At 37.3% G+C, this 124,319-nt stretch overlaps 7 protein-coding genes and 2 pseudogenes across 7 annotated transcripts; 6 read left to right on the top strand and 3 right to left on the bottom strand.

Moving 5' to 3' along the window:
* Positions 1–2,754: 2,754 nt before the first annotated feature.
* LOC109439456 (olfactory receptor 4M1) lies at positions 2,755–3,696 on the bottom strand. The gene has a single exon (XM_019719770.3). It carries the CDS (start codon positions 3,694–3,696, stop codon positions 2,755–2,757), a length of 942 nt encoding a protein of 313 aa, XP_019575329.1.
* Positions 3,697–20,157: 16,461 nt separating this feature from the next.
* Positions 20,158–21,084, bottom strand: LOC109438988 (olfactory receptor 4S2-like). Its single transcript, XM_019719176.3, has one exon. The coding sequence runs from the start codon at positions 21,073–21,075 to the stop codon at positions 20,158–20,160; it is 918 nt and encodes a 305-aa protein (XP_019574735.3). The 5' UTR covers positions 21,076–21,084.
* Positions 21,085–32,967: 11,883 nt separating this feature from the next.
* LOC109438989 (olfactory receptor 4Q3) lies at positions 32,968–33,906 on the bottom strand. The gene has a single exon (XM_019719177.3). The coding sequence runs from the start codon at positions 33,904–33,906 to the stop codon at positions 32,968–32,970; it is 939 nt and encodes a 312-aa protein (XP_019574736.3).
* Positions 33,907–41,976: 8,070 nt separating this feature from the next.
* LOC109438990 (toll-like receptor 11) lies at positions 41,977–44,950 on the top strand (annotated as a pseudogene).
* Positions 44,951–51,158: 6,208 nt separating this feature from the next.
* On the top strand, positions 51,159–53,245 carry LOC141570763 (olfactory receptor 11H6-like; annotated as a pseudogene).
* Positions 53,246–65,026: 11,781 nt separating this feature from the next.
* On the top strand, positions 65,027–65,992 carry LOC109438991 (olfactory receptor 11G2-like). The gene has a single exon (XM_019719179.3). It carries the CDS (start codon positions 65,027–65,029, stop codon positions 65,990–65,992), a length of 966 nt encoding a protein of 321 aa, XP_019574738.3.
* A 23,728-nt stretch (positions 65,993–89,720) lies between these two features.
* LOC109438992 (olfactory receptor 11H6-like) lies at positions 89,721–90,662 on the top strand. Its single transcript, XM_019719180.3, has one exon. The coding sequence runs from the start codon at positions 89,721–89,723 to the stop codon at positions 90,660–90,662; it is 942 nt and encodes a 313-aa protein (XP_019574739.3).
* A 9,897-nt stretch (positions 90,663–100,559) lies between these two features.
* LOC109438995 (olfactory receptor 11G2-like) lies at positions 100,560–101,556 on the top strand. The gene has a single exon (XM_019719183.3). The coding sequence runs from the start codon at positions 100,630–100,632 to the stop codon at positions 101,554–101,556; it is 927 nt and encodes a 308-aa protein (XP_019574742.3). The 5' UTR covers positions 100,560–100,629.
* An 8,805-nt stretch (positions 101,557–110,361) lies between these two features.
* LOC109438993 (olfactory receptor 11G2-like) lies at positions 110,362–111,315 on the top strand. Its single transcript, XM_019719181.3, has one exon. It carries the CDS (start codon positions 110,362–110,364, stop codon positions 111,313–111,315), a length of 954 nt encoding a protein of 317 aa, XP_019574740.3.
* The last annotated feature ends 13,004 nt before the right edge of the window (positions 111,316–124,319 follow it).

Here is a 124,319-nt window from a genome sequence, read left to right as displayed (position 1 = left end):
GGTGAGACTTCACAAACTTTGTTAAAGGAAAACCCCAATCCCTGGGGAAAAAGACATTGCCAATAATATTTTGGATTTTTTCATATACTTCATATATTTTTAATTTTTAATGAACATATTTTAATAAATAAAAATTACAAGAGAAATTTATTTTTGTTTGGATAATAAAGATTTTTTTTTACCAGATGTAATAGTAAAGTCCATCTTGTTAATACTGAGATTAGGAAAATGCTATTAGATGAGTGGAACTTGAATTCTAAAATCTCAGGCAGATCAGTGAGTAATTGAAAGTATACTCATTATCTGGAGCTAAAGATACTAACTTACTCAATTCAGATACTGCTGATATTGAAAATAGAAGCTCAACAGCAGTTTGGGAGGGAAGGAGAAATAGAAGAGACTGAAAAAAAAAGATTAAAAGACATTTAGAAGTAACGGAGAGGAAATAGGGAAGAGTTACGTGGGGAGAAACAGTCTACTCACATAACTGAGGGCACTGGGTTATTTAGAGACATTAGTGCACATGAAAAGATTCTATAGGAGATTAATACCTATTATATCCCTGTTCATTGTCTAAGGCAGGATTTTAAAATCTTGGCACTATTGACGTTTGGAACCAGATAATTTAGGGGATGGAGATAGCTGGGGCATGTTTGACAGCATCCCTGGCTTCTATAGTATACAAAATGCCAATTATATTCCCCAGTTGTGACTGCCAAAAATATCACCAGACATTGCTAAATGTCCCCTAGAGGCTGCAATTGCCCCCAGTTGAGAACTACCGATCTAGGCCTTTATACTAATTATGTCCTCCATGAATCAAAGTAGATCACTGCTCACCAGCATGACAAAAGTTCCCACTTCTCTATCAATATTAATTCCAGATAGTGTTTCTCATTAAGCAATTCTTCATTACACTACTATTTTTGATGTTTTTTTCTCCTTATTCCTAGCTTCAATATTTCTGCAAATATCCTTCTGTAGTAGCAATATACTGGTGTTTGAAGAGCATATTAAGTCAGTAGTCTCTTTCTCAAGAGCATTAATCTTAGCTAAAGGAAGGATAAATGACAAATGAATAGAAGTCTGGCTGGTTCGGATACAGACAAATAACAATAAGCTAATATAAAATCTAGAAACATAACTCATCGTTTTTATTATGTATATGTATATCTTGTAGATTAGATTTTTTTCATATTATGTGTAAACTATTAGAGAAGTCTACTGTTTTATTCATTTCCAGGCATGAGAAATCAACTCAAAATTTAGGAATCATAATTTCAGTCAATGTCTTTGGGTTCTTAGAAGAGAAGTCACTGTAATATTGAAGATGAAAGAGGGTTATCATAGGGAAAATTTTCCAAAGAAAAGAACAAACTTTATGCACTATGATTCCATTCTATGTATCTGAGGTGCACTGGGTCTGGCACAAGTTACTTCCTCAATAATAAATAGAATATAGATAAAGAGTAACCCTGGGATTATTTTCATAACTCATTCACATATATTTATTTCTGATGCTGAAGGAATCTATATATACATATATATATGACTAAAGCCGAAAGCACACAAAGTGCTCTCACCCTTTGATGGATAGACACCCTCACTTTGAAACTAAAAAATTAATTTAAGTAAACAAATTTGTATGAACTCAAATATTCTAATCTATCTTTTACATTCTGAAGCATAGTTAGTAGTTGGGATTTTAGTGTCAGGGAATAGTAAACTGATCACTAATAAATAATTCACTAGAGGATTATGGGAACCAATATATCGAGGTCTCTTCCATATGTACTAAAAAATGGTTTAATGGCAAAGAACTCTGAACTAAAGTGCTAACTAAAGCAGCACCCTACTAATTTAATGTTAATGTGAGAGGCATAATCAACAAATACAGAAAATACACAAAAATGGCAAAGTGAAAATAGTCACACAGCTAGATGACCATTAATCCCAGTCAACCTAGAATCCCTTCTTTCAAGTCTGCTGTCACTCTGGAAGATGTTAAGTAGAGACTAGCTATAAAAACCACTACTTGATTGGAACTTCCTCTGGAAAGAGAAGGGTCTCTTATAGTACACAAACTACACTCTGCTGTGAATTCATAAATTTGTTTCCAGGATGTTTCAAAAGCATGAGTTCTGTCACCAACAATGCAGAGTGGCTACCAACTGAAGTATCAATTGAAATAGCTTATATAAATGAATCCTCAGTTTCCATCATTAACTCTGGCAAGAGAAAGAGATAAGGACAAAAATAATCTCTTTTTACAGTCCCATTGTTTACTAAACACCATCCCACTGGGCTAAGATTGAAACATGACAACAATATTTACTTTGATCACTTAAAGCTACTCTTATTCATATGCTGGCCATTTATTCTTCATATTCATAGTGGACATGTCTCCCAGGTCTTACTTATTTTATTATTTCTCAACACACATTTTCCTTACAGTCAAAGTCTCTGCAGAATAGTCACTCAATAAACAATTACTAAAAGTGTGTATTTCAGTTGACCATTATTATGTCATAAATTCTAATTGTGATCTGGCAGAAATTGCAGAGAGGGTGTGAATACATTTATTTCCATCTCAATTTCTTTGTTTTTTCACCAATTTAAAAAAGAAAAACCTAGTGGGATTTTAAGAACTCAGATGAAAGGAGGTAGTGAAATCAGCATTATTACCACTGCAAATGTTTCCTACTCCAGGACAATGACCCTCAGAAGGACTGTTGAATATATGCCATTTATCTTTCACTTTTCTTTACATAAAATATTTCTATTGACTAACTTCCTCATGGCTGTCTTCACTTCCTTGTTTCGCAATGTGTAAATGATGGGATTAAGCAAAGGGAATATCACAGTATGGAATACAGATACCACTTTATCTAGGGAAAAAGAGTCAAATGGGCGAGCATAAATGTAGATGGATGGCCCAAACATTAGTATCACAATGGTGATGTGGGAATAGCACGTGGACATAGCCCGGCTGGTACTCTTACCTGAGCCTGAGTGTTTCTTGAGCATGGCCAGGAGGAAGGCATAAGACATTAGGAGAGCAATGAAACACACCACAGAGATAAGACCACTGCTAAAGATCATCACTAACTCCTCTGGGAAGGTGTTGGCACAGGCAATCCGGACAACCTGTGTGATGTCACAGAAGTAATTGTCTAACTCATTGGGCCCACAGAAGGGAAGTTGAACAATGACAGCCACCTGTATTATAGAATGAATGAAGCCCCCTATCCAGGAGAGAGCAACCAGAATACAGCAGAGATGTCGATTCATGATGGTAGCATAGTGGAGGGGGCGGCAGATAGCAGCATAGCGGTCAAAGGCCATTACTGTGAGCAGAAACATCTCCGAGGCTCCAACAAAGTGCAAGAAGAAGAGTTGTGCAATGCACCCGCCAAAAGAAATGATCTTCCTTTCCACAAGGAAGTCTACGAGCATTTTAGGGGCTGTGATGGAGGAATACCAAATGTCAAGGAAGGCCAGATTAGCCAAGAGGAAATACATGGGAGAGGTCAGATGGGGGTCAAGCCTTATGGTGCAAATAATAAGAATATTTCCTGGAAGAATGAGCAAATAGAAGGATAGAAATATAACAAATAGGACTAGTTGCACCTCCCGAGTGTGGGATAAGCCAGTCAGAACAAATTCTGTCACTCTGGTATAATTTGCATGTTCCATATCTTCACTTTTTTTCTTAATATGGCTATGAAAAATAAAGAAATTATAATTACTCAAAATAGCTTTTAACTAGAGTTATATTACTGCTTTCAAAATCATCAGATGTTCTCTGTCATTAAGAGATTGCATTAGGATATGTTTGGTTGTCCCATTTTATGTCTAATAAACCAAGATAGGGAAAGAGTAAGTGATGACCTGAAAATTACAAACATCAAAATCATATGAAGTGTGTCACATCTGAGACCAAAATTTCAACTTTGTAATGTTATTAATTTTTATTTTTTATGCAACTCAGCAATGTACTAATCCTTCCGCCAAACATTTACCTTAGTAAACAATGTGTGCAGCTGCTTCTGAGTTTAGCCAAATTTTAGACTGATAGTAAGAGATGCAGCCTGTTCTTTCTAGATTGTTTTGTTGTTGCTGAGAAATCTAACCAACTTGGAAATTTGGTCTTCTAATCTAATATCCAGTATGTGTATTTTAGTTTTAATTTATCAAAGAGATCCAAGTGCTTCATGTGTAGTGAACAGACATGTTTTTCCCTTAACCAAAGCCTACACAGCTTAATTCTTGGTAATAGGTAAGCAACAATGGTAACAGGTATACAACAATGCAGGGCCCTATATGAAAATTCTTCTGGCTGTGACCAGATCCCACTACTCCACTGATCATGGATTATACTCACTGTTTCAGGAAGGCAGGAATAGGACAGTGATCTGAGAAATGTGTTTGCATGCCACCCCAGCTGACACAGTCTCCATTTCAAGGTGAAAGTGGTAATAAGATTATTGCTAAAATTTTGCTTAAGACATGATATTGAACCTAACTCTATTAGATAGAACAAAACCCTCAAATAAAAATAAGGTAATCATTCACTCTACTAAATATGTTCCCTCTTTTAAGTAATGTAAAAACTGCCACACCGATTTCTTATAAGCAACAGCCAATACTAAAGAGTTGCTTCTAGTCTACTGATGCACGATTTTATAATATTGCTTCTCCTCAGGAGGTAAGCATAGGGAAAAAAAAGTTAAGGTTTTATAAAACCAAATAGATTTGATGGTGTCCAATAGTATACTATTGACTGAAGTAATCCAGCGTTTCTTTCTTGGAAACTACTGACAGTTTGTGCATACTTTTAACAAACATAGACATGTGACTTCCAAATCTAATATGTTATTAAAGCATGTATGAGTATCAAAGAAAGGCTGGATCATTAAAGTAGGCACACTAAAAAAAAGACCTGTATGTACCAGGAATATGACACAAGAGGCAGAAAAACAAAAACATTCATAAAATTCATTACTGTGGGACTATTTAGCAAATGGGTAAATATTCCCATACTTACTAATAGTCCAGCGTGGGCTTCGGTGAGTTCATCGTGTTAAGTAAAATAAGGAAATTTAAAATTCAATTCAGAAAGATTTTAATCGAAAGAAAGATAATGCTGCCAGTTTTTAATCCTCAACTTTCTTAAAAATGTGATTATCCAGAATGACATAGTTCCTAGGATTCCAGAAATCAATAGTTTTACTGTACTTACCTGAAGAGGGCACCCCACAGCCTCCATAACTAAAAACACAGCAGGTATATAATTGTAAACTCACAGCATACTGCTCATTTACTGATGTGTAAACTATGAGTTTCCAACAATCAAAAATATCTCTACCAAAAGCATCTAGAACATTATAATTACTCAGTTCATTTGGATATTTTTCTATTATGCTATATCCATCTGTCCTTTTTGAATAGATTGAAGTGATTCAATTATTTGTTCTTAATAAAATAATTGTCCTCTTGTGACTGAAAGTAGAAGAATATTTCAATGCAGTAAATACTATTATAAGACCCTAGACATTTTTGTTTTCTTGGAGATACTGATATGATAATTCTGATCACCTTTGTTCCTCTGTCTTGTTCTATACCCATCCCATGAAAGAGGAAGAGAAAAAGGCTAATACAGAAAGAAAATATAGAAAGAAAAAAATCTAGGTGAATGTGCGTTGATGTCATGGAAAGACAAACACATGGTTATTATGGAATAGAAAAGATCATTTTACCAAAGAAAGTGTCAAAGAGATTTGCTTTTGTACCTCATTGTCCAAGATATAATGTAAAATTAGAAGCTAATAAGATATGCTTGCATTAAGAACCATAACTTACCTGATTTATTCCTTAGGAAAAAAATACAGAGCATTCTTCCATTCTCACTCCTTGCTGAATACCTCTCTCCTCTACTCCTCACAACCATCAAGTTAAAAAAGGACACATTACTGGAACACCTCAATCCAATAGTTAGCCAACCAAACTCCATGTTTCCCAAGCCAATAATTCAGCCACTACTCATAACACACACACACACACACCATGACACTAAACCATGTCACTTCCTCACTGAAGGAGTAACCAACACATATATTCTCTACATGAACATGAACATGGCCTGAAATACCATTAAACCCACGACAATTCTGACCTTGGCCTGCATTTGTAATTTAATGCATGTCAGAACAAAACTTTACAATGGTATGGAAAGCTCTATCCGAAAACATAAAGCTTCTGTGTCACTTTTATAAATTATTTGTTTATTCAACAAATGTTTAGGGAGTATCTACTATGTGCTAACTGCTGAGAACACAATGACCAAAAGAAGACTGCCCCCATTGAACTTCCATTTTAGAAATAGAGACAGACAATAAATTAGTAAACAAACAATAAATAAATGAATAAAATATAAATGAGTAAAATAAATAATTACCACTATTGATAAGAGACAAGAAGGAAATAAAAATAGAAGTATGATACAGAATAAATAGTGGTAGCATGTGGTGGTGATGTATAGTGATAACTTATTTATTTTATTTAGGTACATAAGTGTAGTTGGTACACAATCTTATATTGCTTATATTAGCTTCAGGTGTACAATATAGTAATTTGACATTTTAATACCTTACAATGTGATCATCCAATAATTCTGGTATTCATCTGTCACTGTGCAAACTTATTAAAAAGGGGAGGGGAACATAGTCAATCACATACTGTACTGATGACTTTTTTAGAAGAGCTTCTCTGAATTGGTGACATTTCAGCTAATTTTAACGTAGGAAAAAAGCCTGTGGGGGAGTAGAGAACAGCAAATGCAAAGGCCTCCTGGCAGGGAAGAGAGCCAAAGAACTAGGGAAGACATTTGACTGACTGAGGCACAAGAACAGACTAAAGAGCTAGTCAAAGACTCCCTTTTCTCACAGTTACCATTTTTTTGTGTGTGATGAGAGCGCGTGAAATCTGTTCTCATAGCAAATCTCCAGTATTTAATACAGTATTATTAACTATAGTCATAATTCTGTGTATTAGATCTCTAGACTTATTTATTCATCCTACATAACTACAATGTGTACCTTTTGACCAACATATCCCTATTTCCCCCACCTCCCCACCCCAGGTAACCACCATTATACTCTTAAATGGATAAAGAAATTATGAGATATACAAGGTCTGACAATGAAATTCATGAACTCATCCTAGAAAAAGTGCTACATACCTCATTGCTGGATATCACTACAGTCACCTTTGAAGTACGCCCCTTGGGGAGCTATGCACTAATGCCAGCACCTAGTCCACCCTTCAAAGCAATTTTGGAACTCTTTTTCTGGAATGGCCATCAGAGCTGTCATCGTATTACTCTTGATGTCCTGAATGTCATAAAAATGTCTTTCTTTCCATATTTCCTTTATCTTTGAGTAAAGAAAGAAGTCATTTGGGGCCAGATCAGATGAGTAGGGAGGGTGTTCCAATACAGTTATTTGTCTACTGGCTAAAAACTTCCTCACAGACAGTGCTGTCTGAGCTGGTGCATTGCTGTGATGCAAAAACCATGAATTTTTGGTGAAAAGTTTAGGTCGTCTAACTTTTTTACACAGCCTTTTCAGAATTTGTAAATAGTAAACTTAGTTAATTGTCCAATTGGTACAAATTCATAATGAATAATACCCCTGATATCACAAAAAGATTAGCAACATCATTGCAACAAGTTTGCAAATTTAACTGTTAGACCTAGTATAATTCAGCCTTTAGGAAAAGAGATCCTGCCATTTGCAACAACATGGATGAACCTGGAGGATATTATGCTAAGTGAAATAAGCCAGACAAAGGGGGGGGAAAAACAACACTGCATGATCTCTTACATGTGGAATCTTAAAAAGCCAGCTCCTCTTTTAACAACATATAGTGAATTCCCATTCTGTACTTAATCTGCAGGGTGTAGTATTCAGAGGATGTCTATGGAGATACCTAGGAATACAGAGGCCCTCCATATAGGTGAGTGAGCTATGTAAACTCTCCTCAAGGGAACAAAAGCTTTGAGGGGGAAAAAAGAGTCTGTGCAGAAATTCTTCCTTACTAACAAAGCAATGTTCATCCATGTATCTAGCCAAGCTCTCAGTAACCAAGTGGAAAATAGTTACCTTGCTAATCTGAGAAATTTAGGGAGACTATCATGTAAATGACTCTAGAGATACTGGGTTACAGTCATACAAGAGGGATTTAAAAAAAAAAAAAGCGCTATCATCTATAACCACTGTCCATTCTCTTTCCTTAGATGAAGATGTGAATATAGAAGCCAGTATCTGATATCAGAGGGGTAGTGGATGGGGGGAGGGGGGTTGTCACTGTGTGAGGGATATAAATTATGAATGTCTAACTATTACATTGTTTTGTGCACCTGAAACTAATAAAAAATGTTAAAAAAAGAACACGTTTACTCTCAGAGTAAAAGTTACTCATCCTAGCCCCTCTTGAAAACAAAAAACAAACAAAAAACCCCACTCACAACTGAAAGAAATGATGTTAGATATAACTCCAATAACATCAGATAGAAAGATTAAGCTTCTGTCTGGAAAACTAGAAGAATGGAAGCAAAGGTTGTATTGATGAAAGTTGAGAAAGCTGTAAATAAAAAAAAACACCAAAAAACAAAAAACTAGGTTATTACTCCTGTACTCCTTCTGAGAATGAAAACAGCCCATCTTTATGGGTGACATTGCCACCAATGAGGTATTCACTTAAATAAAAAAGCAAAAAATGGATTTTATAAAATAAAAAAGGAAAATGTTTATACAAAGATTCAAGTGATGATTTATTGAAAATCCTTCCTCAGAGAAGGTACGTTAGCCTTTCAAACCTGTTGATCATGGGAATATAGTGAAAGCAGTAGAGCTTTAGCTATGGGAAGAGCAAAGGAAACACTGAGAAAAGGGGACTGAAGTCAGGTGGCGAAGGGAGTGTGAAGGTAAGTACAACGGGAAGGTACTAAAGTTTTAGAAATTAGAGATATATGAAATTTTTTTTAGAGAGTACTCTACCTCAGTAAGATCCACAGAGTACATCATTCAAAGAGATATTTTTGTAACAGTGGGGTAAGGAATTACATAAGCAAAGTTATTATTTGAAGGTTTTTGTTTTATCTTTACGAACTATAAAATAACATATACACATATATTTTTAAATTTTCTCCAAAATCTTCACAAATAATTGAATTTTAGCTAGTGTAGGGTACTTATCTGACTTACACTCCAGATTGAGAGGCTGCTATAAAGAGCACTGAGCAAGAATTGAGAGATTTTGATTTTCATTGCAGCTTAGCCACCAGAATCTGTGTGATGTTGGGAAAATCTTTCAACCTCCCTCTACAGCTGTTCCTTCCTAAATACATAAGGGATTTTAACTAGAATTTTAAGGAATATTCTAGTCCTATAATTCTAAGAGTCTATGAAAATAAAAGTGGATTAAGAGTAAAAGTCCTAGAAAGATGAATTAAGAACAATATGGGTGAGAGGATCGAAGGACAGATACAAGAGCTTCCCAGACAAGGAAAAGCAAAAGGAGTTCCTCACCACCAAACCAGTATTACAAGGAATGTTAGAGGGACTTCTTTAAGACAAAAAATAAATAAAAATTAAAAATATTAATAGTAAAATGGCAATACCTACATATCTATGAGTAATTACTTCCAATGTAAATGGATTAAATGCTCCAAACAAAACACCTAGGATGGCTGAATGAAGAAGTAAACAAGACCCTTACATATGCTGCCTACAGTAGAATAAAGGGATGGAGAAAAAGATATTTTATGAGAATGGGGAAAAAAAATCTGGGATAGCAATACTTATACCAGACAAAATGGACTTTAAAAGTAAAGGCTATAACAAGAGACAAAGAACCCAGTAATCCCACTTCTGGGTATTTATCCAAAGAAACCCAAAATTCTATTTCAAGAGAACATGTACATCCATATGTTCATTACAACATTGTTTACAATGGCCAAGATGTAGAGGTAGCCCAGGTGTCCATTGGTGGATGAATGGATAAAGAGGAGGTGGTACAATATACAATGGAATATTGCTTGGCCATGGAAGGGAATGGGTTCTTGCCATCTGTGGCAGCATGGATGGACCTGGAGGGTACTGTGCTAAGTGAACTATGTCAGACAGTGAAAGACAGATGCAATGTGATTTCATTTATATGCGGAATCTGAAGAACAAAATAAACAAACAATACAGAAACAAACTCATAGATATAGGGAACTTTTAATGGTTGCCAGACGGGAGAGGGGTTGAGAATGGGTAAAAGAGGGAAGGGATTAAGAAGTATAAATTGGTTGTTACAAAGTAGTCGTGGGGATGTAAGGTATAGCATAAGGAATATAGTCAATAATATTGTAATAACTATGTATGGTGTCAGATGGGTACTAGATTTATTGGGGTAATAGATGGGAGGGAGTTGGGGGACAGGGTGAAAAAGGTGAAGGCATTAAGAAGTACAAATTGGTAGTTACAAAACAGTCATTGGGATGTAAAGCAAAGCATAGGGAATATAGTCAATAATATGATAATAACTATGTATAGTTCCAGGTGGGTACTAGACTAGTCAGAGGATCATTTCTTAAGTTATATAACTGTCTAACCACTATGCTCTACACCTGAAATTAATATAAAATAATATTGACTATTAACTGTAATTGAAAAATTTTAAAAGGTGGGGGAGAGAGATGAAGGGGAATAAGTGATCCCAATTTCCAAGCATAAAACAAATAAGCTATGGGGAGTTAATGCACAGCATGGGGAATATAGCAAATATAATAATATTGTGATAGCGTCATATGGTGTCAGATCGTTTCTGGACTTATCATGGTGATCACTTCTCTAGGTATATAAATGTTGAATAACAATTGTGTACACCTGAAACTAATATAATATTGTATGTTAGCTATATTTTAATAAAACATTTTTTTAATTTTAAAAGAACAATATGGGTGACAAGGTGGACAGTAATATAATCACCACTGTAGATATATACAGTACATAAAAGAAATGAATTGATTTTTCCTATTCTGAATCCTTCAAGCTCATCTACCTTATTCTGTAAGAGAGTGAGGAGGCAGTGTACAAAAATATCTTCACCATATAAATGAGTATGTGGAGCCATGGGACCTTGAGTCTCATAAATAAACTAGTAGCAGAAAAATACCAAGATATAGTAAGTATCTTGATTTTCTATACACATTTTTGCCCACGGTAAATTAAGCAAGAAGAAAGCATTAGGATCAGAGAGGGGCTTATCTCAATCTGAGAGAGTTTTGAAGATCATATGCTGGTTAAGCACTTCTCTTATAATAGACTTAGATATACAGTGTGAATGCCTTGGTTCTTACACAGCTGACCTCTTACTAGTTGTGTGACCTTTAGCAACTCACTTCCTTCTTTCTGCTTTAATGTGCCCCATCAATGCAATGGAGATAATAATAGGACCTACCTCATAGGTATTATTGTTAATGAGCTAACGCATGTAAAACTCAGAAAAATACCTAGTACATAGCTCACACTTAAAGTATTATTATTATTGTTGTTGTTGTTGTTGTTATTTTCCCTTGCAAAGTAGCAAGTTTAATTGAAAAATTATCATCCTAATATAGATTTCCAAAATATTACCCTCTAATGTCTGTTTATACTTCTCTTTTCTCACTCTACCCCCAACTACTATCCTTGGATCTGGAAGACTAAGAAATCATTTAGGGAAAAGGACAAGAACATCTGACTTCTAAACGCTACCATCTCCTCTCATTTTCTCCAGAGTACAGTCCTATGTGACTGTTGATAAATCACCATTATTAATTCCTCCAGCTACTCTCAGAGGCTTGTTTTCCAAATGTCTGAAATTTTGTATGAATAATTTCTAATAAGCACCGTAGAAGTTTGAGTTCCCATAGTAGTACTCTGTTCACATCTCCAATAAAAACTTTAGACATTGCATTGTAATTTTTCGGTTTATATTTTGGCCAAAATATAACAGAAACGCTAAGCCCCTTGAGGTCATGAAACATGTCTCATTTATATATCTAATCTAGTGCCTAAGATAGCTCCTGGCATGAGGGTCCTTAATACCCATTTATTGAATAAATGAATGATTACACTGATTTTTTTAAGTGAATAAATTAATTAATTAATGACTTTGTAGGAAAAATTGTCAAATACTTCCAAAATCAATTGTTTTATAATTCATTTGGTGTTTTCTGAATCTGCTTCATGATCCCTGATTTTTGTTTCCTGGAATCTTTCTAAAATATATTTTACCCATATTAATTTAAAACAAGGTTTCTTTGCTTTTTAAGTTTCTTTTTCTTTTTTTCTTATTCTCTTCCAAAGTTGCTACTCACAACTCTAGTCCCTTCGAAATGAAACATCTCAGGCCTTAGCTCCCCCATCGTCTTCACAGAGGCCATTCAAAAGAACCATCGTAAGTCAAAGTTTTCCTGATTTTATTTCACGAGTGAATGACAGGATTGAAAATTTTGAAAGATTATTTTCATAATTTGGCACTCTCTGAAGACTGTTTAAGAATGGTTCATCCTGTAAGTATGAGATGACCAAGGTGTCTTCTTAATGCCCTTTTCAGCCTTGGGTTTAAATGCTTTAGTTGTAGGGATCGAGCAGAAGAAAAAATTGTTTGTTTGCCAACTCCATGGTCAAGATCTGCTCTATATAATCACCATGTTTTTCTCACACCTTTCCTTACTGGAGGCTTTCTGCTTCTTACCACTATTCTCTGAGTATTTTACATACTTATTGCTATCATTATTTCCATCCCATTGTCTCAAAAATAGAGTGGCTGATGTAAATATCGTAACACCATTCTTTTACCTACCAATCACTGTGCCAGCCTTGGTGTAGTCAGGGACAATAGACGGGGGAGAAGGTGCGTCTTCCCCCGTCCACACAGAAAGCTGTGTCTTCTATATTTTGTTATATTTCAGCTCCTTCCCTGATGTAACAATGAGCTAACTAGCACCACAGGTTGTGACTAAGAAAATCATTTCTCTGGAGGCCAGGTCCAGACATCTAGGGATAAAAAACCTGAGGGAATAATTTAAAAGTTGGTATGTGCTTCATCCAAGGAGCACAGAAACACAACATTTGAATTGCCCAGAACAAGTAAGGAAAATGGCAAATTTCCTTGAATTAGGAGTGATAAATATTATGATGTGTGATATGCCCTCTACAATATGATGCACATTTCCAATTTCACTGTCCCAAAGGACTGTATCACTTAGAGATGTTGGATGCTTAGGAAAATGGAAACCTGTCCAAACCCAATATTAATACTACATAAATTGCTTGAACAGTGTACACATGTTGTAATGAAGTCCTTAAGTAATAACTCCTTAATATTTCTGACTTTTTTCCAATGTCTTATACACATGTTTAATGATTACTACATATCAGACACTGTACTAGGCACAAACATACAATAATGAACAAGTAACAGAAGTTATTTCCCTAAATCAACCTATTATTGACTCTCCCACCTATGAATCTACAAATACTTGTCTGTATCCCTCATCTAGAAATATTCTACGATAAATAAAATTAGGTCCTATGTTAATTTTGTTTTATCAGTCTGAACTCCATCTCATGTCTTTCAGAAATTTATCCTTTTATGAAGGGATTGAGAAGTACAAATTGGTAGTTACAAAATAGTCATGGGAATGTGGAGTACAGTATGGGGAGTGTAGTCAATAATACTGTAAGAGCTATGTGTAGTGTTAGGAGGGTATTAGACTTATCGGGGGGATCACTTCACAAGTTACATAAATGTCTAACCATTACACTGTATACCTGAAACTAATATAAAATAATATTGAATGTCAACTATAACTGAAAAAAAAGTCACAGTGATGTAAAGTACAGCATAGGGAGTATAGTCAATAATATTATAACTATGTACAGTGTCAGATGGGTAATAGATTTGTTGGGGTGATCCCTTTGTGAGGTATATAAATGTCTAATCACTATGTTGTTTTGTATACCTTAAACTAATATAATATTGTTTGTCAACACTAATTTAAAACTAAATGTTTTTGAAAAAAGAATGAAATGTATCCTTTTAAAATTATCTCCATATTGTACTCTCAATGGCCATACTTGATCTTTATGAAGTGAAGATGAGAATTACCTTTCAATTAAAAAAAAAAATTGCATTCTCAGTGATCCATGAAAAGCTATCAGATATTCTTCCATAAACCACTAAAGCTTTGTGTTTAAGTTGGAGATGAAAAGACTCAAAAAGGGCTTAAGTTGGAGATGTAATTTGTTTTCAATGGCCTCAAAAGGGCAAGTCAGAACAAATGTGTATTTTTAGAGAGTTTGTTAAACACAAAAATTTTCAAGAAGTTTAGCTTATATTCAGATTTAAATGGTTGAAAAACTTCAATTCAGTTTCTTCCAAATTTTTATTAAATGCATATATAGATACACAAATAATAGAAGTGTCAGATTATAAATCCCCTAGATTATCGCAAAAATAGTAGAGAACTCTGCGTCTTTTTACAACTGCATTTTTATTTGGAAGGCTTCCTAACTCCATTTCCTTAGGCAAATTCCTGCCTCTGGGAACTTAATTTTTCTTATATGGAAACTAGAAATGCTAAGAGCATATAAAGGTGTCATGAAATAAAATTGATAAAACATATGTCACAAGCCCAGAACAGAGTCTGGTGCATATTAGGGACATAAATTATAATTATGATAATGAAAAAAATGAGAGTGTCAATAGGACTAATAAATAATGTATTCCAAATTCTAGTGGGAATTAACAATAATTAATAAGAAAATCATGCTGAATTATTTTTTTTTTAAATCGATGTATAAAGAAACTTAAAGATAATTTCCTTTAATATGATTGACCCCAAATTTTTCTCTTAGTATCCATTTAGAAAATCGTTTTCTCAGGTTCACAAAATTCACAAATTGTTATTGGTAATGTCATGTACATTTTTAGGATTTTTTTTGGTCACTTCAATTTTTATTTCAGCTCTGTGTTTAGATATGCAATATCTTTTTTATTATTATTAGTTTCAGGTGTACAAAACAATGCAATAGTTAGACATTTCACCCCTCACAAAGTTATAACTCCCCTCCCCCAATCTATTGCTCCTCTGACATCGTATTTAGCTGTTACAATTCCGTTGACTCTATTACCTATGCTATACTCCATATCCCATGACTATTAGGAAATATTGGGGGAAAAGTATTATAGAAATATGCCACGTAGCTAATGATGTGACTAATTAATGTTACTTTTCCAGATTTTGTGATGCTTGTGATAGTTTAAAATTTATCATTTATTTTGATGTCTATTATTATTCTAAATAAATATAATCATTTATACCTTAAAAAAAACTATGTAAATTTTAGCACATGGCATACCCTAGAACTGCATCATGAAACGAAGAACAATGGAAGAATTCATGGCAGTTGCCCTGCATCAGAAAACCTGAGTAATCTTATCCTCTTTCCACATAGGTGTTTTCTAAGAAACAAACCTCGTTAGGGTTCCAGTGGAAAGGCAGCCATTCTATTTGTGATCTCCAAAGACAGAATGTGAAAGACTTTTCTCTAATATAGTTCAATTTCTTAATGCAAAGATGCCAATATTCTGTTTGTTGAAGCATAGGCCTGTGTGATTTCTGGGAGTGAGAGGTGGAAAGAGAGGATAGGAGACTGAACTGTTCATTTATCTTACTCTCCCCATTACCAGCCAGGACGACACCATCTCTCATACTTGGTCTCCTGGCATTCCAAACATCTGGGATTCTGAGCAATAAATCTATGTATTTCTCTTCAGTGTTCTTCTCAGTTGGTACTTTAGGGTTTGCCTTCCCTACTTTGCCAAATCAGTTATCACACTTTTGTTTTCTCTTTTCCAAACATTTGTTGGAATCTTTTGTCTACATCTAACTTCTGTCCTGTTTTCTTTGTTCTTGTGGGTTTAAACATTTTTCCATTTTGTTGTGGTTGTTGTTACTCTTATTATCATTATTATTTAATTTAGATCATAGGGAAAAAATGAAAAACTAATGCAGACTACCATTTAAAATATAATTTTAGTGCATTTATTATATTATTTATTTTTTAAAAGCCAGGCACTTATAAAAAGGTTATAATGTTCTTTTTACAGAGGAAAGGCAATATGAAAAATAACTATAAGGAAATGCAACAAAACAGTGATAACATATGGAGAGCTGAAGTGCAGAGAAACCATTTGAAAGAGTTTATGAAAATCCCACTAACCAGCTACTGTTAAAATTTTATTTTCCACCTCCAACTGCAAAGGAGAGACTAGTAAATGCAATATTTTAGTGGAGTCACCATAAATAATGTCAAGTCTCTATTACTAAGGAAGAAAGGAACAATAGGTACAACCAGCAGACTCTGTCATAAGTATATACTGTGCATCCAGCTCTGCGCTGTATATGAGGAGTAAAAAAGAAATATGATACATTATTTATATCCTCAATAAGTTGTGGAAATTAGGTTAAAAATCCACAAAGAAAAACAAAAACAAAAACAAAAAACCCAAACCAGGAAAATAAGTGTCTGATACCATTTTATAAAATATATACAGGAATGCTTAAGGCATAAAGAAAATAAATGTTGGATGAAAATAATCAGGTCAGAATTCTTGAAAAATATGAGTCATGAAACAAGACCTAAAAAGTTCCTCAGAATAAAACTTCATTTTCTGAAGAATTAAGAATACCTAGCTGTTCTCTAACTTTACTTAAACACACACACACACACACACACACACACACACACAGATGTGCTTAATCCATTTTGTCCTTTGTAAAAATTGAAAACAATTTTAACTAAAACTTTATAATAGAAATACATCTCCTTGACTTAGTCATTTCAATAATTCAAATGTCAAATCTTTTTAGTTGCTTTAATTAATTTATTCCATGTATTGCAAAAACAAAAAAATAAAAGTAAGATTGCTTTCACTAAAAATAATATAATATAGGGGTGATAGAGAGTATTTAAATTATCCAATAGGGTCTTTAAAAAATTGCTCAGGACCAAAATATGTAGACTGTTTCTTTTGTTTTCCTCCCCTATCCTTTGAGAAGTTTGTCAGTTTATAGTAACCTCTTCATTGCATGCAGTGTATATTTCTATGTCTGTATTTTCTTCGTTTTGTATTATAATTCTCTAATGAATCTATTTCCCTTACTAGATTATGCTATATTTATAGGAAAAGACTAGAAAATCACAGAGAAGGGGGGAGAGAGAGAAAGAGAGAGAGAGAGAGAGAGAGAGAGAGAGAGAGAGAGAGAGAGAGAGAGAGAGAAAGAGAGAAGAGAAAGGAATGGGAGGGGAGGGGAGGGGAGGGGAGGGGAGGGGAGGGGAGGGGAGGGGAGGGAAGGGAAGGGAAGGGAAGGGAAGGGAAGGGAAGGGAAGGGAAGAGAAGAGAAGAGAAGAGAAGAGAAGAGAAGAGAAGAGAAGAAAGAAGGGAGGAAAGGAAGGAGGGAGGGAGAGAAACAAGAAAGCAGCTCCTGGGAAATTAGACAGTTAGACTTCTGTTTTTAGGAGAAATGATCTGATTTCGCAGAGATATCTTGCTCTTGTCACCCCATTCCAAATCATCAAATAATTGTTGACGACAGTTTGATTTGAATTGAAGGGATCTAAAACAGTTAAATGAGATACTGAATAGAAGTGTTTATTCTCTCACTCTAGAAGTAAGAGAGAATAAACCTTACCAGTATGGAAAGCATTTCCTCTGAGATCAGGAATAAGACAAGGATGGCCACTCTTACCCCTGTTATTCAACATAGTATTGGAAGTCCTAGCCAGAGCAATTAGTCAAGGGAAAGAAATAAAAGGCATCCAAATTGGGAATGAAGAGCTAAAATTGTCACTTTTTGTAGATGACATGATTCTTTATCTAAATAAACCTAAAGACTCCACCAAAAAACTATTAGAAACAATAAACATACAGTAAATATAGTATGCAATGTATATTTCTATGTCTGCATGCTCTTCATTGCAGGATACAAAATTAGTGTACAAAAATCCATTGTATTCCTATATACTAACAATGAAATTTCAGAAAAAAAAATGAAAGAAAACAATTCCCTTTGCAATTGCACAAAAAGAATAAATACCTAGGAATAAACTTAACAAAAGAATTGAAGGTCCTACACACTGAAAACTACAAGATTTTAAAAGAAATTGAAGAAGACACAAAGAAATGAAAAGATATCCTGTGTTCATGGATTGGAATAATTAACATAGTTAAAATGATCATATTACCCAATGCAATACACAGATTTAATGCAATCCTCATCAAAAGTCCTATGGCATTTTTTTTAAAGAAAGAGAACAACAACAACAAAAATCAACAAATTCATATGAAACCACAGAAGACCCCCAAAAGCTCAAGAAATCCAGAGAAAAAAGTGCAAAGCTGGAAGTATCACACTCCCTGACTTCAAATTATACAAAAAGTGACAATACTGAAAATAGCATGGTATTGGCAGAAAAACAGATACACAGACCAATGGAATAAAATTGAGAGCCCAGAAATAAACCTATATATGTGGGCAAATAATTTTCAACAAAGGAGCCAAAAGCAACAACAGAGAAACAGAAGTCTTTTCAATAAATGATGCCGGAAAAATTGAAAAGCCATATGCAAAAGAATGAAACTGGACTGCTATCTGTCACCATATACCAAAACTAACTCAAAATGGATCAAAGACCTAAACACAAACCTGAAACAATAAATTGCACACAAAAAAGCATAGGTACTAAACTTATGGATCTTGATTTTAGAGAGGATTTTATGAATTTGACCTCAAAGGCAAAGGAAGTAAAAGATAAAAATAAATAAATAAATGAATGGGACTATATCAAACTAAAAAGTTTCCTCATGCAAAAGAAACAATCAACAAAAAGACAATGAACCAAATTGGAGAAGATATTTGCAAACAACTTCTCTGATAAGGGGTTAATATCCAAAATATATGAAGAACACATACAATTCAACAACAACAACAACAAAAATCCAATTGAAAATGAGCAGAAGAACTGAATAGACATAGAAAGAGACATTCAAAAGGCCAACAAATATATGAAAAGATGCTCAACTTCATTAGCTATTAGGGAAATGCACATCGACCATGATGAGATTCCACCATACACCTCTTAGAATGGCTATTATCAACAAGACAAATAATAACAAGTTTTGGAGAGGATGTGAAGAAAAAGGAACCCTCATACACTGCTGGTAGGAATGTAAATTGGTACAACTACTATGGAAAACAGTATGGCGGTTCCTCAAAAAATTAAGACTAGAGCTACCACATGACCCAGCAATGCCTCTTCTGGGTATCTACCCCAAAAATTTGAAAACACTTATTCATAAACATATACATACCCCAATGTTCATTGCAGCGTTATTCATGGTGCCCAAAATATAGAAAGCGCTGAAGTGTCCTTTGGTAGATGATTGGATAAAGAAGATGTGCTACATATATACAATGGAATATTACTCAGTGATAAGAAAAGATGAAATACTGCCACTTGTGACAACATAGATGGATCTTGAGAATATCATGCTAAGCAAAATAAGTCAGATAGAAAAAGTCAAAACCCTATGATTTCACTCATATATGGTATATAAAACTGAAATCAACAAACAAACAAGACAAATAAACAAAAACTCAGACACAGACAGCAACACGGTGGTTACCAGAGGGAAAGGGGGATGGGTGAGAGGTAGAAAAGGGTAAAGGGGATCAAGTATATGGTTACAAAAGGAGATTTGACTTTGGGTGGTGAATACACAATGCAATATACAGATGATGTATTATAGTACACTTGAAACCTATATAATTTTATTAGCCAATGTCACCTCAATAAATTTAATACATTTTTAAAAAGTAATTAAAAATGATAAAGATCAACATTAAATTGTTAAAAATTAAAATAAGTAGTCCCTATTAAATGAAATGTATGAGATAGTTGAATTTTAGAGACTACTCCTTAAAATTATTAAGTTAGAGATCATTAAATATATCACCTATTCTGATTTTGCTATTCTGACAAACTAACTTTTCCTTCAGGGAGACTTGTGACTCCATAAATATTTCATGGCATTCTTTACATCTTCATTTCTCAGAGTGTAGATGAGTGGGTTTAGCATTGGGGTGATGGTGGTATAAAACACAGACACAGCCTTATCCAGTGGAAAAGTAGTGGATGGACGGAGATAAATAAAGATACAAGGGACAAAGAAGAAAGTTACTACAGTGAAATGAGACCCACAGGTAGAGAGAGCCTTGCGCCGGCTCTCTGCAGACCGCTTCCGAAGACTAAATAGAATGACTGTGTAGGAGGCCAGAAGCATGAGGAAACACCCCAGGGAAATGAGACCACTATTGGCAACCACCAACATATTTACCAGGGTAGTATCAGCACAGGCAAGTTTTAGGACTGGGTGGACATCACAGAAGTAGTGGTCAATGACCTGAGCATTGCAGAAGGGCAGCTGGAAGGTCGGGAGGGTCTGCACCAAGGAATGGCCCAGGGCTCCTACCCAGGACAGTGATGCCAGCACAATACAAGCATTGGCACTCATGATCGTAGTATAACGGAGAGGTTGACATATGGCAGCATAACGGTCAAAAGCCATGACAGTCAAAATAAAAATCTCAGCACTACCAAAAAAGTGGAAGGTAAACATCTGAGTTACACAGCCCCAATAGGAAATAGTCTTTTTCTGAGAAACAAAGTCTGCAATCATCTTGGGTGCCGTGGCTGAGGAATAGGCAATATCCACAAAGGACAAGTTACTGAGGAAGAAATACATGGGTGTATGGAGCCGGGCAACAGAAAAGACTGTAAGCAAAATGAGCAGATTTCCTGCCATGATCACGACATAGAAGAGGAGGAATAGGGCAAAGAACATCAGCTGCATTCCAGGATCTTGGGAAAGACCTAGGAATATAAACTCAGTGACATTGTTGACCACTTCCATGGGGACCCAAGCAGGACTGGTGGGGTGGCTCTGGTTCTCTGCAAAAATAAATAAATGTTATAAACCATTGTAAGCATGGTAAGTGATTTTGTGTTATATTAGACTTATAGTTCATTTCTTCCAAAAAAGAATCTAGAGATTATAAGTTTTTTTCTATTGGGTTTAATTTTTTTCCTAATCCTCCTTCTCTCCCCCTTCCTTCTTCCCTCCCTCTTTCCTTCCCTCCCTCCTTCCCTCTCTCTTATATATTAGAAATTCTTCTTGGGATGAAAAAACTTAAATCAATTATTAAATAAATTAATTTTTGAAGCTAGAGATAAAAGCAACATGTTAGAATTTGAGATCTAATGTTTAAAATTCCTAGCTGAATCTATTTAATATAATATGTACAGATCAACTTTAGAAGAATAACATTCTACTTAATCAAGTAAGAAAGAATCCATTTCCAGTTTCTAAATTAAGTTGGAAGTTTGATACAATTAAAAAGTAAGTCATTTTTAGTGACTGAGAACAACATATGCAGTAACTTCCTGCTTACCAAAAATCTATGCTTATTAACCAGCGTTAGAGGAGTTTGATTCCTAAGCTTGACCTGCATGTGAAAATTCAACTTTGCTTGCCATGAGGAGTGGTCAAACTACACAGAGAAATATTTTTTCCTATGTTGCTCCAAAGAGTTGGAAAGTGTAAGGATTATTGAAATCTCTATTATCCTCAATGAATATTCTTTGAAAAAGCCCCAGATAACACTCCATCCTTATAAACATAAATAAGAATTAGGAATAGAATTTTCCATACAGATGATATTATAAATGATAGTCAAAAAATAAATGTCTGATAGAGTTTTACAAAATATATACAGGAATGCCTAAGGCATACAGAGAAAACTATTGGATAAAAATAATCAGGGAAGAATTCTTGAAAGAGATGAATCATGAGGCAAGATCTAAAGAAGTTTCTCAGAATAAAAATGGCTTTTCTGAATCATGCAAATTACCAGTTATTTTCATCTTTATTAAGAGCATCTCCTTTCTGCATGGATAGTGGAAAGAACACTGCTCAGAAGCTGAATGATTTAAGTTTGAACACCCTCAACAACCAGTAACTTTGGCAAAATTTATTTATTTCCTCTGAATCTCAGTTTTTCTCATCTACAGGATGGATGATAAAGTTATTTACCTCACCAAGCTATTACATAAATAAAATGAGATCATCAATGTAACTTTTTTGTATTCATGAAGCATTTGCTTTATAACTTGAATCTATGAAGTGGGATCACTCTAATATGTAGAATGTGTAATTTGATCTGGTCAGCTATTATATAAAAGTTAAATAGACAATTAATAGAAAATATTGAAATTCATACATAATTTTAGTATCTGCCCATTTTCATTGCAGAGATACTGTTAATAGTTAACATTTATTAAGCACTTTACTATGTACATGTACAGGAATGTATACTAAACTATTAGCATATGTTACTTCATCTATCCTCCCAGCAATATTATAATTCTTATCTCCATTTTACAGAGCAGAAAAGTTTGAAGAGGTTAGGCAAATCAACCAATATAACATAGTGACGGGTCGGTTATTTGAATTGTTGCATTCTGATTCCAGAGTCCATGAAATGCACAACCCCATAAATAATGAAATATAGATAGATAAAATGACAAATAGAAAGATGATAGCTAGGTAGACAAACAGATTAGATAGATGATTGATAGATGATAGATGGTGATGATGCTAGATAGATAGATAGATAGATAGATAGATAGATAGATAGATAGATAGATAGATAAATAGACAGATAGATAAAGTCATTAAAAAGTACATTTAAAAAATCAATTGCTTCTTATGTGTGAAGTCCTTTGATTGGAGGATATGATCCATGTCCTTCAATCTTTGAATATTCTGTAACACTATAACAGTAAAGCCAAATTATGCTCAGTTATCACAAATTGGTAAAATTATACGGGTTGAAAAAATATTTAGATAATAATAGAAAACACTTACATTGTACTTACTATGTGCCATGTGTTGTTCTAAGTGGTAATAACTCATTTAATTCTCATAACAATCTTAGGAGCTAGCCTATCATCATTATACCCAATGTAGAGATGAGGAAACTGGAGCACAGAGAGAATAATCTGCCCAAGGTCATAGAGCTAATGATTGGCAGAGGTGGTATTTGGACTTGGCAATGGGACTTCAAAATGTATTTTCTTAATGAATGTGCATACTGCTGAGTCTGAGGGCATCAATGTCACCATTCCTCCTTTCCCATTTGAAAGGATTAAACCTTCTGCAATAACCAAAAGATTCCATTTCTGCTAATCATGAAGAGTATGGCTTATTTTTTTAACTAGGTCCAGTACTTAGAGTCAAAGACTACAATTGCAACTAGCAAAATCATCACAACATACACAGTTTGTGCCAACTTTGCTCAAATTAAACTTATAATAAGAATACAACAACAAGTGATGTGTGTTGACAATCAAATAGAGGAGAGCCACACATAAACTCATAATCACAGCTCTCTGACATTAAAGTAAAGAAGTACAAAAGAATCAAGGACGCCTTTCCAGAGAAGGTCATCAATGAGCGGAATGTTGAAAGGTGAGTTAGAGTTAACCAGAAGATAAAGAGGATTTCAGGGTGTGGGCACAGAAGAGTGGACAGGGCAAGGAGGACCTTCCAGAACTAGTGATGACATATATGGAGAAAAGGGGTGTAAATCATCATAGCATCCTCTATGGGGAATGCCAACAGGTTGATATGATTCAGCACAGAATCTATGAAGGGCAGTGTCAGGAAATAAGGCTAAAAAGGAAGAATTGCTCATATCATAAAGAGTCTTATGAGTTAAGTTAAGGAGTTGGATTTATATTGATTGATTTGGGGGATCATGAAGAAAAGTTTATGCCTGAGGCTGGAGGGCAACAGCAATGGGAGACAGTGGAGAGTACTTGTTAAAAAGAAGCCTGAAACCCAGTTTGCTAGGTTCAAATTCTAGCTCTACTGCTTGCTAACTACCATTATGACTTCAAGAAAATTACTTAACTTTCCTTGGCCTCAGTTTTTTCAAGTATAAAATGTAAGTAAGAATAGTACATGGTGAAGGGATTAAGAAGTACAAACTGGTAGATACAAAGTAGTCACAGGGATATAAAGTACAGCATAGGGAATATAGTTAATAATATGGTAGTAACTATGTATAGTGCCAGGTGGGTACTAGACTAGTCAGGGGGATCACTTCGTAAATTATATCAATGTCTAACCACTACGCTGTTTACCTGAAACTAATAAAAAATAATATTGAATGTCAACTGTAATTGATTAATTAATTATTTTAAATATCAAAAAAAGAATAGTGCATACCATGTAACTTTTGTAAATATTAAATGTGTGTTACATAGAAAGCACCTGGCACACTGTAAGTAAATGTGTAATTATCATTGTCCATCTAAGTGATTGCAGAACACGCTACCTGGAAGGAGAGAGCAAAGCCTGGATAGGAATCATCTTAGGATACTAATCTCTTACCATGTTCATTTCCTAATTCCCATTTATATGTATTTCTATGCTTGTCAAAATCTTAGAAAATGCATCTACTGTTGACTCCCACACTCTCAAATATATTCTGTGACTGGAGTAGTAACAGAGTATAGTCCATATCTTCGCATGGCTTTCTTTAAGACTTCAAGCAAGGACACATAATGATGTTTGGGCAGCTGCTGTATTATTCCTGAATGGTGATGATCTAAACTTTATCTAGGATCCCTCTCTGGGGCCCACAAAATTAATCCAAGTCTAAGAGCCAAGATCTTTCTACTATCTTCACTGGGACAAAGAGCTTGACTCTCAGCTCTGCCTCTTACAGGCTGTGTGATATTAACACAATTTTCCTCACTTCTATTAACCTCCGAGTCCTCCCCTGTGAGACAGTAAGGACAGCCATGGTAAGGATCAAATTGATTAATGGACATAAAAGCAATAAGTGATCTGCAAATCTAACTCATGATCATTTTAGTGGTAGAATTTCAAAAGCATCAGCATCTTACATGTGAACTCTGTAGACCAGAGCCTCCATGGAACGGATTATCTCCGCTGGTCCTTCCAGGTTCTTAAGTCGAATTTGATCTCTCTAGGTTAATACCAAAGAATATGTATATACTAGTTATAATGGAATTGATACTGTTAAATAAATAAGTTTGCTCCTTTATTTAACACCATAGCCCATCTAAATTATTTCAAATCGAACAAATAGGAAAACTGCAGCTCCTTGAAATCCTCTGGGAAAAAGATTTAGTCTTAGTTTCTCCTGTGAGTGATTTGCAAAGGGCAGAGATCAAACGTTCTGGATTTCATTCCTAACAGCTAGCTTCACAGCAAGCTCTTTGTGCAATAGTGTCTGAGCAAGTAAAGTCTGGAGAAAATCTGCAAATAAGTTAATGTAACAAAATGTAGACTACATTTCACACAGCACCAATATTTATTTATCTTTTCACATAAGAAATATTTATTGAGCATATTCTCTGTGCCTGGTATTGTGCTATCAATATAAAAAGATGAATAAAACCCTATTCCTCATATAAAGCCATTCATTTTAGAGTAATACCTTTAAATAACCTCCTCAAATCCCCTTAGATTTATGTAAAGTTCTACATTTATATGGGTAAAAAGGATCTTAGCGATCACTTGACTTTATTCCATTCATTTTATTGTTGATGAAAAAATGAGGTGCAGAGAGGAATTGAATTATCTAAGTTTCACTGTTAGTGGTAAAGTTAGGATTAAATTCCAATTGAAATAATATTGATACACACTTTAAACTGTGACAAACTACTTCCTGAATTACTTAATGGAATTACTAGAACAGACGTTGTAAAGCAAGTGAAAGATTTGAAAATTCCTCTTCATCCTTGAAGAAGATTTGAATCAATAAAAATTGCCCTTTTCTCTTTTACCAGTTGTTAATTTGTCATTCCAGTTGGAAAACTTACTCCAGCTGTCTTCTTGAAAGTGTTCCCACGACGTGGATTTGGACAACCTGAGATCTTCTTGGATCAATAAAACTTTCTGAGATAGAAATGTGATCTATATCCAGATATTCACACTAAAAAAAATGAGCTCTGTATGGTGATACTTCTTTTATGTACATGCCACATTTCACAGAAAGGATAACATCTACAACCTAAGAAGTGGTCCTGAGTTTGTTCATGTCTCTCTCTCTCTCTCTCTCTCTCTCTCTCTCTCTCTCAGGATTTTATGAGTTTATAGCCATGCCATGTCTTCTGATCTAGCTCTGCAAGAATTTCTGTGCTGCCAAGAAACCTGCTGCCAAGAAACCATCAGCAATCTGCCTCATTACAACCCTGAGGGAATTACTAGGCCAGTGATTCAGAGCCACTGGAGGGTACTGTTAGGCAGAGGAAGTGCAAGTGTAATCCCCACTAGATGATTCCTTGTAAAAAGTATATTAAAGGCTACTTGGTAAGTAACTAGTTAATAAATATTGAGGCCATTTCTACAGTTTTGCACAATTTACTTGAGAAGAGAGAGGGTGATGCTCAGTATCATTTTATTAAATCACTAACCCAACAACAAAATATTTGTTTACAAAACTATTAAATATTTTACTTCATTTTAAAATTTGCTGAAGCTCAAGTTAGCAAGCAAAATATTTAATTTAGTGGAGCTGTGAAGATACTGCCTCAGTCCTATTACATCAATGGGTTTCTACGAGATTTATGTGAAGAGGGCTTGACTGAAAATGAAGGTTACACCTCTGAAATTGAGTATAAAATTTACCACTGAATTACACTATAAACTTACAGGTCAAGCCTAAAATTCTGGGTGTTCGAATGGTACAACCATACAACAGGAAAAATATGGTAACCAAAATAATATTCACCTTGTTAGTAATTTTCTGAGGCAAAAAGGATTATGTTGCAGCGTAAAGTGCTTTCTGTTGTTGTTGGCAAGTTCATTGTTCTATGACTCTCTAGGTTATCAATAAAGGTGCTATTTAGACAAGGAAATGGCTACCGTGGCAGTCCTGGGTTCACTGGGTTCTCTACTCAAATTTCTTTTAAGATGAAGAACTATTTCACATGATTCTCCTTTTCTCTCTTTTTTCCTTATCTTGTTTTTTCCTTTTTTCCTTCTTTCTTTCTTTCCTTCCTCCCTTCCCTCAAAACTATATTTATCCAGACAGAACAAAGACAAACGCTGCATAATATCACTTATCCGTGGAATCTAAACAAGCCAAACTCGTAGCAACAGAGAGTAGAATGGTGGTTACCAGGGGCCGGGGGAAAGGAGAATTGGGGAGATGTTAAAGGGTACTCACTTACAACTAGAATATGAATAACTTCTGGAGATCCAATGCACAACATAGAGATTACAGTCAACAATACTGTCTTACATACTTCAAAGTTGCTAAGAAACAAGATCTTAAATGTTCTCACCACAAAAATAAACAATAATCACGAGACATGATAGAGTTGTTAGTTAAAGCTTATGGTGGTAATCATATTGCAATATATAAATATCAAATCAACACTTTGTACACCTTAAACTTACACAATGTTATATGTAAATAATATCTCAATAAAAAATATTAAGCATTTATTCTTGGCTGGGCACTGTGCTGGATAGCCTAGATACAAAGACCAGTGAATAATGGGCAGCCCAATAAGTGAAAAGGAAAAGGCGTCAAATATATGGTGAAGGAAGGAGAACTGACTCTGAGTGGTGAACACACAACGCGATATACAGACGATGTATTATAGAAATGTACACTTGAAACATAATGTTACTAACCAATGTCACACCAATAAATTTAATTTAAAAAATTACAATATGGTAAGTGTTATGATGACTAAAGTATAGCATGCTATGAAAATTCACATAAAGATCAGTTAACAAGACTCTATAAGGACAGGATCAGAGATGACTTCCAAGAAGTTAATACTCCTAATCCGGTATTGAAGGTGAAAAGTGGGTAATTCCAGCCGAGAAAGCAGCATGTTCAGAGGCATAAAGGTATGGGGAAACTGTAAATAGCTCAGAGGTTCATATAATGGGACAAACAGGGACAGTAAGTGGGGGCTAGGACTGAGACTTGGTCTCAGAACAAGCTTAGTCCCTAGAACGAGGCCCAGGATTTAGAACGATACTGTAGCAACGTCAATAATATGGGGATTCCTAGGTATTATCCTAGATTTTCTTATCCCCATTCACACCCCATTCTCCCACAGATTTCCATCATAATATTTGTACCAGAATGTGCAACAGGATAGAACTTACAGATGAAAACAGAGGAAGAGATGGGTAGGGATTGGAAGTCAAACAGTTATGCACTTAAGAGATAGGAACCAGACTGCACCCTATTTACATTATAGGTGTTACCATTTCCTCTAAGTAACAGAAGCTCACCCAGTGCTTGTATTTGTTTATGGAATAATTACAAAAAGCTTCTTAGGAACATAAAGAGCATAAGGACAATAAATCAATAACTAGCATGATAATACACCAAAAATAGATAACTTGGGTAAACCTAATCATTAAAGAAAAACTATTGAAGTATAAATATGGAGTTTAGTTAATACTGTATCAATATTGGTTCATTAATTGTGACAACGTACCAGAGTAATGTAAGACGTTAACAATAGGGGAAATGGTGTGAGGTATATAGAAACTTTCTGTACTATTTTGAAACTTTGCTGTAAATTTAAAACGATTGTAAATTTTTTTTAATTAAAGTTATTTAAATTTAAAAATTATGGCATAAAAGCCTTGAAAGCATGATGTTAACCTGAACATTACAATAAAAAACTTAAAATGTGGGGTTTTTTTTACATAAAAAATATTTTTGAGGATGTATATACTATCTCCTAATATGAAATGTCTTATATTGAGGCTGGCTTCAATATGAATGGGGGAGTTATTAGGGATTTTACTGTCACTAATGGTAGGGGTTTGCAGTCAAAAGCTCTAGCTCTGTGATTCTGTCCTTTGGTTTTCTAGGATCAAAAAACTGTACAATCTTCCTTCAGCCTTTATTTCCCTTTTAATTTAATGGAACAATTAGCAATAATGGTAACATAAGCAGTAAATATTTATTGAGTTCTGACCACAGGTAGACACACTTGCTGATTAGAGCTTTACAAGCATCACTTTGTTTAGTTTTCCTGAGAAGCCTATGAGGCAGATATAATCATTGTCCTCATTTTACAGTCAAAGGGGTATCAGAGGTTCAGTCACTTGCCCTCAGGTAACTGGTGGAGTTGGACCATGATGAGGTTATCTGACTCCAGAGTCCACTCTTCTGACCTCTCTGTCTACTCCCCCCAGTCATCTGGGCTCACATGTTCATAAAATACTATTCACCTGCCTCTAGTGGATATTGAGAGACTTTATAATTAGGTATTTGGGTTAGCTATTGATGCTTGGGGAAACACCCAAGTGGCAGATGTCTACCACATTTCCAGGAACATAAGAGGCACTCAGCAAATAGCTGTTAAATTAATGAATAGATAATACATTAATAACGAATTAATGAATTAATAATGAATGAAAACATCCAAAAATCCCTAGTAGTTATTTATTTGAGGAATATCTTCTAGGAAATGCTTTCTCTAAATTAGGGATAAATATTGTGATAACATGCTGACTTCTCTCCAATAATGCTTCCTACAGTAGTTTCTAGGACCCTTAGAGGGAGAAATATGGCAATGGGAAAACCTTCTACTTCTAAAAACTCCCACTAAGTGACTCCTTATAAAACTATATTGAAAGTCACTTGGTAAATAACTAGTTACCAAATATTCAGGCCATTTTCACACAGTTTTGTACTATTGGGGCAAGGGAAGGGGAAGGGTGGTATTCAGTATCACTGTATTGGATCACTAACCCAGCAACAGCAACAAATAAAACCCTACTTCTCCTTATTATTATTGGCCATCTTACTATTTTCTTACTATATTTCCCTTACTATTATTGGTCCATTGACAACGTGTTAGCTTGTAGCTAGACTATAAATGTACAGCCTTAGTTCCCGTGTGTTCTGCAAACATGAAGTCAATAATCTTCTCATGATTCCATAAATCAGACTTTCCTCTGTCTCCTTCCAGTTATTTCAGTAGCCCAAAGGACCACAAGAGCTGGAAAGAAGGGGCAGACCCACCCGCGTATCTGTGGGACTCAGAGCAAGAATACTAACGGAGCCCATGTACCCTATCTCTAAAAGCTATAAATCAAGGTAACACAATTTAAATGCTCTCTCTAAAACAAAGCTTTAAAACATACTCAGAGATTAATGTTCTCATACTCTTGTAATCACTGGAAGTCCAGTTTCAAATTTAAAATCCTCAGACTCCTTCCTTGAAATACACACCAGACATAACAGTGTGGGAAGAGCAAGCTTTGGCCCTCAGTTCTCAGCCTGCCTCTTCTGCTTCCAAACCCCAACATAAGAGGTCTGTCATGTAAGAATGTGGACTCTGCAGCCCAGGCATCCAGACTCTGTCCACACAATGTACACACAGTGCCCCTCAGGCAAAGGTGCACACACAGTGGTATGGTCCAATCTCAGGAGGATGGGCCCAGGGAAGAGGCTCAGGCAGACCCTGGAAGTGGGCTCAGAGCATTTGAGCAGGGAACGCTGTAGATACTATCAATAACATACAGTCTGAGAAACAGAAAGATTAGCAGCTTATTAATAAAGGGAATTTTAATATAGATAGTTGATTTAATATAGATAATTGATCATTTTAATATAGATGATTTAATATAGATAATTGATTTAATATAGATAATTGAGATAACTTTAATATAGATAATTGATTAAGCAAGTATCAGAGGAAAGAAAAGGCAAAAGGGAATACACAAAATTCATACTTTTCTGAATATTATGCTACCAATCCCAGCTATCAACAAGACATTTAAAATGATTTCCCAAGATCTTAAATTTGGCTATGAAAGGGGGATATTAGAAAAAGGGGGTGTTCAGCCAACTGATGAAAAAAGAAAGCCTGGAGCTTCATGTTCCCACGATGTGCCTGGCTGACTCTCGGCACCATTTACCTTCTTGTCAACCCACACACTACCCTCTGTCTGGCAGTCTCCTCCTGTCTGCTCTTCTGCATATTCACTGTAGGCAATGGATCGCTGTGGAAATGTTGTACAGTGAAGGAAAGAGGAGAGTGTGATGTGTATGTTCCAGGGATGCCACTCTCAACCTCGCTCATCCTATTAAGAAATCATCCAAGTGGTTGCCTTGTTCCTGGTCTGAGTCCTTCTGTAGTAGTACATATATACATATATACATACATACATATATACATACATACATACATATATGTATACATACATACATACACACATACATGTATACACACTGTTGCTTAAACATAAACTCACTAACTGCCAACACAAAAATGAAAATCCTTTCCTTATTCCAATGTAAAGAAAGCTCTTAGATGATGAGAAAGTATTACAAATTTCCTAGTACATCCTACTGTTAGGTGGAATTTTAGACATTTTTTTTCCCTGAGGTATGTTTTCAGCTAAGTAATCAGAAAGGTCTCTCCATAGCAATTGATTAGGAAATAAAGTGAACAAATATAAAAATATTCCTGGAAGTCCATCATTATATTATTATTTGGGAAATAAAATAAATATCTTTCCATAGCCATAAAGTTGCAAAGAACCTTATATCAGAAATCAGGAACCTTAAAAATAAATGTTTACATGAATTTTTTAGGGATGTCCTAGTTTTGGAGCTCCTATGCAAGTATAGTTGAAACTAAGCAATTAGTCTATATACTCATATTTGGGATAAATACTCTTTTTGGGGAGAAAAAATTATTAGCCTAATCTTAATTATCTAAAGTTACTAGTTTTCTTCATTGAATACTTTTTCTCAGTGATCTTGGGCAAGTCACTCAAATCTGCGTTCATTTCTGAAAATGAAGTTGAATCGTATTACCTACTCCTCAAAGCACCTTTGAGACTGAGAGGTAATAACTATGAGAACCTCAAGGACAGGTACCAGGTCGGGAAATGCCTTAAAACAGAGCTCATTTCTTTCTGTTTTTCTTTACAGTTCAGAGCTCTTAAACATTATAATCAGGCGAGCCAGCTTATCAACTTGCCCCCACTATAATGTCACTCAAAGAAAAACTCAAGGGGAAATGGGATACCTCTTCTCCAGCAGCATCTACAGCAGAACACTAAGGTCTGACATCACCCAGCTCTCCCAGACTTCCTTTTCTTCACACAGAAACTTTGCTAAGGGCATATGTTCATTCAAATGAGTTATTCAACTGCATTTCTAAAATTTGGCATAAGACAGAACACAGTTCCTGGGTGAGCACTCATACACATGATTAGTGATGTTTTCAGGCTTCATTAGGAACAGGACGAGAGGGAGTCACACAGCTTCCAAAGAGGCTCAGACGAGACATCAGCAGGAACTTCCTGACAGCAGGAATTTAAACCCTGGAGGAGCAGGACGCAAAAGGAGATGTAATATCTCCTCTCATTTGAATAGAGTTTAAAAATGAAATGAATTGAATAAAGGAAGACTACTAACAGACAAAGGATAGAAGAGTTGATCTTTCAAGGTGTCCTCTTGACTCTAGTACTCAATTAATTACTGTTACTATTTGTGGGACAGTGAACACTCCTGAGTTCCCTGCTTACTGTTTAACAACCGAGAAAGTCACTTATGGCTCACATCAAGAGCAAGGCATTATAATGTTTATGCTGGCTTCTCTTTTATACCAAAGTCACCAAATTGGTTTTCATGCAGGAACTCAGGTACAGAATGAGTTGAGTGTCCCAAGAAAGAGTATATTTTCTCAATCACCTCTTCCTGCTCATCTTTTAACATAGCAGCAAGATGCCATATGCTTTCCTCAGCTTCTTCATGGCTGTCTTCATATCAGCATTTCTGAGTGTGTAGATGAGGGGGTTCAACATAGGCGTGACCACTGTGTAAAAGACGGAGACTACCTTATCCACAGGGAAGCTGCAGAAAGGCCTCAGGTAGATGAATACACACGGCACAAAGATCAGGCTGACCACTGTTAAGTGGGAGGCACAGGTAGAGAGTGCCTTGCTCTGGCCCTGGCGGAAGCGAGTTCTCAGCGTGATGAGGATGACAGCATAAGAGAAGAGCAAGACCAAGAAACAGACAAGAGACAGCAGACCACTGTTTGAGACCATCAGCACCTCTACCACATAGGTGTCCATGCAGGCCAGCTTGATGACCTGTGGGACGTCACAATAGAAGTTATCCAGTTCATTGGGACCACAGAAGGGCAGCTGGATGACCAGTGTGACTTGTGTGATAGAGTGGATGAAACCCCCACACCAGCAGGCAAAAACCAACTGAAAGCACAACTGGCGGTTCATGACTGTCAGGTAATGCAAAGGATTACATATGGCAACGTACCTATCGTAGGCCATAACTGTCAGCAGAAACATCTCACTGGCTCCCAGAAAGTGCAGGAAGTAAATCTGGGCCAGGCATCCTGAAAAAGAGATGACCTTGCCCTGCAGTAGGAAATCCCCTAACATCTTGGGCACAGTGACACAGCTCAGGCATAGGTCAATGAAGGACAGATGGCTCAAAAAATAGTACATAGGAGATTGGAGTAGGTGAGCATCAGCTTGCACTGTTACCACTATCAAGAGGTTTCCCAGAACAATAGTCACGTAAAACACCAAAAATATTAAGAAGAGAAATAGCTGCAGCTCCCAAGAAGATGATAGGCCCAGAAGAACGAATTCTGTCACCTCAGAATCATTTTCTTTTTTCATCAAGTCGAGAATACCAAGTGACCTGGAAAAAGAATTAAATTGGAACAAGAGAGATTTAAGTTAACCAGAGAGTAAGGGAAGAGGGGATGGTAGAAATGAGAAAAGGGGATCAAATATATGGTGTTGGAAGGAGAACTGACTCTGGGTGGTGAACATACAATGCAATAGATAGATGATGTTTTATAGAATTGTACACTTGAAACCTGTCACCCCAACAAATTTAACAAAAATTGTTTTAAAGTTTGATGTAATGTTTAAAAAAGAGAGATTTAAATCAGACGAAAAGCAAAAAAAAAAAAAAAAAGTTATCAGATTTTGACCTGGTGTTCATAGAATCATTTTCCAAGGTTAAAAAAATACTTAAGCAAGTTCTGTGAGGTAGGAAATGTATGTTCTTGTATAAATAGAGCAAGGAACATCATTTTGTATCTCTTCCAACTGTTTATTCCTGTAATGCTTGTAAATTTCATTTACAACAAACTAGAAAGGGAGACAACGACCTGGCATAAGGTGATGAGAACATGAGAATCATTCCAATTTTTAATAGACAGAATTATATTCTTTAAAGAGTTCTGCAATGAAGCATCTAGATCCAATGCCCAGCTCTACCACTCACCAACGCAGTAACCTCAGGCAAGCTATTAAACATGAGTTTTATTCTTTGTTTATTCAATCTAATATAGGGATACTAATATCTCCCAAAGTTATTTTGAGAAGCCGTAGTATACTATGAACAATATACATTTACACACAAAAATGACTAAATCCCTCAAAGTAAGGGAATATTTCTTATTTATCTTTGTACTCACACCACAATGCTTACTGCCTAATAATTTATCAAATTGAAGGAAGACTATATAGTGCTGTGAATTGCTATATTGTACAAAGGTTAGTAGTTGTAAATGTATATGTTAGAAAATAAATTATTTAGGAAGGATTGAAAAGAAACTCATGTTCTTTGTCTTTATTTTTTATCCCAGGCGACAGAGGTTTTAAAGTTTGTAGAGATTGGATAAGAGGAAATAAAACTTTTACCTTTATTTTTTTTCTTTAAAAAAATGTTTTTATCATATTAATTTCAGGCATACAAAACAACATAATGATCAGACATTTACACCCCTCACAAAGTGATAATACCCCCCAAGTCCAATACTCCTCTGACATCGTAGCTGTTACAGTGCCATTGGCTATATTTCGTATGCTATACATTACCTCCCGTGACTATTATACCGAGGGTGCCAAAAAATTTTATACACATTTTAAGAAAGGAAAAAAACTATTAAAATTGTAATACTTAATATATATCAATAACAAAAGATGAATACAAGTTAAATGTGACTTCTGCAGTTACAAGAGGTGTTCAAAGTGGTTACCCTCAGCGTTCAGACACTTCTGATTACGGTGAACTACTGCTTGAGCAATGTTGACCAAAGTGTCCACATGTATACATTTTACATATATATATATATATATATATATATATATATATATATATATATATACACACACACACACACACACACACACACATACATACATATATGTATGTATATATATAATTATATGTATATAATTATAATCGACATACAATATTATTCCACTTGAGCTTCAGGTGTACAGCACAGTGATCAGGCATCTACAGTCTATGACGTGATCCCCCTGATAAGTCCGGTACACATCTGGCACCCTACATGATCTTTACAACATTGTTTATTATATTCCCCATACTGTATTCCCCAAAGAAATCCAAAACACTAATTCAAAAAAATATATGCACCCCTATGTTTATTGTAGTGCTATTCACAATAGCCAAGCTATGGAAACAACAAAACTGCCCACCAATAGACAATTGGATGAAGAAATTGTGGCACATTTATACAATGGAGTATTACTCTGCTCTAAAAAACAATGAAATCTTACCATTTGCAACAACATGGATGGACCTAGAGGATATTATGTCAAGTGAAATAAGTCAGCTGAGAAAGAAAAATACCATATGATCTCACTTATATGTGGAATTTAAAATATTTACCTTTAAAATTTAGGGAAGCATCAATCTCAGGATAAGACGTGCCTGAAATATACTAAACATTACCAAAAGAATAGACCAAGGGCAATGATTTATATCATTACAGCATGCACAAAAGAGGCTCACCCTGACTCATTTTGTAGGAAAGGATAATAAGAGAAATCAGAATTATACTGTTGTTGGGCTTTTCAGCAGCCATAGGTACACTTAAGATAAATAAAAGATACACAAAGGTGTTGTGTTATACATTTCTCCTGTTTTACACTTGCATTCACCCCCAGCATTGAGTGGAAAATCATGAAACACAAATAAAAGCTCAGGAAACATTGATACATTCTTTTCCATTAATGTGATTAAGAATTAGCAGATGCTGTCTATCCAAATTAGGACATCCTCAATCTAGAACGAGCTCTAGGCACGATATGAAGTGAGACAAAATTTGTGTTATTCTGTCCTCATTCCTAGTTACCTACTCCATGTTGTACTTGGTTCTCTCGAATCATTCAGAGAAAGTTATCTGGTAGTTATTCATGTTAGCTGTCAAGGATTTACATAGGCAATGCAGAAAAATGCTGAATTTCAAAAGGAAAATTTCTTAATACCAAGAAATTTCCCTCTACACAATATTTCAAGATAAGCAAACAGGAGAGAGATTTTGGGGCCAGAAACATTTGAATGTCCCTTTCATACTACATATGTGACCACTCTCTTCACCAGGTTATAGAGCCAGGATATGAAAATCTTTATGGAAAGATCCAATGCAGCATGACGGGAAGATGATAAAATCAAACTCTTTAAATAATCAAGGGCTATTTGTGGATAGTGGGGCAACTACTCTCTAGTTTTTCTAAGCAGGGAACCAGAGAGATGTGTGTAGAAAATCCTAAGAAAGGGAGTAAAGTTTTCCTCATGAGAGTTGTTGCAGATTTTTTTCAAATAGACCATACTATGTTTTGCTATTTTGTCTATTTATTTTTGTCTATGTTGAACTAAAAGCATTCACAAAAGGAGAAACAACAATGATGGACATTTTGTAGTTGGAGATTAAGTGCCATGTAAACTTCTTTTGAAGTTATCTAGTGTGTTTTCTAATTTTTTCTGAAATACCAAGAAATAGACACCATTCATTGGAGATGGTGCCCATCAGGGTATTTCCCATTGAGAAGGGCATAATCTTTCTGTTCTAAACATATTTAGCTTTGTTTGAAATATTACACTTTAAATTGCATTTGGGGGAAGTGAAGAAGATTTAGCAAAAAGCAATTGAAATAATTTAACAAATGGAAAATTGGACACAGGAGGGACTGTGATAGAACCAGGTAGTCTTAAGACAACAATGCATGAATCCAGTGCCTTCTGTTATATAAAGTTGATCCTGTCTTATCCAAACCTTGTAACCACCTTCCAAGAAGCCGACAGTCCTAGAATTCCCTGATGCTATGGAAATTTCATTGTTTTGTGAATGCTTCTAAGTGTATAAACCTCAAACAACAAAATTACAATGGTTTCTTAAATTTAAAAATGATGAATGTTAGAGTATATACAGAAAAAATTACAGACAACAGAAGGTATAAAAATGGTTTCAGAGACAGAAAGAGGAGCAAGGGAGATGAATGGAGCTTTGAATAAATATATCCAAGAAACTTACATCATTGCTTGTCAAGAGCTATGTGGGTTTGAGGAAGGAATATGTTTCCCTGCTATTCATCCCACAAGCCCTTTCTTCATAATTTCAGGCCCAGCAAAATAAAAAATTCTCAGATGACCATCACAGTTGCCCCGTCTGTGCCCTAACTGTTTCCTTATAAATCAAGCCCTAATTGAGGACTGGCTGTATAGATTGGAAAAATATCTCGTCCCCAGGGCTCTAGCTGTGTCTGAGGCTTTTGCAGTCCTTACTGCTCAGCCTAATGAACGCTGGGATTCCCTGGGTTGCTGTTGATTGAGTTGTCTGAATCTCAGTTCTTGCTGGATAGCTGACCTTAGGCCTTGCATGTCCTGAAACAGTCAGACTTCATTTCATAACACCACCCACCCCTTTTGCCTACCTTGGATTGATGAATTTGAAACTACAAATCCTACCAATTTTCCATGTATCAGACTGTATCTGAGTAAAGCAATTCTCATTGGCTTTTAGCTTCCTGGAGTGGGCCAGGCCTAATGATAAATACCAAGTTATCACTGGAAGCTGGAGAAATGGAAACACTTCCTTCAAGGTATTATAGAGCCTTAATACAACAGCTGAGTCTCTTGGTGACACCTCAAGCAACTTACCTAATTGGTGCCTGTGAATGGGTCTTATATAGAAAAAACAGCTGTAGTCATTAATAATTGAATATTTTTTATAAATTGTTGCTGTCAAAGCATAATTTTTAAAATGTTATTAAACACAATTCTCAAACAAATAGATGATGAACAATGTCAAAAACTGCATTTAACTCTTTCATGAGAGACAGTAGGATGACAAAGCCAATTCAAAAGGGAATATAAAAATATGACTTTATATAATCAGAGTATAAAAAAGAACACTGAAATAAAAATTTTAAGTTATATGTAAACCAGCAGTTAATGTCCTGAAGGGAATACAACCTTAAACTTTGGGATTATCTTTTCTACCACACTAAAAAATAAATAACATCATTTAGCAGTTTTTTATTACATCTTATTATGTAACTGTATGATGTCTGAGAGCCCATAACTAGTAAATACTAAGTTAAACAAAATTAGATACCCCTATAGTTAGATGACTCTAAAATGGGATTTCTAAACAATATTTTAACATGACATTAAAAGGTCACATTTATACTTGGATTTCATTTAGGATAAAGACAGGAAGTACAGCCTAACACCAGAATAATATCAGTCATTTCTCTTTCTCAGAAGGAGTTCTCGTGGCAGTCCAGTTGTTAGAATTTTCCCTTTACCTACAAAGTGACAGCTCAGGGGAAAAGATGAGACATTCATAGGTGGGTGTAGGATCCACCTTGGTTTAGAAGAGTCAGGCCCCATAGGAGTCAATAACTCCTGTCACAACTCTATCAGCTTAGCTTTCAAGATTTCTGCTAGAGACATGCACAGCCACTGGAATTATTGCTCTCAGGAAAGCCCAAATTTATCACCTCTCACCAAGAATTCATAAGTCATTCATCATCTTACTCCAGACAAAACATTTACCAATCAATTCATTTTTACTTAAGAAATATTTTCTAGAATAGTTGATATACCACTATTAGATTTTCAAGGAACAGAGTTAGAAAATAACCAAAGATAAAAAAGAAAACCTCTTCAATAAATGGTGCTGGGAGAATTGGAAAGTCACATGCAGAAGAATGAAAACTAGACTGCTATCTGTCACCATGTACCAAAATTAACTAAAAATGGATCAAAGACCTAAATGTAAGACCTGAAACAATAAACTGCATGGAAGAAACATAAGTACTAAACTTATGGACCTTGGGTTCAAAGAGGATTTTATAAAGTTGACCTCAAAGACAAGGGAAGTAAAAGCTGAAATAAATGAATGGGGCTATATCAAACTAAAAAGCTTCCACACAGCAAAAGAAACCATCAACAAAATACAAATGCAACCAACAGAATGGGAGAATATTTTTGCAAACAACGCCTCCAATAAGGGGCTAATATCCAAAATATATAAGGAACTCATATAATACAACAATTAGAAAACAAACAACCCAATTAAAAACTGGACCGAGGACCTGAATAGACATTTCTCCAAAGAGGACATACACATGGCCAATAGACATATGAAAAGATGCTCAACATCACTAATCATCAGAGAAATGCAAATAAAAACCACAATGAGATATCACCTCACCCCAGTTAGAATGGCTATCATCAACAAGACAAATAGTAACAAGTGTTGGAGAGGCTGTGGAGAAAAAGGAACCCTCATACACTGTTGGTGGGAATGCAGACTGGTACAGCAGCTATGGAAGGCAGTGTGGAGGTTCCTCAAAAAATTACGAATAGAATTACCATATGACCCAGCAATCCCTCTCCTGGGTATCTACCCCAAAAATCTGAAAACATTTATACATAAAGACATGTGTGCTCCAATGTTCATTGCAGCTTTATTTACGGTGGCCAAGACATAGAAACAAGCCAAATGTCCTTCCATAGATGAATGGATAAAGAAGTTGTGGTATATATACACAATGGAATACTATTTGGCGGTAAGAAAAGATGAAATCGGACCATTTGTGACAACATGGATGGATCTTGAGAGTGTAATGCTGAGCGAAATAAGTCAGACAGAAAAAGCAGAGAACCATATGATTTCACTGATATGTGGTATGTAAACCAAAAACAACAAAAAAACAAGACAAACAAATGAGAAACAAAAACACATAGACACAGACAATAGTTTAGTAGTTACCAGAGGGTGAGGGGGGAGCGGGGTGGAAGATGACGGTAGGGGGAACAAATATATGTTGATGGAAGGAGAACTGACTCTGGGTGGTGAACACACAATGGGGTTTATAGATGATGTAATACAGAATTGTACACCTGAAATCTATGTAATTTTACTAACAACTGTCACCCCAATAAACTTTGAAAGACAAACAAACAAACAAAAGAATTAGGAGTAATTACTTTCGATGTAAATGGATTAAATGCTGCAATCAAAAGACCTAGGGTGGCTGAACGGATAAGAAAACGAAACCCTTACATATATGTGTGCTATCTACAAGAGACTCACTTCAGATCAAAAGACACACAGAAACTGAAAGTAAAGGGATGGAAAAGGTATTTCATAAAAATGGATTTCAAAAAAACCTGGGGTTGCAATATTTATACCAGACAAAAAAGACTTTAAAACAAAGGCTATAACAAGAGACAAAGAAGTACTCAATAATCCCACTTCTGGATATTTATCTGAAGAAACCTAAGCACTACTCCCAAATGACATGTGCATCTATCTGTTCATTGCAGCATTATTTACAATAGTCAAGATATGGAGACAACCTGGGTATCCATCAATGAATGAATGGATAAAGAAGTGGTGGTACATATATACAATGGAATATTACCCAGCCATGAAAAAGAATGACATCTTGTCATTTGCAACAACACGGATGGACCTAGAGGGTATTGTGCTGAGTGGAATAAATCAGACAGAGAAAGACAAATGCTGTTTGATTTTATTTACATATGGAATCTAAAGAACAAGATGAATAAACAAAGAAAACAGAAATAAACTATAAATACAGAGAACATTTTGAGTGTTGCCAGATGGGAAAGAAGTTGGGGGGATGGGTGGAAAAGTAGAAGAAATTAAGAAGTACAAATTGGTAGTTACAAAATAGTCATGGGGATGTAAACTATAACATAAGGGGTATAGTCAATAATATTGTAATAACTGTATGGTGTCAGATGGGTACTAGATTTATTGGGGTGATCACCTCGTCAGTTAAATAAAAAAAGTCTAATCACTATGTTGTACACCTGAAACTAATATAATATTGTATGTCAACTGCAATTGAAAAATCAAAGAATATATTAAAGTCAAAAAAATCCTTTAAAAAAATGTTTCTTTAGTCTTGCATGAGGACTTCTGTACTGGAAAGACCACCTGGACTGTAGTTACAGCTCTGCCGCTTTTACTTCTATGACCTCAGGCAAGTCACTTAAATTCTTTGACATTCAATTGCTTCATAAGTAAAATAAGGCTATTGAGCCCATGTATATCACATGGCTAAGGATCAAATAAAAGTGTATGTTCAGGTCTTATTATTTTTGCATCAATACCATTTGTTTCTCCTCTAATCTACTTGGTACTAAGTAAATTGCTGCCTGGTTTTGGAAGTCGCCCATTCATAGCTAAGGGCTCCCCTTCAAAGAAATTAGAAAACTGAGCTAATCATCCACAGCAGAAGACTTGGAAAGTGTCACCATTTCTCTGTTGAGATCTCTTGCAAGTTGCAGGCTCTTCTTGCTGGTCTATCTGTTTCTTCCTCTACTGGTTTTCTCTCTGCAGGGAGGCCATCTGAGCACACAATTTGAGTTCCCTACTTGACAAAATGCTTTTGTCATATTGTAATCACAGAACAGTTTCTCCAGTATGTCCCAGATCATATTGTGTGTTGGGTGTATCAGAGGGCCCAGGTCTGGGATTGTTGGCTGTTGCAGGATTTGACACTCCTCCTCTTTCCCCTCTTTCCCTAGAAGTAGGAACAAGGTTGGAAAGACCTCTGTTCTCCTTCACTCTCCTCTCTCTTACTGCTGACCATGATGAGCCTTGGCTTGATGAACTGGCCTGGACTGCTCCCAATCACACCATATCAGACAGCTCCCTATTGCCTACCATCTCCTCTTACATCCCCTTCTGTTCCTGGGCCACAGGATTGCACCTTTTTGTATCGTGCTCCAATGTTAAAGACCTGCCTCAGACCCTAAGAGCAGTGCCGGGATATAGAGGCACTATGAGTCCAGGGCACAGTTCCTATCCTACCAGCTGATGCCTTTGAACGTCTCCCCACACTACAGTTTCTGAGACTACAGCCGGGCATTATAAGAATTACATCTGGAACATTTCAAGGATTGGACCATCTGCAGCATCTTTCCTTGAAGCATCATGCTCCCTGTTGTCGGAGTCTGTTTCTCTCTCCAGATACCCTGGAGCCCCTCAGATTCCTCAACACCCTTTCCTTCCATGGACACTGCCTGAATTATAGCCAGAACATCCAGTTGCCCATCAGCCTTACTTGTCTAACCCTTGCACGCAGCTGTCTGACAGAGCTACAGAAACTGCAAGGACTCTTCCCAAAACTTGTCCCTGATTCCTCTCCTACAACCAGCCCCAGCCCTTGGACCCCTTTCCCGGAGGTGCTGGATCTGTCTGCCAACCTGCAGCTGAGCAGGCCAAGCTCTGCATGGCTTCCAGCTTCATTCCCTGAGCTTGGATGACACCCCACTAGTGCATTAGACCTCCTAAGCTCAGAGCTGCTCCACTGGGACTGCCTCTCCCTTGTAGGAACGGGTTCAGAAACACTGCCTGGGAATGACTGGCTACTTTGAGTCTTGTGCACTTAACCTTGGAAGGAACCAAATCCAGAACTTACAGGATGGGGATCTCCTAAGCTGCAGTTCCCTGGAACTCCTCAGCCTTCCTGCCAATGCACCAGTTCAGTTACTTCCCTCCAGTTTCCTGAGTGCCCTGCCCCAGCTTCAGTGGTTCAATCTGTCAGTGAATAAGCTGGGCCCAACCTTGGTGTCCCAGAAAGGCTGGTCAGCTCAAATCTGAGCGTGCTAGATTTGTCCCACAGTGAACGATGCATTCTGCCCTGCAAGGCCTTCTTCTCTCTTCCTCCAGAGCTCTGGCTGAGTGGTAATATCTCCAACTTATTCAGTATGAGCCTGGAGGGACTGAGGTGGCTAAAGACCCTAGACTGTGTTGGAACCAAATTAAGATGCTACAGCCAAGTTGGCTCTCCTCTCTTCCTGCCCTCACCTCACTGAACCTCCTGGGCACCCATTTAGAGTGTATCACAGGCAGACAGCTCCAGGGTCCCCAGAATCTGAGTCATCTGCTGCTGGGTTCTTCTAAGACATGGAAGATCTATCCTCCCTGATCTCCAGTACTGCTCAGCTTGGAGGTACGGGCAGCCGCTTCCATGTTTAGGCAGCCACTCCCAGTGTTTAGGGTCCCCAGTGGAGAACACTTCTTGTTCTTGGAGAACCAACCTTACCTTACAAACTATGTTGCTGTATCTGGACAATACCACAGTCCATTTCCCTTCCCTGCGTCTTCTCTAGCGAGGCTGCAACCCCTACATCTTCTCTAGCCATCAGTACTGGAGACTCTTCCCACAGCTTCCTCTCCTGGGGCACTTGAACTTTTCTGGTCTGATCCTGAGGGTACAGAAAATCTGCATCTATTTGGATGCCCAGGCTGTGAGTGCTGGAGCTGGGAGATTTGGATTTCTTCTGCGAGCCAAGATCAGTGAAGCTGGAGATGTTACTGAAGGAGCTGCCTCAGTTATAGGTACTGGCAATGAGCGACCTGAACCTCAGGAGCCTCTCTGTCTCCTTCAGCTGCTGCTGCCCAAGTCCAAATGGGCCCTGGGGCTGGACAGCAGCCTCCAGGGACTACTCCCCCAGATGCCTCAAAATGCTTATTTCTCAGATATCACCTTCATCAGCTAGTGTGAAGCTCTTGGGTGGGGCCTTGGGCAACACAGTCCCCAAACACCTCTCTGTATGTGCTGGAGAACTCCGTCTGCAAGGCCAACGCCTGGGATTACTCCAAGACGCCATCGCTCTTCTTCCTTCCTGGTCACTGCCCACATGATCCTGAGTTTCAGGGCTTTCTAACGAGCTTCACTCTGGTGTTCCTGCTGACCTTCCTTACATTGCTTGACTGTCCTAAACGGCCCTGGCTTCACCAGCTCCAGGCCCCATTTCCTGCCTGGTGGAGGAAATTGGGTGGGCATCGCCCCAGAAGCCAGTTCCATGATGATGTCGTTGTATCCTATTGAGGGCAGGACCAAGCCTGGGTACTGGAAGAACTGGTTCCCACCTTGATCAAACCTCTTCTAGATGGTGAGGGTTTAAGGCTATGCCTGCCTGGGAGGGTCGTTGGCGTTGGGCAGGATAGAAAGGATGCCATGGCTGCCAGCATGGAAAGCAGCACAGGCACCCTCTGTGTACTCACCTCCCAGGTCCTGGGAAGTTCCTGGTGCAACCTAGAATTAAGGCTTGCCACCTACCACTTGGTAGCCAAACCTGGGACTTCCGCTGCTTTTTCTGGAGCCCACTGATCAGCAGCAGCTGCCCAGCTACCGCTACCTTGCCTGGTGGCTGCAGAAGGAGGACTATTTTGATTTGTCCCAAGAGAGAGTTGAGTGGGATGCCTTCTGTGAGCAACTCCAGAAAAAGTTAAGGAAAGCTGGGCAAGAGAAACGATTTGAGGCTGTGAAAGAGAGATTTGGCCATGCAGGAACAACTCCCAGAAGGGGCCTGGATGCTATCACATCACTGGAGGGCAGTCTGTAGGCAAGGCTCATTTCAAGCCTACTTTCCGCACTAAAAATGACACATGAAGAGACCAAATCCCAATGGGATAACATATTAGAAAACACATAGAAACAATATATTCATTGAAAAAACAGTTCTAATATTTGTTAGTCCTCTCAACACAAGGCATCCCTTAAAAAAGAATACACAAAAATGTTTTCTAGAATTAAATCTGCATTTTTCATAATAAATTCATTCTGCCTGATGGAAGTAATATATTTACTTGTTTGGTAAAAAAAAAAAAAAAAAAAAAATCTACTTTATTCTAGCAGAATGGGACAAGAATCAATGAGGTATTTGTCGGCTTGCTGAAACTAGATTGAAACCATGTCAGCAATTTACCAAAGGTCCAAAAATTCAGAGTTTTCCTAACTCATGAGGCTCTCACAATAATAGTATTACATGGGGGAGAACAAGAGTTTTAATCCTATATTACAGGTGGGAATCTAAGCCCACAAAGATTAAGTGACTTGTCACCCTGGCACAACTGTTATAAAATTTGGATCTGGCCCTAGTTCCTCTGAGTTACAACCCAGTACTCTATGTTCTCCCGTCTCCTATCTTCAGTTATCTCTAACCAATGACAACTTACCTTGCTACAAAGTTAAATTAGCCAAGCATGTGGGAAACGTCCTACTCTTCATGCAAATCTATCAAAGCAGTATCACCAAATAAAACCTGTGTGTGCTACTGCCATCTGGTGGTTATATCTTTGTTCCTTGTTCAGCCCAGAAATCGCCAGAACCACCTACACAATCCTTGCAGAACCACCTTTGGTCAAACTAAGGAGCCACTCAAATTTTGGCTTAATGAGTGAAACAACTTCACACATTTTTTTTCTTTTTTTTTTCAGGAAAAATACCAATTTCTTCAATTAATGGAGTTGGACTATTTGTAGTCGCAGCATAACTCTGGGTCTTTGCTGACCAAGCTATAATCCAGAATTCCTTTTCTTCCTTTGTCTGCTGTCAGTCAATGACCCTTGGAAAATACAATTTATTTTTGTCAGTGTTAATATTTCCCATTAGATTTTTTTTTAAAGTCATTGAAGTTACCTGGAGAGTTTATTTCTTTTCTTGACACATCTTACATGTATATCATAGAATTTCAGGATTGAAAGAAATTTGCTTCTGATGCTTAAGTCCCCTGTACCACATTCACAGCCTGTATCTGATAAAAATCCGTGATATAAAGTAATCTTCTGGAGCAGCTTGTTCCATCACTGGATAGGTTTCTGTGTTAGAAAGTTATTCTCCATATTGAATTATAATGTGTTTCCCTGTAACTTTTAACTATTATATTTAATTCTGTACTTTGGGGATTAAATGGGACAAATTGAATTGCTCTGTTAAATGATCACCTGTAATGACGAGTGGTGAAAAGAAAAGGGAGGGACACATGCCAGAATGGGGTTAATTAATTAATTTATTTAATATAGCTAATCAATTTAGTTAGCAATATCCAATAGCAAAAGACAAAGGCAATGAATAGAATGTGCTAATGACAGAAAGTAAAGGTGGTTAAGACTAAACTATATACATTGATAACAATGTCATGTCAAAGGAGTATATATACATATAAGTTTAAGAGACCTCAACTATGTTTACTATTGATCAAAAATCACTTGGCCAAATACACAAATAACATTAATAAGGCATATCTAAAAGTAGTAATAAACTTTATAGGATAGTAACTATTACAGTGGATACCAAAAGCTCACCAAACTGGGCAAGAACAGTCATAAATCAAAACCTTGCCAGTTCTGTAGCTGAGAGAAACTCAGGCATCTCCCACACCGCTGCTTGCTAGTTCCCAAGAATGTTGCTGCTGTTGGCATTGTCGTTGTTGTTGTTGTTGCTAGAAGTCAAGGCGTCTTCTGACGTTGTAAGCTGCAAGCTTCACACACGTTTTCTTGATGCTAACAGGGTCTCAAGAAGGCTAACCGTGGGGCACGACACTGGAGAGGTCTGGAACCAGCCAGATCTCACCAGGTTCACGGCTGGAAGTCAGGACATCCCCTGGTGTTGTAAGCTGCATTGTTGCTGGAAATCTTCAAAATTTTAGAATGATGAAAAATCACCAATGACAAATGACCAAATGATGAAATAATAATTACACTGTCAACTGAGATCTGACTTATATATTTTCTCAGATGTACCTTATAGCCAAGTTTATTGCTCCTGCCTCCCCTTCCAGGAATGGCCAGTTCCAGGAGGGTCCAGCAGTTACTGATAGGAATGCTGGCCATCCGGCCTAAGGGCCAATTCATCTGGATAAGCAACAAGGCCTGGTGATGTTCCTGTCACGTTGTCCTGATATAGCTTAGCTACTTCTTCACTTCATCTGCTGATGTGGGCGAAACAGACAGAAAGCAACACCATCTCGTATCTCACCTACTTCGGAGAATGAGACCAAAGGGGGAATTTACTCAACCCCTGATCACAGCACAGAAATTAGCTCACATGTAGGAATAGATAAAAGCTAATAGACAAAAGCTCACATCAACAAATGAAGGCAAATTTTCCTCAATATCTACCCTACAATTCGGCCTCAAAATTTGTATTCATTGGTAATAGGTGATCATTGTCACTCATATATGAGTAACATTCCAGCACACCTGATAAAACTATAAACAACATAAAAAATTTACAAAAAGCTAACCATCACCTCACATGCAGTCTCTCATGTGAGGAAACAAAAAACAAACCAAAAAGCTAGCCATCACCTCAGATGTAGTCTCTCATGTGAGGGTACAAAGAACAAACCAAAAAGCTAACTATCGCCTCACATGTTGTCTCTCACGTGAGGGAACAAAAAACAAACCAAAAAGCTAACCATCACCTCACATGTAGTCTCTTGTGTGAGGGAACGAAAAACAAACAGACAAAAATTTACATCAACCAATGAAGATAAATTTTCCTCAACATCTTCCCTACATCACCCTTTCTTTGTCCCAATAGTCTTTTATTCACCAATTTAAGTATTCCCCATTCTTTCCACTGTTACTTATTTTCCATACTTCTCAGCCCCTCTAAATTTATTTCCTCCAAATGCACTGCAGTTTGGCCATGTGCTTCTTAAATTGTGAGACCCAGAACTTATGAAGGGCTCTATATCTGATCTCTGTACAATCAAACAGGATTAAATCATTCCCTCCATTTATATATTCTGAAGTCATATTACTAGTTATGGCAATCATAATATTGATTTAAATGTTGAATTTACCTTTCTTTGGCTGAAGTGAGATTAAAAGAACAAATTCACATAACAAGTGAGGCAACAGTTTACAGTCAAGTACTAATGGAACAGTTGTTAAATCCCAAAATCCCAACATTACCACAGCATACTTGGGGCTGGTATATGTGTAGAACTGTGGAAAGAATGGAATAGACAGAGAAAACCTTTAAAGTGTTTTGTAAATTATTTGCAATAACTAACCTCTATCTTTATATTCTTTGACTTTGCAGAAGCCTTTGCCTTTACATTTTAATTCCTAAATCTAGTATTATTTATTTTAGCAGGGAAATATAGCTGCATTACTATAAAAATATACAGATGCTTCCATACAGCTAATATTATGATCCAAGGCTTAAGACCAACTTATTCTTCAGCTTAGATCCAGGCCTTATCATCTTTTCCTTTTTCCCTGGAGGTTGGACCAATTTAGAACACAGTTAAATAAATACTTTCTGAGATCTGGCCAAAACTTTCACATTGTTATTCCTAGATGAGGCCACTGGGAGAAGGTAAGTAGTCCAGGAGGGTCAGAAACCAACCTTGGCACATTTACTAACAAGTGTATGGGTGCCTGGAGCTCAGTGGTAACCCCTGCCAGCCCTCCAAGATGGGCTATCGAAGACAGGAGAGGCACAGCTCTGAATTTCTTATAATATCTTTTTTGCTTTCCTCTACACGTGTTACATTTTCTCCATATAAAATGTAAATTAGGGTGGAAAAGGTGAAAGGGATTAAGTATAAATTTTCTGTTATAAAAATTGTCATGGGGGATATAAAATACAGCATGGGGAATATAATAGTCAATAATATTATAATATGTATGGTGCCAGATAAGTACTAGACTTACCAGGGTGATCACTTCGTAAGGTATATAAACGTCTAATCATTATGTTGTACATCTGAAACTAACATAATATTGCATGTCAACTGTAATTGAAAAATAATTTTTAAAAATAAATAAATAAAAATTAAGTTAGTCTACGACTGAAAAAACAAAATGTAGTTTAAAATAGCTTCCTCAGAATGAAAGTAGTTATAGACTCTAAACTATATAGCACAGCTTCCAAAATCAGTGCTGGTCTAACTAAATGTTAGGTTGTATGTATTTTATTTATAAATATATAGGTGAATATATTTAATAAAAATAATAATCCATTAATTTAATTGAGATGTTAACGGAACCACAATGACAGCTTTATGCTATACCTTATTACTTAATCAAGTCAATATACCAGATTTCATGACCCTGAATATGGGGCAGAAGAAAATAGCAGGCAATAAGAGAACATTTTTCTTTTCTTTTTTTAATTAAATTTATTGGGGTGACAATTGTTAGTAAAATTACATAGATTTCAGGTGTACAATTCTGTATTACATCATCTATAAATCCCATTGTGTGTTCATCACCCAGAGTCAGTTCTCCTTCCATCACCATATATTCGATCCCCCTTACCCTCATCTCCCACCCCCCACCCCCCATCCCCCTTACCCTCTGGCAACCACCAAACCACTGTCTGTGTCTATGAGTTAAGAGAACATTTTTCTATTCAAGTACATTGGCTAACCACAAAGGGAAAAATGTCAGTTACAGACTATAAGCACATTTTCTTTAAGAGGGAGAAATCTAAAATAGTTCACTAACTTATTTAAAAATAAGAGGAAATGATTATAAAGCCAATCAATAAAAATATTTAAAGATATGGAAAATTAGATACAGAGACAGACTGAGAGAGAAGACAGCAAAAGACAGTGTGTGTACGCACACACACACACCCTTCCAGCATGATTCTAACTTAGCAACAATCAGAAAGCACAGAGCACAAAGAGGAGTGCGTAAAGGGGTCATAAAGAAAGACGAAGTGATTCAGGGAGAGGGGTAGCTTCGATGGACTTGTCTTGAGTAGGCTCCTATCATGGATAGCCTCCCATTTACTTGGATGGGTGGTGTATCCCCATAACAAATAAAGCCCTTGTTGCCTGGCTTTTGTTTTTAGCACACTGGAGAGTCCAGTCTTTGCATTTTCTTTTAATTTTTTGTCCTGACTACAAGCAGTTGTTTTCTTAATTGGCTACTCTTAGGTCATGTGCACTGATTCAGACAACAATATTCAATGAGCACCTATAATATAGCGGACACTGTCTTAGATTCTGGGAATATGCCAATAAGCAAAATAATGTCCTCCTCTTATTCTCAGGTGGTTGAGACAGAAAATACATTCTATGTATATAACACAATGTCACATAGTGATACGTGCTTCGAAGAAAGCTAAAGCAGGATTGGGACACAGAGTAGCAAAGATGGGCTAAATTAGGGAAGGCCTCCCTCTGAGTCTCTGATTTTTACCAGAAATCTGAATGAAGTAAATTAAGGCATGTGAATATTAGTGAGGGGAGAGAGGGATATTATGGGCCTTGATACAGGCCACACTTGACGTATTGGCTGGCTGGGGTGGGGTTAGTGGTAGGGAGAGTGGTAGGAAATGAGGAAGGCCTTATTGGCCTTATGGGCTGTGGTAAGGTATTTGGGATTGATTTGTGTGTGTTTAAAAGAGCAAATATGTGACATGATCAGATTTCTAAAACTACCAGTCTAGCTACAATGTGGGTAATAATCTCTAAGCATATAAAAACGGAAATAGTTTTTCCAACATTCCCAATATTATGTGGAAAGAAATACTATCTGAAACTATGCGTGTGATATTATTAAAGATTACAATTGTAAACAAACTCTTGCTTGGTAGCTATACATTCTTGTAATGTTTTCTTCTAGTTACACAGAGCTTGAACAGTACAATTGTTTAAACCTCCGTATATCCTTATATAGATTTGGCCCAAGTTGGTGTTTCTGAACTAGTTTGAAAGCCTCTGAATGGCAAGAGAGCATCTACTTTATTTCATGTAAGGCTGAGGACACAAAACATAGGCATGTGTTTGATGGACCAGGATTGGCATGGTGATCGCGATGGTAAGGCTGTAATACGCACCCACACACCCCAGTTCCTTATGTCCTCGAGTATCACAGTGAAACAAAGAACAGTAAAAATCTTCACGTAATCTAAAACTATGCTGCTAATTGAATTATAAAGAAATTCAGAGAACATTTTGAGAAAACTTCTGCAGTCATTTGTGACATGGTAATGTCTTGTTATCACAGTTTTAGGAGCTGAAAAATGAAAAATTCAGGAAGAAATAATCACTCTGAGCCTGTGAGTGAACTCATTCTTCTTGGATTCCCTTGTACTTAGGAGATTCAGATCCTCCTCTTCTCACTCTTCTCTGTGATCTATGTACTGGCATTAATTGGAAACCTTTGCATTATCTGTGCAGTGTGGTGCAACCACTATCCTGCTGGCCAATTTTTCTTTCCTAGAGATCTAGTATGTCATTTCTACCATCCCCAATATGCTAGCCAGTTTTCTCTCTGAGATCAACACCATCTCTTTGTTTGTCTGCTTGCTCCAGTTCTACTTCTTCTTCACTGTGGGCACCGCTGAGACCTTCTTCTTGTCTACCGCGGCTTTTGACAGGTATCTTGCTACCTGCAGGCCCCTGCACTACCCGCTCCCCTGTCGTGAAAGTTCAACACTGCATCATAATGTGTGCCTGCAGCTGGATGTGTAGCTTCTCCTGTTTTCTCCTCCCAGTTTATCTCATCTCCCAGCTTCTTTTTGGGGACCCCAGTACTATTAATCATGTTTTTTTATGACCCAGGACCCCTTATGAAGTTGCCCTGTGTGTCAACTCCTGCCATTGAGATCACATGTGGCCATCTTGAACTCAGTCCTCATTTTCTCCACCTTCCTCTTTATTACAGGCTCTGACACCTGGTGATCAGAGCGGTGCTGAGGGTCCCCGCAGCAGAGGCTGGTGGAAGGCCTTCTTTACATGTGGCTCCCATCTGGTCATGGTGTCCCTGTTCTATGGTTCATTCACGGTGATGTATCATGTAAGCCCAACAGCAGGCAATCCAGCAGGGATTCAGAAAATTGTGACGTTATTTTATTAACTCCACTTTTCTTTTTTTTTCTTTTTTAATTAAATTTATTGGGGTGACAAAGGTTAGTAAAATTACATAGGTTTCAAGTGTACAATTCTGTAATACATCATCTGTATCTCACATTGTGTGTTTACCACCCAGAGTCAGTTCTCTTTCCATCACCATATATTTGACCCCTTTCACCCTCTTCTATAACCCGCTGCCCCCCTTACCCTCTAGTAACCACTAAATCATCGTCTGTGTCTATGAGTTTCTGTTTCTTTATTTGTTTGTTTCGTCCCTTTGTTGTCTTCAGTTTTATATCCCACATATGAGTAAAATCATATGGTTCTCAACTTTTCCTGTCTGATTTATTTCACTTAACATAATAATCTCAAGATCCATCCATGTTGCCACAAATGGCACTATTTCATCTTTTCTTATGGTATTCCATTGTGTATATACACCACATTTTCTTTACCCAATCTTATCGAAGGACACTGGTTGTTTCCATGTCTTGGTGATCACAAATAATGCTGCAATGAACATCAGCATACATATATCTTTATGAATAAACATTTTCAGATTTCTTGGGGTAGATGCCCAGGAGAAGGAATGCTGGGTCATATGGTAATTTTATTCTTAACTTTTTGAGGAATTGTCACACCGCCTTCCATAGTGGCTGCACCAATCTACATTTCCAACAGTGTATGAGGGTTCCTTTTTCTCCACAGCATCTCCAACACTTGTTATTATTTGTCTTGTTGATGATAGCCATTCTAACATGTGTGAGGTGATATCTCACTGTGATTTTGATTTGCATTTCCTTCATAGTTAGTGAAATTGAACATTTTTTCATATATCTCTTGTATATCTTCTTGGGAGAAGTTTTTATTCTTGTCCTCTGCCCATTTTTTAATTAGACTGTTGGTCTTTCTGTTATTGTAACTCCTCTTTTCAATCCCTTGATCTACAGCCTCCAGAATAAAGAGATAAAGGAGGCCCTGAGAAAACTGTTGAGGATTATGACCCTTTGTCAAAGACAGCCTCTCAAGAACTAGAATCCATATATGTGTAGGACAAATAATGATATAAAATTGTAAGAAGTTAATGATCTTAAGTAAATCTGAGAAACAAATATGTTTCTTATATTCCCTGGAATATATTTAGGGATGCATTTCAATGAAGCTAATAAGATCTTACCAGAACTTGCCTAAATCATTTATTTGTACTAGGCTTTATTGTATCAATATTCCTATGTACATTGCATGGAAACAAGAAAATACCAGACATCCTCAGGCATTTTTTAAGAAAAAAAACCCACATATAGCACAAAGGTCAACTGGTCAGTTTCTATCTTTTGCAGATTTAGGTAAACTTGTTTCTAACTCCTAGTTTCATAGTGATTAAATGTCTGGAGTACCTACCACTATCTCCTTACACACACACACACACACACACACACACACACACACACACACACCATACAAACACGTTCACGTGTGCTTCTCCTCCCATTCCTGAATCTACTTGATGTCTCATTTTGATCACATCTATCTGGATGTGAGACTCATCCTCTTCAACATTTTATCCAAAACCAAACTCATTCCAGATTGTATGGGTTTATTAACCTGACTACAGGTTGGGATTAGGGAGAGTCAGAGGAAGGGCCACCATGCTGAACACCCAATCAATCTTTCATATTATACCTGGTACTGCCCTTTTTCTACCTTCCTCTTCCTCTTCTCATCACCCACAAGAGTGACCAGAATATCTTTCCCTTTCTTATTCAGAATAATTTTGTCCATATGTAGGCCTTTTGGGGTTTGAGATTCTTCCTCAAGTGAGCTTACCAAAAATCTTCTCCTTAGCAAACCTAATTCTTTAACAGGATCATGTGAAAATAGTTTTCTCCAACTGGTTACTTTTTTAGGTTCTTGTAACTTGATACATTCCTTATTTATCTTAGTACCACCCAGGAGCACTCAATGCAAAAGAGTAAATGTACTGAAACAAAATAGAAGTGAGACCTGAAAACAAGATTGCCTGGAAAAAACTAAATGAAATAATAATGCATATTTTAAGTGCTTTATGATTTTTAAAGTGTTTTTCTCCCTATATGTAGTAGAATGAACACTAACTATGCCAAGAGGATAGTGTGTGTGTGTGTGTGTGTGTGTGTGTGTGTGTGTGTGTGTGTACAAATGAGATTGTATGGACAACGTCTGAAATGAGGTATATTACTCTTCAGTTAATTTTCAAAGTGGCCTGGAAGCATCATATTGCATCTTAGTAAATATATCTTACACTGATGGCACAATCTCATCTCTTAGTGATATTGTGCCCAGTTCCTTAGGAACATAAAATACCAGATTCACCAATGTATCTTCATTTTAGCTATGCAAGGGAGACGAAAGTCAGAGTCTATATAGTTTAATAGTATGACTTAGTTTAAAGCTTGGTACAAGGCCATGGCTAGTCCACGAGCCTTTTGTGTAAATAACAAAAATCAGAAAGCAGCCCTTCAGCTTCAAGTCTTGGCCAGAAGTGCCTTTTTTCACCTCTTTCTCAAGAGGGACCCAAACACATCAGAGTGCACATCTCTGTTCTGTGGGCACAAGCCATGTGACAGTCACCATTCCCTCCATTGGACAGGTTCTCTTATGACAGGAACAACCTGCAGAGCCTTATATAATATCCCTTGGTAGGAGAGGGAAGAAATGAGCCACCAACATTCTCTCAGAAGTATTGAATGAAAGGGGAAGGAAAGTGTTGAATCCTCCAACTCTCCTGAAAGAGGGAGAAGGATGGGATTAAATATAGCACACCAATACTCATGAATTATCTTTTGAATTGAAACTCAGAAATTTGCCCTCACTCCATTATTTATTTTTCTGTCTATTTCTCTTTACCAAAGACTAGTAAATATCAAAAAGTGATTAAAATCAATAAGAAACTTTAAAATGGTGACCAGATGCAAAGTAAATATACAAAAGGTAATAATTATGAAGAAAATATAATGGAAGAAAAATGCCATTCATAATAACAACAAAAATATAGTTCTAAATAAACGTAAAATAAATTCACCAAAGAGGAGTGAAGCATATGTCAAGAAAACTGCAAATACCTTGAAACAGCAAAAAAAAAAAAAAATATATATATATATATGAATAAATTGATATATTTACCATGCTCTGAATGTAATAAGTAAATGAAAATTGGTCATTTCATCCCAAATACATTTAATGAAATTAAAATAATATTGAAATTATAATTATCCAAATATTCAGTAATTAGAGATTGATTACGTAAATTATCATATATCCATATTATAGAATATCATACAGATATTTAAAATCATGTTTTGAAATATATTTGATGAATTGGGAAAATGCTAACAATGAAATGCTAACTTCAATTTTTATTTTTCCAAAGTAAAAAAGACTTACATAATTGTTTCCAAATTTATTTTATAACTAAGAAAATACAAGAGAGAAGTATATAAAAAATTTCATGGTTGCAATCTTTTAATAAAATTATGGCCAATTTTGTTCTGCTTCTTGATGTGTTTTACAGATTTACTGTGGTAACCTTGTTATTTTTTCTTACAAAAAAAAGTCAACTTAAAACTCTCAACTTGGCAGTGTTAAAGAAGGCTTATTCTTTCTTTCTAATTCTTCCCTCAGACTGAAATTGGGGTTGGGGGGACCTTGCTTCAGGAAATGAAGCTGAGGCAATATAGTGGGACTCTGGTCTGGGTCCACGTGCTGTTAGATGAAGCAGCCACTGAAGAACATTCAGCAGCAAAATCTGGAAAGAATTTGGGTTGTAGAGCCTATCCCCAAAACTAAAATTGGTTCAGAATCAATACACTGAACACATACCTAATTCTTCAAGGACAAAATGACATATGCATTAAATACACACATACACAAGCAAACTTGTTATTTTGTATTTCCTGTAAATGTTCTTTGAAAATTTACTTGCTGCCTAGAGCTCATGTAGGATATAAGATTCTGTGTCAGTACAGCATGTATTGTTTTCAGGGCTTCATCCATGTCCCCCCAGTAGCACCAGTGGTATGAACTCATCACATAAGTAGACCAAGTGCAACAAGAGTTTCCACTTCTTGGTTTTGTGCTCTCTCCATGAACCAGTTCTCTTGTACATCAGATGAATTTCCTCTTACCTATCTCAATTCTTCAAACTTCCTCGTGTAAAATCAGCCCTAGGGAACAATATGAAGTTGTAAATAAATGAAATATCAACCAATAAATAAATTGTTAAGGCCACTGTAGTATGTATACGTGATAGAATGTTTTACCAGTATTAAAATAGTTTTAAATATTGCCCCAAAAAATGCGTAAAGACCTAAAATATTCTATTAAGTGAGAAAATGAGATTCAAAATTGTTATAGTATATTAGAACTAGATTTGAAATGGACAATGGGGAAAATGCAGCAAGGTATTAATAACAATTTGATTTAGATGGACTAGTAATGACATTATTTTTTTCATATTTGCCAATTTTTCTTAGTTCTATTTTCTAAAATAGTCACTTAAATTGTGTATAATTTTCTGACATAGTATAAACAATAATGAGTCAAAGAACAAATGTCCTACAGTGGAATACAACTTTAAATGATTAAAACCTTTATATAAATGCAAAAGGTGTTAATGGTGTTATTTACCATTGAGATGAGATGAAAGTGCACTAGAGTGGGAAGAGAAGGTGTTTTGGAAGAGATTTAAGCTCATGAGTCCCACTTCCTTTGAAGGTGTCTCCCTGAGATAATCTCCTTCTCAGGGTTCTATCAGCCTGGTGTATAGGAAAGTGACCCACTTTGTATATTTCAACAAGCTCAATTTCCTCAATATTGTGTCTTTATCTTTCCCTATATCCTTTCAGGCCTATCTATCTATATATCCAATAGGAAACTTTTCTGATTTTCCTCTTGAATTTCATCCCATAACACAATGTGCCTGAGATTGTCTTTAAGATGTTCAGCACAAACTAATGGTATTATTGGTCCTAAAACCGCATTTCACCCTGGAAACCCAATTCTATTTACATGATTTTCATAGGACCTCCCTGAGCTATGAGCTTAATATTGACAAAATGCACATTATTTCCCAATCATACACATACTCAAATGTGCAGAAACTAAATTACCAGGATCTAGTATTTGGATTCCGTAGTACCATATATTTTCTCTTTACCACAATTTTCTTTTCCTCTTTGAAACCTTTCTTACCCATTTATTCTTTTTTTTTTTTTTTTTTATTCACCTCCCAAGCATTTAGGGCTTCCTATATGCTAAGTGCTAGGCCCAGGCTTAGAGAAAAAGAAGTGCAAAATACTTACAGACTTTAGAGACTAAAAAGGTAAGACAATGATGACATATAAAGTATATAACATGACTGAGAGAGTATCCTCTAGAGCAAAACTACATGAGTTTAAATCTCAGCTCACACTTAACTAGCTGTTAGCTTCAGTAAATTACATAACCATTTGGTGTGTCAAACCCTCATTTATAATGGGGATTAAAATTTTACTCTATGTTGTGAAAATGTAGTGAAATTACATAGAAAATAGAGTTCAGCACAGAGTAGTAGTCATTAAAAGTTAGTTATGGTGTCAGATAGGATCTAGACTTATTGGGGTGATCACTTCATAAGGTCTATAAATGTCTAATCACTATGTTGTACACTTGAAGCTAATATAATATTGTATATCAACTGTAATTGAAAAATAAATTTTAAAAGATTTTTAAAAGTTAGTTATTATATGAAAACAAGTTAATGTTTAGTGGTGCTATTGTAAAGTCTGTGTCAGTACTAAAGGAAGGAAGCGAAGTTCACTTTCTAACAGAGATGAGGTCAGGCTTGGGCTGGCCTTTGAGAGAAGAACTGGTATAATGGGAGAGACAAAACTAACATAAAAACCAATGACAGCTAAAAGGTGCAAAAGAACATGAACACATGCTAATCTGTAACCATTGAGAGGATTAGTAGATATTTGGTCCGTCCAAAACGTCCATAGAGACATTTGATCCACACCAAAAGGTCCTTGAAATTTGGTTCAATCACAAACATCCATGAGTATATTTGACTCATGCCAAATTGCCTTGATATTTGGTCCTGTCAAAAAAGTCCACACTTAGAAAATGTTCAAATAGCCAATAATATTTCTCTGGCATGGAACAAATGTCTCCATGGATGTTTCGGACAAGAGAAAATATCACCAAATATCATTGACTTTTGGACAAGACTAAATGTTCAGAGAGGCTCGTTTAACATGCTCTTTCAAAATATCCAGAAAACATAGTTTAATTTTAAGAAATGTAGTTCACACTGTAGAGCTTGTGAGCATGGCTTCTAATACCAGGTTGCCTGAAGTCAAGTCCCAGCTCTGCCACTTTGTACCTGTGTAAGTACAGCAATTTTTTTCAATCTCTATGTGCCTGTTTCCCCACCTACAAATGAGAGTTATAACAATAGGCTGTCTTATAGGATTATTGTAAGTTAATAGTTGCAAAGTGTTTAGAACACAGCCTGCCTTTAAAGAAAAAGGAAAAAAAATCTTTTAAGAATCACATGTGATTTATAAAGAAAAAAATATAGAAGAGATAAAAGAAATTCACCGTCTTTAGCTAGACTGACCAAGAAAGCAGAGAAAAACTCAAATAACTAATATCAGAAAACAAAGTGAGGACATTAATACCAACTTTACAGAAATAAACAAACAAAAAGATTGTAAAAGAGTACTATGAACAGTTGTGTGCCAACAAATTGTATAACCTAGATGAAATGAACAAATTTCTAAAAACATGCAAACTACCAAAATAGACTCAAAAAGAAATAGAAACCTGAAAAGACCTGTAACAAGCAAAAAGATTAAAACAGCGATTAAAACTTTTAGATGTCCACATCAAGGCAGAATGAGAAGATCCCTTTGTTTCTCCCCTTAAAGTTATAAGTTGGACAACTATAATTCAACAAAAGACCACTGCTTGACACATACACACATCTGAGAGATCCATGCATTGAGACATCTGAAGATGGGCATATTGGAATAAGCAGGGGAGGTGGAACAGGGAAAGGACAGAGACAGGGGCCACAGACACAGTCCAGCCCCCACTGTGGCCCCAGCTGAGGTAGTAGCAGTGGAGGAGTTGGGCTGCAGCCTTCACACAGCAGCCTAGAGAGTAGGAGGAGTAGAAGCAACATTACAGCCTGAGTAGCCACTGCCCATTGCAACTAAACTCAGTATCAAAGACAGAAATGCAGCAGAGCAGTGTGACAGCCATGGAGTAACAGCCATCATTACTAGCTAGGAGACAAACTTGCAGAGCCATGAACCCACCTACTCACCCTTACCCATCACCCACCCATAGTGGCAGAACCAGTAGAGGCAGAACTCAGTAGAGGCAGCAGAGACACCTCAGATAGCACAGCACTCTTGGAGTCCTCTGATTACAAGGAGGAAGCTCTAGGAACTCACACATCCAGAGCCCCATCATTCACAACATTGCACCCCAGGGGTGGTGCCCTGAGACCTAGGTGACTCGGACACTGAAGGGACACCCACCGCCTCAGGGAATAGGAGGTGACTAAGGTGACACCGCCCCACCAAGATCATATGTGGGGTATAAAACTGAAAGCAACAAATGAATGAGACAAACAAACAAACAAACAAAAACTCATACACACAGACAACAGTTTAGTGGTTATCAGATGTTAAGGAGGGAGAGGAGATGGTAAAAGAGGGTAAAGCAGGTCAAATATGTTGATGGAAGGAGAACTGATTCTGGGTGGTGAACACACAGTGCAACATATACATGATGTATTACAGAATCGTACACTTGAAACCTATGTATTAATAATTTTACTAACCAATGCCAACCCCAGTAAATTTAACGAAAATTTTTTTTAAAAAGTTAATGACAAAAAAAAATTCTCAAGGCAGCCCGGGGAAAAAAAAGACTGTAACCTGCAAAGAAAAGCTCATTAGACTATCACCAGATTTTTCAGCAAAAACCGTACAAGACAGGAGTGTGGAATGAAATATTCAAAATATTGAAAGAGAGAAGCCACCAGCCAAGAATAATATATCCAGTAGAGTTGTCCTTTAGATATGCAAGAGAAATAAAAGATTTCTCTGATGAACAAAAGCTGAGGGAATTTACAAGTCCTGCAATACAAGAAATATTTAAAGGAGCTCTTCTACCAAAAACAAAAAGATGAAAGTACACAAAACTTTGAGGAAGATGGCAAAGACAGATAGAAACAGGAAATTGCAACTCTGTTTTAAAATAAGTCATTAAACAACTATAACATAAAGGATAAAGGGGGGAAAGCATTTTAAAAAGTGTATAACTTCTTCAATTTGTAAATAAATACACAGCATAAAAAGGAATAATTTGTGACAACAAAAACATAAAAGGGGAGGAGGAAAAGGACTGAACTTGCACAGATGAATGAAGATAATATGTAATCATAAGAAAAAGGACTACTGCGTATATGAAAATTTCTTTTACATAAAAAAAATGTTAACCACAAAAAAATCTAGAACTGAGACATACAAAAAAAAAAAATGGAAATAGAGGGGGAAAAGTCATAAAATACCACCAAACTGAAATAACAGACAGAAGGGAAAAGAAACAATGGAGACACAGAACTACCAGAAAACAAAGATAAAATGGCTATAGGACATCATATATCAATAAACACCCTAAATGTAAATGGACTGAACTCACCCATAAAAAAGTACTGAGTAGTATATTGGATCAAAAAAACAAAACAAAACGATACGCTTCCTTCAGGATACACATCTTATCTGCAAGGACAAATATAGACTCAAAGTGAAAGGGTGGAAAATGACCCTCCAAGCATATGGCATCCAGAGAAAAGCAGGTGTAGTTGTACTTATATAAGACAAAATAGATTTCAAGATAAAAAAGGTAACAAGAGATAAAGATGGACATTTTATAATGATAAAGGGGGAAATTCATCAAGAAGACATAACACTTATCAATATATATGCACCCAATCTGAGAGCAGCAAAATCTATAAAGCAATTACTAACAGACCTAACGGGAGAAACTGACAAAAATACAATTATAGTAGGGGATCTGAATACACCATTGACATGGATGTATAGATCATCCAAACAGAAAGCCAATAAAGAAATATTGGCCTTGGGGAGGTCAGGTCGCTCAGCTGGTTAAAGAGCAGTGTTCATAACACCAACATCACCGGTTCGATTCCCACATGGGCCAGGGAGCTGCACCCTCCACAACTAGATTGAAAAACAATAACTTGACTTGGAGCTGATGGGTCCTGAAAAAACACACTGCTCCCCAATAAAAATTTTTAAAAAAAGAGTACAATGAAGTACAGATGCTATACAAAAAAAGAAATGGAGATAATAGGACTGGGTGCAAGAAAGGGACCATTCTCCCCAGTTTATACCACTCGGGCACACCAGCCTCCCTGCTTTTCTCCTGACATGACAAACACTCCTACTTCTTGTTCCTTCTGCCTAAAATCTCTCTTGAAATCCTCTTGGTTTGTTCCCTCACTTTTTTAAGCCTCTGCTCAAGTGTTAGGTTTTCTGTTAGGCTTTCTTTAAAACACTATTTAAAATTACAAGTCCTACCCCATATCCAATCCATCCCACTCCTATTCTTCATTTCTCTCAAATGAAAAAAATTTTTAATTTGCTTATTCATTTACTGATTTTGTTTATTTTCTGTTGCTCCCCACCCCCTACTGAATTGTTCTAGGTAGGCAGGATTTTTTTTCTGTTTTATTTACCCTGTTTCATCCCCATTGTCCATTTAACATTCTGTAAACATTACTGATTAACCCTATACCAGTCTTAGCACTTAAAATGTTGTTTTTCTAATGGCAATCAAAAGAATTGCAACTGAAATGTCTCTAAATAACAAATTTGAAAATATTGGTGGGGAAAAATTTTTTTCTTCTTCTGCAAAATAGAAACAGGGAATCTAATGGTACATCTTCCTATTGTAGCTATTATAACAATCTCTATAATTATTCCCTAGGAACCTTTTGCAATGCCTGGTTAGTAGAAGCAAAAGAGAAGATAAGAACCTACCTCTGTAAATGCATTATACCTCAGGGAATAACAGCGCTTTGAATTTCACTGTAAATAAACAAAATTCAAAAACAATCTTATCTGTTGAACAAACACTTTAAAAATACCAGGGGAGAGGGTCCCAAATCTCGAAAGGCTGTGATGGCAGGAAATATAGATAATAATACCTTCATCTGGGCTTTCATTTTGTCCATAAATATGAGCTTTGATGCTGGGGGAGAAAATCTCTTAAAATTCTCTATTTGCAACTCATGGCAGGTTACAAACTGGGTCATCCAATTCTCCACAAGTCATTCACATGCTTTTCACTCTGTGGAGTAACATTTTATTCCCCCTCTCTGACTTTTCTTCTCCGCACATATCCAAGAAGTGAGTTAAAAACTTTGCATGCCCTATTACAAATGCTGAATTTTCTGCATAAATGGAACTATTGTCAATTGCTTTCTTCTTGTTCTAAACATGTAAATATCTGGTTAATATAAAATTCAGACAGAAAAGTTTGAAAATATTAATTTTTCTCTTATTTCTCCAAGTCTTGGAAAATACGTTTATCTAATTTCTTTTTCCTTCTTAAGTATTAATGAGTATTGTTTACAAAGAGACCTGGGGATTTTGTGTGAAAATGATTTTGTGTGATAAATTTCTGGAGGTGGATTTATTATCAATTTTGTTACTAGTTCAATAGAGAAAACATAACAAATCTCTGATTCCACTCATATCTCTCCAACCCATATATTGCTCTCAGTTTCACGAATTGAATGTGTCTTGGTTTTATGTGAAATAATTATTCCTTAAATGAAAAAACCGTTCAGTATCTGTGTGCTTTCTGTTTCTTGTGTTTATAGGATCTTCTTTGGATTGTGACTTATACAGTTCATATTCCCAAGAAATACTGTAACAGGAGACTCAAAGAGGGTGAGTACTGACCCTGATTTGATATACCACTGTTAAAGTCCCATTATCAATGAAAATGACTGATTACGATAAATAAGAGTAGGGTACCAACATAGCAGAACATAGGTCAGAGTATAAAAGACAAAAATTAAATGACTTTAAAGAATTCAGTCAAATGAGTTATGAAGATAACCACTAAGACCTGTGTAGCAGCCAAGTGAGATTTTTCTTCAATAAAAGCAGCGGAATGATTTGTGGGCATCCCGTAAGTTAGGATATTTTTGAAACATTCATATCAATTGCCTCTTCCATTAGTATTGTATTTTTTTTCTCTTTGCTTCTGTATATTTTGTACTCATTATAATTACTTAAGTACCAGTTAAATGTCCTTAAGTTAAAGGCACTCTATTTTTCATTTCTAGTGAAAGGCCAAGGTTCACTGGCTCCACAGCTTGCTGTCTCTAAATAAAATGACATTTATTTATTCTTTCTCAGATATTATATGACAACTTCAGCTGAGAAAATCATACACATATTCAGGATAAAAGTCCAAAATAATCTTTTTTTTTAAGTAAACTTACTACACAATCACAACAGATCAAGGGAGAATCTATGTCTTCTCTGACCAAAAAAAAAACCTCTGATAATTTGAGAAATTCTGGTACCTACCCTATATTGCCACCTGGTATGATGTGATAGGTTTGGGAAACAAATAGACTTGAACCACCAGATTGCATTCAGACTTGATACTTTCTAATAACCCATGAGCAATGAGAATATAAACAGCAGTTCTTCTACTTTAGATGCCAAACATGGTAGCCAAGAGTAGGCTCCTAAGGAAACAAGACATATGAAAGCTTTGATTCAGTAGCAACAAACTGGGGGTGATGGGGAGAACAGGAAAGAGTGAAGCAAGGTATTCCTTGTTTCAAGAGTCTCTCAGAATAAAATGTCTAAAATGCATATAAAAATGTACCAGAGGTATGTTTAAAAAACTGAAAAAAGGCCAAACACTGAAAGCAATATAGAAATGCAGTGCATACAAATCAAAACACTGTTCTCTACTTCACAATTTTTTTACAGCAAAATTGGCCAACTCTAATCCCATTCAATAGTCCAGCCACTCAGAGCAGTTGTTCTTCCTAAATCAGGTGCTCCACGTGGCATATTTAGTTCTCACATTCATAGAGTGTTTCAAAATTTTCAACCAGTGCATTTTAGGTACCAAAATGTGGGACTCTTCCCCAGGCTGGAGAGAGAGAAAGCATTCCTTATATACCAAACATGTTTGGGTATGATCATATAATATAGCATTTATGGCATCACTGTACAATGCCATTAACAAGCACAAAAAAAGAGTATTCCCTGTGCCTTCTCATTGCATCTCATTGAGACAGAAACGTTTTAAATGTCTTAATGGAAGTAGTATTTCATTTGGTGTTGTTATCGTATTACTAATTACAATAAATTAGTTTTGCATAATGCTTTACAGAGAAATTTCACACACAGAGGTTTGTATGTACTGTACTCTATATGGTAAACATATGAGGAAATACACAAATAGAGTTTAAGTGACATATTCAAAGTTGCAAGTCTTGTACATCTATGTGTTATCTAGTATCCTGACCTAGTGTAATGATTGCCCCAAGCCATTTTTTTACTTATATTATTTGCATGTTATCAAAGTGAAATCACACTCTTGGAGAACAGGTTGTGATGACCACAGTTTTGTTGCTTTAACAGAAACCTCATTTTTTATAAAAATTGTAAAGAAATTTGGTATTTTCAATAACAACTAGCATATTCCTTTAATGTGCAATAACCAATGTCTTCCAGACTTATGAATGTGTCTGGCAGGGAAGCCAACTCTGTGAGCCACTTTATCCTGATGGGCTTTCCTTCGAGCCCAGAAATGCAACTCGTCTACTTTGGGCTCTTCTCAGCAGCTTACACATTGACCCTGATGGGGAACACAGCGATTGCCTGTGCTGTGCGGTGGGACCGACGCATTCACACCCCCATGTACATCCTCGTGGGGAATTTCTCTCTCCTGGAAATATGTTATGTCACCACGACAATCCCTAACATGTTGGCCAACTTCCTCTCCACAAGCAAATGCATCTCCTTTGTGAGTTGTTTCGCACAGTTCTACTTCTTCTTCTCTTTCGGGTGTGATGAGGGCTTCTTCCTTTGCATCATGTCCTTTGACAGATACCTTGCCATCTGCCGTCCTCTGCATTACCCACGCATCATGACTAAACAGCTGTACACTGGCCTCATCATCTTTGGATGGTCATGTGGGTTCATCCTCTTCCTAACCCCAGTTGTTCTCATTTCACAGTTGCCCTATTGTGGCCCAAACATCATCAACCATTTCATATGTGATCCTGTCCCATTGATGATGCTGTCCTGTTCTGAAGACACCACCACCCACTTCATTTACTCTACTTTCAATGCTATTTTCATGATTGGCATGTTCCTCTTTATCATTTGTTCCTATGCTCTGGTGATTCTGGCTGTGCTACGAATGCCCTCAGCAGCAAGCAAACGCAAGGCTTTCTCCACTTGTGCTTCTCATCTGGTTATCATAATCCTGTTTTTTGGCTCTGTTATGGTGATGTATGTTAGTTCTGGATCAGGACACCCAGTGAAAATGCAGAAAATTGTGACCTTGTTTTATTCTGTGATAACACCCCTCTGCAATCCTGTAATTTATAGCCTCAGGAACAAGGAGATGAAGGCTGCCCTAAAGAAAGTCTTTGGGACTGAAATATTTGTTCATAAAACATAAATCAGAAGTCACAGTGAACTAAGTTTTATCACAACCTATCTTAATAAGATATAAGCAAGATAGTTTCCTAGAGAATTCAATAATTCGGTTAGGGAAATCTGTCAATAAAGCCCATTCTCATCTTAAATATCACTCACTACATGATGGGTTAGTCTCATTTTAGAAATAAAATTGTCTTAAGAAAATTGGACTCTTTAAATATAACTGAGTTTCTAAAAGGAAATGTTATCATAATCAGCTTTGTATTTCAGAACTGGAGCAACATATAAGGAAATGACATAGATATAAACTTGTTTGGGGATTAACACTGTAAATAAATTCTCCTCCACTGATAGTTACTAAAAGGAAGGATTTCTGTATGAAGAAAGTCCAATCATGCAGGTGTGACCTTATCACTCTACCTCCCAAGAGGGGTACAAATGTTTACTCTAAGGATTTTAAAGAAACAAGCATAGCTTTTAGTACAGTTGTCCATTGATATCCATGGGGGCTTTGTTCTAGGACCCACCTCCCCCAGCCCTTGTCCCCCATGCAGATATCAAAACCTGTGGATGCTCTCAAGTCCCTTATATAAAATGGTGTAGCATTTGCATATAACCTATGTACATCCTCCCAAATATTTTAAATCATCCCTAGATTACTTATACAATCATGTGCCACATAACATTTCAGTCACCAATGAACCACATATATGACAGTGGTTCCATAAGATTATAATAGAGCTGAAAAACCTATTGCCTGGTGACATTGTAGCCATTGCAGTGTTGTAGCACAATGCATTACTTACATGTTTGTGGTGATGCTGGTGTAAACAAACCTACTGTGTTGCCAGTTACATAAAAGTATGGCACATGCAATTATGTATAGTACTTGATAACGATAATAAACTATGTTAGTGGTTTATGTATTTACTATTCTATACTTTAGAGTATCTCTTTTGACTTATGAGAAAGAATTTGCTGTAAAATCATTATGTGGTGTTATGCTGGCAGCAGTTTCGTACATCTCATGTTTACCACATCTCTTGATTAAAACATTTTCTCTTGTGCTGGATTTAATCTCGCATTGTTTTGTACAGTAACATGCTATACAGGCTTGTACCATATAGCCTAGGTGTGTAGTAGGCTAGAGCATCTAGGTTTGTGTAAGTGTACTCTCTGATGTTCACACAATGACAAAATCACCAAATGATGCATTTCTGAAATGTATCCCATCATTAAGTGGTACATGACTATAATACCTAAAGCAATGTAAATGCAATGTAAATAGTTGTCATACTGTATAATTTAGGAAATAATGACAAGGAAAAACAGTCTATACATGTTCAGTACAGATGCAACCATCATAGGCCTAAGTACACAGTACATATCAGCAACAACGTAATTTTTTTTCCCAAATATTTTTGATCTGTGGTTGGTTGAATCCACAGATGCTAAGCCTGTGGATATGGAGGACTAACTTTCGTAGATAAGAGAGCACCAAGAATAAGAATAGGAATTTAGTGGCTATTGTTTACCTCAAACAGGGTTAAGATAGATGCTAAATGCTGTCGCTAGTGCCAGGCTTAGGGCTGCTCAGCCAGAGATACGGTCTTGCCAAAGCCAGATGCTACTTGTTTGGGCTTTGTGAACCTTTGAGAGGTTTTATGAAAGTCCACAGAATGAGTTAAGGCAGGTTGTTTGTATGGAAAAGCCACTGGAAGTGGTTTGAGTGTGCCTTGAATTTGGGTGAGGTGGGGGCTCAGGAAATCACTAGGGCAGAGCAGATGAAAGATGATAGTCAATTTGATGGAGACTCAGATATGGCATCTACATGCAGGGAGGAGACAGGCTCAACAAAGAAACAATGGCTTCTGCCAACTCCTCTCAGAAGCTACAAACGTCCCCACAGCCAATGGTAAGTGCAGCCCTGACATGTTATGGGGTCAGTATAGATGGGTAAATGCATCAAACATTTATCTTTCTCGGAGACATTCCCTATGCACTTCAGAGACTCTGGAATCAAGTCTCTTTCTACAGTGACTTTTCCTCCTCTCCTTCTTAGTCTCCCTGATCCTTCTTGCTTTCTAAGATCACCTCTCATATGTGACATTTGTACCCAAGTCCTTGTCTCAGGCTCTGCTTTCAAAAGAGCCCATATCGGCCGGCCCGGTGGCTCAGGCGGTTGGAGTTCCGTGCTCCTAATGCTGAAGGCTGCCACTTAAATTCCCACAGGGACCAGTGGGCTCTCAACCACAAGGTTGCTGGTTCAACTCTCACAAGGGATGGTGGGCTGCACCCCCTGCAACTAACAACAGCAACTGGACCTGGAGCTGAACAGCACCCTCCACAACTACGATTGAAAGGACAACAACTTGACTTGGAAAAAATCCTGGAAGTACACACTGTTCCTCAATAAAGTTCTGTTCCCCTTCCCCAATTAAAAAACAAAATCTAAAAAAAAAAAAAAAAAAAAAAAAAAGCCCAACTGGTAATATAAGTGGCCCGAGAAATCAAACCCTCAATATGAAATCCTGAAAGACGGCAGCAAAGACTCCAGTGCAGGGGATATGTCAGATGGTGATAACCCCTAGCACAGAAGAGCATCATGCTTGCTAAGACTTTCACCTGTGATAAAATGGGAGGAAGCACAGGTGGAGGGGAAAGGACTGGATATGCAATAGCTCTAGCACTAGAACGGACAGAGACAATGGTAATTATAAGAACTGTAGAATTGGGTGACTTTCATTTCCTTGACGTATTTTAGAAAAAAATGAAAAATTCAGATCAACTAATTATCAAGTCAGAGCACATCTCCCCTATAATAAAAGACAAGTTCTTATATTTTGCAACTCCTGCTATTAAGAGGCACAGGACTTGGTGGGACTCGTGATATTTAGGAGGCAGATTAAACAAAATTTGTTGAATATGGCTCTGACACATTTTGTTGAATAATGCTCTGACACAATTTATCGAGTAACTGACTTGAAAGACTGATGATTTTGAGTGGGCCCAGAACAAAATGAAACTTGTGTAATAGGTTCAGGCTGCTGCCTTGCTGCTCAGGCTACATAGATAACAGTACGATGTGATAAGCATCATTAGAGTTGTAGAGCATTTTCTTAGACTCTTAGAAAAAGGCCATGCTTTTTATTGCATAGAAATACTCATTGTTTGCAAAGGTTATCCTGATTTCCATTGGTGGGGGGGGGGTAATCAAGTGGGTATGCAAACAGAGCTTCCCATAATAAGCTGGATATTGTCACATCCACAAAGTCATAAATTCAGTCAAGACCAGCAGCAAGTCATAATGCATTGGAAATGATTCATTAATGAATGCCTCCAGGCAGGTTCAGAGGACACACCACCTATCTCTGCTGTACCAATACCTCGTCCTTCATTTATACCTATGGCTTCATCCGGTGTTCCCAACAACAATTAAATAACGGAAGAAGTTCAGTCCTAATTCATGCATAAGTTGACTCAATATGTTCATGTGAGCCAACAATAAATGGCTGCTGCATTCAGCCTAAATCAGAGGTTGACTCTAGATGATGGTGAAGGCAAACTCTTCCAGTGTACAAGTAAACTTAGTTGTCCAGTTATATGATGGGGGGGGGGAAGCCCAAGACAAGGATATGCATGGGCTCTTAGGCTGTAATAAATGGCTTTTCTAGTCAGTCAGGGATCTGGAAGATTGAAAAATTAAAGATAGGAAGGAGGCAGTGGATGAAACTGTGGGAACGCATGTAAAATCTTAGTATTTCATATCAATGTTCACCACAGTGGGTGAACTTGAAAGCCAAGTGGATACAATGATTTATACTTCATGTCAGGCAGCTTCTGTCATCTGTCATCCAGGTGCTTGTACAGTATGTTCACAAATGGAGGAACCATACTGGTAGGATTGAGGCTCTGCATAAGACCCAAAATATGGGTCTCCTACCAAGGTTGATCTAGTTATTGTAACTAACAAATGACCAGCCAGCCAGCAGTAGAAACTGATGCTGAGCCATCAGTATGGTACCATTCATCGAGAAAGGCAGCCAATCACTCGGTGGCAAGTTGGTTATATCAACTCCTTCCTGTATGGAGAAGTAATGATTTATCCTTTCTGAAATTGCCACTTATTCTGAAGACAGGTTGCCCTTCCCTTTCTATTCTAGTATTTTCTATTCACAAATAGAGATATTTTTCAACTCTACATCTTACATGTTATAAATATATAATCTCAATGTATGGATATGGTCGTAAGCACAAGATCAAATTATAAATGATGAAAACAAAGGGTGATAAATATGAGTAAATTAAAAATAACTTTGGTTTAAAAACTACATATATTGAACAGGGAAACGCCAAAAATGGTAAAGGTTAATATTCATAAAATATAAAGAATTCTTTTAAATCAAGAAAAATGATTTAGATACATAAATAGAAAGGAAAGGGAGAAAGGCTAAATGACCAATAAAATATTCTTTTAAATCCAACCTCATTACTAACAAACTAAATACACATTAAAATAATGAAACATTACTTTTAAATATTCATAATGGTAATTTTTAGAAAGAAGTATAATTGTGTGTGTGTGTGTGTGTGTGTGTGTGTGTGTGTGTGTGTTTGAAATGTGATGAAAATGAGCATTCTGAAAATCTGCTGGTGAGAACGTAAGCTAGGACACCACTTATGGACAGCAACATAGCAATATGGCAAACAAAAGCCTAAAGATTATATATACATTTTGATCAGCTAATCCACTTAAAGTAATTCATTGTAATGGAACATCATCGCAGAATTATAATAGAAAAAGACTACAAGCTATCTAAATGTCCAACAGGAGAAAACTGCTTAAACAAATTATGCTGTAGCCATAAAATGAAATACTATGCTCCTATTAGTGATTAGGTAGACCTAGATTTACTAACATGCCAAAAGATTCACTCTAGTTTCTATATTTTAAAAAGTATGTTTCAAAGCAACGTGTAGGATATAATCCAATTTTAATGTAAATATAAATAGAACAATAAACACCAAATAAGTTTACACCATTTTTTGTTCTGACTTTTTAGGTTCCTATAATGATACATAGTCTAACTTGCACAATTTAAAAGGTATTTTAAAATAAATCAATATTTTGGGAGAATGCAAGAGAGGAAGAAATCATAAAACAGTGCTCTAAAGACAGTGTGAACATAGATGAAACAGTGGAGTGAGTGAGGAGAATTATGGGTATAACCGAGGCATTTTCAGCATAAACTAGAGTCTACCTGAGCCACTGCCTCCAGGCCTATTAAAATTTTATTTCTTCCCAACTCCGGGTTTCACCACTCAGGCTTGAGAATAAGAATCATATCAATGATGCACATGCAACTCTCAAAATTCCAGAAAATTTTCAAAATTCAATTAATTCACTTTCATTTGGAAATTTATTGTTTAATGTACAGGGCATGTATGGAGCAAACAAGAGGCAGCATGGTGAAATTAAGCACTATCTATACCAACTCCAAAATTTTAGATATCACCGATCTAAAATCAGGTATGAAATGACCAAGTGTGTATACTTGGCTACTTTTTCTTCTGCCCAAGTTCCACAAGGGACGTACTAACCCTAAGAACCCTTACACGTGGCCTAGGGAAGACGGTACAAAGATAGGGACCTGGGTGTCGTGGGACATACTGCCCAAAGCAGAGCTTGGTCCAACATAGCCCTTGGGGCTTAGCTGCCATATTTGCCACAACATCCTACCTGCCAAAAAGAGGGCCTGACAAAGTCAGATTTACCCCAAGTGCATGACTTCCTGCCAATGGCTTTTCGGTCCAGTACTGTTTTCTTCCCAGAGTTTGAATCCAAATACTTAATCAGGACATGGTTTCTCTTGGGTATTCCTAACTTAAGCAACAACTTCCAGGTCCAAAGTACATTTTCTCTTTAGTAATAAAATGTTCTGTTTGGCTTAAGTTTAGCATTGTCCAAAAGTTTAGCAATATCCAAATTGCCTTTGTTTAGGCCACCAAAAAAGTGAGCTTTATGAGCTCAGCTACCCACCAAAAAGCTGAGTGGGAGAAGAGAGACAATGAGATCATTGGTGACATCACAGAGCTTCTGTTGCCATGGCACAAATTCTAGGAAGAAAACAAAGAGAAAGGAAATCAGAGAATGGAAAGAAAAGAGAGGAAAATATAACAATGAAGAGTTAAAGAATAACACATAAGTCTAAACTTACTTTTGGGGAATTTCTCTGAAATATCAAGAAAAATTTAATTTATTTCAGAATAACTGTCTTTCTTGGAGAAGGTGACACATCACAGAGGACTGGTTTCTGAGGTACTTCTGAAATGAAAAAGGGAAAGAACTGATTTGGAAGGTCATATACTAATGGGATACCAACATAAGTATTACTCATAACAAAATATTTTTAAAAGATTATACCAAGATTAGACCGCCATCGTTAAAGTGACAAAGAATCAATAGTTTTTCAAAAGCAAGTCATTTGGGGAGAAGGTTTAAAAGGAGCCTCCAAGAGCAATATAAAATCATCAGTGAGTCTAAGATTTCTGGATACATCAGTGATGCTTCCAAAATGGAAAATTAGAGCATTCTTGATTTAGCACTAGGAGAAAAAACAGAAGGTTGCAGGCAGTGGTAAAAGGACCTGGTTAACGTTACTCAGAAGTATATACCCCCAGTTACTTTCTAAGGAACTGGTGAACATTGAATAGAGTGGGCTGCTCCGCTGCCTTTGTCTGCTTGGATTAAAAACATTCTGGCTAGCTGCTTCTACCTCAGACCTCTGTGCTAAAACGACTAAAGCTTGGAGAAAAGAGAAGGAGCCTAACATGAGTTATAGTGTCTGACAGAAGAAGGTACCATCTGAACCTGGTCTGACCCCCATCTGCCTATGAACCATGCCCAAAAGTTCAAGTATACTTCACAATCAGTGTGAGACTGCCAGGTATCTACTGAAGCAGTGAAGAATAGGAAGGATCTAACGATCTGCCCTTGCACAGTTTTTGCTGGAACATTTGCCAAAGTAGCTCATTACCCTGAAAATGCCTTGTGCATAAGGATTGTTTTAAATAAATCTGTGTTCACAGTGGGCACTCATTTTTCTGTGAAATTTGTTGTACCAAGATAAACAGGAAATTATGTCATAGAGACTAGTTCCTGAAGACCTTAACATGTATAGTATTTGAAGTAAAAAATATTAAAAGAAGCCATAATAATAATATAAGTTTTCCAGAGTGACCAAAAGTCATAACAATGACCAGGAAACAATAACAGGTAGAAGCCATAGGCAGATTAAATAAAATTTTTCACTTCAGGCATCCTATTTGCTGAAAGAAAATAACCAAGCTGAATTACAGCCAAATAAAAACTCTTAGCCTCTGTGGGCTTCTGTTTCATCATTTTAAAATAGTAAGACTATCTTCAAAAGAATTTTGTGACTACTATGTGTTAGATAATCCATGTGAAATCTGCTGGCACAGCAATCGGCACATAGCAGGTATGAAAAACTATCATCTAAGCATGGTAACACTGGGTAGAGTGTTTATAGCCATTGGGATGGAGGGAAGATCATTTAAAAATGTAAAAAGACATAATTCTTGGGTTGAAGGTATGAGAGGAAACTCTGAGTGTTAAATGAGACCCCAGGTTTTCTCTTTTTTTTAATTTATTTTAAGTTGACATACAATATTATATTAGTTTCAGGTGTACAACATATTGATTATACATTTACATAACTTATGAAGTGATCCCCTGACTAGCCTAGTACCCACCTGGCACCATACATAGTGATTACAATATGATTGACTATATTCCCTAGGCTATACTTTACATCCCTATGACTATTTTTTATAACTGCCAATTTGTACTTCTTAATCCCAGGTTTTCTTACATTCATGAAGTCTGAAAGCCACTGGACAGTTCCAGCAGGCATCAGTTTTTGCTTCCAGGAGTCTGCAAGGTGATAGAGACCAACTTTTAATAGCACTATATGAAGTGATAAAGATGGGCAAGGAGGCTACTTTTAGTGAATGATTGAGAAGATACTCCAGATTTGGGGATTTGTTGAAACAAATTTTAAATGTCATCGAAGGCACATGCGAGGGAAGGTTGTTCCAGGAGCCCCGAAGCAACTTGATGACATCCAACATGAGGCTGTTTTTTAAAATCCAGAACTTGTCTGGAGGTATCAGGTGAGCTGTAAACCAGAGGGACCATTTCTAGGCAACAGTCTCATGGATTCGGTTTTGAGTTCATCACTGGAAGTAAAACACACTTGGGGATTGAGTGATGCACCATGATTGTCCCTGCTGCTCCTGAGGAATGGCCTCCAGGGACAGTATGTGACCAGAAAGAAATGTAAAATAAAATGAAGGGAGAGTTTCTTGGCACACTATTGCTTTTTGTGTAAAAGCTAAAGAGAGTCCCTTGTGAGGCTCAAACTGTGGCAGTGTTATCAGGAATCCAAAGGATGGCACACCCAGGATATCTAAGAGGGCACAGGTGGGAGACCCTCGACTGCCTGCGTGTAATGTTTCTACAAATAGAGGATTGTGAATTTTCATTGGCATTTTTATCTCTAAATATATATTTACATTATATAGAAAGTAGTATGCAAAATAATATATAACTTTTTACAAAGACTTCATCTTCTTTGCAGAGCATCTCAAATGTCTATCCAGAATATACTATTTCTTTCAAATCCCATAGGAAAATCTGGAACACTTCTCTGTTTTGCATTATCTTTCAGATACAAGATGACAGAAACCAGTGGCTTCATATCACTTCTGAGGAGATCAAACATTTGTAAGTAGTGGGTATTTATTTTCATTAAGTGTAATTAAGAGTTAAGAATCCCTATTTTTCAGTGAAAGGAAAAATCAACATGAAGTCCTAGATAAAATCCACAATGACCCAAGGCAGGGATTAAAGGACCCTCAGCAATGAACATCAGAGCACATATATCTTTATGGATAAATGTTTTCAGATTTTTTGGGTAGATACCCAGGAGAGGGATTGCTGGGTCATATGGTAATTCTATTCGTAATTCTTTGAGGAACCTCCACACTGCCTTCCATAATGGCTGCATCAATCTGCATTCCCACCAACAGTGTATGAGGGTTCCTTTTTCTCTACAGCCTCTCCAACACTTGTTATTATGTGCCATTCTAACTGGTGTGAAATGATATCTCACTGTGATTTTTATTTACACTTCTCTGATGATTAGTGATGTTGAGCATCTTTTCATATGTCTATTAGCCATCTGTGTGTCCTTTTTGGAGAAATGTCTCTTCAGGTCCTCTGCCCATTTTTTAATTGGATTGTTTGTTTTTTTGTTGTTGAGTTGTATGAGTTCTTTATATATTTTGGATATTAGCCCCTTATCGGAGGCATTGAATCTTTCAAATTTTTGTTTAAGCACATATTACTTTGATAATCAGAATTTTTAAAATTATAGCAATGATACCCAGCACAGAGGGTGTTCCAAGAATTAAATAAAACAGTTTATTTAAGAATTTGTAGGGCTGGCCCGGTGGCTCAGGCAGTTAGAGCTCCATGCTCCTAACTCCGAAGGCTGCCGGTTCGATTCCCACAGGGGCCAGTGGGCTCTCAACCACAAGGTTGCCAGTTCAATTCCTTGAGTCCACAAGGGATGGTGGACAGCGCCCCCTGCAACTAAAATTGAACACGGCACCTTGAGCTAAGCTGCCGCTGAGCTCCCAGATGGCTCAGTTGGTTGGAGCGCATCCTCTCAACCACAGGGTTGCCAGTTCGACTCCTGCAAGGGATGGTGGGCTGCGCCCCCTGCAACTAGCAATGGCAACTGGACCTGGAGCTGAGCTGCGCCCTCCACAACTAAGACTGAAAGAACAACAACTAGAAGCTGAATGGCACCCTCCACAACTAAGATTGAAAGGACAACAACTTGACTTGGAAAAAAGTCCTGGAAGTATACACTATTCCCCAATAAAGTCCTGTTCCCCTTCCCCAATAAAAATCTTAAAAAAAAAAAAAAAAAAAAGAATTTGTCACAGTGGCTGGTGTGTGAGATGAGTTAGCAATAAGTATTGTTTTCCTTCCCTGCCAAGTAAATTTTCAGGGTAAATAGTTTAGTTTAGTATTTAAGAACTCAGATTTGGAAACAACTGAAATGCCCCTCAATAGACGATTGGATAAAGAAATTGTGGGAAGAAAACCAAGATGGTACAGTAGGTAAACGCTGTGCTTTCCTTCTCTCACAACCACATCAACTAATCTACAAAACAACCATTATTGAGAATCACATAAAATCAAGCTGAACTGAAGCTTTTCAACTAAGGATGCACAGAAGACATCACCTCCAAACTGGTAGGAAGATCAGAGATGTGGAATGGGCTGGTCCCACACCCGCATGTGACCATTAAAGATCGGGAGGGATATTTCAGCTGTGGGGGTCCCCCTCAACCCCCAAAGGAGTGAGAGATCCTAGCCCCATCCCACCCAGGGTTCCAGTACCAGGGAGAGAAATCCCCACAATTTCTGGTTGTGAAAACCAGCGGAGATTGTGACTGAGTGAGACAGTGCGGCTGCACTCCCAGATGCTCCAGGTGCTCCTCTTAAAGGGACTGCGCTCAGACTTACCCATCAATGGAATCACTGGCTCTGAGCTCCAGCACTGGGGCAGTGGCTGGAGAGGTGGCAGGGACGTATGGTGGTGAACTGAGTTGTCTGACTTGGGACCGGGGCTGGAGAGGCGGCTTTCTCCTGGATGAAGGAGCTGGCAGAGGCCATTGTTTCTTTGCTGAGCCCTCACCCTTCCCACATGTGGACACAGGTGGCTGCCTATCTGAGCCTCCACCATTTGTTCGCCATGCCCTGGCAATTCGAGACACTGCCCTGCCCAACTTCCAGGCCACTTCCAGTGGCTTTTTCATGCAGACCACCTGCCTTGGCTCAAGCTGCAGACTTTCCTAGGGTCTCTAAAAGGTTCCCAGATAAGCAGCATCTGGCTTGAGCCTGTCCTGTACCTCTGGCTGAGCAGCCCTAAGCCAGCACTAGTGGCAGCCGGCCTTGGTACACGGCTTGGCCTCTCAAGGTGCTTCCAAGCACAGCATGGGTGGCAGCCATCTGAGGAGTTCTTTCTGGCTCCTGCTAGGTGGCCCCAGAAGGGGGTAGGGGGGACAAGCTGTGGCTGAACTTGACCTACAGCGGAACCCCTCCAAAGTGGTCCTAGGGCTGGTGCCCCCAGGGGCCAGCTTCAAAACAAACTGGAGCATCACCCAGCCTCCTCCTAGAATGACACACCTAAGGGGCAGATTGGGCAGGCACCAGAGTCCTGCTGAGGCACATCCTGCTCTGTAGGGTCAGCCCCTGCACAACAACTCTTCCACTGTAGCCTAGGCCAGTCCTCACAATGAGTGAGCCCAAGGGGTTAGTCTCTCCCATTGATGTGCAATTATCAACCAAGGCTCAACTACAAGAGGAGGGCACACACAACCCACATGAGGGACACACCTGTAGAATGTGACTCACGTGACCAGAAAGACTGTGCCACTGAACCCCACAGCACACCTACTACATAAGGTCACTCTACTAATACTGGAAAACATAGCAGCCCTACCTAATACATAGAAACAAACACAGTAAGGCAGACAAAATGGGAAAACAAAGAAACATGTCCCAAATGAAAAAACAGAACAAAGCTCCAGAAAAAGATCTAAGTGAAATGAAGATGAGCAATCTACCAGATGCAGAGTTCCAAACACTGGTTATAAGAATGCTCAATGATCTCAGGGAGAACTTCAACAGAGAGATAGGAAGCATAAAAATGGTCAGAGAGATAGGAAGCATAACCATGAGAAAGAACCAGTCAAAAATAAAGGGTACAATAATGGAAATGAAGAATATATTAGGTTGGTGCAAAAGTAATTGTGGCTTTTGCAGTTATTTTTAACCTTTTAAACTGCAATACTTTTGCAGCAACCTAATATTACAGGGAATCAACAGTATATTAGATGAAGCAGAGGAAAACACCCAACCAGAACAGCAAAAAGAAAAAAGAATCCAACAAATTGAGGAGAGTTTAAGGTGACTCTGGGACAATATTGAGCATATCAACATTCGCATTATAGGGTTACCAGAAGGAGAAGAGAGAGAACAAGGAATTGAAAACCTATTCGAAGAAATAATGACAGATATACAAGCCCAGGAAGCACAGAGAGCCCCAAACACGATGACCCCAAACAGGACAATAACCAAGATACATCATAATTTAAATTAAAATGCCAAAGCAAAGGTTGGGCTGCCAGTTAGCTCAGTAGGTTAGAGGATGTAATCTTAACAACAAAGTTGTCAGTTCAATTCCCACATGGGATGGTGGGCTGTGCTCCCTGCAACTAGACTGAAAACAGTGACTGGACTTGAAGCTGAGCTGCACCTTCCACAACTAGATTGAAGGACAACGACTTAACTTGGAGCTGATGGGTTCTGGAAAAAACACACTGTTACCCAATAAAATTTAAAAAATAAAATAAAATAATAAATAAATAAATACATAAAATGCCAAAGGTTAAAGACAAAGAGAGAATCTTAAAAGCAGCAAGAGGAAAGCAGTTAGTTACCTACAGAGGAGCCCCAATGAGACTAGAAGCTGACTTCTCAACATAAACTTTTTTTTTTAGTTTCAGATGCACAAGACAAAGTAATACTTAGACGTTTATCATTTATATCCCTCACACTATGTGAACCCCTCTCCCCTCATCCACTATCCCTCTAACATCGCACAGAGCCATTACGTTTCCACTGTCTCTATTCCTAATGCTGTACTCTGCTTATTGTAAGTATATACACATAAGTAAATAAACATATATATATATATAAACTTGTAGTTGCCATTCATTATTGTTCAGCTTCAGCTTCAGGTGTACAGTGCAGTGATCAGGCATCTACATCATCCCTGAGGTGGTCTCCCTAATGAGACAAGTGTCCATCAGATACCCTACAAAATCTTTACAACATTATTGATTACATTCCCCAAATTAATTTTCAAAACCCCGTGGCCATCTTGTGATTACTGACTATTTTCTAATCCCCTCACCTTCCCCCTTTCCCCCACACCCCCCTGCCCATCTAGCAACCCTCAGTTTTTCCTCTATGTCTCCAAAACTGTTTCTGATTAGTTCATTCACTTATTCTTTTCTTTAGATTCCACATATAAGTGAGATCATATGGTATTTGTCTTTCTCTGTCTGACTTATTTCACTTAACGTAATGTTCTCTACGTCCCTCCATGTTGTTGCAAATGGTAAGATTTCTTTCTTCTTTATGGCTGCGTAATACTCCATTGTATAAATGTACCACAGTTTCTTAATCCAGTCATCTACCGATGGGCATTTCGGTTGTTTCCATGTCTTGGCTATTGTGTATAGTGCTGCAATAAACATAGGGGTGCATAAAGTTTTTTGAATTAGAGTTTTGGATTTCTCCGGATAGATACCTAGGAGTGGAATTGCTGGATCATAAGGCAGTTCCATTTTCAGATTTTTGAGATACCTCCATACTGTTTTCCATAGTGGCTGCACCAATCTGCAATCCCAACAACAGTGCACAAGGGTCCCCTTTTCTCCACATCCACGCCAGCACTTGTTGTTTGTTGATTTATTGATGACAGCCATTTTGACTGGGGTGAGGTGGTATCTCATTGTGGTTTTTATTTTCATTTCTCTGATGGTTAGTGAGGTTGAGCATTTTTCATATGTATGTTTGCCATCTGTATGTCCTTTTTAGAAAAATGTCTCTTCATGTCCTCTGCCCATTTTTTAATTGGGTTTTTTGTTTTTTTGGAGTGGAGTTGAGTGAGTTTTTTATAAATTTGTGATATTAACCCCTTATCAGATATATCATTGGCAAATATCTTTTCCCATTCAGTAGGATCCCTTTTTGTTTTATTGATGGTTTCCTTTGCTGTGAAAAAACTTTTCAGTTTGATGTAATCCCACATGTTTATTTTTTCTCTTACTTTCCTTGCGCGAGGGGATAAGTAAAAATCTTACTCCGGGTAATGTCTGTGAAGTTTCTTCCTATATTTTCTTCTAGGAATTTTATGGTTTCAGATCTTGCATTTAACTCTTTAAGCCATTTTGAATTTATTTTTGTATATGGTGTAAGGAGATGGTCCAGCTTCATTTTTTTGCATGTGTCTCAACAGAAACTTTTCAGGCAAGAAGGGAGGAGCAGGAAATATTCCAAGTGATGAAAAGCAACGACATACAAATTACTTTACCCATCAAAGCTATCATTTAGAATTGAAGGACAGATAAGGAGTTTCCCAGACAAGAAAAAGCTGAAAGAGTTCATCACCACCAAATCAGTATTACAAGGACTCTTAGAGGAACTTCTTTGAGCTGAGAGGTGGGTTAAGGCTGGGTGAATGGGGAAGGGATTAAGAACTACAAGTTGGTTGTTATACAGTAGTCATGGGGATATAGGGTATAGCATAAGGAATATAGTCAATAATATTGTAATAACTAGGTATGGTGCCAGGTAGGTACTAGATCTATCAGGGTGATAGATGGGAATGGGGTTGGGGACAGTGTGAAAAAAGTGAAGGCATTAAAAAAACAAATTGATAGTTAATACAGTATAGGGAATATAATCAATAATGTTGTAAAGACCATGTAAGGTGGCAGATGGGCATTGGACTTATCAGGGGGATCACTTCATAGACTGTGTCCAATGCACTATACACCTGAAGCTGAAGTAGAATAATATTGAATGTCAACTATAACTAAATATATAGGTATATATAGTCACGGAATGTGGAGTACAACATAGGGAACATAACAGGTATTACAACAGCTATATAAGATGTCAGAGGGGTAGTAGCTTGGGGAGTGGGTTATCACTTTATGAAGGGTTTAAATATCTAACTATTATGTTGCTTTGTTCACCTGAGACTAATATAAATAAATAAGTAACTAAAATTATGGTACATTTATACAATGGAGTATTACTCTGCCATAAAAAGAATGAAATCTTACCATTTGCAAAAACATGGATGGACCTAGAGAATATTATGCTAAGTAAAATGAGTCAGACTGAGAAAGACAAACACCATATGATCTAATTTATATGTAGAATATAAAGAACAGAATAAATGAACAAATAAAACAGAAATAGATTCATAGATACAGAGAACAAAGTGATGGTTGCTAGATGGGAGAGGGTTGGGGGATGGGTGAGAAATGTGAAGGAATTAGGAAGTACAAGTTGGTAGTCACAAAATAGTCATGGGGATGTGAAATACAGTATGGGAAATAATCAATAATGTTGTAGACTATGTAGTGTGTCAGATAAGTACTGGGCTTATCACGGGGATCGCTTCCTAGATTATATAAATGCCTAACCACTGTACCGTACACCTAAAACTAATATAAAATGATATTGAATGTCAACTGCTATATATATATATACACATAGATATATCCCGAGGGTGTCAAAAAGTGTATACACATGACTTGTGTATTTATCTTTTGTTATTGGTATATATTGAGTATTACAATTTTAATAGTTTTTTCCTTTCTTAAAATATGTATACTTTTTTTTGGCACCCTCTGTATATATAGTTAATGGATGTTAAGTATAGCATAAGGAATATAGTCAATGGTATTGTAATAGCTATGTATAGTATCTGATCGGTAATAGACTTGTTGGGGTTATCACTTTGTGAGGTGTATAAATGTCTAACCATTATATTGTTTTGTACTAACTAAACTAATTAAAAATTTTTAATTAAAACAATTTTTTTCAAAAACTGTCTCTGCTCTCAGAGAACTGAATTCAGATATTAGCAATCCCACTTATAAGATGTGACACCTTAAACAAATTAATTTATCTAAGCTTCAACGGCTTTACCTATAAAATAAAAATAATAGTAATATCTGACATATTGAATTATTACAGGAATTAAATTAGCTTATTCATAAAAGTTACTGATCTTACTGCCTGGCACATAACAAGCTTTCAATAAATATTGACTGCTAATATTTGTATGGCAAAGTAATAGGGCAGCTACAGGCATAGATGGACTTTTGGATCCATGTAATACATTAAAAAATGAGTAAACAAAATAGGTGTCTCTTTAATTAGGGAGAGAGGTGCAATATTCATGCCAAATGGACAGTGTAAACAGATGGAGAATCGTTGGTCCCATGTGAGAAAGGGATTATTAGATGTTTGAAATAAACTCATCCAAGGATGCGTCCCCAGGGTCATGTCCAGCCACCTGAGGAAAACTCAGCAGAGGCCCTTTAGGGAAGCTGGCTTTGACCTATCAATAGTTTCACTGGGGACAGTGGAGAATCCAAGCTTTTATTCTTCTCATTTTATTCTTCTCAGGTAGGGGACAGGGGATGGTGGCACGTGGAAACACACCTTTTCTAATTTCAAAAAAAACCACAATACATTTCCCCAAGTACACTGAAAGTGAATGCACCAGGGACAGAACTCTGAGATCCAGGGGAAATGAAGAGCAGGGGAAGGCTTATCTACACACAGTTTCCTTTTCCCAATCAGTGCCTGAATCAACTCCTTGAACAAAGGGCAGATTCCCATATTTTGTGAAAGTGGGACGGAGAAAAATATGTGTTATATTTTGAGTCCGGAAATGTAAGTTTGAAAAGTATCTTTCTAACTTTCTAGTCGAAAAAGAAACCATTACTTTCAAATTTTGTCAACTGAAAAGGGAGGAAAAAAGATATGTATACTGCCCTCATTTCATCCTTTTCTAACTATTGCCGTGGTTTTTGTGAGCTTTAGTCTAAACTACAGTATTTTCCTGGAAATAAAATTTACTGAAGAAAAGTAAAACCCAAACTGGAAACTAATATTTTCCTTTTTGTTTCTTTTAGGGAGTAAAAAGTAGACTTAGGATAAGGTATGACTCCTTCCAATGGGAAATGAATAACAACACAAAGCCTCTCCAGAAGCTGAAGGCTACCGTTTCTCACAATGTTGCATTCAAATATTTAAACTTAACTTCTAATCTCTGCCCTAGGTTTATGACATGGTTTTGGTCACCCAAAGTAAAATATCGCCTTCAAGATACTCTGTTGGGAATTTACCCTTTCTCCTCAACCCTGGCACAGAGTTTATTGGCTTGAAATCCAAGTAGCAAGTTAAAAGGAGATGATATCCTCTTGAGTGGTAAGTCAAACATGACACAAATAGTGGGCTTCCTATCACCTTGGGACTTTCCAGGAAGAGTAAAGTTCATAAAAAGAGTAAGTACCTGCAAAGAGCAATATTTTATAATAATTATTTTTACAGATTATAAAAGTAATATATGCTACTTGTAGAAATTTTGAGATATACAGACATGTATAAAGAAGAAAACTATATATCCCATCATCTGACTTTCAAAAACATACCATTATTAATTTTAAGTTTTATTTCCTCCCGGGAATTGTCCTATTTCCTTATATTGTTTACTTTTTCTACAGAAATATATATAAAGAACTACATAAACCCTTGCTACACAAGTATAGTGTTAAGTATAAAGAATTTTATAAACCTTTACTACTCAAAAAATCAGCAATACCTTATTGCTTATTAGAAATTTATAATCCCAAGCCCCATCCATTCCTTTTGACTTAGAATCTGTTTTTTAACGTGATCCCTGGAAATTCTTATGCACTGCTATGGTGAACATGCTCATTATTCATTTTTCTACACCTCTGATTGTTATTTAATGGGTATAAATGTTTTAAAAGCTCTGAGTATTTCCAAACTGCCGTCCTGAAAAAAAAATTTACAAGTTTATATTCTCTCCAACAGTTCTGAGTGTCATTTCCTTGCCAACACTGGTATCGTTATTATTCATCTATGCTCATTTGAAAAACAAAAGAATTATACTTTTCATATTTAAATTAAAAACCTTCATCTACAAATGCAGAGGTTATAGATTTAAGTCCCACAATTTATACTGAAATTTCATATTCACTTGTTAAAATGCCCCTTACTTTTATTGAAAGAATATTTCTAATTGTTAAGACATTTCACCACGCAGGAATAAAAATATGTGTCCTAAAACATCTCTTACATTGAAAAGTATACAAGAATACAGTAGGCACTCTGTAAACTTTTGTTGAGTTTTTTAAATGGCTTAGGCCAGTAATCAGCTATAAAGCCAAGTAAATTTCAGAAGGTAAGCTTGGAAAGATGGTATCTACCACATAAAGTATTCGATAAATGATAGCAAAGTGATACTTAATAGAAAATGAACTAAATTTCATGATTGACAGCAATCAAAAAATTAACGCTATTCTTTAAAAATATTTTACTGAAAATATGTTATGAAATATTCTCCTTTACGTATACAAGTACAAAATTATATAAAATAGGTAGTATTGTAGCTAGTTCTTAAATTTTCCAGGGTCAGAAATCCCAAGCCATATTATATTAACAATAACTCTAAGGAAAAAAAAATAAACAGAGAGAGAGAAAGAAAGAGACGAACAGAAACATATGAAAAGACTAGTGAAATAAAGTGATTGTAAAGAAAGATGAGTTTCTCTAAGGAATTTAGTGAGATTTTCACTGGATTAATACCTAACAAGAAGGTCTTTCCAACACCAGCTGATAGCATTGTGGTGAGAGGGTCTCCTTGCTTGCAAGGTTTATGAGCTGAAAGAAAAAGACTGGGCCTCTGGATAAAGAAAGGCACGGGACCCATCATCCAAATTGAAAAATGTACAGCTCCAAAGGATGATCTCCTTTCCAAAAGAAGGGGGACAAATGTATAAAAGAAAATTGACATGAAAATCACCTAAAGCAGCACTCAATTATTTTAAATAAGCTTAACTTCTTAGACCTAGGCAAATTATATCCCAGGATGCAGAGAGAATTTATGGATGCGATTTCAAAACCACTAATGGTGTCTTTAAAGAATTCTGGAAAATGAAAAAAAAAATTAAACTGAAATTGAAGAAGGGTATCTGTTTAAAGTACAAAATTTGCTTCTAAATTTTTTTTCATAAACCATCTGTTTAATAACATAGGCCAGAATGTTTTCCAGAGATACGAGGTCATTTTCATCACCTTTGTATTAGTTTTAGCTTAGTCATCTATCTACAATTGTTGATAATAATAGACGCTAACCTAGAAAAAGTTTTAAGTGATCTAAAAAAAACTTTTCTCATGTACTATATAATATTTTAATCAAAGACATAGGTGAAACTCAAAAGAAATTTTATAAAATTTATAGCTAATCAAAATAGAAAAGAAAGCTAATATTTGAAAGTCTTAAAATCTTAATAGACTGAAATATTTGGTGAAATTTAGCAATTAACCTCCCTCACTTCAAAAACTCAATGACACAAACATTAGATGGGGCCAATCTGGCTTTAAAGAAATTCTTGTGAACAAACTCCAAGGGCTTCTGTTAAATGAAAACTCAATAAAAATCAAAAGAGTCAAGTTACTGCCCAAATAAGCTAATATGGATTTAAGTCTGCATGGGTTTCTAGAGCAAAAGAGATTACTACAGTAACACAGTATGAGAAGTTTGTGTTCAGTTTTAGTAAGATCACGTCTTCAGAAAGATATGAACAATCAAAATAAGGCAACCAGCATGGAAGCACCCTGGAAATTATGTCATATTCAATTGAAGAAAACAAAAATGCGTATTGTAAATTGAGACGATTCAAAGAACACATGAGTACCTTCTTCAAATATATTTAAGTGCTGCTGTGTAGACTTTATTCTGAGCATCTGTATAATGGAGTTGAAAGAACACGAATCTGCCCGCGCTGCCACTTACTGCCTTCCTGTGGCTCTATTATTACTGCCATAATAGTTGGAAGAGTAAGAAGGATAATGCATGTTCAAAATCCTATCAGAGTGTGTGCACGTGATGGGCATGTAATAAGTGTTAACTCTGAGGGAGAAGTAAGACCAAGAGGCTAAATCAAGTGGCCCAAGAATGTGAGAGAGAACAAGGAAGTTTATTACAGCTTCTAAAAATGAAAGCTGTTCTGCCTCTCAGTGAGCTCTTTGTCATGGATTATTCCACCAGAAGCTAGATGACCAACTAACAAGAAAGTAAAAGAGACAGGCTCTTGCTGCTGGTAGAAAGGGATACTAGAGAACTTCTAAAGTTTCTTCCTGCTCCAAAATTCAGTGAGTTCAGATCAATAAAAAATTGTGATTTTTGTAAATCCTATTCTAATCCATGATTTCTCTGAGGCCAGTGAATATAAGCAATATATTATTCTAAGAAATAGAAGGCTAGACTTGACAGTTTTTTAATTTCCTCCAGAGTACAAGAGGAAACAGGTGAACATGGAACAGAATTCAATTATTCCCTTAAATGAGTCCCTAGGACATAACACACCAAATCAATTGTCCTTTATGCTACAAAAACAATTGGAAAATAGAGACTCAGGCAGGCAGTTGTAGAAACGGGATAACATATCTAACTGATGGAAAAAAATCAAATCATAAGAGCAATGATAAATCAAAGGCTCTAACAAATGCAAGGAAATAATCACTTCTATCCGCTTTGTATGTCTCCTCAGTGTCTATAGCTGCTTCTTAGTATCTTCTCTGTTTTTTTTTTTAAGTTCTTTTCATTTTACTTCTTTAAGTTAATTTTTTATCTTCATCTTATATAAATGGATGAAGGGTGATCTGCCTCAGGTTATGAATAACCTGAGGAGCTAAATACTGCAGATCACAAAAGTCAGGTAAGAGTAAAATCACTACAAATAACTAACTGCCTGCCCTGTCCTTCTCACTTCCGTTTATTTGAGAGGGATCACCTCCTCTTTTTTTAAGTACTGCCATGAAATAACACCTGCACCATGTCACTTTCAATGTCCAGTTGATGTCATTTTATGACCACATTTGAGGATATATTACGTTCAGCTCTTGAAGTTGAACTATGTTGTGTGGTACGTATTTGTATGCCTTTTAACTATCCTCATTATGAAAAAATAAGATAGCCATATAAAAGGGAAAAGGCATAATTCTACCTAAATGGTATGATTGAAGGATGCTAGGAAGGCCCCACCTCCTTTCCTTCAGATGATTTGGTGATGTCCATAGCACCAACAGTCACTCATTAATTTGATGAATTTTTCCCTGGGATGCGTGACATTTTAGACACATTTTTGCTGGAGGTCCTCTAAAATGGTGACAAAACAGTAAAATAGGCGCCAAAAACCATGGCACTCTTGTCCTGACCCTGTCACTTACTGGGTTGGGACTTCAGGCATTTAATCTTTTTGAGTCTTTATCTCCTCATATGTGAAATAAAGGCAATAATCCTTGTTACGGCCCCTACAGAGTAATTAAGAAAGCCCCCCCAACACCAAAAAAAAAAAAAAAAAAATACATGTTAGACATAAGGGTTAATTGTTCAAAAGCAATTCGTTTCAAACCCCTTCCCAAAGAGTAAGTTGCCACCTATGAACCTCCATGGACAGGAAGCAGCTATTGCCCAGTGTTTGACTTTCTCTGTCACATGACTGATGTAGAGAATCCTATTAGCTTGTCATATCCTACAACTGCGTCTGCAAAGCTTGAACCGTAGCCCCCAATCACAGGAGAACAGCGGGTGCCCCTTTCTATGAGCCACAAACTCTGGGCCTGGAAATAGGACTAGAGTCAATTTTCTTCATTTTGATATCCCAGCCCTAATTGCATTCGGGAAGGGATTAATACCTCCCTGATGGCACAGCTGAAAAAAACCTCATAGTTCAAAGGTTGGGGTGCCCTCTTGGAATACCCTAGATTTCTATGTGCTGTTGTGGTTATAATGAGTAAAAGGAACTTGCAGGCCTGTGACTGACCTGGGTCTACAAGTTTCCCCCAGTAAATGCTGCTCCAGTAAATTTGGTATATGTGCCATCTTGTCATATGCCCTTGTGCACGTAATATGGAAAATGAGAGCCGCTAAAATTTTCACAGATGTTGGGTTTATGTTTATGCATGAGTTTGCTGGACTTTTTTTTCCAGAGAACGAATGTTGTTAAGAAAAACTGAACAGAGAATTTGAGCTCTGAGCTTCTAGAAGGGAGAAGGAGGAAAATGATAGATCAAACAGACGATAAGCCCATATTCCAAACTTCTTCTGGGTTAAACTTTGTTTAGGTCAAGGCCTAAAATTCAGATAAACTTCTCCCTGTTCCCCTGTCTACAGAAGAATAGCCAGGCTTTCTCCAGGGATGAATAAACCACAAAATCAAAGAATGCCAGAGAGAAAAAAGGTTGCACCGATAACCTGATTTCCATCTGCCTGTTTTGAAATAGAATTTGTGGTGCTCCTCTGTTACTATCATTTGAGTACAGTTCATCCTCGTTTCCCAGGAAATCCCACAGGTTTTCCTGGGATATGGGGGGAAAGGAGGAGGTAGTGTGGGAAGGGATCACCCAGTTTCATAGGATCAAAACTAGGTGGCCTTAATACAAACTCCTGTGTCAGGGAAATGATCTCATCATTTAAGGCTATCATGGTATCCCTACCAGGGAAGACAGTCTATAAAGAAGAAAATGAGAGCTCTGGTGTGTTTGACTGGAAAAAAGAAAAAAAAAAAAGTCTTAAAAGGAAGCTTATTCGGGAGTTATATCCTCAGTGGTCTGAGAAGACTGAGGAGTGCTCTCCTATTCACGCATGCGCGTTTACACACACGTACTTAGGTCATCACATGGCTAAAATTCCACAAGCAAAAACATTCTTTGGCATTTTGAAATCAGTTTAATTTATAAAGAATAACAAGAAAGTATAACATCTAGCGAGCATAATAATCCCTAAACAGTTTGTAATAGTTTATATTTCTGTAGCATTTTATAATTTGCAAACTGCTCTTGCATATATTATTTCAAGCAGTTCTCATGTCATCCTTGCTCATATTTCATCATTATTCATATGTCATCATATATCATCATTATTCATATTTCACAGAGAAAGTAACATAGTCTCAGAGGTTAAGTCCTTTCCTGAGTAAATACTCCTCAGAAAGTAGCAGAGCCAAATCCCATGCTCTACCACACTAGGGGATTCCAAACCCGAGCTGGAACCCAGAAATCTACACCTTTCCAAAGCTCCCCCATATGATTCTGATAATATCAAAATCTGGAGCCCGGGTACTACACCATCCTACAAAGAGAGAATAGACAATAATGCCCTATACATACAAGGTCACTTAATGTAGCTCAATTGTAACTTGCTTAAAGTCACTCTGGTTATTTTCATAACTGGCTTCAAAGCTTCACGTTCTCTCCTTTATGTCACTCAACTGACATTACTGTTTTGTTCAGTAAATACACCAATTCTAATTTTTTTAATAATTGAATTGCCCATGTCGAGGGTTGCATCTCCATTTAGCTCTAGCCAGCCACCTATCTGTATTGTCTAGACCAGTGTTCTCGAAAGTTGGGTTCACCAGGAACCCAAGATGGGACACAGAAAGAAAATATCTGAAATTCTATTTGTATTTTAATTCTAAGAAAGCTTTTTTCCCAAATCTTTACCAATATTTACTATATTGATTGACAGTAGTTTGTACATAGTTTAAAAGTAAATAGTCATATATAAAAGAGTATATGCAACAACTGTATTGTTGGGATGCCCACAAAAAATAGAAACCACTGGTCTAGGCCCCCTCTCCTATGAGCAGGAAAATGTGCTCGCTCTCCTGGGGAGAACTCAGGAGGCATAATTCACTTTGTATATGTAATTTCTGCTGCAATCCTCACAGGATGGAAGGAAATGACCGCAGAAGCCAGAAATATTTCCTACATTGTGACTGAGTTCATTCTATTGGGCTTTCCTTGCCGCTGGGAAATACAGATCTTCCTTTTTTCAATATTCTTTGTGACTTACATCCTGACCCTCGTCGGAAACATGGCCATCGTGTGTGCAGTGCGCTGGGATCCCCGGCTCCACACCCCGATGTACATTCTGCTGGCCAACTTCTCCTTCCTGGAGATCTGCTACGTCAACTCTGATATGCCCAACATGCTGGCCAACTTCCTCTCCCAGACCAAAAGCATCTCTTTTGCTCGTTGCCTCCTCCAGCTGTACTTCTTCTTCTCATTGGGCACAACCGAATGCTTATTTCTGTCCATCATGGCCTATGACCGGTTCCTGGCCATCTGCCGCCCCCTGCACTACCCCACCATCATGACTATTAAGTTCTGCAGCAGCCTGGTCATCTTTTGCTGGGTGTATGGTTTCCTCTGGTTTCTGATTCCAGTGATACTTGTTACCCAGTTACCATTTTGTGGCCCAAATGTGATTGATGACTTTCTGTGTGACCTGGGTCCTCTGCTGGCCCTGGCTTCAGCCTGTGTCCCAATTCCAGGGACTGTTCTCATATGTGGCACCATGAGCTCCCTGCTCATCTTTGCCACCTTTTTCTACATTATCGGCTCCTATACCCTGGTGCTGAGGGCCGTAATGCAGGTGCCCTCAGTTGCTGGCCGGAAGAAGGCCTTTTCCACCTGCTCCTCGCATCTGGCCGTTGTATTTCTATTCTATGGCTCCGTCATGATGACATATGTGAGCCCAGGCTCAGGACAAGCCAAGGGCATGCAGAAGTTCACAACTTTGTTCTACTCAGTTTTGACCCCTTTTTTCAACCCCATGATCTACAGCCTTCGGAATAAAGAAATGAAGGATGCCTTGAAGAAAGTTCTAGGAGGTTCCTAAAATTGGTCTGTGATGTTAGTGAGTTATTCCCACATGAGTTCAGGCTGTGAGCCTCATGTCAGTGACCAGCTGGAAAACTGGAAAGTAGATGTGAACTTTTTGAAGAAGGCATTTCAAAATCCTCAATGCCAGGTCATCAGTGAAGCCTTTCCCCAGGCAGAATTAATTCTCTTCCATAGCACATTACTTGTACTTCTATTTTACATGTCTTTCATTCTTTCTTGTATTATAGTTAGCTGTGCACAAATTTGTCTCCACATGCCTCCCCATCCTTATTAGATTGTGAGTTTTTTAAAAGCAGGAACTATGCTTTATTAATTTCTGTAATTCCAGAACCCAGCACAGTACTTAGCACAGTGTCAGTAATGTCAATTCAAATAAAACAAATGTATCATTCATATTTCTTCACTAGATTCTATCATTCTTGACATTCAGGACAATGTCTAAAGAAACTACGCAAACTCTGCAACAATCTGTATTTTATATGTCCTATGGATTAAATGAAAAGAACTTTCCTAGAAAAATATGAGATCAATCTGAACTGGTTGGACCAATCACTAAATGATAATCAAATCAAAGAAAAAGTTTCACCAGATGAAAGTTAATGTCTAGTAAATTTAAGAAATTACCTGCTTCCTAGCCTTCATAAACCCCTCTGTCTAATTCTGTAACTGCTTTATTTCATTTTCTTCTTACTAACCATGCTTCCACTCCCACACATTTTAAAATATATACAACTTTTATCACTAAAATGTGGTTTTGGGATCATCAGCTGGGCCTCACTGGGGATTTTTTTTTGTTTTGTTTTGTTTTTAAGTTTATTGAGGTGACAATGGTTAGTAAAGTTACATAGGTTTCAGGTGTACAATTCCATAATACATCATCTACATATCACATTGTGTGTTCACCACCCAAAGTCAGTTCTCCTTCCAACTGGGGAGCTTTTCAATAGGCAGGATCTCGGATCTCAGGACCCAAACTCAGGTCTGTTGACGCAGAATCTGAATTTTATCATCAGTTGGAAAACCACTGATTTACAACAGATTCTCTGAGTGGCTCACAGTAATAACACCCACAAATAGGACTTTCTATTGACACCTACCTCCACCTGAGCAGTGGTTCCCAACTACTTGACTCAGAATTAGGGGTTGGGCCTAGGCACAGGTATTTTGAAAACTCTCCAGGACATTCTAATACACAGAGAGGGTTGGGAACTACTGCATTCACATATAGGAATTTCTAAACTCTATAATAACACATAATGAGACCACCCCCACATTCCTTTTCAAGAGCCACCTTGGTGCAAATCAACCAAATTGAATATTAGACAGCAATAAGACATGTTTTAACACAAGTACAATAACCATTGCTTTGACTAAAAAAAATTACATCCAACATAAAGAAGTCTCTTTTGAATGATTTTACATCTTACATTTGGGAGATTACGCATAGTAAAAAAGAAGAGAGAATATGAAAAACTATTCTGGCGTTGTACTTTGAGGTGACCCAAATCAGCACTATTTCTTTCCTGCCCTCAGAGAGACCACAACCCAGTGATGGAAATAAACTTTCCTAATTTCTTTGTTGATTTATTTGTTTTGTAACAACTTGATTAAAATATAGTTCATATACCATAAAATTCATCCTTTTAAAAGTGAACAATTCCATTTTTTTAGTTTATTTGCATAGTCATGCAACCTTCACCACTAACAAAGTTTAGATGTTTTCATCACCCAAAAAGAAATCTCATACCCATTAGCAGTCACTTCCTATTCCCCTCTTCTTTTAGCCCCTGGCAACCACTTTTCTACTTTCTGTTTCTATGGATTTTGCCTATTCTGAGCATTTCATGTAAATGGAATCATATGATGTGTGGCCTTTGTGGCTGGCTTCTTTCACTTAGCATAATGTTTATCCATGAACAATTCATCCATATTGTAGCACGCGTATTTTATTCATTTCTTTTCTTTGTCGAATAATATTCCATTGCATGCTTAGCCTAGTGGTCAGATCATGATTGCACAGAGATTTCCTTAAATGCCTTTAACTAATAGGTTATCCACTCTTTGCTGAGGGGCTTTGTGTTTTGTGCTCCAGCAGTTTAAAATTCTGCCTTGGTCTTCATTCCCTACTTGTGCAGGGCCTCAAATGTAGCCATCGGTAAACATTAGGGCCTTCTTAAGTCTTCCTTACAAAAGTGTACAGCACTACACATGCGTGTGTCATCCTAGATTTTCAGGAATGTTTGAGCATTTCAAAGATTACTGTGGACATCTCATTCCCCTGATCTTCCTTTTAAGTTTTTTGTCTCGCCTCCTATTTGTCCCAACTGACACCATTGCTTCAGGCAGCTACAATATTAAACAACTGCCATTGGCTGTTTTCAATAATACCACAGGGATAAGGCTTTTCCCACTGAGCAAGCTCTGATTTAGGCTAAATTACAAGCGCTGCAAATAAGGCTTTTCCAGAGAGTTGTAAAACAGGTCAAACAGTGAGAGTTCTCTGTGGATGGGGCTTTTTGAGGAGCTCCAAACCCAGCCTTCCCTCTCCAGTGGCTGCTAGTCTGCTGGTTTCCATAGATATCATGGTTACAAGATTGCTGTTTTCTACGGCTAGTGTGGAGCTATAGAAAATGCAAACTCATGTATAGTGAAAGATCAGTGGTTAATTGGCGAGTGAGGGAGGAAGGGAGGGATAGCAGGAAGGGATTGCAAAGGGGCATGATGATTGAAGATGATTATGTTCACAATCTTAATTATGGAAATAGTGTCAGAGATATATTAGGTTGGTACAAAAGTAATTGCGGTTTAAAAAGTTAAAAATAATTGCAAAAACCGCAGTAATTTTTGCACCAGTTCAGGCAATTAAGTTCACGAGCTCATCCTAGAAAAAGTGCTACATACCTCATTGTTGAATATCACTATGGTCACCTTCGAAGTACTCCCCTTGGGAAGCTGTGCATCGATGCCGGTGCCTAGTCCACCCTTCAAATTTTGGGACTCTTTTTCTGGAATGGCCATCAGAACTGTCATCATATTACTCTTGATGTCCTGAATGTCATCAAAATGTCTTCCTTTCAATATTTTCTTTATCTTTGGGTAAAGAAAGAAGTCACTGGGGGCCAGATCAGGTGAGTAGGGAGGGTGTTCCAATACAGTTATTTGTTTACTGGCTAATAACTCTCTCACAGACAGTGCCATGTGAGCTGGTGCATTGTCGTGATGCAAGAGCCATGAATTGCTGGCGGAAAGTTCAGGTTGTCTAACTTTTTCACGCAGACTTTGCAGCATTTCCAAATAGTAAACTTGGTTAACTGTTTGTCCAGTTGGTACAAATTCATAATGAATATCCCTCTGATATCAAAAAAGGTTAGCAATATCGGTGCAACAAGTTCGTGAACTTAATTTTCAGACCTTCATATATATGAAAACTTATCAAATCACACACTTTGTATACAGTTTATACCACCATAAGACTGTTTCAAAAATAAAATAAGTATTCTCAGATCAACTCCAGAGATGGGCAAGGACTATAAAAAGGACAGAAAAGAGGCCAAGAGTAGTACTGATGAACACTGTTCATTGATCAACCCTCCACACCTGCCTTTCTGGTCACTTCACAGTATTTGACTCTTTCACTGAAAGTCATTCACATTAGATGCTATTTTACACTTAAGGTAAAATTACTCCTTTGACACATATTTTTTTGAGCTCCCATCATGTGCTTAAGTAACTCGGTTTTACCAAGACTAGAAACATCTATAAGAAACTCTGGGAAGTAGGACAAAAAAAGTGAAAGGTTGAGCTGCAGAGTGCCATGTTTGCCAGGATGAGGAATTTGAAATATTTTGAAATGTCAATGGTGGATACACAGAGAAGTGAGCTAAACCCATCAGTGTGTTAGAAAAAAACTTCTGCCACCATAGGGAGGATGGAGACATTGGAGATCAGTTGTGTTAAAGATCTGCCCCTCTGTTAGGAGAGCAAACTTTAAAGCCCCAGTTGCAGTTGGTCAAAGAGCAGCTTCCAAATGACCCTTCTCTGACTGACCTTCGCCAAGAACGTCCTTGGGCCTGGAAAGTGTCCCTCAATGCATCTGTTTTCTTAGAGGTGTCTGCATGAAGTTTCATGAAAAAACTTCTCGCTTCACAGGCAATTTATTATGTTAGGTTTGTCAAGGCCCTTTGGCTGAAGACCACAGGAAAACCTGCAGGTGAATGAGTTGGGTTTATTACTCATAAAGCAAGGGATAACAAATACCATGGGTGAGCCCTGGGATGTGTCAGCAAGACAGTGTTAGAAAGAACTTATAGGATTGGTGCTTTGGTTGAGTGAGTTGGAGAATGACCTAACAAAGTGGTGGTTTGCTCCAAATTGGATGCTGTCAAAGCAAGGGCAATTCTATGATTAGGTAGCTCAACACATCTTATCTATAGAAAGGGCAGACAAGAAGGAGAATACAGCTATATTGGCTTTAAAAAAAGAAAACCAGCACTCACTCGTTTTAGCCACGAGCAGAGGATATTTGGTATTTTACGGGTGGCACAGTGACCTTGTTTTTTTCTGTGCTAAGACAAAATTATGAAGCAAACTTATTTTGTCTCATTTTATGATGGTCTCAGAGTAACCTTGACTGAGCTTGTATGTTGTGAGATTGTTTATGCCAAATAACAGAATCGCATGACCTAACTGAGAGTGTCAGCTCAGCTCATAAGAACATTGAGGTCTAGTTGTGAACGTCAGATCAGTTATGGACATCTGGAGCTACTTTGCACTCCTTCATGGTTTGTAAAGCTCTTCATTGGTAGAAGAACACATGGTAGACACACTTAGGGGAGTCAGACATAGACTCATTGGTAGATTATTCATTAATCAATCAATCGAATGGTTAATGTTTCATTCTACTTGTGAGGGGGTTAAAGCAAGGGAAAGATATTATTTCAACTTGCACAGCAAAAATAACAACAGAAATTAAGGCAGGCCCCAAGGGAAGTGAATAATAAACATAGAGATGTCTCCTGACACTGTTTTTGTTTCAGAAGCATAAATGGATCCTCCAGGATCAGGAAAAACAGGGCTCACATCCTGGCTGGCTCTGCTTATAAGCCCCCCAACCTGCAGCAGACACAATCAAAGATTCTTATCACAACTCTTTCCACCTCTTTTCTCCTCTGGTTATTGCCAAGACTATCTCTTCTCTCTATGAAAATAAAAAAGACACTTTGAGAAGCTTCAGTTTGGAATTCCCCTTGCTGATCCAGGTAATATATAGTGTTTGGATGAATAAAAAAATCATAATCTACTAGTTTTTACCCACAGCTCTCTTTGAATTTGCTATGCCCGTACGCATACAACCAATATTTCTTAAGCTCTTATTTATTAGTCAGGCAATGGTCAAGATACTTCCACAGACATTATCTTATTCAGTAATCTTTACTACAATCCTTTAAAGGAGGCATATAATTATGCCAATTTTATAGCTGAGAAAACTGAGTATTAATTTCCTATGACTAGTTTTTAAAAAGCTCAACTTTAAATTCAATGCTTTTCCTATTATACACAGCTGCCTACCACTCATCCCAATCTGGAAAATTATCCTTACTTTGAAGTATTTTCCAGAAACAGTTTACCCAGTGTGACAGATGTGGCAGCCCCCTCACTAACCTATACAAACCAGCGAAAGAAAGGAATTGAGTTGTCATGAGACATCTCTGGACTGGCTATGGGATGAGGGCCAAAAAATGAACCTACCAAGACTTCTACTGTACCGAGCTTTGAGGGAAAATTTAAATATCAGGGAATGTCTTCCTCGCACAGACACAGCCTAGCTCACTCCGACATAGTCTATCCTAACCTTTCCCAACTGGCTAATTTAGCAAGTAAACCATAAAAGCATGAGTTTGTTAATTAACTCAGTCCAAGTGGCTTAGGTATATAAACACAGATATCATTGTACAGATGTAAACAACAGTACCTTCTTCAGTCAATGCAGAAAGACTCAATTCAACCATTAGCCTTTTTTTTTTTTTTTTTTTTTTTTTTTACAGCTCCAGCTCAGACCTGTGGCAGGTAAACATTATAGTTTGTTCTGTACAGTGGAGCTAAGTAATAAAAGGTGAGTAACAATACAGTCTGGTTAAATATATTAGATTGAACATAAAATGATGATCGCCCGTCCTGTTTTCAAGAACAGCTTTGTAAGACTTCCTGACACAGAATTGTTCTGAGAGGGAATGGTTTTACTCAAAAGTCTAATATGATCGGTTTTCCGTTTTTAAGGCGTACTCTGCTGCTGTGTGGGAAATTGTGGATAGAGGGGCAACAGTAGAAGCAAGGTGCTCTGATGGGATGCTGCTGCCCAAGTCCAAGGAGGAAAGGCTGATAATCTGAACTTGGGAGATGACAGTGAAAACAAGAGAAGTGCATGATATGAGTCATATTTTAGAAACAGAAGCAGGTGGTGATGAGTTGGATGTGAGGGGTAAAAGAAAGGAAGAGATGTAACGTTAAAATAGACTAGACCAGGGAAAGTAAGTTTCTGAACATTAAGCCATTCAAAGTACTGAAAATATTTTGAGATGATGGACAAAGTGATTATCACAAAAAAATAAACTTTTAGAAACATCCTGCAAAACACTTTAATTAAAGATGTCCCAACAATAGCAACAAATTACTTTGACCTATTGAAAACTGAGAGATTTTTCTCTGTGTTGGTATTAAACCTGTAGGCCTTAAAAGGGCGTTTCTTAACTTTATGGAATTTACAGTTCATATGTGACCTTCACAGGTTATAGCAAATTTTCTTTTGAGTCACTCCTATGATTCATTAGCAGTTTATATATATATATATATATATTCTCATGGCCCCAACATTTGTTAGTAACAGCCCCATTCAAAAAACAGGGCATTTGAAAAAATGGTTGCTTCAGAAAACACCCCATTCTGAATATTTTCATCCTCAGTGAGACTGGGGTAAAGAATCGCAAATATATATTAGATATTTTGTGACTGGTTTAAATTCACTTTCGAAAAAGATGAATATTTGGTAACTGAAACTTAATTTCAGTCCCTAGTCACACATGGTTAAAATCAGAGAGGAAAGGGCAACTCTCAAAATAATTTATGATTGATTGATTGGTGCTATATTTCAGATAATGGAAAACAGATATTTTTCAATGTTCCTTATGCATGTCCTATTTACCGAGGCTCTAATAACCAAGACCAGGGCCTGGCTGCAGGATTATTTAACAAAGGTTGCGTTTTTGGGGGTGTTTTTTTTAACTCTGAAAAACATAAAGCCATTATTCAAATGTATAACCATCCAAAGTTATTCAGCCTTGAGGTTCTCCCAAGCAGGGACTGGTAGAGAGAGTAAAAATTTTAAGTTTTCTCTTCTTTACAAGTTCCTGCTACATGTAACCTTAACATTAGATCAATAATATCAGGTTCGACAGTTTATATGGATTTTGCAGCATCATATTCCCAACCCAGAACCTATTTCAACAAGGTCAGATTAATGCTGATCCTATCCCTCAGCTGTATCTACCCTGGATAACTGGGGAACTATATTAACAGAAGGGAGCAGCTATTTCCTACAATTAATTTGAATGTTTTACTCCTGAAATTGATAGACTGCATTACCACAGTCACAAATAGAATCAATGAATTAGTTTACCATCTCAAAAGAGAAACGTGATTCCAATAGTTCCAAGGCTCCCCTGTTCCCCGGCCCCACAAGCTAAGTCAGCTTTGCCCACAAGTAGCTGTGTCAGTGTAATCTTTTTCTGAAGACTGAAAAAGTGTGTTTATTCATTCATTAAAAACCAAGTGCAAAGCATTATGCTAATTCCCAATCACTTCTAGTAAAGTAACCTCTCATACAAACTGATGGTGAGCCTAGGACAAAGTTCTGTTTGAAACTTGCTGCTCAGGAAAATGCTCCTGAGTTACTTCAAAGAATTCTCTCTTGGGAGAGGCACATAGGAAAGTAGGAGGTACAGTAAAGAAATGCCTTGTTTAAATCGTAAGGCTGATCACAAGACTCAAAGCTCATAAAAGATGGATAATGAACTTCCCAGAAGTGGCTCTAAATTGCATCATGCATTAAAATGTTCTCCTAAACCAAGTTTGGAAACAGTTTTCTTTATCACTTCCAGAATACTCTCTCTTGAGAACAAAACAGTTCCGATATAATCACCTACTCTGAAAAAAAAAAAAAGTACTGCCAAGAAGAGGACTACATAGCCTGATGATGTTACCAGGAGGGAGGGAGGGAGGGAGGGAGGGAGGGAGGGAGGGAGGGAGGGAGGGAGGGAGGGAGGGAGGGGGAGAGAGAGAGAGAGAGAGAGAGAGAGAGAGAGAGAGAGAGAGAGAGAGAGAGAAGAGAAGAGCTTTTAAAATGCAATGTAGGCGTGGCTGGTTAGTTCAGTTGGTTAGAGTGCAGTGCTCTTAACAACAAAGTGGCCCCACATGGGTGACTGTGAGCTGTGCCCTCCACAACTAGATTGAAATACAACTACTTGACTTGGAACTGATGGGTCCTGGAAAAACCCACTTAAAATAAATTTTAAAAATTTTTTTAAATGCAATCTATATGTCATTCCACAGGCTCTGTGGTAAATACAAAACTTAACATTTGTGGGGACAGAGCCCCTGAAAGTAGTTTCCAGGCTCTCGGCCTCACATAGACAGGTGCTGGCTCAGGTAGTAAATGGCCATCAATGTGATTGGATGGCCATCAGCTGTGGCTAGTTGGCCGTCAGATGTAACCAGTGAGCCATTGGCCACTAATATAACTGCTGTGGCTACGCTAGCAGAGAGAGAGAGAGGAGAGATAATGGAGCTAGCAAGAAGATGGCGGCTAGGCTGGCAAGCGTGGATGGCGGTTTGCGGACAGTGTGGATCCAGCCTCCAGTGAGAGTATAGTGCCGCCAGAGAGAATATAGTGGTATGACTCCCCTACCTATGGCTCCGTGGGTGTTCCTTTTTGGCCTCACCATATCCTGCGTTATGTGGGGAGCGGGAGCAGAGACCCCGCAGGCCGTCCCGCATGACAACATTAGAAAAGGATGTTGACAATCAGAGCTGTCATATACTGTCAGTCGGAGTGAAAAATAGAGCAATAATGATGGAACACTGTTCAGCTTAATCTACTAAAATTGAAGATACACACAACTAATAATCCAGCCTACAAATATGCATGCACGTGTGAACCAGGAAAAATGAACTATATGTGTGTAGTAGCATTACACCTGATAGCCCCAAACTGGAAATAACCAAAATATTCATCTGTAGTAGAATGGTTAAATAAGTGGTGGTCTATTCATAAAATGTAAAAGTCTAGAGCGATAAAAATGGATAAATTACAGATACATACAACAACCTGAATTTCACAAGCTTGCTGTTGAACAAAAGAAGCCGTCCGAAAGTACCACGTACAACGTGATTTCTACTTATGTAAAGTACAAAAACAAGCAAAACTAAATATTTTTGTTGAGGAACGCATACTTAGTTATTAAAATAAAGAAAAAACAGGAGGTAGTCACCAAAAAAAACAACAACAATGTTACAATTGCAGGAACAGAGAGGCCGAGGACAGTGAATGGGATGCCTGAGGGGAGATTCCAGGGTGCAAAGTGACACTCTATTTCCCGACCTTGGTGGCAACTACTGTGGAGTTTTATTTATAATGATTTAATAAGCTGTATATTTATATATTAAGCACGTTTACATACATTTTCCAATGAAGAAACATCACTGTTCACCCACTGATATTTACTGATTTCTAGTGTTTTTACAGTCCAACAACTAAGCCAGGGCAGTATTTCAATATTAGACAAAAATAGCAACAATTGATATGTAAGTGTTTATTGTATTCTGCATGGTGGCTTCAATACACCTGGGTCCACATCTGTCTACACACAGTCATTCAATAATCTGGTGGTCTTTTCACAGCTCACAGACCCATGAAAATCGAGAGCAACTCCAGCACCATCACTGGCTTCATCCTCCTGGGCTTCCCTGGCCCCAGGGAGAGGCAGGTCCTCCTCTTTGTGCTCTTCTCTGTTGTCTACCTCCTGACCCTCATGGGCAATGGTACCATCATCTGTGCTGTGCGCTGGGATCAGAGACTCCACACCCCCATGTACATCCTGCTCGCCAACTTCTCCTTCCTGGAGATCTGCTATGTCACCTCCACTGTTCCCAACATGTTGGCCAACTTCCTCTCTGATACCAAGGTCATCTCCTTCTCTGGGTGCTTTCTCCAGTTCTACTTCTTCTTCTCCTTGGGTTCCACAGAATGCTTTTTCTTGGCTATTATGGCATTTGATCGACACCTTGCCATCTGCCGGCCTCTACATTACCCCACTCTTATGACTGGACATCTCTGCACCAATCTCATAGTCAGCTGCTGGGTACTTGGTTTCCTCTGGTTCTTAATTCCTATCATTGATATTTCCCAAATGTCCTTCTGTGGCTCCAGGATTATTGACCACTTCCTGTGTGACCCCGGTCCTCTGTTAGCCCTCACCTGTTCCAGAGCCCTTGTAATAGAGCTAACTAGCTCCACCTTAAGTTCTCTGGTGTTATTTATTCCCTTTCTTTTCATCATGGTGTCCTATGCTCTGGTTCTACGAGCTGTGCTGAGGGTCCCTTCAGCAGCTGGCCGAAGAAAGGCTTTCTCCACCTGTGGGTCCCATCTGGCTGTGGTTTCTCTTTTCTATGGCTCAGTGATGGTCATGTATGTGAGTCCAACATCAGAGCATAAAGCTGGAATGCAGAAGATTGTGACTTTGTTTTATTCTGTAGTTACTCCACTCATTAACCCTATAATATATAGTCTTAGGAATAAAGATATGAAACATGCTGTAAAGAAATTATTGGGAACATAAAAGAGTCTTAGTTTAAAAGACACAATCTGTTTTTAATTTCTTGGTTAAAAAGAAGACTAAATGACATCACTCAGAAAATTATTCATATTGTTTTTGAACTTTATACACCATAGTGTGTGTTTTTTTTCTATTTCCTAGAATTTATAGGGCTATAAGGGAACTCAAAGATGTACTCTAGCTCCATAATTTTACAAATGATAGAGCCAGAGATTGAAAAACTGACTTGAGTTTGCTGAGAAAATATAATTTAAAAGAAATCTTCTCCACAAAGGTAGAAAAGAGCCCAGAAAACTTCTGCACAAAGGTAGAAAAGAGTAAAACAGTTTTATTATTAAATATGCACTAAAGCAATGGAATGTGTGTATCACAGGCAATCCGCTAAAAGATAACAAAGACACAAAATCTAATCCTTTTATATAGCCAAGCAAATACAATCCACTACATATATGTTCTCAAGAGAAACAATAACTAGTCCTCAAAAAGACTTGAGAGCATCATTTATCACACATATGAGGTCTGACAATTATGTTTGCAAACTTGTTGCAACAATGTTGCTAACTTTTTTTGATATCAGAGGAATTATTCATTATGAATTTGTATCAACTGGACAAGCAGTTAACCAAGTTTACTGTTTGGAAGTGCTGAAAAGGCTACATGAAAAAGTTGGACAAAAACGACCTGAACTTTTCACCAACAATTCAAGGCTCTTGCACTACGATAATGCACCAGCTCACACGGCACTGTCTGTGAGGGAGTTTTTAGCCAGTAAACAAATAACTGTATTGGAACACCCTCCCTCCTCACCTGATCTGGCCCCCAATGACTTCTTTCTTTACCCAAAGATAAAGAAAATATTGAAAGGAAGACATTTTGATGACATTCAGGACATCAAAGGTAATACGACAACAGCTCTGATGGCCTATCCAGAAAGAGTTCCAAAATTGCTTTGAAGGGTGGACTAGGCACTGGCGTCAGTGCATAGCTTCCCAAGGGGAGTACTTGGAAGGTGACCATAGTGATATTCAGCAATGAGGTGTGTAGCACTTTTTCTAGGATGAGTTCTCAAACTTAATTGTCAGACCTCGTAGTTCATCCTAGACTCACCTGGTAATTAGGATAGACATCTGTGTTTTCTAATTGGCTCATACAAAGGAAAAATAAATACATCTATACGACGAGGTATTTTTGCAACTTGGAAGTTAGGCCACCAAAGTTAGGCTCCTACCCTCCCACAGAAACTAGGAGATTGGTGCTATCTACCTCGATTATTACATTTCAAACAGACTTCCCAGGTCCTTGACAAAGACATTCCTGAGTCATAAAGCTGGCAACAGCCTTTTTTAGCTTTTAGAAAATTTTATATGCATTTCAAAGACAGAGAAAGAACTTAATTACAAGTTTTCTAAAGTAAATGCCCTAAAAAGGCATTTCAACAGGGATAATTAAGTTTTTTATTTTTTATTTGTATTTGTCCTTACAAATTACACAAGTTTATAACCACGTTTTCTATTATCTTTCAATAACAATAAATTACCTTTACTCTTCTGGTTGAACTTATAGTGTGGTCCTCCAGAAGGTCTGTCATTGTAGCATCAATTATAGACAAAAGATTAATATGTTTGAGATATATTTGTATATATATCTAGATAGATAGATAGATAGATAGATAGATAGATATATACATCTTCAGATCAATAAGAAAAATAGCATCAGACATTAAAACAGGAAGTGCTAAATATATGGAAAAAAGTAAACAGCAAAAGCTTTTAAATATCTGAAAAGACATTCTATTTTATTCAGAATTAGAGAAATACAAAGAAAACTATAATTATACCTCTTCCCCCCAAATTGACAAAGTTCAAAAAGATGGTGTGGAAAACAGCAATCTTATCCTTTGACTGAGCATAAATTTGTACAGCATTTATGGGGGATGTTTTGCCAAAAACTATGAAAGTTTAAAGGGCATTCCTTTTGACTCAGCAATTCCATTCCTGAATATTTGTCTGAGTAGTACACTCACATTTAAGAACGATGGCATATGTACAAGAATATTAACTACTGTTTTTAATAGCAAAAGATTGGGACAATCTAAATTCCTATTAATTAAGGACTGATTAGATAAATTATTGTATATCCATAGATTGGAATATACTATATAACTGTTAAAATGAAAAACTGTGCATGTCTATTGATATAAAAGTATCCTCAAAGTATATCGTTAAATGAAAAGCAAGATGAAAGAGATCTGTATCTTGGGCTATCTTTTATGTAAAGAAAAATTACATAGATATGTATATATTTATGTTCATAAATATAGTATATGTTTCTCGCAGAAAAAAGAAACTAGTAATGCTTTTGAGAAAAAGAATTGAGTGTCCAGAGACAGAAAAAGAAAGACATTTTTACTGTATATGCCTTTGTATTTTTAAAATTTCATTCTATATGCATATATTGCTATTTAACATACATTTAAACAACACTCAATGTTACCATCAAAAATAAATTTTAAAACTATTTCATTATAAAATTAGCACCAGGGAAGTGTTTCTTCATAATTCTTTGATTCTTTGGGAATTTAGAAAAAGGACTGAGAGTTGATGGAAAATGCAAAAGATAAAAACCAATAACTTCTTGATATCATCTCACTAAAATTCTTTGGTTCTGTTGGAACAAAATAAGAAATGTCTTCCTCCTCTGAGGACCTATGAGAGTAAAAGTATAAAGAACTGAAAGTGATATTTTTTTATATAATTGTATCATCTTCCTCCATGGTTACTTTTTCGTTGAAACAATTGAAAACATTCAATATACTAGGTACTGAGCTAGAAGGTGATTCATAACAGAGGTCAAAAAGACACATTTCTTCTCTTGTGGGGCTCATAAACAAGTGGTAAATGGAACAAAATGTGCTACAAAGAAGGGTATTATAAGTTTCTATGGGAGCAAGTGAAAGAACAGTACAGATAAAAGGCAGGAGCAGTAAAGGGCAAGAAAGCATGGCAAGTTATGAAAATTCCATATAACCATTCATAGATTACCATCCATTTATATGTATATGAGTAATACAATATATAAAAAATAGGTGTTTCTAGAATAGGTCTTAATAGGGCATTTAATACCCATCATGATTTATAATTCATCACACTTATTGGTCTATTAATGAGCACCTTTAATCAAAATAAATATGGCTTCAGGATGTAATTCACAATTCAATAAACAAATAGATGATAGATAGATAGATGATAGATAGATAGACAGATAGATGTAAAGAGTTATAGAGAGCGATAAAGAAATATGTCATTTGGATATTGAAATATAAAAACCAATCTTCATGTGAAGGACCTATACACTGAAAACTATAAGACATTATTAAAAGGAATTAAAGAAGACACAAAGAAATGGAAAAATATTCTATGTTCATGGGTTGGAAGAATCAACATAGTTAAAATGGCCTTATTACCCAAAGCAATATACAGATTTAATGCAATCCCCATCAAAATCCCAATAACATTTTTTTAAGAAATAGAACCAAAAAATCCCGAGATTCATATGGAATCACAAAAGATCCTGAATAGCCAAAACAACGCTGAGAAAAAAGAACGAGGCCTGAGGTATCACACTCCCTGACTTCAATTTATTACAAAATGACAATACTCAAAACAGCATGGTAATGGCAGAAAAATAGACATACAGACCAATAGAAGAGAATTGAAAACCCAGAAATAAATCCACATATATAGGCAGATAATTTTTGACAAAGGAGCCAAAAACATATAGTGGAGAAAAGAAAGCCTCTTCAATGGTGCTGGGAAAATTGGAAAGCGATGTGCAAAAGAGTGAAACTAGACTGCTGTCACCATGTACCAAAATTAACTCAAAGTGGATCAAAGACCTAAACATAAGACCCGAAACAATAAATTACATAGAAGAAAGCAGAGGAACTACACTTGTAAACCTTGGGTTCAGAGAGGAATTTATGAATTTGACCTCAAAGGCAAGGGAACTAAAAGCTAAAATAAATGAAGGGACTATATCAAGCTAAAAAGCTTCTGCACAGCAAAAGAAACCATCAGCAAAACAGAGAGGCAACCAACCGAATGGGAGAAGGCATTTGCGAACACCTCCAATAAGGGGCTAATATCCAAAATATATAAAGAACTCATACAACTCAAAAAAAAAAAAAAAAAAAAAAAAAAACTGAAAAATGGGCAGAGGACCTGAGCAGACACTTCTCCCAACGAGACAGACAAACAGGCAATAGATATATGAAAAAATGCACAACTTCACTAGCTATTAGAAAAATGCAAATCAAAACCACAATGAGATATAACCTCATACCTATTAGAATGGCTATTATCAACAAGACAAGAAGTAACAGGTGTTGGGAAGGCTGTGAAGAAAAAGGAACCCTCGTACACTGCTGTAGGAATGTAAATTGGTACAGCTGCTATGGAAAACTATGGAGACTCCTGAAAAAATGAAGAATAGAATTACCATATAATCCAGCAATCCCTATTCCAATAATAAAGTAATCATTATTGGAAATATAAACTCAAGCCAAGACTGACTGAAGTTTGCAAGGTTTTGGGGGGTGTTTTTTTCCATCTAAACATTATAAATGGCGATCAGGTGCCTAAGTCAGTACATGATATCCTATTCAACCCATACTGTACTTGCTCATAATATCAATGTACTTTAAGAGCTAATCACAGGTACCAGCAGGGGTGGGAAAGGCAAATAAACAGGAAGAAAAATAAGCATAGCAACACATGGGCATTCTTACATGCAATTAACTTGCAAACCTGCTACGCCTGAATATATGGATTCAGCTCTTTGGGGGCTTGACTCCACAGAAGTGGGATCTCCTGCTTTCAGAGTTAGGTGTTCTTTCATGCCTTTCAGTGGGTAAAATGAGTTACTCAACAAACATGTGGGGGGGAAAAACATGTGGCTAAAGTTTGTGTGTGCATCGGTAAATGTGGCGGGAGCATGGGGGCGAGGGAGGGGGGAAGCACAGGAAATTGAGAGGCAAGACCTGAAAGATAGGGCAGGGCTGTGTTGCAGGGGCACTACTGATCAGGCTGCAAACTTTGAGTTTTACCATGTGGGTAGGGGAAACATCAAAGGTGCTTAAGCTGGATGTGAGATGTTAAAGTCGAAAACTCCTTCAAGGAATGTGAAGGTACAGTCAGTCAATGAGTCGTGCTAAACAATCTGCTCCTTTATTGGGATAATAAAACTTGAAGTCCAACCGCCACCTGCAGCTTCTCTGCATGTTGCCGCAGAATGAGTCTGCTAAGTGGCCCCTTGGCCAAGAGCATCTTTAGGCCTAGTAAGTGTGCCTTGAGAGGCAGCGTTCTTCAGTGGAACTGCTGTGACTTAGAAGATCTAACTGAAAGAAGAGAGGGAAAGATCATTGAGGAGGCCACCGTGGTCTTAGGAAGAGAGAAATTCCATAGCCGCCTTGGCCGAGGCCCATTACTCCCAACAGGTCTCCTCTTTCTAGTAGGGAGATGGGAATCTGTCTCCAGAACACACAATTAACATTGACTTCTCAGAAGACCAAAGAATAAACTCCTCCAATACAAACATCTACTCTTGGGTTTTGTTTGACAGAATTTCCCTTGAGCATATGATAGATACTTTGAGCGGGTTTGGTGAGTGATTAATGACTCATTGATTGCATCTCTGGCCATCTCTAAGAGATTTAGACCCAGTAAAAAAACATTACACCCTTTAACACTGGGGAGAGGAAAGGCAGAAATGAAGGCACAAGGGTCATCAGAGAAGATAATGAGCAAGGGAATAACTAGCAGAGATTTTTCTTCTGGCACTGTTCTCCTCATAGAGATAGCAATGAATCCTCAAGGAGCAAAACACAAGTCTACTTATAAATCCTTGATCCTACAGCACACAGATTCACTGATCTTCCTCCCAACCTATTTTTATAACCTTCTCTCCCAGCTGGTTACTATAAAGAAAACTACTTCTACTCTCAGAAAAGCTTGCAAGAAACTGACTGAGAAACTTCAGTTGGGATCCACTTTCTTGCTTCAGGAAAGAAGGTAATGTACTGCTTAGAGGAGAAAAAAATACTGAAATATAGCTGTAGAATCTCTATTTCTGGGGTGGGGGAAGAAGTCTCCTACTAACACTGCTACAGTTTTACCCAAAACATTTAACATGTCAGATATTGACAAGGTGCTTCCACCTTGCCGATGCATTGTCTCATTCAACAATCTTTATAACAACCCTCTGGAGAAGGAATTATCATCTCCATTCGATATTTGAGGAAACCACAAGACAAGAAATAAATGCCTTATAGAATTTCCCGCAACAAGCAACATAAGTGCTGGAATTCAAATCCTGGGCTCCCATATTGAAATCCAGTACTACTTCTAGTATATCATAATTGCCTACCACTTACCAGCAATGGATAAGTATACTTACTTTCAAGGGTTTTCAAAAAAGATTATAGATAGAGGGCTATATAGCACTACCTGGATATCAGGCATTTCACAAATATTATTTATTTAACACTCAAAACACCCTCAGTAGACAGTATTCTTATTCTCTCCATCTTACAGGAAAGGAAACCAAATCAGAGAGAATAACTTGTCTACCATACACAGCTAGAAAGTGATGGAAGCAAGATTCAAACTCAGAGGGTGGAGAGCTCTGGAAGTTATGCTCCTCCATGGAGCAGCCTTTCCACGTCAGATGGCAAAAGCTTATGCTCATAGAGGAATTGTCTGGACTGGCTGCTGAGAGTTTAGTATGGATACCAAGACTTTCACTCCACTATGGTTTCTGCGACCAGCTTACAGAAAAAGAGAGTATCAGTGAAAAATATCCAGAGAGTTAAAGTAGTATCCATAAGTGGAAGTCAGAATGCACATACAGCGTCCAGACTTCTGGATGCTAATTTCACAAGTTAAAAGGTAAAGCTTCTTTGCTTTGTTTTGTTAATTATCTGTCCAAGCAATCTGAGTACATGGACCCAGCCTTAAGCCCGCTGTGCTCATATTCCCAGTGCAACAGCTACAGCACCCTCTGCGGCCAGTTCAGGGGTACCCGGCCAACTTAGACTGACCAGTAAACACAGCAGCTGCTTTCTGTGCTTGGGAGCTAACTGACAAACGGTGAAGAACAAAACAGCTTAATGAAAATATCTCTACCTTTACCCATACTTAATTCTATTAGGTTTGGCATAAAGTATTTTTATACATTTCCTATTTGCCAGGACAGTCTTCTCAGGCTTATACTTGGAAAAACTATCCTAAAAAGAAACTGCCTTGAATCCTGTACTTTCATATATAAATAATACAATATCCAGCAAGGGTTTTTCTTCCAGAATTATATATCACTTCTAGATTTGCAAGTCTAGCTGTCCTGTGTAGTCTGGGTATCCCTAGCATAACAATAAACATCTCAGAAACAAGAATTAAAAATTATGTAATACAACTCCCATTTTATATTTAAGAAACTAAAATTTAGAGATGTTACTATTTTAATATGCTCAGACTATGATGTAAACATTATCATTCATGATATCTATCCAGGTGGACTTATGTGCTATTTTTTCAGGCAGTTTTTTCTAGCAATCTTGATGGTTTTACTCATGAAATTGACAAATAATGATATTAGAGAGAATGAATCAACTGGTTAGGTTGATTCAAATCATTTGAATCAACTGTCAAATAATTTTTAAGTGATATCAAAAGTCCCACATTTTTGCTGCTCCAGAATCACAGGATCTAACAAGACAACTGCCTAAAAGCAGTTGCATTAGGTGATTGCTCATGGAGAACTTAGGAAATGCACTTACCCATTCATCCATATATAGATATACAAGATGTGACCACAAACTATGGTGAATGTTTAAATTCTTAAAGTTTTATTACAGTAAAAGACACATTACCATTAATTCCCCACAAAATACTTCCCCTCACTTTGAACACACTTATCCCATTGTTCTTGCAACTTTCTGAAGCAGTTCTGGAAGTCCTCTGTCGTGAATGTCTTTAGTCGTGCAGTTGTGGTTGCCTCCATGTCCTAAATTGACTCAAAACTTTTACCTTTCATGGTCATTTTTGAGTTTGGGGAAGAGCCAGAAGTTGCACAGTGACATTCCGGCAATAAAGTGGATAAGGACACACCGTAATGTTTTTATTTGACAGAAATTGCCACACCAGAAATAATGTGTGACACGGAGCATTGTTATGATGGAAAATGAAGTAAAGACACAAAAGAGGACTTCCAGAGCTGCTTCAGAAAGTGGCTAGAACAATGGGATATGTGTGTTCGAAGCAAGGGGGTGTATTATGAGGGGGATTAATGGCAATGTGTCTCTTACAGTAACAAATTTTTTTAATTTAAGCATTCACTGTATTTTTTATCACACCTCATATATTATAGAAACCCTTCTAAGTACAAGGATCATGTGTATCCCAGTCACCTCTGTGACACTGGGATATTTGACATAGCAATAACCCAAGCCTACTCTCAAAAAGATGTTTGCCAAGAAGAGAGCTAATCCAGTACATTTAGTTTAAAAGAAAAGAAAAAGAGAATGATACAATGTAATGTCAGTTTACATTGCATTCTCCTGCCTGCAGTAAGCAAGCGAGGTAGGGATCTATTTTGTTCACTGCTATATCCCCAGTAGCTTAAAAAAAAAATACCTAGCAAATAGTAAACATTCAATAAATATTAATTTAATAATGAACAAAACAACAAATGTCAGTTTCTTGTTTGGACAAAGCAAATGAAGTCCCTGTGCTACTCCAGGGATATTCAGTAATTATGGGCCTTTTCACAGCTCACAGACCCATGAAAATCGCCAGCAACTCCAGCACCATCACTGGCTTCATCCTCCTGGGCTTCCCTGGCTCCAGGGAGAAGAGGGTCCTCCTCTTTGTGCTCTTCTCTGTTGTCTACTTTCTGACCCTCATGGGCAATAGTTCCATCATCTGTGCTGTGCGCTGGGATCAGAGACTCCACACCCCCATGTACATCCTGCTCGCCAACTTCTCCTTCCTGGAGATCTGCTATGTCACCTCCACTGTCCCCAACATGTTGGCCAACTTGCTCTCTGATACCAAGGTCATCTCCTTCTCTGGGTGCTTTCTCCAGTTCTACTTCTTCTTCTCCTTGGGTTCCACAGAATGTTTTTTCTTGACTGTTATGGCATTTGACCGATACTTTGCCATCTGCCGGCCTCTACATTACCCCACTCTTATGACTAAACATATCTGCATCAATCTTATCGTCAGCTGCTGGTTACTTGGTTTCCTCTGGTTCCCAGTCCCGATCATCATCATTTCCCAGATGTCCTTCTGTGGATCTAGGATTATTGACCACTTCCTGTGTGACCCCGGTCCTCTGTTAGCCCTCACCTGTTCTAGAGTCCCAATAATGGAGTTGTATTGGACAATCATAATTTCTATGCTCTTATTTATTCCTATCTTCTCTATCATGGTGTCCTATACTCTGGTCCTACGAGCTGTGCTGAGGGTCCCTTCAGCAGCTGGCCGCAGAAAGGCTTTCTCCACCTGTGGGTCCCATCTGGCTGTGGTTACACTCTTCTACAGCTCAGTGATGGTCATGTATCTGAGCCCAACATCTGAGCATGAAGCTGGAATGCAGAAGCTTGTGACTCTGTTTTATTCTGTGGGAACCCCATTCATTAATCCTGTGATCTATAGTCTAAGGAACAAAGATATGAAACAAGCCCTGCAGAAGCTTCTGGGAATATGAAAATCAGGACCTTCATCAAAAAAACAAAAGAAAAAAATGAAGAAGCAGGAGGAGGAGGAGGAGGAGGAGGAGAAAAAGAACTATTATCTCTAAAGTTTTTGAGAATTGGAACCTAAAGGACAGTCCCCCACAATTCATGGGTTCCTTGGGGAATCTATGAAGCAGTCTGCCTTTTCACAACTATTATATTTATATTCTTTATTGTTCATTTATTTAAAAAAATTTAATGAATACCTTCAATATTTCAGGTACAGAGCTAAAAAATGAATCAGATAAAGTGGGTAAGTCACATTTCAGTCCCTCATGAAGTTGACAATGTAAGATATGAAAAAAATTCAATTGTGACAAGTACTATGTCCAAAAGAGTGTTAACCTAAAAAAAAGCTTCAGGCTGTTATAAAGAATGAAAAACATTTATTTGAGCAAAAGAAGGACTGCAATCCTGGAGACACAGATTCAGGTAGCAACTCAAATTGTGCTATAAAGAGAACAAAGAAAGGCATGTTTTATAAAGGCAAAATGCTACAGGTACTGTTTCCATTTAGGCCCTGTATTCAAATGAAGGATGCTGGTTAGTTTAACAGGGGTTGATTAGTTTTCTTATGCAAATAATGATGCTAATTGGTGAAGTAAATTGGCCCCTTTCAAGGTAAAGAATGACACCATGTAAGGAGAAGGTGAAGTCCAAGATGTGGTTACATAGTTAGCTTGAAAGTTCAAAAGTTTGTGGGCGGAATGTGTGTGATGCAGACATCATTATGGCCTCTATTATGGTTCCCTTGACATAAATGACTCTATTGTGGCAATTTCCAGTCCCAAGTTGAAGGGGAGAAGATTTAGTTAAACCAACAATAACGGGATTTAAAACCAGAAAATGATGATAGGGAACCTGATACCAGAAGAGAATATGAAAAATAGGTGGTATCATTCTATAGTTGATAGTCTCGCACTAACCAGTAATACAGACATTCTAGGAAGAAGGTCTGTAAAATCCTGACTCGGAAGCTCACCCTCAATCAGCTTGGATGCAGAATGAGCTAATGTCTCCTGCACATTCTCTACTAGAAAATGGTTTTATATCTGAGACATCTCTGCCACTGAGCAGTACTGGAAAATGTACATAGCAGAGTGATCTTTGTGGTTCTAAGAGTAGTGGCCCGTTGTGCTCAACAGTGGAGGGCGTCAATCAAGCTGTGTCCTCAGAAGGTATATTATCTCCTTAAACTTCTTTTCCACTAAGAAAGCTTATTGCTGATAACCAATTAAGAGAAAGAATCAGAGATGTGTCAGATGAATTCATTATTTCTTTACCTGGAAAGTCTTCACACATGCTTCATCTTCCACAGTTACTAGTCCTTATTGCCTTGATCACAGCCTTGTGGCTGTGAAAGAAAGCGCACAGGGTATATTTTTTCCATGTTGCTTCTATTAAGTCTAGGTGGTTGATATGAAAGATGATTTTGGAATGAATTAAATTCACATTTTCCTTTAGAGTATATACAGTGTATACTCATATAATAACATCACAACAGGACTATGCTTTTTGAACCATCAAAGGAGATGACACAAAATCTCAGTCATATTGGGGATCCCCTCTTATAGCTTAGGAATGATGCAACACGGAATACCACTCTTTGTGTTCTCAATTTCTATTTTATTTAGCTTTCCCTTTTGCCACATTAAAATGGTTTTGTTTAGCTTTATCTACCCATGGTGCAATTTTAATATTCTGCAGCTTATATTTTTAAATTAAGACTTAAAATGCTTAAACATGACCACTCCTTATCAGTGTTAGAGTTACCAAAGCTTAAATCAAACATCCTTTTGGAATAAATGCCTAGATTTCTATGTAATTATGCTTGTTAGGTAGAAGAGGAGAAGAAATGGAAGGTACAGTTGTGATGACTTGGGCCATCACACATCACAGATGTAACGGAGCACTACCGTACAGGTTCCTGCATACTTACTGGGAACTCTCTAGAACAACATTTCATTAGACTAAAAAGCACATTTTCACCATTTTATATCTCTAAAAGTTACATGCAGTTTATAATTGGTGATGTGTCATAGTTTCATTGGCAGAAAGGTTTTTCTTTCTTAGGGACGTATAAAGTAGTGTTATGTGTTACAATTGATTGTGTTTTAGATCTGAAGAAATACTGCCAGTGTGTTTCTTATTTTGTGAGGTTTTTCCTATGACAATATTATGATGAGAAGGTAACATGTGTGAAATAATATCACTTGAAATTTAAAACTCTAAAATGCATTTCCTAATTTTATTATTGAAAGGTTATATTTAAACTTTGAAGATTGTTTTTAATAATCATTTCTTACATACCTTAATTCTTCTAGGGCTGCATAATTGTTTAACCTATAAAACTTCAATAAACTATTTCACTAATGAATCCAAACTTGTAAGGCCTATTTTCTGTTTTCTTGTCTTAAAATTTCTTGGATATATATGTGTCTTTTACATCTGTAGGCGGAGGCGCACAGAAGTTGGAAGTTCTTCTGTTCTCTGTTAAATGAACAGCATTAATTCTAAGGTCTGCTAGGTGTTAGAGAATGCCAAAACTATAAATAATGCACTTTCAATTTACTGCTCATGAAAATACTTTGGAGAAAAAAACCTTGAACTAGACTTTTTTGAATGTTCCGAGTCTTTAAAACAGCCTTTAGAGTAAATATAAATAAACAGGTTCCAGCTAAAGAAACATATCATGAAAGAAGGCATGAAAGGAATTGTCCGATTTCAGGAAAGGCCGTTACTCAAGTACTTATGCTTTGCACAAGTGATTTATTGGTGAACAGAAGTTTTATAAACTGTAGTTCAGTTGGAGAGTTTAAATACATATGGTGCGGATTTATTTGATAAAGCAAAGAATCTTGGTGATATTGATCAGTGCTCTATAATGCATATATGTTTGTGTCTATGTTCATACATGTTGACTTTCCTTAAAATTACATGCAACTTTAAATAGAGGCAACATAGCAAGGTCAATGATTATGATCTTGGACTCTAAAGCCAGACAATCTGTGTCAATTGGACAAGTTTCTTATCTTTTCTGGAGAGTACATGGGAATTGTTTTACTGTGTTTTAAATGATTTTCTAAGTTGGAATTGTTTCAAAATGAAAAAGAAAAAAGAACAATAAAATAAGAGCTTACTCTAAAAGTGATCTTGAGGCACTGAAAATGAAAGTTCTTCATCTCTTAACAAGTGTTAGTAATCTGACTGTTTTTCATGTGAAATAGGCTTTTATACGAGAGTAAAGTGACAAACTCAATATGCTAACGTAGTTTTCTAAAAGTCAAATCACTCCTTGAGTAAATAAGGAGTGATTTGACTTTTTCGTTTTATTTTCTTATAAAAAGAAGTAAACAAAATTTGTTTACTTATTTTTATAAGGACAATAAAACAAATTATTTTCAGTTGTTACCCAGAGCTTATTAATAAACACTAATCTGAGTGGCTATGCTAGTTTAGTATCATAATTAGCAATAAGAAAACAAAAACAGAAAACTTGCCCATGATCTGATCTTTTCCACCTATTAACATCAATGAAAAGGAGACAGCAGAAATGGTAGAGCAAAAGTGTTTTGTATTTTCTCCTAAAAGTGGTGGGGTGGAAAATGTGAAGAATATGTATTGATGAGATATTTATAGACATTTTTAAGAGTGAAATAGTTGTTGATGTTTTTGTTTCACAAACTTTTGTAATTCACCATTCCAAACAAAGTGAATTAATCCCTCCATACTTTGGCTCTGCTTATAATCCCTCTATCCTTCAGCAAACACAAAAATCGTCATCCTCTATCTACTCCTTCATTCCTTTACGGTTACTGTAGCACCCATCTGACAAAATCAATATTTAAATTATTCAGAAGTTTAATTGGAAAAACAAAAGTTTAACTGGTTGTTTGAAACTTAAAACAAATCTGTTTATCTAAAGTATTACAAATGGTAGTTAGGCTATAATGTACCTGTCCTGGTGTCTTTGTTGGTTTCCCCTGAAGTAAATCCTGAGACTAGCACTAGTTGTTTATTTGGGTCATGGAGGGAACATTGATAGAGAAAAATGAAATGAGGAAGGGAAGTCATCCAACAAAGGGTGCATTGTCAAGCCAGCTACTACTGTGGGAAACTGGAACTAATCCCTCCAGAGAACCCCAGGGTAGTCAAGTAGTCATCTCAAGGTTATCCTGCTATAAGGGCAAGGGAGTTGAAATATTGATATCCCAATTCCCATCTGTCCATGTTGACAGCTTCTGGGGGTTGAGGAGGTCTTTAACTTTCCAGCACTTCTGGCCTGGAGGAACAAAGACCAGGCAAGCAAAGCAGGTTTCCAAGTCAGAGGAAAAGAAAAAAAAATAACTTAGGTGAACAGACAAGTGTTAGCAGGAGGGAGCTTGTAAGCTGGCAGGAGGGAACTTAAACATTAACCGCTTGGCTCTGACGTCCCTTGCCAGCACTGCACTCTTTGGTTCTTATGGCTAGTCAAATAATTAAAATGACATAAGGCAGGGCAACAGGAGAAAATCAGGTTTTAATACTAACACACGGGGAATTCACATAAGCATGAAAACTCCAGAGACAGTAGGCAAAATTAGGTCTCTAAGTCATTCTGGACTGAGACTGAGGAGGTAGGAGTCTGGGACTTCAAAGGGAAATAAGGCAATTCATAAGAAGTTGAAAAGAGTTACTCTTTAATAACAAAATATTTGCTGGGCCACCTAGAAATAATGGGTCACAGAGAAGACTTTGATCCAAGGGGGCCTGCTCTCGTGTTTCCCCTAAAATAAGACCTGGCCAGACAATCAGTTCCAATGCATCTTTTGCAGCAAAAATTAATATAAGACCCAGTTTTATTTTACTATAAGACCGGCTCTATAATATAAAATAATATAATATAATATAATATAATATAATATAATATAATATAATACCTGGTCTCATATTAATTTTTGTTCCAAAAGACGCATTGGAGCTGATTGTCCGGCTAGATCTAATTTTTGGGGAAACATGGTAGGTTCCTCCCTATAATATGAACCACACCTAGTTCATGTTATACTATGGTTATCTGTGGTGATATTTCTTCCAGAATAGGACTTATGTCTTAAATTCTTTTAGGTAGTTTAAGGGAAGATCAAAGGTTCTTCCTGAGTCTTTTCTTTCTTGAAAATAAAATAATTCTCATGCCAGAGAGATACTCTTTGCAGTGGTAAATGTTCCTTCCCTACTGGTTAGGCCACAATGTACCTGTCCCTGTGTCTTTGTTACTTTAAAAGACGGTTCCCTTGGACTTCTGGTAGGTGCTGCTCTAAGTCGGCTTGGAGGTTGATTAGATCTATTTTCTACTCTACAGGAAAACAAAGGCAGTAGACATCAGGGTCAACAAAGAAGGCAGGCCCCAAGGAAAGGGAAGAACTAACACAGAACAGTCTCCTAACACTGTTATTCTGGCAGTGAAAAGTTGAACCCGTGGAGCAGGGCTTACTCTCTGGAGGCTCTGCTTATACTCCCTCCATCCTTCAGCAAACACAAAAATCATCACCCTGTATCTACTCCTTCATTCCTTTACAGTTACTGTTGAGGAGACCACCTCCCCTTCCAGGAAGATCAGACACCAACAGAAAAACTTCAGATTTAGATTCTCCTCTGTCCATGAAAGGAGACGATGTGATGCTTAAAGGAGAAAATAAACAGGAAAGAACTAGAAAAACTACCACCCTCTAAATAAGGCTTCCTTTCACTTTGCTTTGGCAATATACTATATGGCTAACGATTCCTAAGCATTACTGTGTGCCAGGCCTCGACAAGTAATTCCACATATGTTATCTCATTCAGAGTCCTCAATTCTTTGGTGGAAAGTGTTGCTGTGCCCATTTTACAGTTGAAGCAACTAGGAAATAGTTTATGTAATTGACTTGACAAAGTTTCCACAATTGTCAAATATGAGTTGTAATTCAAAACCTAAGCTCTTTACTCCCAATCATTTGTGCCTTAGCTGCCTATCACTTCTCAAAAATGGGACAATGGTTCTTATTTTCAAGGGCTTTGCAGAATTGGAACAGGTGTAAAAATCTCCTGTCCAGACCAAAAAATGTAGATGTGGTCCTATGAGAGCAGGCCAATCATACTTCCACACCATTGTGCCTTCTTGGACTAGCCTTAGGAAAAAAATAAAATATCAGAGAAATAACTTTCTCCATCTTATAAACGAGTATTATAGCTCATAACAAGGCTAACCTAGATTGGGTCTATCCAAACCTTTCCTAGATATAATGGGGGTGAGGATGTAGATTCTTTTGTTTGGCTTTGTTAATTAACTCAGTCCAAGCATCTTGTATAGTAAACACAGCTTTGACGCCATTGTATGCAGATTCTCACTTAGCCACAGTACTTTCTGCAGCTGATTCAGAACTGTCAGTTTGGAGAGCTCTGGCTTAGCCTACTGCCAGGGAAACACCACTAGGGCTCTCTGTACAGAGGAGCCAGGTAACACAAGGTGAATAACAATACTTGTTAGAAATTTTTTTTTTTTTTACCCACTGTCAGGTCCAGCATGCCATGGTGATGGCACACAGAGAATCATTTTTCACATCCGTCTTGTTTTCTAGGGCAGCTTTGTCAGACTCTCAAAGTTAGAGAATTACGGGGAGGGAGTTGGCCTGGATCTTTTGGCTTCTTATATAGGTGACAAACTTATCCAATTGATGTTTTCATCTAAGAAATAAATGTAACTAAAATATCACCTTTAGATCTATAAAGGCTTGATATCATGTGTACCTGTGATGTACCGGCCATAGAAGTAAGCATTTTACAGTAAAAAGTGATTAAAAATCATATAACCCTATTCCTTTTATATAAAGAAAACAAAGCTCATAGAGATTTTAAAACCCCACTAGAGCCACTAAGCAAATTTGTTCTGATGCTCCACTTAGAATTTCCATCCTTCTCTCTCTCTTACTTCAACATCCAGAGCTATGGGACCATAATTCCCTTAAGCAATCAGAGAGGTAACCATCTGGGGTGGACATGTTCTACCACCCAGAGCATTCCATCTCCCATTAATTCCTTTGGATGCAATTCTTCTCAAGTCTGGGCCAACACTCTGATCACCACAGGTCATTTGGACATTCTTACACGTATTATATCCTAAATTTTCATCTTACAGTTTTTTTGAAGTTTAAATTAAGTAACTGGTAAATATCTACTATCTATCTATATTCTCTATGTTTGTAACAATCACTTCTTTAACAAATATTTACAAAATTCCTACTATCTTCCTCAGACTGTGCTGGACACTGCGGATAAAAACTGAACGTGAAAGACAACAAGAGCAAAGACACTGAGTCAGGAAAGTACTTGATTGTTTCTAGAAACTGAAAGAAGCCTAATGTTATATTACTGAACTGTTGTGTGGAGGAGGGAAGGTGTGTATGAGAGAGAGAGAGAGAGAGAGAGAGAGAGAGAGAGAGAGAGAGAGAGAGAGAGAGAGAGGAATCCTGATGACTTTGGAAACTTCCTTTTGCAATTTAGTTGAAAGCTGGCCCGACAGGAGTGCTAGCTCAGCAGAACAGGCTGATTCCAGCTGCTGACCCCTCGAGGTCTCCTCCCTTCCAATAAGTTCAGTTGCTAACTAAGGAGCTTCCATTATTCCATGGTCAAATGGATGGCCCTTGCTTTCCTGTCTTTATATTACTAAATGCATACAGCAGAACTCAGCAAACTATGACCAGTGGGCCAAATCTGGCCTACTCCCTGTTTTTGTACGGCCAGTGAGCTAAGAATTTTTAAATTTTAAATTTTAATTTAAAAATCGATATAAGCATAACATTCTGTGACACATGTAAGTTATATGAAATTCAAATGAGCACATGTCTATTTATTTCTTCTCTTGGTTCTTCACCATTTGCCCTGTTTCTTAGCATGCCTCAATGTTTTAATTGAATGCTGAACATTGTATTTTAAAATCTGTAAAGACAATGAGTACAGTAACTGAACACAAGTTAGTTTTTCTTCTGGCAATACATAAAGTAGAGGAAGATGACTTTAATCTCATTTAAGGACTACGTTTAGGTATTATAAAAATAGTGTATGCCAGTGTTGCTCTTACTTCTGGGATGTAACCCTTACTCTAAGAAAAGAGCCTTTCTGAGATCTCACTGCAAGCCTGGACTGTTTTCAGGATGCTTCCATCTCGACAGGACTTGACTTCCTATTTCTGTACTCCAAGAACACCATGACTCCTGAAACCTCCGCTCAGGTCTTTAGAATCTCAGTTTCTGCTTTCTGCTAGATTTCTTGAAAGTTCATTTTGCACACGAATGGCTTAGAAATCCAAAAATGCTTTGAAAAGAGATTACACCATATTTTGGGCCTCACTTCGCTGTGGTCCTTCTCGCTCCGGGATTTTTTCTCAAAACCCAGCTAGTTTCGCAGCCACAAACACCAGACCCTTTATCTCCTCAGGTCAGCGCTTTCTGCTTTCTGCTGAGACTTTATTTTTCCTTCCTTCCATTCCTTCCCGCATGCCTCCTTATCCCCATACTCTTCCTACGCAGTGAATTGTCATGTCCTCAGGGAAAAACGCCCAAGTGAATGTGGAACTCATCTCTCTGTTCCTTCCTTCTTGAAATTGTATCCCCTCAAGTATTGCTGTCCACTGCCTTCAAATGGTTCTTTATGTATTTTATCCAAATTGTATAGTTACTTTCAGTTAAGGGTTAGATTAATACAATCTGCTTGGTCATGGCCACAAGCAGAAATTCTTTTCTACTATATCAAAATTCCACAAATTCTCACTTTCAGAAGATAATCTTTTAACCATGCAAGATGCACACATCAGAGCAGAGACAAGTGCATATAGGGACTGGTATAAACACAGCCGAGGCCATAGACCTGTTTTTCTTTTCATTGCAATCAGCTCCAGATTCCTGAGGACTCTACCCTTCTAAGCGAGGTTGGGGGTTGGAGAGGGGTGCTTGCAATAAAATGAGAGGTAAAACCAGGACCACAGAGAACAGATTTGGGCCATATGTTTTAATGGGATGTACTCAGCAATTGTAGATCAGTAAAATATTTTCTCAGGATTTACATTAGTAACCTGGGCTAGTTCTCCTTGAACGCCCTCCCAGGCCTTTAATAGGTCATCCTACCATTGAAGTGTCTTTACCAGTTCAATTATCTGATTCTGCAGATGAAGAAAGTAAGAATTGGGAATCAGGAGTGAGCTACTGAGGATAATAACTTTAATGGTAAAAAGCAAAAATTTCCCATCCACCACCACCACCATTTCACTAGACCAAGTTGCTTTTCTTTAGTAACTAATCCTATATTTCTATCTATAGGAATTCTCAATTATTTGCCTGTCTTACTTTAAGATTTTTCAATTATTTGCCAGTTAAACAATGTTTGTTTCCTTAAAATACATAAAGCTGTGTAACAGTATTAAAACAGAATATCATCCCAATTGGAACATAAGCAAAAGGATATAAATAAATAACATGCAGAAAAGATTCTTAAACATATGGAAAGAATAATAACTCTTTATAAATAGATAAAGACAGAATAAACCTATGGTGGTATCTCATCTTAACCCATTAGAGTGACAAAGATCAACCTGTGTGATAATACACTGTATGGGAGTATAAGTTCTATTAACTATAAAGGACAACTAGGCAACTTCTATCAAAATTTAGAAGGCATGGGCCAGCCCGATGGCTCAGGCGGTTAGAGCTCCATGCTCCTAACTTTGAAGGCTGCTGGTTCGATTCCCACATGGGCCAGTGGGCTCTCAACCACAAGGTTGCCAGTTCAATTCCTCGAGTCCCGCAAGGGATGGTGGGCTCCACCCCCTGCAACTGGCAACGGCAACTGGACCTGGAGCTGAGCTGCACCCTCCACAACTAAGACTGAAAGGACAACAACTTGAAGCTGAACAGCACCCTCCACAACTAAGATTGAAAGGACAACAACTTGACTTGGAAAAAAGTCCTGGAAGTACACACTGTTCCCCAATAAAGTCCTGGTTAAACAAAATAAATAAATAATTTAGAAGGCATATGCCCTGTAACAAATAAAGCAACTCAACTTCTAACGTATTTAGCCTGTAGATATTCTCATACATTAGGAAATGATGAAAGTACAAGAATATTTATTGTGGCATTGTTGTAATAGCAAAATGTTGAAGAAAATGTCAGTTCCCATTAATAGAAGACTAATTAAATACACTATGATTCAGTCACACAATGGAATACTATGTCTTCAATTTTATAAAACATGAAGTAACTCTATATGTAATGTTATGTAATATACCCAAGACATACTGTTGAATGAAAAAAACCATGGTGAGTAGGAGAGTAGAGCTACCCTTTATGTAAACATGTAGACTAGCTCCTGAAGGGGATCCAGAAATTGCTAACAGGGGTTGCTTCGGGTGAGAATTTGGTGTCTAAAGAACAAAAGAGTAAAGGAGACTTATTTTCTTCGTAGCTCCATTTGAACTTATTAAATTATTTGTCATGTGCTTGTATTATTTCTTTAAAAAATAAGTAATAATACAATTGTTTTTAAATGAAGACTAACTTTCTAGAGGAATTTTCTGATAATTAGATTTAGAAGATCATTTTCTCCCACAATTCTAGGATTCCTTAGGAGCTTATTCATTTATAGAAAAGTTGAAGCACGGTCCTAAGAACACCTTAACATTATTTCACTCAGACTTTTTGATTCTTGAGAGAAAACATAAGAAATGGCTTTCTTATCTTAGGTCTTACACAAATACACTGTTACAAGCTATCACTAATTTATCACATTTATATTTAGATAGCCTCTCCTTCATTGTTCAGTTACATATTTTTTGTGTTGTTACTGAGCACCTACAATACCAGACATTGAACCAGGATATACAACAGTATATAAGACACATTTTCTTCCCCCATAAGACTCACAGTCTCATGGTAGAAATGTACAGTAAACTTGCAAGGGTTTTCTTTTTATTAAATAGCACAAATGCAATAAGTGAGGAAAGACTAAATACTATGGGAGATCATGAGAAGCAGCATGTGTGTAAGCATATGTGCCATGTGAAAAAGGACTCAAGCATAGTTAATTACAGGGCATTAGCTTTTGGCAAGCTCACCTTAGAATACACAATAGAATTGCTTCTAGAAATTCTCTGTGAGCCACTATATCACTAACCACTCCTAGAGATTATTAATGAGTTCCCAAAATAAGTATGACTATAAAATATAATGTAAATTAAAGTCCAAATTGGAATATTATTTTAAATAAACATAAGCTTTAGTAATAGAAAGCTGGGTTACTTCAATATAGCATCCTGTTAAGAATAAATAAAAATATCAAATTAAAAAATATAAAACTTGAAATATTGACAAACTGAAGACAGAGTAGGAAAATTATAAGCCAATTTTTTTATAGACATCGAAGTAGCGAGCCCTAAAGTCATTTGTGTTCTGAGAGCACTTGTTTATAATTCCAATCCTTATGCTTTTTGACAATGCCCAGCTGGAGAGATGGAGATGAGCACCTAAGACTCACATGAAGTTGGAGCCCTTAGTGCTCTTCATCCTCAAGTAAGTATGAACCAGAACTAAATCTGACACCACTCAGAAAGACAACTGAAATTTAGCAATCCCTGAAGTTTGTGGCCATAGTTTATCTGGTGCCTAAATTTACAAACACCATTTACTCCAATTTCCCCATTATATTGCCTCTTTTGGGTTGAAAGGCATTTAACTTTCCACTAACGACCCTGCAGTTCCTTCCCTTGGTCTCTCTTCATGAATGGGCACACACATACACACACCTCACAATACCATGGTTCTTAATGAAATTTTAAAATTTTTTAATTCTCCAGGATAAAAGATATGTCACACCACAAAATAGTCAAAATATTTTGAAAAATTGAAATCATACAACCGTTTCAACTTACAATGTAGTAAAACTAGTATTCAACAGCAGAAAGAAAATTAGAAAATCTGCAAACAAATACCAATTAAAAGGCACACTCTTAAACAAACAATAGGTTGAGGAAAAAATCACAAGAGAAATTGTTTTTAAAATCTTGAAATAAATGAAATTGAAAACATAACATACTAAAACTTATGGGATGCAGAGAAAGCAATGTTAATAGACAAATTTAGAATAGTAAAGCCTTACATTAACAAATAAGGTACACCTGAACTCAAAAAACCTAACTTTATACCGTAAGGAACCAGAAAAAGAACAAACTAAACCCAAAGCTGGCAAAAGGAAGAAATTAAAGACTAGAGCAGAAATAAATCAAATAGAGAATAGGATTTCCAGTCAAGATGACAAAGTAGGTCAATGCTGTGGTTACCCCCTCCATGACCAAATCAAAATTACAACTAAACTACAGAATAACCATTATTGAGAATCACCTGAAGTCTAGGAGAATCACCTGAAGTCTAGCTGAATCGATTTCTACAGACTACAAACTGCAACTACAGACATACAGAAGAAGCCACCTCGAGACTGGTAGGAGGGGCAGAGATATGGAACTGTCTGGGAACAGCCTGGTCCCACACCACAAGTGACCATTAAAAATTTGAAGGGATGTCTCAGCATAGGAATTCCCCACCAGAGGAGCGATGGGTTTCAGCCCCACGCCAGGCTTCCCAATCCAGGGTTCCAGTGCTAGAAAGAGAAGTCCCCATAACTTCTAGCTGTGAAAACCAGCCAAGGTGTGGCTGAGTGAGGTGGATGACAGCCGCAGCCCCAGGTGCTCCTCTTAAAGGGCCCATACACAGACTTACTCACTGATGGACTCATTCACTCTGAGCTCCAGTGATGCAGCAGCAGCTCAAAGGGTACCAGGGACATACGAGGAGGAACTAAGCTGTCTGGCTACAGGGCGAGGGTTGGAGGGGCAGCTTTCTCCCAAACAGAAGTGCTGGTGGAATCCATTGTTCCTTTGTTGATCCTCTCCTCTCCAAGCATGCAGATGTAGGAGGTT

This window comes from Rhinolophus sinicus, chromosome 3 (assembly GCF_057876585.1).
Source record: "Rhinolophus sinicus isolate RSI-liver-muscle chromosome 3, RSI-T2T, whole genome shotgun sequence".
NCBI lineage: Eukaryota > Metazoa > Chordata > Mammalia > Chiroptera > Rhinolophidae > Rhinolophus > Rhinolophus sinicus.
This window is presented reverse-complemented; position numbering and strand designations above follow the sequence as displayed.

Coding starts and splice junctions, on each gene's coding strand:
- LOC109439456 (XM_019719770.3), bottom strand. CDS start 3,696: ATGGAACATGCAAATTATACCAGAGTGACAGAATTTGTTCTGACTGGC.
- LOC109438988 (XM_019719176.3), bottom strand. CDS start 21,075: ATGGAAGTGGTCAACAATGTCACTGAGTTTATATTCCTAGGTCTTTCC.
- LOC109438989 (XM_019719177.3), bottom strand. CDS start 33,906: ATGAAAAAAGAAAATGATTCTGAGGTGACAGAATTCGTTCTTCTGGGC.
- LOC109438991 (XM_019719179.3), top strand. CDS start 65,027: ATGTCTTCCAGACTTATGAATGTGTCTGGCAGGGAAGCCAACTCTGTG.
- LOC109438992 (XM_019719180.3), top strand. CDS start 89,721: ATGACCGCAGAAGCCAGAAATATTTCCTACATTGTGACTGAGTTCATT.
- LOC109438995 (XM_019719183.3), top strand. CDS start 100,630: ATGAAAATCGAGAGCAACTCCAGCACCATCACTGGCTTCATCCTCCTG.
- LOC109438993 (XM_019719181.3), top strand. CDS start 110,362: ATGGGCCTTTTCACAGCTCACAGACCCATGAAAATCGCCAGCAACTCC.